Source organism: Ranitomeya variabilis, chromosome 3, assembly GCF_051348905.1.
Source record: "Ranitomeya variabilis isolate aRanVar5 chromosome 3, aRanVar5.hap1, whole genome shotgun sequence".
NCBI lineage: Eukaryota > Metazoa > Chordata > Amphibia > Anura > Dendrobatidae > Ranitomeya > Ranitomeya variabilis.
Window position 1 is genome coordinate 228968783 of NC_135234.1, and position 144179 is coordinate 229112961.

Sequence of the window (144179 nt, forward strand, 5' to 3'; positions counted from 1 at the left end):
TACTGCACCTGATACCCCAATACTGAGCCGCTGCTGCCGTATGTGTCCCTATTACTCCACCTGATACCCCAATACTGAGCGGCTGCTGCCATATGTGTCCCTATTACTGCACCTGATACCCCAATACTGAGCAGCTGCTGCCGTATGTGTCCTTATTACTGCACTTGATACCCCAATACTGAGCCGCTGCTGCCGTATGTGTCCCTATTACTGCACCTGATACCCCAATACTGAGCCGCTGCTGCCGTATGTGTCCCTATTACTCCACCTGATACCCCAATACTGAGCGGCTGCTGCCATATGTGTCCCTATTACTGCACCTGATACCCCAATACTGAGCGGCTGCTGCCGTATGTGTCCCTATTACTGCACCTGATACCCCAATACTGAGCAGCTGCTGCCATGTGTCCTTATTACTGCACTTGATACCCCAATACTGAGCCGCTGCTGCCGTATGTGTCCCTATTACTGCACCTGATACCCCAATACTGAGCCGCTACCGTATGTGTCCCTGTTACTGCACCTGCTGTGTGATTCTTTGTGCCCTCTAAATTCTAAAGCACCCCTCTATAATATAGTAATGCCGGGTGCAAGTGCCATAGAAAACAGTGCCCACATTTTGCCCCCTAGAAAGTAATGTCCTCTGTGTGCCCCTTTGATAGTCACAGTAACCTGAGTTCCCCTATAACAATAAGTGCCCACTTCACATTGGATGATGTCCTGAGTCTCCCCCCTGTACAGCTCCTCTATTCACAGTATGATGCTCTCTTATACACAGTATAATGCCCCCTCACTGTATAGTACCACCCACACAGTATACTGACCCCATAGTAGCCCCTAAACTGTTTGATGGCTCCAGCACTGTATGATGGCCCCTTCACTGTAATCCCCACACTGTACGATGGCCCACTAGATGGCCTCCATATAGTATAATGCACCAGATGGTCCTCAATATAGTATAAAGCACTCCCCATAGGCAGACTCTATAGCACAAGACAGCACCTCATAGGCTGACTTTGTAGTATAAGACAGCACCCCCATAGGCAGACCCTGTAGTATAAGACAGTACCCCCATAGGCAGACCCTGTAGTATAAGGCAGCCCCCATAAAAAAAAATAAATACTCACCTCTCTTCCTCCTTGTTCCAGTGGTGCTCCAAGCTCCCACTCATCTCCTGACAGCGGGCGCCGAGTGGTGACGTCACCGCGCTCACTGTCAGTTCCCTTATCAATGCGGTCAGCTGTATCGGCTAAATGCCGATACAGCTGACCTTGCGATAACGGGCGGGTGGCCCACTGCTGGCATCGGGCCCCTCGCCTGGTCAGGGGCCCCATAGCGGCCGGGCGGCAGAGCAGGGAGATGGATTCTCCCTGCCCTTTAACAGAATGTAACTGTATCGGCATGCTGCGTGCGCTGATACAGTTACAGTAGCATGGCACCAGGTGGGCCCCCTCTGAGCTCCTTGCCTCTGCCCCCCCCTGGTAACTACACTAATGACCCTGCTGTAAGTAAAATGGAAAAGTACATATATACAGGTGCTTCTCACAAAATTATAGTATCAAAAAGATAATTTATTTCAGTTCTTCAATACAAAAAGTGAAACTCATATATTATATAGAATCATTACAGAGTGATCTATTTCAAGTGTTTATTTCTGTTAATGTTGATGATTATGGCTTACAGCCAATGAAAACCCCAAAGTCATTATCTCAGTAAATTAGAATACTTTAGAACACCAGCTTGAAAAATGATTTTAAAATCTGAAATGTTGGCCTACTGAAATGTATGTTCAGCAAATGCATTCAATACTTTTCCATCAATTACTGCATCAATGTGGTGTGGCATGATGGCGATCAGCCTGTGGCACTTCTGAGGTGTTATTGAAGCCCAGGACGCTTTGATAGCAGCTTTCAGCTCGTCTGCATTGTTGGGTCTGCAATCTCTCATCTTCCTATTGACGTTACCCCATAGATTCTTTATGGGGTTAAGGTCAGTCGAGTTTGCTGGCCAATCAAGCACAGTGATACTGTTGTTTTTAAACCAGGTATTGGTACTTTTGGCAGTGTGGACAGGTGCCAAGTCCTGCTGGAGAATTACATTTCCATTTCCAAAATGCTTGTCGGCAGAGGGAAGCATAAAGTGCTTGGACCACTGAGCAACAGTCCAGTTCTTTTTATCCTTGGCCAGGGTAAGACACTTCTGGCTTTGTCTATTGGTCATGAGTGGCTTGACACAAGGAATGCGACACTTGTAGGCCATGTCTTGTATAGGTCTGTGTGTGGTGGCTCTTGAAGCAATAACTCCAGCAGCAGTCCACTCCTTGTGAATCTCCCCAAATTTTTGAATGGCCTTTTCTTAACAATCCTTTCAAGGCTGTGGTTATCCCAGTTGCTTGTGCACCTTTTTCTACCACACTTTTTCCTTCCACTCAACGTTCCATTAATACGCTTGGATACAGCACTCTGTGAACAGCCAGCTTTAGCAATGACCTTTTGTGGCTTACCCTCCTTATGGAGCGTGTCAATGACTGCCTTCTGGACATCTGTCAAGTCAGCAGTCTTCCCCACACTTTATGTGTGCACATTGCGGCTAGCCAATCAGGGCGCAGGAAACACCTACAATGTCCTGACACAATGGCTTTTGTCATTGGCTGCTGAAATCACATGTCCCTCTCCATATAAACAGTGGACATCTTGTTTCAGCACCATTTTGACACTGTAACAGCACAGAGCGGCTGCTCCTGACACTTTCACTGTTAAGGTACCTTCACATTAAGCGACGCTGCAGCGATATCGACAACGATGCCGATCGCTGCAGCGTCGCTGTGTGGTCGCTGGAGAGCTGTCACACAGACAGCTCTCCAGCGACCAACGATGCCGAAGTCCCCTGGTAACCAGGGTAAACATCGGGTTACTAAGCGCAGGGCCGCGCTTAGTAACCCGATGTTTACCCTGGTTACCAGTGTAAATGTAAAAAACAAACAAACAGTACATACTTACATTCCGGTGTCCGTAACGTCCCCCGGCGTCTGCTTCCTGCACTGACTGTGAGTGTACGTCACCGCTGTGCTCTGCTTTTACTTTACGGCCGGCACTCACAGTCAGTGCGGGAAGCGGACGGCGGGGGACGTGTGACAGACACTGGAATGTGAGTATGTAATGTTTGGTTTTTTTTACCGTTACGCTGGTAACCAGGGTAAACATCGGGTTACTAAGCGCGGCCCTGCGCTTAGTAACCCGATGTTTACCCTGGTTACCAGTGAAGACATCGCTGGATCGGTGTCACACACACCGATCCAGCGATGTCTACGGGAGATCCAGCGACGAAATAAAGTTCTGGCCTTTCTGCTCCGACCAACGATGGCACAGCAGGATCCTGATCGCTGCTGCCTGTCAAACACAACGATATCGCTAGCCAGGACGCTGCAACGTCACGGATCGCTAGCGATATTGTTTAGTGTGAAGGTACCTTTAGCAGCAAGATTTTAGCTAGTTAGCTAGGCGGTTATATATCGGTCAGATAGTGTAGCTAGCTAGTGTCCAGTGTGGCTATTAAATTTACTTTCCAGCATTTTTTTTGCCATTACTGAGGTCCACAGACAAAGCCAGCAGGGCACATGTCCTACAAGTGTGTTGTGTACTGCTTCTATTGTGCTCCATGCACGAGCATAGTATTCTAAACAATATTTTTTCACTAAATAAATGTGAAACAGCCTGCTGTATCCCACCTTGTCAATTAGTGCTGTGGAGATATGAAACTGTCTGCAGACTTAAGGCACATTAAAAAAATATATATAATTTTTTAGTTACAAAAAGTTAGACAGTGCGCCATATCACACTTTGTTGCATTGAAATTAAGCTGTAGAGGCCTGATCCAGAGGCCACAAAAAATTCTTCTGTTCCTAATATAATACAGTAGGGGACCTGACTTTAAAATATTTTGTAGCATCTAGTGTGTTATAGAGGCCTGATCCAGAGGCCACCAAAAATTCTTCTTTTCCTAGTGTCATACAGTAGGGGACCTAACTTTAACCCCTTAACCCCCAAGGGTGGTTTACACGTTAATGACCGGGCCAATTTTTACAATTCTGACCACTGTCCCTTTATGAGGTTATAACTCTGGAACGCTTCAACGGATCCTGATGATTCCGACATTGTTTTCTCATGACATATTGTACTTCATGATAGTGGTAAAATTTCTTTGATATTAGTTGCATTTATTTGTGAAAAAAACGTAAATTTGACGAAAAATTGGAAAAATTTGCAATTTTCCAACTTTGAATTTTTATGCCCTTAAATAACAGAGATATGTCACACAAAATACTTAATAAGTAACATTTCCCACATGTCTACTGTCAGCACACTTTTGGAACCCCAATTTTTTTTTGTTAGGGAGTTATAAGGGTTAAAAGTTGACCAGCAATTTCTCATTTTTACAACACTATTTGTATTTAGGGACTACATCACATTTGAAGTCACTTTGAGGGGTCTATATGATAGAAAATACCCAAGTGTGACACCATTCTAAAAACTGAACATCTCAAGGTTCTCAAAACCACATTCAAGAAGTTTATTAACCCTTCAGGTGCTTCACAGAAATTTTTGGAATGTTTAAAAAAAAATGAACACAACTTTTTTTCACAAAAAATTTACTTCAGCTCCAATTTGTTTTATTTTACCAAGGGTAACAGAAGAAATTGGACCCCAAAAGTTGTTGTCCTGAGTACGCTGATACCCCATATGTGGGGGTAAACCACTGTTTGGGCGCATGGCAGAGCTCGGAAGGGAAGGAGTGCCGTTTGACTTTTCAATGCAAAATTGACTGGAATTGAGATGGGACGCCAGGTTGCGTTTTTAGAGCCCCTGATGTGCCTAAGCATTGAAACCCCCCACAAATTATGCCATTTTGGAAAGTAGACCCCCTAAGGAACTTATATAGATGTGTGGTGAGCACTTTGACCCACCAAGTGCTTCACGGAAGTTTATAATGTAGAGCGTAAAAATAAAAAATCATATTTTTTCACAAAAAAGATCTTTTCGCCCCCAACTTTTTATTTTCCCAAGGGTAACAGAAGAAATTGGACCCCAAACGTTGTTGTCCAATTTGTCCTGAGTATGCTGATACCCCATATGTTGGAGTAAACCCCTATTTGGGCGCACGGGAGAGCTCGGAAGGGAAGGAGCACTGTTTTACTTTTTCAATGCAGAATTGGCTGGAATTGAGATCGGACGCCATGTCGTGTTTGGAGAGCCCCTGATGTGCCTAAACAGTGGAAACCCCTGAATTCTAACTGAAACCCTAACCCAAACACACCCCTAACCCTAATCCCAACCCTAACCATAACTCTAACCACACCTCTAACCCGAACATGCCCCTAGCCCTAATCCCAACCACACCCCTAACCCCAACACACCCCTAACCCCAACACACCCCTAACCCTAATCCCAACCCTAGCCACACCCCTAACTCCAACCAGGGCCGGACTGGGACTAAAATTCAGCCCTGGCATTTGAAGTCACACAGGCCCACTTGTCACATGGTGACTGTATAATATCTTTGTACACTTGTAGGCTACAAGAAGTGAGGGGAGTGTAACACGACTATATAACATATAATTACAGCTGTATCCAGCATTACAGCTCAGCCCCCATAGAATGTAATACAGCACAGCCCCCATAGAATGTAATACAGCCAGCCCCCATAGACTATAATACAGCACAGCCCCATAAAATGTAATGCTGCACAGCCCCCATAGAATGTAATGCAGCACAGCCCCCATAGAATGTAATGCAGCACAGCCCCCATAGAATGTAATACAGCCAGCCCCCATAGAATGTAATACAGCCAGCCCCCATAGAATGTAATGCAGCACAGCCCCCATAGAATGTAATGCAGCACAGCCCCCATAGAATGTAATGCAGCCAGCCCCCATAGAATGTAATACAGCACAGCCCCCATAGACTATAATACAGCACAGCCCCATAGAATGTAATGCAGCACAGCCCCCATAGAATGTAATGCAGCACAGCCCCATAGAATGTAATGCAGCACAGGCCCATAGAATGGAATGCAGCACAGCCCCATAGAATATAATGCAGCACAGCCCCATAGAATATAATGCAGCACAGGCCCATAGAATATAATGCAGCACAGGCCCATAGAATGGAATGCAGCACAGCCCCATAGAATATAATGCAGCACAGCCCCATAGAATATAATGCAGCACAGGCCCATAGAATATAATGCAGCACAGGCCCATAGAATATAATGCAGCACAGGCCCATAGAATGGAATGCAGCACAGCCCCATAGAATATAATGCAGCAGAGGCCCATAGAATATAATGCAGCAGAGGCCCATAGAATGGAATGCAGCCAGCCCCATAGAATATAATGCAGCAGAGGCCCATAGAATGGAATGCAGCACAGGCCCATAGAATATAATGCAGCAGAGGCCCATAGAATGGAATGCAGCACAGGCCCATAGAATATAATGCAGCAGAGGCCCATAGAATGGAATGCAGCACAGGCCCATAGAATATAATGCAGCAGAGGCCCATAGAATGGAATGCAGCCAGCCCCATAGAATATAATGCAGCAGAGGCCCATAGAATGGAATGCAGCACAGGCCCATAGAATATAATGCAGCAGAGGCCCATAGAATGGAATGCAGCACAAGCCCATAGAATATAATGCAGCAGAGGCCTGTTATGACCCCAATGGCGAGGGTCTCAGAGGAACGTGGAAGTCTGCAGAATACAAAAATCCAGCTCATAGGGCAGTGGTAACTGGGTTGACCATATATCTACTCCTAACGCCAACACTAGAAGTAGCCGGGGATCATTCCTACGTTGATTCTAGATGACACGCGCCAGCCGGAGAATCTAGCTACCCCTAGTAGAGGAAAACAAAGACCTTTCTTGCCTCCAGAGAAGGGAACCCCAAAGCTGGATAGAAGCCCCCCACAAATAATGACGGTGAGGTAAGAGGAAATGACAAACACAGAAATGAACCAGGTTTAGCACAGAGAGGCCCGCTTACTGATAGCAGAATAAAGAAAGGTAACTTATATGGTCAACAAAAACCCTATCAAAATCCACACTGGAAATTCAAGAACCCCCGAACCGTCTAACGGTCCGGGGGGAGAACACCAGCCCCCCTAGAGCTTCCAGCAAAGGTCAGGATATAGATTAGGAACAAGCTGGACAAAAATACAAAACCAAAACAAATAGCAAAAAGCAAAAGGCAGACTTAGCTGATATAACTGGAACCAGGATCAGTAGACAAGAGCACAGCAGACTAGCTCTGATAACTACGTTGCCAGGCATTGAACTGAAGGTCCAGGGAGCTTATATAGCAACACCCCTAACTAACGACCCAGGTGCGGATAAAAGGAATGACAGAAAAACCAGAGTCAAAAAACTAGTAACCACTAGAGGGAGCAAAAAGCAAATTCACAACAAGGCCCATAGAATGGAATGCAGCACAGGCCCATAGAATATAATGCAGCAGAGGCCCATAGAATGGAATGCAGCACAGGCCCATAGAATATAATGCAGCAGAGGCCCATAGAATGGAATGCAGCCAGCCCCATAGAATATAATGCAGCAGAGGCCCATAGAATGGAATGCAGCACAGGCCCATAGAATGGAATGCAGCACAGGCCCATAGAATATAATGCAGCAGAGGCCCATAGAATGGAATGCAGCACAGGCCCATAGAATATAATGCAGCAGAGGCCCATAGAATGGAATGCAGCACAGGCCCATAGAATATTATGCAGCAGAGGCCCATAGAATGGAATGCAGCCAGCCCCATAGAATATAATGCAGCAGAGGCCCATAGAATGGAATGCAGCACAGGCCCATAGAATGGAATGCAGCACAGGCCCATAGAATATAATGCAGCAGAGGCCCATAGAATGGAATGCAGCACAGGCCCATAGAATATAATGCAGCGGAGGCCCATAGAATGCAGCACAGGCCCATAGAATATAATGCAGCAGAGGCCCATATAATGGAATGCAGCACAAGCCCATAGAATATAATGCAGCAGAGGCCCATAGAATGGAATGCAGCACAGGCCCATAGAATATAATGCAGCAGAGGCCCATAGAATGGAATGCAGCACAGGCCCATAGAATATAATGCAGCAGAGGCCCATAGAATGGAATGCAGCCAGCCCCATCTATATATATAATTGTCTAAGGGTTTTTCCGTCTGTCTGTCTGTCTTTCTGTCTGTCTGTCTGTCTGTCTGTCTGTCCTGGAAATCCCGCTTCTCTGATTGGTCGAGGCCGCCGGGCCTCGACCAATCAGAGACGGGCACAGCATGGCGACGATGATGTCATAATGGAAATCAGCGACGGGCACAGTATCGACGTAGATGTCATAATGGTTGCCATGGCGACGATGATGTCCTAAAGGTTGCCTCGACCAATCAGCGATGGGCACAGTCTGCCGCGAATTCTGGAATCATCATTGTCCATATACTACGGGGACATGCATATTCTAGAATACCCGATGCGTTAGAATCGGGCCACAGTCTAGTAGAATATAATGCAGCAGAGGCCCATAGAATGGAATGCAGCACAGGCCCATAGAATATAATGCAGCAGAGGCCCATAGAATGGAATGCAGCACAGGCCCATAGAATATAATGCAGCAGAGGCCCATAGAATGGAATGCAGCACAGGCCCATAGAATATAATGCAGCAGAGGCCCATAGAATGGAATGCAGCCAGCCCCATAGAATATAATGCAGCAGAGGCCCATAGAATGGAATGCAGCACAGGCCCATAGAATATAATGCAGCAGAGGCCCATAGAATGGAATGCAGCACAGGCCCATAGAATATAATGCAGCAGAGGCCCATAGAATGGAATGCAGCACAGGCCCATAGAATATAATTCAGCAGAGGCCCATAGAATGGAATGCAGCACACCCCCCCCAATAGCTCCACAATCCAGTCATCACTCATTGATAAAGAAAAAAAAAAAAAAACTCTATTCACCTTTCCACCTGCCCCGCGCTGCTCTGGCTCTGGTCTCAGCAGTCGCAGTCTGCCCGCCCGGTCACACAGCAGGTGCGCGATGATATGACGTCATCGCGCACCCGCAGTGTCAGCGGCAGGCAGAGCGGGGAATGATGGGAGAGGAAGCGTCAGCAGACGCTCTCTCCTCCATCATTGCATTCAACTGTATAGTTGAATGCGGGGCCGGGAGTGCGCCGACAGCGGGGAGAGTGTGCCGACAGCGGCACACTCGAGCGGCCCACTACTGCCACCGGCCCTTCTGGCATTTGCCAGAACTGCCCGATGGCCAGTCCGGCCCTGACTCCAACACACCCCTAACCCTAATCCCAACCATAACCCTAACCACACCTCTAACCCTAATCCCAACCCCAATTCCAACCGTAAATGTAATCCAAACCCTAACTTTAGCCCCAACCCTAACCCTAACTTTAGCCCCAACCCTAACCCTAACTTTAGCCCAACCCTAACCCTAACTTTAGCCCCTACCCTAACCCTAACTTTAGCCCTAACCCTAACTTTAGCCCATCCCTAAATTTAGCCCCAACCCTAACCCTAACTTTAGCCCAGACCCTAACCCTAACGTTAGCCCCAACCCTAACCCTAACTGTAGCCCCAACCCTAACTGTAGCCCCAACCCTAACTATAGCCCCAACCCTATCTGTAGCCCTAACCCTAACTTAAATAAAATACATGTTTTTACATTTTATTATTTTTCCCTAACTAAGGGGGTGATGAAGCGGATTTTTATGATTGGCAGCCGTCACACACTAAAAGAAGTTTTTTATTGCAAAAAATAGTTTTTGCGTCTCCACATTTTGAAAGCTGTAATTTTTTCATATTTTGGTCCACAGAGTCATGTGAGGTCTTGTTTTTTGTGGGACGAGTTGACGTTTTTATTGGTACCATTTTTGGGCACGTGACATTTTTTGATTGCTTTTTATTCTGATTTTTGTGAGGCAGAATGACCAAAAACCAGCTACATGAATTTCTTTGGGGGGGGGGGGCGTTTATACCGTTTCATGTTTGGTAAAAATTGATAAAGCAGTTTATTCTTTGGGTCAGTACGATTACAGCGATACCTCATTTATATAATTTTTTTATGTTTTGGCGCTTTTATATGATAAATACTATTTTATATAAAAAATAATTATTTTTGCATCGCTTTATTCTGAGGACTATAACTTTTTACTTTTTCGCTGATGATGCTGTATGGTGGCTTGTTTTTTGCGGGACAAGATGACATTTTTAGCTGTACCATGATTATTTATATCCGTCTTTGTGATCGCGTGTTATTCCACTTTTTGTTCGGCGGTATGATAATAAAGTGGTTTTTTTACCTGGTTTTTTTTTTACGGTGTTCACTGAAGGGGTTAACTAGTGGGACAGTTTTATAGGTCAGGTCGTTACGAACGCGGCGATACTAAATATGTGTATTTTTATTGTTTTGTTTTGTATTTTTTATTTAGATAAAGAAATGTATTTAGTGGAAAAAAAATTTTTTTTTCTTTATTTAGGAATTTATTTTTTTTTACACATGTAAATATTTTTATTTTTACTTTTTTACATTGCCCCAGGGGGGGGACATCATACTATAGTGTCAGATTGCTGATCTGACACTTTGCAAAGCAGTGTGTCAGATCAGCAATCTGACAGGCACTGCAGGGAGGCTTCCCGGCGCCTGCTCTGAGCAGGCGCTTGAAAGCCACCTCCCTGCAGGACTCGGAAGGCCCCCCGCAGCCATTTTGGATCCGGGGCCTGCAGGGAGGAGGAGGTAGGAGACCCTTGGAGCAACGCGATCACATCGCGTTGCTCTGAGGGTCTCAGGGAAGCACGCAGGGAGCCCCTTCCCTGTACGATGCTTCCCTATGCCGCCGGAACGCTGCAATCATGTTTGATCTGATTTCAGTGTTCCGGGGGTTAATGTGCCAGGAGCGGTCCGTGACTGTGACATAGTGCCGGATGTCAGCTGCGATAGTCCCTCCCTCCGCGAGCGCAGCTGATCGCGCTGGACGTACTATCACATCACTGGGAATTAAGTCCCAGGTCACCTCGACGGGATAGTACGTCCAATGGGATTAAGGGGTTAATATAGTTTGTAGCATCTATTGTGTTATGGAGGCCTGTTCCAGATGCCACAAAAATTATTCTGTTCCTAGTGTCAGAGAGTAGAGGACCTGATATTAAAATAGTATGTAGTATCTAGTGTGTTATAGAGGCCTAATCCCGAGGCCGCAAAAGAATCTTCTGTTCCTAGTGTCATACAGTATAGGACCTCTGATTCTTAGGCTACTTTCACACTAGCGTCGGGCTCGGTCCGTCGCAGTGCGTCGGGCCGAGGTCACCGACGCTAGCGTTGTCTCCGCCGCACAACGGGGGCAGCGGATGCATTTTTCCAGCGCATGCGCGGTCGGAAAAAGCGGACCGTCGTGAGCAAAAAACGTTACATGTAACGTTTTTTGCTCCCGACGGTCCGCCACAACACGGCGCAACCGTCGCACGACGGTTGCGACGTGTGTCAATGCGTCGCAAATGCGTCGCTAATGTTAGTCAATGCAGAAAAAACGCATCCTGCAAGCACTTTTGCAGGATGCGTTTTTTCGGCAAAACGACGCATTGCGACGTATTGCAGTTAACGCTAGTGTGAAAGTAGCCTTAGAGAGTTGGCACACTTGGCTTTCTATTGTGTTGTATTTGCTTTATTTGTTTATAGATTATAGATAACATATTTACTTATTATTTGCATCTTATGGAGAAACAGCCTGGAGTCACAGGGCACAAGGGATTTTTGATGCCGGTGGCAACAGTGTCACTGAACCTACTACACTTTGTCCTAGACAAAAATTACTTAGTATTTGACTGCACCTTCTTTAGACAGGTTACTGTGACTGCTATGGTTGCCCGTTGCGCACCCTCCTATGCGAACATCTTCTTGGGGTGGTGGGAAGAAACAACGGTTTACAAAAATGAGAAATTTGCTATCCATGTTTGCACATGGTTATGTTTTATTGACTCCATCATTTTGTTTTGGGCAGGCACTATGGAGGAGTGTGATGAGTTCATTACAGAGCTTAATCACAACAATTTTAACATCAAATTGACCTCCACTATGTCCTCTACATCGGATGACTTCTTGGATCTAAAACTAACATTGGATGGTTCGTATGTATCAACATCTCTATATTGAAAACCGACAGCCACTAACAATTTGTTACACTTTTCCAGTTTCCATCCTAACCACCTCAAATGCGGTATTCCCACAGGTCAATTTTTACGTGTACAAAGAAATTGTAGCAATACATTGGAATTCAAAATCCAGACCAAGGACCTCACTGAACGTTTCAAAAATCGTGGATATCCCAAAAATATCATCCCATGAGTATTCAACAGAGCACAACAGAGTGTTTGCTCTGATCCTCTACAAAGACGCGTATGTCAGTCTACTAGACCTTCAAGAATTGTTACCACCTTAACAATCAAAGCATACGTAAAATCCTTGACAAAAATTGGGGAATCCTCCTGGGGAACCCAGGCTTATCCCCCATATTTCAGCTAGACGTGCCAGGAACCTTAAGGACACCTTATGCCACAGTCATTACATCCGCCCATCTACTCACCTGAACAGAGATTCCAGAATCTATGACACTTACCCCTGTGGGGGTTGTAATATCTGTCAATATATTGTGGCACAGGACGGTTTTTCCATTTCTGTCTCCCCATTCCATATTAGGCCCAAGAAGTCTTATTTTAACTGCAGGTCTCATAACTTGGTTTACATTCTCACTTGAAGCTGCCCAAAGATATATGTGGGTCAGACTACGCAAGAACTCTAATATATCCACAGCCAAGACTGACAAAGAGAAGAATGGGGTCTAAGGGGTAACGTTTCTCCTTATGGAGAGTGACATACCAGCTGGCTTGTCAAGGTAAGGAGGCTTATTCGCCGTGCAATGCTCCTCTGGGAATTTAAATATGCAAATTGCCTCTGCTGAAAAAAAGAGGACTTAACTCTATAGCGCCACCTATTGGAAGTAGCGATCCTACAAGTCACAATCAACCCTTTAACGAGTCGTGCAATATGACTTAGGATAAAAGCCAAATCAGTATCTCAATTCGCAGACACGGTGCTTCGGGCTGTTGGCCCTCGTCAGTGCGAAGCATGAGTACTGATTTGGCTAGGTGAGAGGCTCTGGACTGGGGTCTAGGTGGCGCTATAGAGTTAAGTCCTCTTTTTTTCAGCAGAGGCAATTTGCATAAAGAGAAGAATAAATCTTTGAGCTCTGTAGCTGCATATTTCCTTGATTTTCATAAGAGCCGGCCATCAGCTTTAAAGGTAATGGGGCTGGAAGAGGTCTGTACGAACATCAGAGGTGGGGATATTACTAATAAACTGCTTAGATGTGAGTCCAAATGGATCCACAACCTAAGCATCTAGCATCACATGGACAGACTAAGGAACTCTTATTTACTGGATTCTACAAAAGGGTTTAAATTAAGAAGAGTATGCGTAACTTGTCAACCCGTTTATTCCTCGCTTATGCAGCTTGCCTTGTTTGCTTGTCTTTTGTACAGATCCTCCATGCAGAGCCCTAGAATCTGATGATATACAACATTAAGGATTGGATTCCATATACAGCAAGGAACTCAGTAGTGGAATGTGGGAATGCAACACTGTTGGAGAATTCTGGACTATCTGAGGGTTTCTGTGCCTTATACCATGAATGATGGGTATCAGGAGGCGGTGATGGACCCACCAGGGAAGTGGATTCTAATTGACAATTTTTTTTTTATTATGAAACATCATTTGAGAATCTCTGGTCTGTGCGGCCAGCTATGGACTTTGCCCGTTGGGGAAATTCGTCTTTGCCGTTGACTAAGTATATTAGATCGTGACCTATTTTACAGGGAGTTATTTTCGGAACCAAGTGTATACATCTGGTTTCCGCCACGTTACCATCAGCTCTTTGTAACTACACTATTGGTTAATAAAAGTCTTTTATATGGGTTGATTTAATTCAGCCTCTCTAATCTGTAATTCTGGACTATCTGAGGGCTTTAGCGCCATACACAATGTAGGATGGGCACCAGGAGTTGGTGATGTTTTATTGACATGAAATTTGATGGAGAATCTTTGGATTGTGTGGTTAATTAAGGACTTCGCTTTCGTGGTTAAGTAAGTGATTAGATTATGACCTATCCTTTATGGGGGTCTTATTAGTATTAAGCGTACACATCTAGTTTTAGCCATGTCGTCATTAGTCCTGTGTAAGTACACTACATATGGGTTAATAAAAATTACCTTGTATGGGGTGATTCAATTCAGCCACGCTGTCTTATAATTCTCGTCTATCATGTAGACCTTTTTGTTGGTATGTCTCTAATAGTGTTGAGCGATACCGTCCGATACTTGAAAGTATCGGTATCGGAAAGTATCGGCCGATACCGGCAAAGTATCGGATCCAATCCGATACCGATACCAATACAAGTCAATGGGACTCAAGTATCGGACGGTATCCCTGATGGTTCCCAGGGTCTGAAGGAGAGGAAACTCTCCTTCAGGCCCTGGGAACCATATTAATGTGTAAAATAAAGAATTAAAATAAAAAATATTGCTATACTCACCTCACCGAGGGAACCGGCAGCGTTGTTTGCTTAAAATGCGCGCTTTTCCTTCCTTCCGTGACGTCACGGCTTCTGATTGGTCGCTTGCCGCCCATGTGGCCGCGACGCGACCAATCACAGCAAGCCGTGACGTAATTTTCAGGTCCTTCTAGGCATTCAGTATTTTAAAATTACGTTCCGGCTTTGTGATTGGTCGCGTCGCGGTCACATGGGCGACGCGACCAATCACAAGCCGTGACGTCACGGGAGGCAGGAGACGCGCGCATTTTAAAATGCGCGCGTGTCCAGCCTCCCGTGACGTCACGGCTTGTGATTGGTCGCGTCGCCCATGTGGCCGCGACGCAACCAATCACAGCAAGCCGTGACGTAATTTCAGGTCCTTCAGGATTTTAAAATTACGTTCTGGCTTGTGATTGGTCGCGTCGCGGTCACATGGGCGACGCGACCAATCACAAGCCGTGACGTCACAGGAGGCTGGACACACGCGCATTTTAAAATGCGCGCGTCTCCTGCCTCCCGTGACGTCACGGCTTGTGATTGGTCGCGTCGCCCATGTGACCGCGACGCGACCAATCACAAAGCCGGAACGTAATTTTAAAATACTGAATGCCTAGAAGGACCTGAAAATTACGTCACGGCTTGCTGTGATTGGTCGCGTCGCGGCCACATGGGCGGCAAGCGACCAATCAGAAGCCATGACGTCACGGAAGGAAGGAAAAGCGCGCATTTTAAGCAAACAACGCTGCCGGTTCCCTCGGTGAGGTCCAGGCTGCGTCGGAGAGGTGAGTATAGCAATATTTTTTATTTTAATTCTTTCTTTTACACATTAATGTTGTTTCGATACCGATACCCGATACCACAAAAGTATCGGATCTCGGTATCGGAATTCCGATACCCGCAAGTATCGGCCGATACCCGATACTTGCGGTATCGGAATGCTCAACACTAGTCTCTAACCATGTGTACTAAACACTACTCCTTTATTATTCCCACAGATTGTGCATATATTTGCCCCCATGTGGTACAATTGTTAATTGTGTATCTATTTGTTATACCATTCTCTAATGTCATCTCAAGTTACATCCTCATGTGTTAGGTGTTGCTAATTTGTGGCTAGGGTTTTTATAATCGCCCTATGTGTGTGTCTCTCTTCTATGCCCAGGTCTATGTGCCACATGTTTTACCAATATTTTTGCCAATTGTGATCCTCAACCTCTATTTTTTCCATCTATTACACATTATAGACAGCAGATAAGCTGTGTTCTATCTGTATGAGACCATGGTCCGTGTCTTTAACTTCATTCTTGCTTTACATTTTATCCCTTTGAATTCATATTCAATTATATATATGTTAATCAGGCGCTAATATAAGTCTATTGTATTGGGGTCTTTACCTGTCATCAGTCCTGTGAGTGAGACCCTGGACTTCTAATATTATTGGCATGGTCTTTACAGGACCAACATAAGGTATAACCTTTTGTAAATTGCTTGCTTATTGTGAAAATCCAGATAAACACACTGGCTGAGCATCTCCGGTTACCATGACAACTTGTCACTTCCGGAAGAGCACAGCTTTAAACCCTGCCAGCTCTTAGTGAGTCTTTACACTTGATTACAATCAGGGCTTGGGGCTTGATCAGTAGCCTTATTATGGGCTTTCATGTTCTTTATACCTGTTAAGGTTTTTAATGTTTTTATCTTTGGAGTGTACTTATATGTCAATAAAGATTTATTATTTTATTTATGAGTGATCCTTGGTATTAGTATGGTCTCTTTTTCTTCTTAGTGTTTGAGGTTCCTATTGGTCACAGGCTCACAGCATACTACAGGTGAGCCTTGTTTTTGGAGTGGTGCCCTCCATTGCTGCTTAGTGATACAGTAGAGGACCTGACTTTAAAATAGTTTGCAGCATCTATTGTGTTATAGAGGCATGATCCAGAGGCCACAAAAACATCTTCTGTTCCTAATGTCATACAGTAGGGGACATCTGACTTTCAAATTGTTTGTAGCATATCTTCTTTGTCATACAGGCATTATCCACACTCAAACAATTCTTTCTTCTGTGACTTACACGATACAGCACGCCGTATTTCACCTTGGAATTTACTGTTGCTAAAATTCAGCAGTTTGCAGTGGTAGTGCGGAGTTTAAAATCTAATTTTTTGTTGCTAATACTGTGCTCCTACCACACTATCTGAGCAACATGACTTGCAAAAAGCGGGGCCGTGGTGGAAGGGGAATTAGGTTTGGTGTTCAAGGTGTACGTGGGGTAGGTGGTAGTGTTTGTGAAAGCACTAGTGAACCAACAACATCACGTCCTATGCAAAGACAACTGACAACTTCTGTTACTGGACAGGCTACTCCACTACCTTTTTTTGGCAGATACACAGTGGTACTCTTTGTTGACGAGGCCCAGAAAGAGCATAGCATGTGCTCGAGTGGATGGCAAGGACAACTTCAAGTGGCCTCTCCTCTTCCTCCACCTCAACATCACACCCAGTAGAGTCCACAGAGGTGGCACCCAAATTCCCCTTGCTTCTCCCTGCGTCCCAACTCTCCAACCGTACAACTGACTGTACGAAACCACAGATGGGTGAGTCTGAAGAGCTGTTCACACATTGTATGCCGTGGTCACCAGAAGTGTACTCAAAAGCTTCACAGAGTCAAGAGGAGGAAATCTGCACTGATGCCTACTTTTTTTTTAGCTTGGATCCGGGGCAGGACAAAGATGGTTTCGAACAGCATCCTGACCCTCGTCATCAGACGTTAGCCCCTGGGAGGAGATGATCCTGGTGAGACTCAGGTATCTGAGGTTCATGCAAACTGTACTGTGCTGTCAGGGCAGAAAGAGGAGGAGGGTGACTCCAAGGGGGAGGAATGAGATAACACAGAGGATGATGAGGTGTGAGATCCCAGTTGTGAACATAGAGGCACACAGCTGAGTAGGTCATCTGAGGAGGAAGACGAGGAGGTTACATTGCGCAGTACACCGCAGACATGCAGTGATGCAGCCACAACGAGCAATGCATCCTCAGCCACAACTGTGGCTGTGACCAGCAGCATCTGCGGGTCTGCAGCTCGCAGGGGTATCAAGGGTTGCCTAGCCTGGGCTTTTTTTGACACTGCAAAGGATGAGCCATCTCACGTAATCTGCCAACTTTGCAAAAAAAAACGAGTCTGGGTAAAAAGTGCAGTAATTTGATTAGTACATGTATGAACCTTCACATGCGCAATCGACATGCGTTACTGTGGGAATCCCACTGCGCAAAAATGCAGACCAGTGGACCCCAACAACCATCAGCCGCCCCATCAATCGCATTTGCTTCTTCCTCCTCCTGTTACCGTGCCAACTATTGACAAGCAGGTCTTCGACCGCAGAACCTCGGGTTCTTTAGCCACTCCAGTCACGCTGACTGAGAGCTCACAATCAGCTGTAATGGAAGCAGACATGCCTGCTGTTTTTTACTAATCTCAGAGAATGAGCACACCACAACTTTCTCAATCCACTGTAACATCTCCGCCTTCACCTCTCTCATGGTCGAGTAGTATTTTCGGTTCACTGTACTCCGCCCTCTCTCAGCACTGCAGCCAGCCCACAGTTACACAGTTGTGGTCACGTAAAAATTGTTTCCACCTACGCATGACAAAGCTAAAAGGTTGAACTCCACCATCTCCAATCTGTTGGCCACAGAAATGCTGTCTTTCTGCCTGGTAGATACAGATGGTTTCCGAAAGCAGATGGCCATTGCAGCCCCCCAGTACTAATTGCCCAGTCGCCATTACTTTTCTAAGAAAACATCACTTGTTCCTTGACTAAATCTCTGGCTGCCAGGATCCATTTCACTACAGACACTTGGAAGAGTAAGCATGGCCAAGGGTATTACATCTTGCTGACTAGGCACTGGGTGACTCTGGTGATTGTGGGGGCAGGAGCTGCTCCACAAGTCTTGGAATCCCCAAGTCTTGCAGGACAAACCTCTACATTTAACACTTCCTCCACTGCTTCTGCCTCAATCTCTATCTCCTCTTGGGCCTCCACCTGCGCCCTCAACTGAGGAACAAATGGAGGAAGAGGTGATGGGCTAGCAACTGTCAGATGAAGAGGATAATCCTCCCCTCTTTGTTGTTCGTGGTTGGTGGGAGGGGACGGAGGAAACAAACCTCCTTTTTACCCAACCACCAACACAGCATGGACTTTGACCTCATGGTAGAGCCCAACATATGAGTGCCTTCTTGCTGCACTATCTGCAACATGATCCCCGTATAGTTATGATTAGGAATGCTGCTGACTACTGGGTTGCCACTCTGTTAGATCCACATTATAAAACCAAATTTTGCCAGATGCTTTGCGCTCTGGAAAGGGACCTGCGAATGCTGGAGCATCAAAACACGCTTTTACACAACCTTAAGAGAGCTTTTCCCCAAGACAGCTGTGAAGCTCACAGTTCACATAGCAGCTCTAGAATTGCAACCTCTGGCACATGAATTCATCAATGCAAAAACATGAGCAGCAGCATCAGCAGTGGTGTAAGTGGAAGAAGCAATTTCTGAGTTCTTTGACACTTTTTTGGACCAGCTCGTGCACCTGCACAACAGAGTCCAAGTTTTACACGTGGTCAATGAGTGGAGAGGATAGTGCCGGAGTATCTAGAACTGAATATCAATACCATCAGGGAGAGTTTGGCCCTTTCACATTTTGGTCTTCCAAAATAGATGAGTGGCCTGAGTTCGCCTCACATGCCTTGGAGGTTTTATTGTTCCCGGCAGCCAGCTTTCTCTCAGAACATGTCTTCAGCGCTGCTGTTGGTGTCCTGATGGATAAGCACAGCCAGCTGTCCCCTGAAAGTGTAGACCGCCTAACTTTAATCAAGATGAACAAGTCATGGATTTCCAAGGACTTATGAACCCAAATCGCAGACTATACAGACTAGGTGGTATTGCATTTTTTAGTGTGTTGCATTAATGTCACGTAACTGCTCTCTGTGATATCTTTAGTGTCACTTCTGTGCCTACTGTGGCTTCTGCTGCTGCTGCTGATGTTTGCTGCTGATGTTAACACATTTGTGGAAATGTGAACAGTCATGGTTGGTCTACATCTGCTGGATTAGCTGTAGTGGAAGACATGTTGGTCCCAATTATACTATTTCTATTCTCGTAACAGTTATTCCACTTCTGTGGTGTAAGGCCCTCATTTTTTAAAATGTGAACACTCCTGGTTGGGTGTCCATTTGCTGGATTGGGAGTAGAGGAAGACCTGTCTATTATACTATCTATACTGTGGTGAAATTGATGCCACTTTGGTGGTGTCAGCCAATAATTTTTGGAAATGTGAACACTCCTGGTTGGGTGTCCATCTGCTGGATTGGTTGTAGTGGAAGACATGTCAGTCCATATTATACTTTTTCTACTCTCGTGAAATTCATGCCACTTATGTGGTACTAGATGGTGGCCCGATTCTAACGCATCGGGTATTCTAGAATATGTATGTCCACGTAGTATATTTGTCAGTATTCCGGGTTTTCCAAGTTACCTTGTGAATGATTTTGCCCTTTGTTAAGATGGAGTTTGCTGTTTTTTGCCCTACTTCCTGTTCATTTGTTTAAAACCCGGGTCAGGTGTCAGTCTCCTTGCTGGAGTATTCTGCTTCTGTTTCTCCTTCAGCTCAGCTGCTTGTTTGCTGTACTTCTACCAGTGGCTCTGGACATTCTCTGCCTATGTAAGTTACACTCTCAGTCTGTTGGCTTTGGAACTTAGCCCTTGGTTCACTCCTCTGGGTAAGAACTCTGTTTTGGAATTGTGTTTGAACTTTGCTGCTGGACTTAGACTGTGTTTGCCACTTAATCCTTGTTTACTCCCCCCGGTGGGAGCTACTGGAAATTACACCAGTATAATACTTTAATGTGAACTCGTTCTGGACTTACCCGTGTTTATGCCACAACTGAGATAAACTTGAGAACTTGTTCTGGACTTACCCGTGTTTATGCCACAACTGAGATAAACTTGAGAACTTGTTTCTGGACTTACCCGTGTTCATGCTACACCTGGGATTAACCGGAGGACTTGTTTCTGGACTTCCCTGTGTTTACTACATACCCGGATTTGACTCTTTCTGCACCAACTGTGTTTTGGATCTGCATGTCACACGTCACACTCACCTTGCCAAGGACTTTGGCCTAAGAACTCTTCTGTTTAGCTGTATAAGGTTAAGGGACTTGTTGCATTGCGGGTTATCAGTATATTGTTTTTGTGTGTTTTTGCTGTGTTACAAATACACTATTTGCACTAAAGAAACCCGTCTCTGTCTGTTCATTGCCCCACGCTACCAGAATCCTAGAGTTCCTACAATAGTATTACAATATTGCCCAGCCACGTAGTATATTGCCCAGCGACGTAGTATATTGCCCAGCCACGTAGTATATTGCCCAGCGACGTAGTATACAGCACAGAGCCACGTAGTATATTGCCCAGTGACATAGTATACAGCACAGAGCCACGTAGTATATTGCCCAGCCACGTAGTATATTGCCCAGTGACGTAGTATATTGCCCAGTGACGTAGTATACAGCACAGAGCCACGTATATTGCCCAGTGACGTAGTATACAGCACAGAGCAACATAGTATATTGCCCAGTGACGTAGTATACAGCACAGAGCCACGTAGTATATTGCCCAGCCATGTAGTAGATTGGACAGTCACGTAGTATATTGCCCAGCTACGTAGTATATTGCCCAGCCACGTATGTCACAGGTTAAAAAAATAAACATATACTCACCTTCCGCAGGCGCGTTGTAGTTCTGTCGCCTATGTGGGGTGCAGGCGGCAGCTTCCGGTCCCAGGGTGTGATGATGTCGCGGTCACGTGACCGTGACGTCATGGCAGGTCCTTTTCGCGCAGGACCTGTGATGACGTCGCGGTCACATGACCGTGTCGCGGTCACATGACCGTGATGTCACGGCAGGTCTTTCTCGCGCAGGACTTGTGATGACGTCGCGGTCACATGACCGTGACGTCATGGCAGGTCCTTCTCCCAGACCATCCTTGCCACCGGAACGTGCCGCTTGCATGGACCGGCCGGAGCATCGCGAGGAGCGGGAAAGGCGGCTGAAGGTGAGTATCTAATGATTTTTTATTTTTTTTATTATTTTTAACATTAGATGTTTTTACTATTGACGCTGCATAGGCTGCGTCAATAGTAAAAACTTGGTCACACAGGGTTAATAGCGGCGGTAACGGAGTGCGTTACCCGTGGCATAACGCGGTCCGTTACAGCCAGCATTAACCCTGTGTGACCGGTGACCGGAGGGAGGTATGCGGGCGCCAGGCACTGAGTGCGGGGAGTAAGGAGCGGCCATTTTCTTCCGGATTGTGCGCGTCGCTGATTGGTGGTGGGCGTTTTGCCAAGACCAATCAGCGACTTGGATTCCATGACAGAGGCCGCGACCAATGAATATCCGTGACAGACAGACAGAAGGACAGACAGACGGAAGTGACCCTTAGACAATTATATAGTAGATAAGGCGCTCATTTGTTTAAATGTGAACACTCTTGGTTGGGTGTCCATCTGTTGGATTGGGCGTAGTGGAAGATCTGTCGGTCCCCATTATACTATTTCTACTGTGGTAAAATTGATGCCTCTTCTGTGGTGTAAGGCCTTCATTTGTTTAAATGTGAACACTCCTGGTTGGGTTTCCATCTGCTGGAATGCATGTAGTGGAAAACCTGTCGGTCCATATTATACTTTTTCTACTCTCGTGAAATTCATGCCACTTATGTGGTACTAGATGGTGGCCCGATTCTAACACATTGGGTATTCTAGAATATGTATGTCCACGTAGTATATTTGTCAGTATTCCGGGTTTTCCAAGTTACCTTGTGAATGATTTTGCCCTTTGTTAAGATGGAGTTTGCTGTTTTTTGCCCTACTTCCTGTTCATTTGTTTAAAACCCGGGTCAGGTGTCAGTCTCCTTGCTGGAGTATTCTGCTTCTGTTTCTCCTTCAGCTCAGCTGCTTGTTTGCTGTACTTCTACCAGTGGCTCTGGACATTCTCTGCCTATGTAAGTTACACTCTCAGTCTGTTGGCTTTGGAACTTAACCCTTGGTTCACTCCTCCGGGTAAGAACTCTGTTTTGGAATTGTGTTTGAACTTTGCTGCTGGACTTAGACTGTGTTTGCCACTTAATCCTTGTTTACTCCCCCCGGTGGGAGCTACTGGAAATTACACCAGTATAATACTTTAATGTGAACTCGTTCTGGACTTACCCGTGTTTATGCCACAACTGAGATAAACTTGAGAACTTGTTCTGGACTTACCCGTGTTTATGCCACAACTGAGATAAACTTGAGAACTTGTTTCTGGACTTACCCGTGTTCATGCTACACCTGGGATTAACCGGAGGACTTGTTTCTGGACTTCCCTGTGTTTACTACATACCCGGATTTGACGCTTTCTGCACCAACTGTGTTTTGGATCTGCATGTCACCCGTCACACTCACCTTGCCAAGGACTTTGGCCTAAGAACTCTTCTGTTTAGCTGTATAAGGTTAAGGGACTTGTTGCATTGCGGGTTATCAGTATATTGTTTTTGTGTGTTTTTGCTGTGTTACAAATACACTATTTGCACTAAAGAAACCCGTCTCTGTCTGTTCATTGCCCCACGCTACCAGAATCCTAGAGTTCCTACAATAGTATTACAGGATACTCCAGCCTAAAATGGATTCTGCTGGGGCAATGACAGAGACACGGGTAGACAAGATGTTTGCTATGATTAACTCCTTGCAGCAGGAGGTGGCTGCTATACAAAATAAGATTAGAGACATGGACTCCCGGGCTAACCACAATGCGCAGGTGTTTGGTCAGGCTCTCCAGGATTTACGTACCCTGGTAGAAGCTCAGGTCACACCATCTGTTCAGCATACACCACCTGTTCAGCATACACCACCCACCAGTATGCCTAAATTGCCTCCTTTCCGGTTTAATGGTGACCAAAGTCAATTCCGCGGGTTTGTTAATCAATGCATATTATTTTTTGATGTACATGCCTCCTACTATTAGTCTGATAGATCTAAGGTACTATGTATTATTATGTTGTTGACATCACGGCACTGGCTTGGGCAAATCCTATGGTAGAAAGTCGCGATGTCCGTCTAAATGATTTGGATGATTTTCTGGCAGCTATGGCGCAAATGTTTGATGATCCCAACCGCCGTGCCTCCGCTGAAAAGTCCTTGCTTTCCTTAAGCAAGAGGAAACGTTCAGTCATAGAGTATATTACTGAATTTAAGAGGTTAGTAGTGGATACCAACTGGGATAAAAATGCTTTATTGCCAATTTTTAGGAAAGGGTTGTCCAGTACAATCAAGGATGAGCTAGCTCGCTCAGAGTCTCCACAGGAGTATGAATTATTTTTACAACACTGTGTGTGTATTGATATCCGCTGTTATGATCTGGTGGTTTAGGAGCAACATGGGACGTGCTCTGGAGGAGGTGGTACCTGTACTGACCGCAGTTCCTGAGCTTAACACAACACTAGAAGCAGCCGTGGGATGTTCCTGTCACTCCCTAGACACCTCGTCACAGCCGGAGGACTAACTACCCCTAAAGATAGAAACAGGAAAGCTATCTTGCCTCAGAGAAAATCCCCAAAGGATAGGCAGCCCCCCACAAATATTGACTGTGAGTGGAGAGGGAAATGACATACGCAGAATGAAACCAGGATGTAGCAAAGGAGGCCAGTCTATAGCTAGATAGATAGAACAGGACAGAATACTGTGCGGTCAGTATTAAAAACTAGAAAAATCCACCACAGAGTTTACAAAAATCTCCACACCTGACTTAAAGGTGTGGAGGGTAAATCTGCTTCCCAGAGCTTCCAGCTTAACTGAATAAATCCATACTGACAAGCTGGACAAGAAAAAACATAGAAAGTGCAGAACGATTAAGTCCACAACAAGTGGACTGCAAAAGAACAAAGCAAGGACTTATCTTTGCTGAACTGGTCAGAATATCAGGGAAATCCAAGCAGAGATGTGAATCCAAGCAGGAACCATTGACAACTGGCACAGGCTGAAGGATAGAACCAGGTTAAATAGCCGAGCCAGAAAGACAATCAGTGGAAGCAGCTGCTGACAGCTAAATCCAAGGAGCAGCCGTACCACTTAAAACCACCGGAGGGAGCCCAAGAGTGGAATTCACAACAGTACCACCCCCCTTGAGCAGGGGACACCGAACCCACACCAGAGCCCCCAGGCCGATCAGGACGAGCCAAGTGAAAAGCACGAACCAAATCGGCAGCATGGACATCGGAGGCAACAACCCAAGAATTATCCTCCTGGCCATAACCCTTCCACTTGACAAGATACTGAAGCCTCCGCCTCGAAAAACGAGAATCCAAAATTTTCTCAACCACATATTCCAACTCCCCCTCAACCAACACCGGGGCAGGAGGATCAACCGAGGGAACAACGGGCACCACATATCTCCGCAACAAAGATCTATGGAAAACATTATGGATGGCAAAAGAGGCTGGAAGGGCCAAACGAAAAGACACCGGATTGATAGTCTCAGAAATCTTATAAGGACCAATAAACCGAGGCTTGAACTTAGGGGAAGAAACCTTCATAGGAACATGACGAGAAGATAACCAGACTAAATCCCCCACCCGAAGCCGGGGACCAACACACCGACGACGGTTAGCAAAACGCTGAGCCTTTTCCTGAGACAACGTCAAATTGTCTACCACATGAGTCCAAATCTGCTGTAACCTGTCCACCACAGAATCCACACCTGGACAATCAGAAGGCTCAACCTGCCCCGAAGAAAAACGAGGATGAAAACCAAAATTACAAAAGAAAGGCGAAACCAAAGTAGCCGAACTAGCCCGATTACTAAGGGCAAACTCGGCCTACGGCAAGAAAGCCACCCAATCATCCTGATCAGCAGACACAAAGCATCTCAAATAGGTTTCCAAGGTCTGATTAGTTCGCTCAGTTTGGCCATTTGTCTGAGGATGAAACGCCGAAGAAAAAGACAAATCAATGCCCATCCTAGCACAAAAGGCCCGCCAAAACCTAGAAACAAACTGTGAACCTCTGTCAGACACAATATTCTCCGGAATGCCATGCAAACGAACCACATGCTGAAAAAACAATGGAACCAAATCAGAGGAGGAAGGCAATTTAGGCAAAGGTACCAAATGGACCATTTTAGAGAACCGGTCACAAACCACCCAGATAACAGACATCTTCTGGGAAACAGGAAGATCCGAAATAAAATCCATGGAAATGTGTGTCCAGGGCCTCTCAGGGACCGGCAAAGGCAAAAGCAACCCACTAGCGCGGGAACAGCAAGGCTTGGCCCGGGCACAAGTCCCACAGGACTGCACAAAAGAACGCACATCCCGCGACAAGGAAGGCCACCAAAAGGACCTAGCAACCAAATCTCTGGTACCAAAAATCCCAGGATGACCAGCCAACACTGAACAATGAACCTCAGAAATTACCTTACTAGTCCATCTATCAGGAACAAACAGCTTCCCCACTGGACAGCGGTCAGGTTTATCAGCCTGAAATTCCTGAAGCACCCGCCGTAAATCAGGGGAGATGGCAGAAAGAATTACCCCGTCTTTAAGAATGCCAACCGGCTCAAGGACTCCAGGAGAATCAGGCAAAAAGCTCCTGGAGAGGGCATCAGCCTTAACATTGTTAGATCCCGGAAGATACGAGACCACAAAATCAAAACGGGAGAAAAAGAGGGACCATCGAGCCTGTCTAGGGTTCAGCCGCTTGGCCGACTCGAGGTAAATCAGATTCTTATGATCGGTCAAGACCACAACGCGGTGCTTGGCTCCCTCAAGCCAATGTCGCCACTCCTCAAATGCCCACTTCATAGCCAACAACTCCCGATTGCCAACGTCATAATTGCGCTCCGCAGGCAAAAACTTTCTGGAAAAAAAAGCACACGGCTTCATCAAAGAACCATCAGAATTCCTCTGAGACAAAACGGCCCCTGCCCCAATCTCAGAAGCGTCAACCTCAACCTGAAAAGGAAGAGAAACATACGGCTGACGCAACACAGGGGCAGAAGTAAATCGGCGTTTAAGCTCCTGAAAGGCCTCAACAGCCGCACAGGACCAATTCGTCACATCAGTGCCTTTCTTCGTCAAATCGGTCAGGGGTTTAACCACACTGGAAAAGTTGGCAATGAAACGGCGATAAAAATTAGCAAAGCCCAAAAATTTCTGAAGGCTCTTCACCGATGTGGGTTGAATCCAGTCATGAATGGATTGGACCTTAACAGGATCCATTTCTATAGACGAGGGAGAAAAAATAAAACCCAAAAAAGAGACCTTCTGAACTCCAAATAGGCACTTAGACCCCTTCACAAATAAAGCATTATCACGAAGGATCTGGAATACCATCCTGACCTGCTTCACATGAGACTCCCAATCATCGGAAAAAATCAAAATATCATCCAAATACACAATCATGAATTTATCAAGATAATTGCGGAAAATATCATGCATGAAGGACTGAAATACAGAAGGAGCATTAGAAAGCCCGAAAGGCATCACAAGGTATTCAAAATGGCCTTCGGGCGTATTAAATGCCGTTTTCCATTCGTCACCCTGTTTAATACGAACAAGATTATATGCCCCTTGAAGGTCAATCTTAGTAAACCAACTAGCCCCCTTAATCCGAGCAAACAAATCAGAAAGCAAAGGTATGGGTATTGGAATTTGACCGTGATCTTATTAAGAAGGCGATAATCAATACAGGGTCTCAAGGAGCCATCCTTCTTGGCAACAAAAAAGAATCCCGCTCCCAATGGTGACGAAGACGGCCGAATATGCCCCTTCTCCAAAGACTCCTTGACATAACTCCGCATGGCGGCATGCTCTGGCACAGACAGATTGAAAAGTTGGCCCTTAGGGAACTTACAGCCAGGAATCAAGTTAATAGCACAATCACAGTCTCTATGTGGAGGAAGGGAACTGGACTTGGGCTCATCAAATACATCCTAGAAATCCGACAAAAACTCAGGGACTTCAGAAGCGGGGGAAGAGGAAATTGACATCAAAGGAACGTCACTATGAACCCCATGACAACCCCAACTAGTCACAGACATAGATTTCCAATCAAGCACCGGATTATGTTCCTGTAACCATGGAAAACCCAGTACAACAACATCATGCAAGTTATGCAACACCAGAAAACGGCAGTCTTCCTGATGTGCTGGAGCCATGCACATGGTCAGCTGAGTCCAATACTGAGGTTTATTCTTGGCCAACGGTGTAGAATCAATGCCCCTCAAAGGAATAGGGCTCTGCAAAGGCTGCAAGGAAAAACCACAGCGCCTGGCGAATTCCAAGTCCATTAAGTTCAGGGCAGCGCCTGAATCCACAAATGCCATGACAGAAAAGGACGATAATGAGCAAATCAGGGTCACAGATAAGAGAAATTTAGGCTGTACAGTACTGATGGTAACAGACCTAGCGACCCTCTTAGTACGCTTAGGGCAATCCGAAATAACATGAGCAGAATCACCACAGTAAAAACACAGCCTATTCTGACGTCTGAATCCCTGCCGCTCTGCTCTAGTCAAAATCCTATCACATTGCATAGGCTCAGGACTCCGCTCAGAGGACACTGCCATATGGTGCACAACTTTGCGCTCGCGCAGGCGCCGATCAATCTGAATGGCTAGAGACTTAGATTCGCTCAAACCAGCAGGCGTGGGGAAGCCCACCATAACATCTTTAAGGGCTTCAGAAAGACCCTTTCTGAAAATTGCTGCCAGAGCATCCTCATTCCATTTAGTGAGCACACACCATTTTCTAAATTTCTGGCAGTATAATTCTGCCGCTTCCTGACCCTGACATAGGGCCAACAAGGTTTTTTCTGCATGATCCACAGAATTAGGTTCGTCATACAATAATCCGAGCGCTTGAAAAAATGCGTCTATATTAAGCAATGCCGGATCCCCTGATACAAGGGAGAATGCCCAGTCCTGAGGGTCACCACGCAGCAGAGAGATGACAATTTTAACCTGCTGAATGGGATCACCAGAGGAACGGGGTTTCAAAGCAAAAAACAATTTGCAGTTATTTTTAAAGTTCAAAAACTTGGATCTGTCCCCAAAAAACAAATCAGGAGTAGGAATTTTAGGCTCTAAAGCCGGAGTCTGGACAACATAATCTTGGATACTCTGTACCCTTGCAGCAAGTTGATCCACACTAGAAAACAAACCCTGAACATCCATGCAAGCGCCAAAATCCTGAACCACCCAGAGATTAAGAGAAAAAAAAGACAAAACAGACTGCGGAAAAAAAATGGCTCAGAACTTTTTTTCCTTCCTTCTTTTGAGATGCATTTAATTCATTTTTGGCCAGTTGTACTGTTATGATCTGGTGGTTTAGAAGCAACATGGGACGTGCTCTGGAGGAGGTGCTACCTGTACTGACCGCAGTTCCTGAGCTTAACACAACACTAGAAGTAGCCGTGGGATGTTCCTGTCACTCCCTAGACACCTCGTCACAGCCGGAGGACTCACTACCCCTAAAGATAGAAACAGGAAAGCTATCTTGCCTCAGAGAAAATCCCCAAAGGATAGGCAGCCCCCACAAATATTGACTGTGAGTGGAGAGGGAAATGACATACGCAGAATGAAACCAGGATGTAGCAAAGGAGGCCAGTCTAGCTAGATAGATAGAACAGGACAGAATACTGTGCGGTCAGTATTAAAAACTAGAAAAATCCACCACAGAGTTTACAAAAATCTCCACACCCGACTAAAGGTGTGGAGGGTAAATCTGCTTCCCAGAGCTTCCAGCTTAACTGAATAAATCCATACTGACAAGCTGGACAAGAAAAAACATAGAAAGTGCAGAACGATTAAGTCCACAACAAGTGGACTGCAAAAGAACAAAGCAAGGACTTATCTTTGCTGAACTGGTCAGAATATCAGGGAAATCCAAGCAGAGATGTGAATCCAAGCAGGAACCATTGACAACTGGCACAGGCTGAAGGATAGAACCAGGTTAAATAGCCAAGCCAGAAAGACAATCAGTGGAAGCAGCTGCTGACAGCTAAATCCAAGGAGCAGCCGTACCACTTAAAACCACCGGAGGGAGCCCAAGAGCAGAATTCACAAAAGTGCCACTTACAACCTCCGGAGGGAGCCCAAGAGCGGAATTCACAACAATCCGCCTAACTGAACGCAGACAAGAGAAATGGGCGGCTTCAAATCGCATCACTAATTTTACTCTTCCGTCTAGGGAAACTACCAACAAGAACCCGCGGGAAGCTGAGGAGGTGCCTATGCAAGTGGACTCACTACAAAAACGTGAGAGTAACGAACGCCGTGAATATCGGTTTCGTGAGCACTTATGTTTTTACTGTGGTCAATCGGATCATTTCCTCATTAATTGTCCTAAATGTCCCAGGCGACCTAACAAAGTGTTGGCGGCAGTAGGGGATTATGACAATACGGACACTGAGTCAGAAGTTTCAGAGACCAGTTTACATCTAGATGCTGTGGTTCCCCTAACAGTGATGTCGACTTCCCCTAAAGAGGAGAAATACTCACATTGTTCTCTTCCTATTCAAATTCTGTGGAGGGACAGTGGATACCAAGTTCTGCAATGATAGACTCTGGAGCAGGTGGAAATTTCATGGATTCCTCTTTTGCCAGGGAACATGGTATTAAGACACAGCTAAGAGCCTCACCAGTCACCATGGAGACGGTGGATGGTTCTCCATTAGTTTCCGGGCCAGTAGACCGGGAGACGGTGCTCCTAAAGTGTAAGATTGAACCAGACCATCTGGAAACCCTTTCATTTATGTTAATATCTTCTCCTCATTTTCCTGTAATTTTAGGAATTCCCTGGTTGCGGTCACAGAATCCAAACATCAATTGGGAAACCAAGGAGATATCCTTCCTTCCGAAGTGCAGCCCTACCATCAGTCCACCGGTAATGGCTCCAGTTACCCAGAACTTGGAGGAAACGAAACAGGTATCTACTCTCCCTCTGGTTTACCAGGAATTCTCGGACATTTGTGACAAGAGGAAGGCAGACCAACTCCCTCCACATCGACCTTATGACTGCCCCATAGAGCTGCTTCCTGGGGCAGCGATTCCTTTCGGCCATGTTTACCCGTTGTCAGCTCCAGAATTAAAGACACTACGTGAATACATAGATGAGAATTTAGCCAAGGGGTTTATCCGACCATCCTCTTCACCAGCGGGAGCCCCCATATTCTTTGTAAAGAAAAAAGATGGCACTCTAAGACCTTGTATTGACTACCGGGAGCTAAACAAGGTAACCATTCGTAACAGGTACCCGTTGCCTTTAATTCCGGAATTGTTGGAGAGAGTTTGCCAAGCTAAGATATTTACCAAATTAGATCTTCGCGGGGCATATGATTTACTCCGTATACGTCCTGGAGACGAATGGAAGACAGCTTTCAGATGTCGGTATGGACATTTTGAACATTTAGTGATGCCATTCGGACTCGGTAACGCTCCTGCTGCTTTCCAACACTTAGCCAATGATATCTTCAGGGATTTACTGGATCATTATGTAGTAATTTACCTGGATGACATCTTGATTTTCTCTGATTCACTACAGGAACATCAGGAACATGTCAAGACCGTGCTCAGACGTTTGAGAGATAATCATCTGTACATCAAACTCAAAAAGTGTGAATTTCATTGCTCCAAGATTCAATTTTTAGGCTATGTTATTTCTCCCCAGGGATTGAATATGGAGTCCAGCAAGATCCAGGCGATCATAGATTGGCCGGTACCAGGAAACATCAAAGAGGTACAACGATTCATTGGTTTTGCCAACTTTTATAGACGTTTTATCCGGAATTTTTCAGAAATTGTCCGTCCCATCACTCTCCTCACTAAGAAGGGGAAGAAGTTTGTATGGTCTTCGCAAGCCCAGGAGGCCTTTGATCGCCTAAAGGTTTGTTTTACCACGTCTCCGATATTGACGCACCCGGATCCTGCACTACCTTTTGTCGTGGAGGTGGATGCTTCTGACTGTGCACTGGGAGCAATCCTCTCACAACGAACCGGAGATAAAGGTTTGCTGCACCCGGGTGCCTTCTTTTCTCGCAGGTTATCATCTGCTGAACTGAACTATGATATTGCAGATAAGGAACTTTAGGCAATCATTTCCGCCTTTAAAGAATGGAGACACCATTTGCAGGGAGCAACTCAACAGGTAGTAGTGCTCACAGATCACCGTAATTTGGAATTCCTCAGGTCCACCAGATGCCTCTCTCCTCGACAAGCTAGGTGGAGTTTGTTCCTAAACCAGTTTGATTTTGTCATCTCGTACCGCCCAGGTTCACGTAATGGGAAAGCCGATGCACTATCCCGAATCCACACGATGGACTCCGTGCCTGGGACCCCGTCTAAGACCATCTTGTCGGATGCCAATTTCATAGGAGTGCTCCAGGACCGGGACCTGTGGGAGGAGATCAAGCTGGCCTATGATGGTGACGTATTTCTTGCTGCCCCACCTGACAATGTGAATCTTATCTTTCAGAATGGTGTATGGCTTAGAGCTCGCTGTATTTATGTCCCTGAGGCTGTGAGACTTCGAATTCTCAAATTGGTCCATGACTCCGTATTGGCTGGTCATCGGGGGGTACAGAAGATGCAGGAATTGATAAGTCGTTTTTTCTGGTGGCCTACCTGTTTGAAGGATGTGAATGACTATGTCCGCTCTTGTGAGGTTTGTGCCCGGTACAAAGTTCCTCGTGTTTCACCTACTGGCCTTCTTAAGCCACTACCCGTACCATCTCGTCCTTGGGGGTCTATTTCGATGGACTTTATCGTGGAGTTACCCATCTCTGGCGGTAAAAATACTATTCTGGTGGTAGTGAACCGTTTAACGAAGGCTGCTCATTTTATTCCTTGCACTGGTCTTCCCTCAGCTACAGAGACTGTGGATCTGGTTATCCAGAATGTTTTCCGGCTGCATGGGGTACCAGATGAGATCATCTCTGACCGGGGAATACAATTTACCTCTAGGTTTTGGAAAGGATTTTGTTCTGCACTCCACATTAATGTTTGCTTGTCTTCTGCATACCATCCTCAGACCAATGGGCAAACCGAACGAACCAATCAGACCTTGGAGCAATATCTATGCTGTTACGTCAGTCATTTGCAGGATGATTGGCTGAAGCTACTTCCGTTAGCGGAATTCTCGTATAACAACTCACAGAGCAGTTCCACGAAGGTAACACCTTTTTTCGCCAATCTGGGATATCGTCCAAATATTTTGCCTAGGTCTCCGGTTGCTACTTCGGTACCGGCAGTTCAAGACAGAGTGGCGGTGTTGCAACATAATCTTGAAGTTTTGAAAGACTCCCTGACCGCAGCACAGGAGCGTTACAAGAAGTCGGCCAATAGATTCCGGAAACCGGCACCCATGTATAAGGTAGGAGACTCGGTTTGGTTGTCCACTAAAAATCTAAAATTGGGTGTTCCTTCGCAGAAGCTGGGGCAGAAGTTCATCGGTCCATTCAAGATCACTGGGATTGTGAGCTCTGTTGCTTGTCATCTGAAGCTGCCACGAACTCTAAAGGTACACCCAGTATTTCATGTTTCTTTATTAAAACCAGTCTCTCTCAACACATTTCAGGGACGTATCGTACCTCCTCCTCCACCAGTGTTGGTTGATGGTGAAGAACAATTTGTTGTACAGGACATTATTGATTCAAGACTTCATAGGAACCGACTTCAGTATCTGGTTAGATGGCAGGGTTACTCTCCTGAAAACGATTCTTGGGAACCAGCAAGTAACATCAATGCTCCCCTGAAGGTTGCTCAATTTCATCGTAGATACCCAGACAAGCCTGGTCCAGGATCGTCCTGAGGCCGTTTCTAGGGAAGGGAGTAATGTCAGTATTCCGGGTTTTCCAAGTTACCTTCTGAATGATTTTGCCCTTTGTTAAGATGAAGTTTGCTGTTTTTTGCCCTACTTCCTGTTCATTTGTTTAAAACCCGGGTCAGGTGTCAGTCTCCTTGCTGGAGTATTCTGCTTCTGTTTCTCCTTCAGCTCAGCTGCTTGTTTGCTGTACTTCTACCTGTGGCTCTGGACATTCTCTGCCTATGTAAGTTACACTCTCAGTCTGTTGGCTTTGGAACGTAACCCTTGGTTCACTCCTCCGGGTAAGAACTCTGTTTTGGAATTGTGTTTGAACTTTGCTGCTGGACTTAAGGTACCTTCACACTAAACGACTTTGCAGCGATAACGACAGCGATCCGTGACGTTGCAGCGTCCTGGATAGCGATATCGTTGTGTTTGACACGCAGCAGCGATCTGGATCCTGCTGTAATATCGCTGGTCGTTGCTGAAAGTTCAGAACTTTATTTGGTCGTCAGATCGGCGTGTATTGTCGTGTTTGACAGCAAAAGCAACGATGCCAGCGATGTTTTACAATGGTAACCAGGGTAAATATCGGGTTACTAAGCGCAGGGCCGCGCTTAGTAACCCGATATTTACCCTGGTTACCATTGTAAAAGTAAAAAAATAAACAGTACATACTCACCTTCTGATGTCTGTCACGTCCCCCGGCGTCCACGCTGCTGTTCAGAGCTTCCTGCACTGAATGTGTCAGTGCCGGCCGGAAAGCAAAGCACAGCGGTGATGTCACCGCTGTGCCCTGCTACTGCCGGCGCTTACACAGTGCAGGGAAGCGGATGCCGGGGGACGCGAATGTAAGTATGTAGTGTTTGTTTTTTTACATTTACACTGGTAACCAGGGTAAACATCGGGTTACTAAGCGCGGCCCTGCGCTTAGCAACCCGATGTTTACCCTGGTTACCCGGGGACTTCGGCATCGTTGGTTGCTGGAGAGCTGTCTGTGTGACAGCTCTTCAGCGACCACACAGCGACGCTGCAGCGATCGGCATCGTTGTCGATATCGCTGCAGCGTCGCTTAGTGTGAAGGTTGTTATGATTGAACTGGTGGTTAGGAGCACTAGAAATGACCAGATAAGCAAACTAATAATACAGGACGAGCTCTGGGAAGTGGGAGCTCTGCTGACCGCAACCCCTAATCCTATCACAACTAGAAATAGCCGTGGAGCGTTCCTGACTCTGCCTAGACGCCTCTTCACAGCCTAAGAGCTAACTACCCCTAAAGATAGAAAATACAGCCTACCTTGCCTCAGAGAAATTCCCCAAAGAAATAGGCAGCCCCCCACATATATTGACTGTGAGTTAAGATGGAAGTCACAAACACAGGAATGAAATAGGTTTCAGCAAACGAGGCCAGACTTAACTAAATAGACTGAGGATAGAAAAGGTATCTTTGCGGTCAGCATAAAAAACTAACAAAAAACCACGCAGAGTGTACAAAAGAGAGCACCGCACCAACTCACGGCGCAGTGGTGCCACTCTGCATCCCAGAGCTTCCAGCTAACAAGACAAAATCAAAATAGCAAGCTGGACAAAAACATAATGGTAACAAATAAGCTAGCAGGGACTTAGCTTTTGCTGAAGTAGACAGGTCATCTGAAAGATCCAAGAAAACTGAACCAGTACTAGGACATTGACAGCTAGCATCAGGCAACGATCTTACTGGAGTTAAATAGAGCAGCCAGCCAAGGCCTAAACGAGATCAGCTGGAGAAGGAACCTCAGAACCAGCAGCTCCACTCACAGCCACCAGAGGGAGTCCATGAACAGAACTCGCCGAAGTACCATTCAAAACCACAGGAGGGAGCTCGAGAACAGAATTCACAACAGTACCCCCCCCCTTGAGGAGGGGTCACCGAACCCTCACCAGAGCCTCCAGGCCGATCCGGACGAGCCAAATGAAAGGCACGAACAAGATTGGCAGCATGAACATCAGAGGCAACCACCCAGGAATTATCCTCCTGACCATAACCTTTCCACTTGACCAGGTACTGAAGTTTCCGTCTCGAAACACAAGAATCCAAAATCTTCTCCACCACATACTCCAACTCCCCCTCAACCAACACCGGGGCAGGAGGATCAACGGAGGGAACCATAGGAGCCACATATCTCCGCAACAACGACCTATGGAACACATTATAGATGGCGAAAGAAGCTGGAAGGTCCAAACGAAATGACACAGGATTAAGAATTTCAGAAATCTTATAAGGACCAATGAAACGAGGCTTAAACTTAGGAGACGAAACCTTCATAGGAACATAACGAGACGACAACCAAACCAAATCCCCAACACAAAGTCGGGGACCAACACAGCGACGGCGGTTAGCGAAACGTTGAGCCTTCTCCTGGGACAATGTCAAATTGTCCACTACGTGAGTCCAAATTTGCTGCAACCTGTCCACCACAGAATCCACACCAGGACAGTCCGAAGGCTCAACCTGCCCTGAAGAAAAACGAGGGTGGAAACCAGAATTACAGAAAAAAGGCGAAACCAAAGTGGCCGAGCTGGCCCGATTATTAAGGGCGAACTCAGCCTAAGGCAAGAAGGACACCCAATCATCCTGATCAGCAGAAACAAAGCATCTCAGATATGTTTCCAAAGTCTGATTGGTTCGTTCGGTTTGGCCATTTGTCTGAGGATGGAAAGCTGAAGAAAAAGACAAATCAATGCCCATCTTAGCACAAAAGGACCGCCAAAATCTTGAAACAAACTGGGAACCTCTGTCCGACACGATGTTCTCCGGAATGCCATGTAAACGAACCACATGCTGGAAAAACAATGGAACCAAATCAGAGGAGGAAGGCAATTTAGGCAAAGGTACCAAATGGACCATCTTAGAGAAGCGATCACAAACCACCCAGATAACTGACATCCTCTGAGAGACAGGGAGATCCGAAATAAAATCCATGGAAATATGCATCCAGGGCCTCTTCGGGACCGGCAAGGGCAAAAGCAACCCACTGGCACGAGAACAGCAGGGCTTAGCCCGAGCACAAGTCCCACAGGACTGCACAAAAGAACGCACATCTCGTGACAAGGAAGGCCACCAAAAGGATCTAGCCACCAAATCTCTGGTACCAAAGATTCCAGGATGACCAGCCAACACCGAACAATGAACCTCAGAGATAACTCTACTAGTCCATCTATCAGGGACAAACAGCTTCTCCGCTGGGCAACGGTCAGGTCTATCAGCCTGAAACTCCTGCAGCACCCGCCGCAAATCAGGGGAGATGGCAGACAAAATTACCCCCTCTTTGAGAATACCAGCCAGCTCAGGAACTCCCGGAGAATCAGGCACAAAACTCCTTGAAAGGGCATCAGCCTTCACATTCTTAGAACCCGGAAGGTACGAAGCCACAAAATTGAAGCGGGAGAAAAACAGCGACCATCGAGCCTGTCTAGGATTCAACCGCTTGGCAGACTCGAGATAAGTCAGATTCTTGTGATCCGTCAAGACCACCACGCGATGCTTGGCTCCTTCAAGCCAATGTCGCCACTCCTCAAACGCCCACTTCATAGCCAACAACTCTCGATTGCCCACATCATAATTGCGCTCAGCAGGCGAAAACTTTCTAGAAAAGAAAGCACATGGTTTCATCACAGAGCCATCAGAACCTCTTTGAGACAAAACAGCCCCTGCTTCAATCTCAGAAGCATCCACCTCGACCTGAAACGGGAGCGAAACATCTGGCTGACACAACACAGGGGCAGAAGAAAAACGACGCTTCAGCTCCTGAAAAGCCTCAACGGCCGCAGAGGACCAATTGACCACATCCGCACCTTTCTTGGTTAAATCAGTCAACGGTTTAACAACACTAGAAAAATTAGCGATGAAGCGACGGTAAAAATTAGCAAAGCCCTGGAATTTCTGAAGGCTCTTCACAGAAGTAGGCTGAGTCCAATCATTAATGGCCTGAACTTTAACAGGGTCCATCTCGATAGTAGAAGGGGAAAAAATGAAGCCCAAAAATGAAACCTTCTGAACTCCAAAGAGACATTTAGACCCCTTCACAAACAAGGAATTAGCACGAAGGACCTGGAACACCATTCTGACCTGCTTCACATGAGACTCCCAATCGTCCGAAAAGACCAAAATATCATCCAAATATACAATAATGAATCTATCCAGGTACTTTCAGAAGATGTCATGCATAAAGGACTGAAACACAGATGGAGCATTAGAAAGCCCGAATGGCATCACCAAGTACTCAAAATGGCCCTCGGGCGTATTAAATGCTGTTTTCCATTCGTCGCCCCGTTTAATACGCACAAGATTATACGCCCCTCGAAGATCTATCTTGGTGAACCAGCTAGCCCCCTTAATCCGAGCAAACAAATCAGACAGTAGCGGCAAAGGGTACTGAAATTTGACGGTGATTTTATTGAGAAGGCGGTAATCTATACAAGGTCTCAGAGAACCATCCTTCTTGGCCACAAAAAAGAACCCTGCTCCCAACGGTGACGACGACGGGCGAATATGCCCTTTCTCCAAGGACTCCTTTATATAACTCCGCATTGCAGCGTGTTCTGGCACAGATAAATTGAACAGTCGGCCCTTCGGAAACTTACTACCAGGAATCAAATTAATAGCACAATCGCAATCCCTATGAGGAGGTAGGGCACTGGATTTGGGCTCATCAAATACATCCCTGTAATCTGACAAGAACTCAGGGACTTCAGAAGGATAGGAAGACGAAATAGACAACAATGGGATATCCCCATGTACCACTTGACAACCCCAACTGGATACAGACATTGATTTCCAATCCAATACTGGATTATGGACCTGTAGCCATGGCAAACCCAAAACGACCACATTATGCAGATTATGCAACACCAAAAAGCGAATATCCTCCTGATGAGCAGGAGCCATGCACATGGTCAATTGAGTCCAGTACTGAGGCTTATTCTTGGCCAAAGGTGTAGCATCAATTCCTCTCAATGGAATAGGATACTGTAAGGGCTCCAAGAAAAAACCACAGCGCCTGGCAAACTCCAAGTCCATCAAATTCAGGGCAGCGCCTGAATCCACAAATGCCATAACAGAATAGGACAACAAAGAGCAAATCAGAGTAACGGACAAAAGAAATTTTGGCTGTACCGTACCAATGGTGGCAGACCTGGCGAACCGTTTAGTGCGCTTAGGACAATCAGAGATAGCATGAGTGGAGTCACCACAGTAGAAACACAGCCCATTCTGACATCTGTACTCTTGCCGTTCAGCTCTGGTCAAGGTCCTGTCACATTGCATAGGCTCAGGCCTCTGCTCAGAAAACACAGCCAAATGGTGCACATTTTTGCGCTCACGTAAGCGTCGATCGATCTGAATGGCCAAGGACATAGACTCATTCAGACCAGCAGGCGTGGGGAATCCCACCATAACATCCTTAAGGGCTTCAGAAAGACCCTTTCTGAAAATTGCCGCCAGGGCACATTCATTCCACTGAGTAAGCACAGACCACTTTCTAAACTTCTGACAATATACCTCCGCTTCATCCTGACCCTGACACAAAGCCAGCAAAATTTTCTCTGCCTGATCCACTGAATCTGGTTCATCATAAAGCAATCCAAGCGCCAGAAAAAACGCATCTACATTACGCAATGCAGGATCTCCTGGCGCAAGGGAAAATGCCCAGTCTTGAGGGTCACCACGCAGCAAAGAAATAATGATTTTTACTTGCTGAATGGGGTCACCAGAGGAGCGGGGTTTCAAAGCAAAAAACAGTCTACAATTATTTTTGAAATTCAGGAACTTAGATCTATCCCCAGAAAACAAATCAGGAATTGGAATTCTGGGTTCTAACATCGGGTTCTGAACTACATAATCTTGAATGCCTTGTACCCTTACAGTGAGTTGATCCACACAAGAGGACAGACCTTGAATGTCCATATCTAGACCTGTGTCCTGAACCACCCAGAGATTTAGGGGAAAAGAGAAACAAAACACGCTGCAGAGGAAAAAAAAAATGGTCTCAGAACTTCTCTTATCCCTCTATTGAGATGCATTAACACTTTATTGGCCAGCTGTACTGTTATGATTGAACTGGTGGTTAGGAGCACTAGAAATGACCAGATGAGCAAACTAATAATACAGGACGAGCTCTGGGAAGTGGGAGCTCTGCTGACCGCAACCCCTAATCCTATCACAACAACTAGAAATAGCCGTGGAGCGTTCCTGACTCTGCCTAGACGCCTCTTCACAGCCTAAGAGCTAACTACCCCTAAAGATAGAAAATACAGCCTACCTTGCCTCAGAGAAATTCCCCAAAGAAATAGGCAGCCCCCCACATATATTGACTGTGAGTTAAGATGGAAGTCACAAACACAGGAATGAAATAGGTTTCAGCAAACGAGGCCAGACTTAACTAAATAGACTGAGGATAGAAAAGGTATCTTTGCGGTCAGCATAAAAAACTAACAAAAAACCACGCAGAGTGTGCAAAAGAGAGCACCGCACCGACTCACGGCGCGGTGGTGCCACTCTGCATCCCAGAGCTTCCAGCTAACAAGACAAAATCAAAATAGCAAGCTGGACAAAAACATAATGGTAACAAATAAGCTAGCAGGGACTTAGCTTTTGCTGAAGTAGACAGGTCATCTGAAAGATCCAAGAAAACTGAACCAGTACTAGGACATTGACAGCTGGCATCAGGCAACGATCTGACTGGAGTTAAATAGAGCAGCCAGCCAAGGCCTAAACGAGATCAGCTGGAGAAGGAACCTCAGAACCAGCAGCTCCACTCACAGCCACCAGAGGGAGTCCATGAACAGAACTCGCCGAAGTACCATTCAAAACCACAGGAGGGAGCTCGAGAACAGAATTCACAACAGAAGGTACCTTAAGACTGTGTTTGCCACTTAATCCTTGTTTACTCCCCCCGGTGGGAGCTACTGGAAATTACACCAGTATAATACTTTAATGTGAACTCGTTCTGGACTTACCCGTGTTTATGCCACAACTGAGATAAACTTGAGAACTTGTTTCTGGACTTACCCGTGTTCATGCTACACCTGGGATTAACCGGAGGACTTGTTTCTGGACTTCCCTGTGTTTACTACATACCCGGATTTGACTCTTTCTGCACCAACTGTGTTTTGGATCTGCATGTCACCCGTCACACTCACCTTGCCAAGGACTTTGGCCTAAGAACTCTTCTGTTTAGCTGTATAAGGTTAAGGGACTTGTTGCATTGCGGGTTATCAGTATATTGTTTTTGTGTGTTTTTGCTGTGTTACAAATACACTGTTTGCACTAAAGAAACCCGTCTCTGTCTGTTCATTGCCCCACGCTACCAGAATCCTAGAGTTCCTACAATAGTATTACAATATTGCCCAGCCACGTAGTATATTGCCCAGTGACGTAGTATATTGCCCAGCCACGTAGTATATTGCCCAGCGACGTAGTATATTGCTCAGCGACATAGTATATTGCCCAGTGACGTAGTATACAGCACAGAGCCACGTAGTATATTGCCCAGCCACGTAGTATATTGCCCAGCGACGTAGTATATTGCTCAGCGACATAGTATATTGCCCAGTGACGTAGTATACAGCACAGAGCCACGTAGTATATTGCCCAGTGACGTAGTATATTGCCCAGTGACGTAGTATACAGCACAGAGCCACGTATATTGCCCAGTGACGTAGTATACAGCACAGAGCAACATAGTATATTGCCCAGTGACGTAGTATACAGCACAGAGCCACGTAGTATATTGCCCAGCCATGTAGTAGATTGGACAGTCACGTAGTATATTGCCCAGCTACGTAGTATATTGCCCAGCCACGTATGTCACAGGTTAAAAAAATTAAAAATAAACATATACTCACCTTCCGCAGGCGCGTTGTAGTTCTGCCGCCTGTGTGGGGTGCAGGCGGCAGCTTCCGGTCCCAGGGTGTGATGACGTCGCGGTCACGTGACCATGACGTCATGGCAGGTCCTTTTCGCGCAGGACCTGTGATGACGTCGCGGTCACATGACCGTGCCGCGGTCACATGACCGTGACGTCACGGCAGGTCTTTCTCGCGCAGGACTTGTGATGACATCGCGGTCACATGACCGTGACGTCATGGCAGGTCCTTCTCCCAGACCATCCTTGCCACCGGAACGTGCCGCTTGCATGGACCGGCCGGAGCATCGCGAGGAGCGGGAAAGGCGGCTGAAGGTGAGTGTATCTAATGATTTTTTATTTTTTTTATTATTTTTAACATTAGATGTTTTGACTATTGACGCTGCATAGGCTGCGTCAATAGTAAAAACTTGGTCACACAGGGTTAATAGCGGCGGTAACGGAGTGCGTTACCCGCGGCATAACGCGGTCCGTTACCGCCGGCATTAACCCTGTGTGACCGGTGACCGGAGGGAGGTATGCGGGCGCCAGGCACTGAGTGCGGGGAGTAAGGAGCGGCCATTTTCTTCCGGATTGTGCGCGTCGCTGATTGGTGGTGGGCGTTTTGCCAAGACCAATCAGCGACTTGGATTCCATGACAGAGGCCGCGACCAATGAATATCCGTGACAGACAGACAGAAGGACAGACAGACGGAAGTGACCCTTAGACAATTATATAGTAGATAAGGCGCTCATTTGTTTAAATGTGAACACTCTTGGTTGGGTGTCCATCTGTTGGATTGGGCGTAGTGGAAGATCTGTCGGTCCCCATTATACTATTTCTACTGTGGTAAAATTGATGCCTCTTCTGTGGTGTAAGGCCTTCATTTGTTTAAATGTGAACACTCCTCATTGGGTTTCCATCTGCTGGAATGCATGTAGTGGAAAACCTGTCGGTCCCTATTATACTACAGTATTTCTATTGTGGTGAAATTGATGCCACTTTGGTGGCGTCTGCCAATAATTTTTGGAAATGTGAACACTCTGGGTTGGGTGTTCATCTGCTCGATTGGGTGTAGTGGAAGACCTGTCAGTCCCTATTGGACTATTTCTACTGTGGTGAAATTGATGCCACTTTGGTGGTGTCTGCCAGTAATTTTTGGAAATGTGAACACTCCTAGTTGGGTCTCCTTCATGCGTGTTGCCTGTAGCAGTAGGCCTCCGAGACCGTCAGGTCTCCATCTCCTTGGACTCAACTACCCGTGTTACTATCCTTAAATTTGTCTGACAATGGTAGTCTACAAAATTGATATTTATGTCACCTGAGTGTGGCTCAGCATGAAAGCAGGTTGAGCTGTTGCATGTGGTATCAGGGCTTCCAGCACATTAGGCCTACACTGATCCCTCACCCACCTCGTCTTACTGTGACATTCAATTGAAAGCTGTAAATGCTGTCCCAGACCCCAATACCTCATACCTGGCTGATTGCTGCAGCGCCATGCTACAATTTGTACTGTGGGTGAATTGAGGCCACTTTCCTGGTGTCTGTCCCTCATTTGATGTGTTTTGGCAGCATTTCGGGCTGTTATAAGGTGTTGCGCGTTTGTTTTTGCCTCCCATTGACATGATTGGCGTTTGGTTATGTTCGGTGAATATTAGACAAATTAACTGGCGAATATTGCAAATTCGGCAATCGTAATCCGAACCGAAAATTGAAATATTCACTCCTCTCTAATTGTGACGTGTCCATATTATGAGCAGAACAATAATGTGACTATACGGCTGCCATAGCCCCACAATAAGTATCACACACATGACATCAGACACTTCACAAGATGATCAATGATACAGACCCCAAAGATGGCAGATATAATAGGCTAGATATTTCTAGCAGGATCCAACTCCAACATGGCTCTACTCATACTTGTTTGCAACAAGTTATATAAAATTTTGCCAAGTAAGTATCATTTTTAATCAGTCCTTCAATTAAAGATGGCTTAATCATGATAAAGATATTTTTTTAATTTTCTGTTTTATTACTTTTTTACGGAAGTCCCAAATATAGGTTGGTCATACAGCTCGCTCACAAAGTAAAAACAGAGTTCATGAAGGTGAGCAATATCCATCTCTTTACCTAATACCAATGGTGATGGGTCAGAGATTGATGCGAAGCTCAGGACCAAAAAACTAAAAAATGTAAAAACAAAAAAACACAAACTTTGACTGAATAAATTGTATTTTGTGACAGGAGCCTCTGGAGTGAAGAAAATTACTTTTTTTAGGTAGTATGGCTGGCAGGGGAAGTAATACTTTTATTTAATTTTGTTATGATAAAGAACGAAGCCCCGCCATGTTTAACCCTAGAAAATAATCGAGGCGCTTTTTTGAACATTGGACCTGTCACTGGTTTGTACAATGCATAGTGCCTAAACTATTACATGGCTTTCCTAGACCTAATGAGACTGGTAAACTTTGACAATCTATTTAAGAATATCTTTATAATCCTTTTTGCAAGTTTAATATCAATCCCCGCCCATTAGCCTGATTGATTGATAGCCCCTCAGTAGTAGCCCTCCTACCTGGTGCCGCTGAGATTTAACAATACTTAATCAGGCTGGGTGGGAAGATACTAAAACAGCTGGACACCAGCACTCTCATTCATTAGCTGTACTCATAAAATGCAAATTTTGATAGGATTATGCAGCCATTTTTTTTATGTTGATTTTCAATATAAGTTCACCAACTATATTAAGTCTAAGCAATCTATTTAAAATGTAACTGTTGTTTCTGATGAACTTTCCGAAGAACATGTCTGCCGCCAGCTCCTTACCCCACTGTAGAACTCATGTTATGAAAGTGGTAAAGTTAGGTAGCATGAAAATAAGAAAGTTTGTAATCGGCTTGCTTTTTTCGAATTGCTGTCATTCTTTCACTATGAAAGCTTTTATCTAAAGGTACCTTCACACGAAGCGACGCTGCAGTGATAGCGACAACGATGCCGATCGCTGCAGCGTCGCTGTTTGATCGCTGGGGAGCTGTCACACAGACCGCTCTCCAGCGACCAACGATGCCGAGGTCCCCGGGTAACCAGGGTAAACATCGGGTTGCTAAGCGCAGGGCCGCGCTTAGTAACCCGATGTTTACCCTGGTTACCAGCGTAAAAGTAAAAAAAACAAACAGTACATGCTCACCTGCGCGTCCCCCAGCGTCCGCTTCCTGTACTGTGTGAGCTCCGGCCCTAACAGCAGAGCGGTGACGTCACCGCTGTGCTTTCACTTTCACTTTAGGGCCGGCGCTCACTAAGTGTCAGGAAGCAGACGCTGGGGGACGTGCAGGTGAGTATGTACTGTTTGTTTTTTTTACTTTTACGCTGGTAACGAGGGTAAACATCGGGTTACTAAGCGCGGCCCTGCGCTTGGTAACCCGATGTTTACCCTGGTTACCAGTGTAAAACATCGCTGGTATCGTTGCTTTTGCTTTCAAACACAACGATACACGGCGATCGGACGACCAAATAAAGTTCTGGACTTTATTCAGCGACCAGCGACATCACAGCAGGATCCTGATCGCTGCTGCGTGTCAAACTAAACGATATCGCTAGCGAGGACGCTGCAACGTCACGGATCGCTAGCGATATCGTTACAAAGTCGTTTCGTGTGAAGGTACCTTTAGTCGTTACATTCCAGGCTGAGGAGTTAACTCACGAGATCTCATTCACCACTCTCCAGCCCACTGATTTCTATACCGCAGTTAGTTGCTCACATTTATCTCAGTTCCTGACCTATCAGTCCTGCAAAGTCACAATACCCCAGCCTCCACCATCAGCAGTTTCCAGAGCAGTTATCATAATCACTTCTCTCACTTTCCTGAGCCATGTGATTGTTTAAAGGCCAGTTATCTGTATATGGAAAATATAGTAATAAGTTTATCTTTCAGTCAAGCACTGACATGCTACTAATGTGTCCCAGCAACAAAAGCAGAGCCATAAGATGTAGCTCTGAGCAGAACTGTCACTCAAGGAGTGCCCACCCCAGCAAGAAGGAAGTGAAAGGCTATGCAGCAGTGTGGTGCTGAAGACATGAGTTAGAGTAATCCTTTAATGAGCACCAGATGTCACCTCCTATCTCAGTAATGGGAAAGTCTGTATTCAATGAAGATGGATTTTGCCTGTGAAATGAGAATGGATGATCAGCCCAACAGATGTCGCTGTTAAGTGTCAGAGGCAACTAAATGATTAAAATGAAATGCAGGGCTCACTTTTTCTTCTCATTACCATAAATGGTTTAAAAAAGTCTAACAATGGTGAAATGGCTATATGCACTACCATCTACCAAAAATATAAAAGTTAAGCACTAAGGTATATATACCCTAGGAAACAGTGAGTAGCTAAAAGGGCATGTTGGTGGTCCTCTAACACTGTACATCGTTCAGCATAAACGTTCTTTAAAGAGTGGTCAGCAGTGGTATGTGTAGATAAAAGTCCATGCATACCAGTTTGAGATTAGCCCTTCAAATATTTTCTAGGGAAGCTACTAATGCAGACTATGGGCTGAAGTATCCACAGAAACAATGTTTGCTGAGAATTTCTTAATTTATTGGATCTACATCAGATGTCAGGACATAGCTCTGTCTCAGGAGCAGTCAACCAGAGGATTAAGTTGGTGGATTTTAGAGAAGTGATCAAATGTCGAGGCCTCGTGTCTTCTATTTTTAGAGCAAAATAACATAAAAAGGGCTTCAGCATCAAGTCTTCTTTTCTAGAGAAGATTCTTGCATGTTGTTCCAGGGAGACACAAGAATTGGTAATCTCTGCAATAGCTGATACTTGAGGTCCAACAAACACCACTGAACTTTTAGAAGGAGTTTAAGCCTAAGCATTGTCATACTGAAACATTGTATCGAGTTGATAATTGGTCTGTACAGCCCATAAAATTCTCACAATCTTTTGGTATGTAAGGGACCCTGAACAGAACCTTTGTCAAGACACGGTGATAGCTGAAAAACTGTTCTACTTACATTAGTAAGATCTTGTAATTGGAAACACAAATTACAACTTGGCATTTCCTTCCTTCAATGTTTCTTTCTTGTTTTAGAGGAACAATTGAGACTACTCATTAGATTTGTGGAGGTGTTAAAAATGTTGGTAGATCTAAAGGTACCTTCACACTCAGCAACTTTGCAACGAGAACAACAGTGATCCGTGACGTTGCAGCGTCCTGGATAGCGATCTCGTTGTGTTTGACACGCAGCAGCGATCTGGATCCCGCTGTGATATCGCTGGTCGGAGCTAGAAGTCCAGAACTTTATTTCGTCGTCAGGTCGGCGTGTATCGTCATGTTTGACATCAAAAGCAACGATGTCAGCAATGTTTTACATGGAGCTAACGACCTGTGAGAACGATAAGTGAGTCACCGTTACGTCACTGGATCGCTCCTGCATCGTTCTGGAGCTGCTGTGTTTGACGTCTCTACAGCGACCTAAACAGCGACGCTGCAGTGATCGGCTCATTGTCTATATCGCTGCAGCGTCGCTGAATGTGACGGTACCTTAAGAAGTTCCTGAAGACCAATGACCTATTTGTAGAAAGCCAGGCAATAAAAGGCTCCTTGAGGTCTCAAAGACAATAATAGCATGGAAAAATATACTGGGTGAAAGATGCAATTAAAGGGCACATTCCACTCATGACATATTTCGGGCATCTTTCTACTAATACAGTAAAGTCCATATATATTTGTACAGAGACAACATTTTTCTAATTTTGGTTATAGACATTACCACAATGAATTTTAAACAAAACAATTCAGATGCAGCTGAAGTTCAGACTTTCAGCTTTCATTTAAGGGTATCCACATTAAAATTGGATGAAGGGTTTAGGAGTTTCAGCTCCTTAACATGTGCCACCCTGTTTTTAAAGGGGCCAAAAGTAATTGGACGGATTAAATAATTTTCAATAAAATGTGCATTTCTAGTACTTGGTTGAAAACCCTTTGTTGGCAATGACTGCCTGCAGTCTTGAACTCATGGACATCACCAGACGCTGTTTCCTCCTTTTTGATGCTCTGCCAGGCCTTCACTGCGGTGGTTTTCAGTTGCTGTTTGTTTGTGGGCCTTTCTGTCTGAAGTTTAGTCTTTAACAAGTGAAATGCATGCTCACTTGGGTTGAGATCAGGTGACTGACTTGGCCATTAAAGAATATTCCACTTCTTTGCTTTAATAAACTCCTGGGTTGCTTTGGCTTTATGTTTTGGGTCATTGTCCATCTGTAGTATGAAACGATGACCAATCAGTTTTGCTGCATTTGGCTGGATCTGAGCACACGGTATGCTCTCAATACCTCAGAATTCATTCAGCTGCTTCTGTCCTGTGTCATATCATCAATAAACACTAGTGACCCAGTGCCACTGGCAGCCATGCATGCCCAAGTCATCACACAGCCTCCGCCGTGTTTTACAGATGATGTGGTATGCTTTGGATCAAGAGCTGTACGACGCCTTCGCCATACTTTTCTCTTTCCATCATTCTGGTAGAGGTTGATCTTGGTTTCATCTGTCCAAAGAATGTTCTTCCAGAACTGTGCTGGCTTTTTTAGATGTTTTTAGCAAAGTCCAGTCTAGCTTTTTTTTTCTTGATGCTTATGAGTGGCTTGCACCGTGCAGTGAACCCTCTAAATTTACTTTCATGCAGTCTTCTCTTTATGGTAGATTTGGATATTGATACGCCGACCTCCGGGAGAGTGTTGGTCACTTGGTTGGCTGTTGTGAAGGGGTTTCTCTTCACCATGGAGATTATTCTGCGATCATCCACCACTGTTGTCTTCCGTGGGCGCCCAGGTCTTTTTGCGTTGATGAGTTCACCAGTGCTTTCTTTCTTTCTCAGGATGTACCAAACTGTAGATTTTGCCACTCCTAATATTGAAGCAATTTCTCGGATGGGTTTTTTCTGCTTTCGCAGCTTAAGGATGGCTTGTTTCACCTGCATGGAGAAATCCTTTGACCGCATGTTTACTTCACAGCAAAACCTTCCAAATGCAAGCACCACACCTCAAATCAACTCCAGGCCTTTTATCTGCTTAATTGAGAATTACATAACGAAGGGATTGCCCACACCTGTCCAAGAAATAGCCTTGGAGTCAATTGTCCACTTACTTTTGGTCCCTTTAAAAACAGGGTGGCACATGTTAAGGAGCTGAAACTCCTAAACCCTTCATCCAATTTTAATGTGGATACCCTCAAATGAAAGCTGAAAGTCTGAACTTCAACTGCATCTGAATTGTTTTGTTTAAAATTCATTGTGGTAATGTCTATAACCAAAATTAGAAAAATGTTGTCTCTGTCCAAATATATATGGACTTAACTGTATTTTGCAATGTGTAAAGCAAGAAACACTGAATGCGTTTTTCAGTCATTACAACCTAGCAAAACCATTTATCCACCACTTACTTGACGTGTTCTATGTTGTTTATGGATTAAAGGATGAGAGTCCCTTATCCTGGAAAAGGGGGCACACGTGTGAGCTGCTTGAATCTAGAACTCTTTCATTCTCAAGAGGTGCACAATCTCTTCCTTCTAGCAGGGACTTAAAGTGGATTTTCAAAAAATTTTTTTAGCCTTAGATTTATTAAAATAATAAACGGATCCAGTGCAGGCCACTACAGAGGTCTCCACCGGCTGACCACTACAGCAAATGACAAGCTGCAATGGTGCTGAGACTTCCGAACGGGGCAGACACTGCTTTCAGAGTGGCCTGCACTGGATCCACATGGGCACTTAAAAAATGAGTAGTATTAGTGATGAGCGAGCATGCTCAGGTGCTATCAGAGTATGTTGGGTGTGCTCGAATAATATGTTCGAGTCCCCGCACCTGAATGTCTCACGGCTGTTCGACAGCTGCAACATACGTGGATTGCCTAACAAACAGTTGCGAGACATGCAGCCACGGGGTCTCCAACATATTATTCGGGCGCGCTGACGATACTTGGATAGCACCTGAGCATGCTCGGATAACACCTTATCCCAGCACATTCGCTCATCACTAGCGAGTATGATTCTGTATATTATTTTTAATCAGTCCATGGCCACAAATTTTTTTTTTTTTACTGTTGAACAACCCGTTTAAAATAAAGAGCTGTCAGATGAAAATCAATGCATACTTAGAATACACTGTGCTTCCACTATTTTAGTCAGATTTTCTTTTCCTATATACAGAGAATCATCCATCTTGTCCATGGTTTGGGATCGCTCATAAATAAGGGCTGAACTGCAATAACAAACACAGCAAGTAAAAAAATAATTAAAAATAAACCTTTTTCTAGTTTAATACAATCTGCCGACCCATTCTTTTTACTCTGCAAGCAAGCATATGCAGCATTCACTAGTGAAGGCTGCGGCGCATGTAATGAAATATTACGTTCTGATACTAGCCAATGCCAAAGTACTTTGCGGAAATATTTTGCGCATGATGTGCTCTCACTCCGCCTAAAACAGAAACAACAGCCTATACCAGTCTCCTGTGATGTCTATACCACAGCTCCGTCTCCTGTGATGTCTATACCACACCTCCTTCTCCTGTGATGTATACACCGCAGCCCCATCTCCTGTGATGTCTATACTGCACCTCCTTCTCCTGTGATGTATACACCGCAGCCCCGTCTCCTGTGATGCCTAAACTGCACCTCCTTCTCCTGTGATGTATACACCGCAGCCCCGTCTCCTGTGATGTCTATACTGCACCTCCTTCTCCTGTGATGTATACACCGCAGCCCCGTCTCCTGTGATGTCTATACTGCACCTCCTTCTCCTGTGATGTATACACCGCAGCCCCGTCTCCTGTGATGTCTATACTGCACCTCCTTCTCCTGTGATGTATACACCGCAGCCCCGTCTCCTGTGATGTCTATACCAGCTCCCCCATGTTTCCTGTGATGTATATACGGCAGCACCATGTCTCATGTATATACGGCAGCACCATGTTTCCTGTGATGTCAACACTACAGTCCCGTCTCCAGTGATGTCTATACCACAGCCCCGTCTCCTGTGATGTCTATATTGCAGCCACCATGTCTTCTGTGATGTCAACACTGCAGCCCTATGTCTCCTGTGATGTATATACGGCAGCACTATGTCTCCTGTGATGTATATAAAGTAGCCCCATGTCTCCTTTGATCTAAATACTGCAACACCATGTCTCCTCTGATGTCTATACCGATGCCGCATGTCTCCTCTGATGTCCATATCACAGCCATGATATCCTCCTTTGATGTCTATATCACAGTCCCCATGTCTTGTGCAATGTATATACTGCAGCCCTTGTGTCTCCTGTCATGTATATTTTCCAGCCCCGATGTTTCCTATGTGATGTATATAGAACAATCTTCCTGTCTCCTATGTGTTGTATATACAACAGTTTCGATGTCGCCTATGTAAATGTAACTAGAGCAGTCACAGTCTCTCCTATGTTTTGTATATACAGGAGTATCTGTGTCTCCTATGTGATGTATATACACCAATCTTGGTGCCTCCTATGTGATGTATGCAGCAGTTTCCCATATGTGATGTATATTGGAGATCGTCCACTGCTTGAGTTCTATAAATGTTACATAAGCAGTGATGAACTTCCCACTCTGAGGAGACCTGCAGTGTAATATACATCTTTGTTCAGTACGACTTACTACTGCTAGTTCTTTACAAAACTTATCGCCAAAAGTTGCCTGCACCTCTTGGAAAAGCAGTTGCGAGTAGCAACATCATCAATATACCCTAACATCGTCGCACCAAAGAGAAGTAGTCCCAGTCATCACATTAGGGGTAAGTTAAATATTTGACCAAATATAGAGAGATAAGTTTCAAGTTGATAATTCTGGACGGCCCCCAAGTGATGGTATTAAATATCCAAATGGACCTTGGCAGAAAAAAGGTTCCACAACCCTGCCTTAGACAAAGAATTCATCAAAACAAAATATTAAAAATAAGCAATATTTTATTATAATTACCCAAACCCACTGCTTATGTAAGCTTTGGGTGTTCTTTATGCTGAATTAAAGGTGGTGCAAGGTCCTTTTGCCTGTTATAAATATCCTTTACATTTATTTAAGAGGTTTTCTTTTTTCATGGTACATTAGCTCCAAGTCTTGAAGTACTTGAAAACAACAAAAGCATCCCTACTGACCTGCTGCCAACTCTTCGCTGCCACCCAGTCCATCTTTGTTGACAAGGCTGCAAGTACATGACTGCTGCAGCCAATTATTGAGCTCAGAGGTTCTATGACATTGTCACCGGCAGGACCGCCGAGCCCATCGATTTGCGGCAGAAGTCACAAGCTGTCAACATGAAGTCACTGATGCAACCATTTCAACACAGGCAAGTGGGGAGCATCGAATGGAGCTGCAATGGGGTAGGGAAGCTGACATTTTCAAACAGTTCACACTTGCATGAAAACTAGAAAACCACTTTAATATTATAGAGCAAATAAAAGTGCCTTAATGCAGAGAAATGTATTCACATAGGATGGATGTGTGTACTTTATTCATTGTCACAGTTGGATGGTCAATGAACAAAGGCATGCATTCCAGTCTGCTTCCGATACGATTCCATAATTGCACTTTACTGAGCATGATTCTCCACTGCTTGTGCCAAAATTGGGAAAGAGACTCCTCCACTTTTCTTTCTCCAGTGATTTTCAAACAATGGTGATTCCTTATGAACACGGGTACAAAAAAAGCACAAATGGAGTAGGCCACGGCAGAAAGCGGCACTTGTTAGTCCACAATTGTAGTACCTCACAGAAATCACAGTACAAGTCTGAGCCTCTAAGTACATATAAACCATATCCTATTTTTTTTTTTTTTTTTTTAATTCTTATACTTTTCTGCCATCTTGAAGGTTAAGCACCCCGGTCAGTAAAATGCACAGTGATATGTGCTCCAGTGAAGAATACGGGACTGTTCACATTTGCTGTCATTTCCTACTGCTGTCCCTGAGTGATGCTCATACAATTCTTATGCACATTCAAAGGGACTAAAGAAGCTTCATAAAGTAGTTCATGTGTCAGAGAAATGGAGGCATCCCTGTTTTTGTGTTTGGTGAAGTCTGATAGAACATTCAAAGTACCAAAAACGTTTGCTTTGTGTTGGAGTGTCACTATTATTACTTGGTTAATAACCTTAAAATGTTGCACGTTGTACACAGTAGCTACAATCCTCAACAGAGACAAAGCATATAGGCCTCAATGAGATAAAGACAATCACATCTTACAAATAAATTTAAATTATGTACATTTCTATCCATATACATATGAAAGTCTGCTAATATACAAATAATCTGTACAGGGTTGATCACAGGTTCAGTCATTAGTCTTTAAATAACAGACATTGTACGCACTCACACACAAACGCTTAAAAAAGTCCAAATGAGTGAGTGACTAGTAATGCAGAGGCACTGGTGCAAAATGCTCACGCCTCTTCCTGGGAGCAGGATTTCTGGAGTGGGAAGCTGTGGAGCAGAAGAAGTCTTATCGACGATAGTGGTTGGGAGCATCTGCAAACATGTACTTCAGTCTGTAGGCTTCTGCCAAAAGGAGGCCAATTTCTTCGTTGCCCCAATGGATTGTAGGCAAGTTCTGGAGCAACATAAGTAATCCCTAAGAGAAAAGAAAAATTATATTTTTATATATAAAACTTAAATATATATTGTTTTAAGCTGAGTTGACCTGTAAAGGGTTTGACTTAACTTTAAGAGTAACTGGCGCACAAAAAAATTAGTTAAGTACTTTTAAAAATCCCTTCTCTCCCCTGATTCTGCCACTGTTTTCCTTTTTGTGCTGCATCGCTGCAATGCAAAGATATACTTGCTTTTGGAGAGCAGTATGTGAAACTTCGGCTTGCAGCCAACTGGGTGTTTCTGCAGAGTCTTTTGTCGGGCCTACACTTTAAACCTGCCCTCTCAGATGCTGCCAATTAGTAGCTTTCTTTTTTTTTTTTGTTGATGTTTGTCTTGTATGTGTTTTTTTATATAAATCTATCAATTAAAGGTTATATTTTAATATTTTTGTTTAAAGTACTTTTTGCCCATTGGGAATCCTTTCAAACACAGATTGGCAGCATCTGAGTCAGCTAGACTGCCAGATTAGCTGCCAAGCTGTGGTTAGCAGTGTCTGAAAGTGTTGGGTAAAAGCGCACATCCCCCCTGAAAAAATGCCCAGTTCGACGGCAAGCAGAGATTTCACATACTGCACTCCAAATGTAACAAATGTGAATATTACTGCAATGGTTTCACGCAGAGCAGACAAAATAGCACAAGGCTTTTTACTAGGTATTTAACAACATTTTTTGAGCAAGTGACAGGTCTTATTTAACCACTTGCAGAATGTTCACTGTATATGCCACAATTTCGAATAGAGGGAGTTCTCCCTCTGGGAGACCCAAGTGGTGGCCACCATATCCAGCTGAGAATGAAGAGTAGTGATCTTGCACATGCATTACTGTCAATCTACACAACTCAATAAAAAGTTACAGAAATAAAAACATCTTCAGGACTTTTCATTCAGTTGCAATGGAGCATCTGGATGCTGGCACCAAATTTATCAGGTGGATTGGGAGTCTGTTCTCCAGAGGAGTGGAATTCCCACCTATCAGATGCAGATGTCTTATCTTAAAAGTATTGCCATACATTTTCAGAGTGGGTAAACCCTGTAAGCTGGTCATGCATGTAAAGATTGTCATCTGATCCACAAACATTTCATCAAAGGTAAGATCTGTCAACAAAAATAAAGACACTACAGTAAGGGTACCGTCACACAGTGAAATTTTCATCGCTACGACGGCACGATTCGTGACGTTCTAGCGATATCGTTACGATATCGCTGTGTCTGACACGCTACTGCGATCAGACATCACGCTGAGAATCATACGTCGTAGCAGATCGTTTGGAACTTTCTTTCGTCGCTTGATCACCCGCTGACATCGCTGGATCGTTGTGTGTGACACCGATCCAGCGATGTGTTCGCTTGTAACCAGGGTAAACATCGGGTAACTAAGCGCAGGGCCGCGCTTAGTAACCCGATGTTTACCCTGGTTACCAGCGTAAATGTAAAAAAAACAAACAGTACATACTCACATTCCGGTGTCTGTCCTCCGGCGTCTCAGCTTCTCTGCACTGTGAGCGCCTGCCGGCCGGAAAGCGGGCACAGCGGTGACGTCACCGCTCTGCTTTCCGGCTATGGTGCTTACACAGTGCAGAGAAGCAGAACGCCGGGGGACAGACACCGGAATGTGAGTATGTACTGTTTGTTTTTTTTACGTTTACGCTGGTAACCAGGGTAAACATCGGGTTACTAAGCGCGGCCCTGCGCTTAGTAACCCGATGTTTACCCTGGTTACCCGGGGACTTCGGCATCGCTCCAGCGCCGTGATTGCAAAGTGTGACCGCAGTCTACGACGCTGGAGCGATAATCATACGACGCTGCGACGTCACGGATCGTGCCGTCGTAGCGATGAAAATGGCACTGTGTGACGGTACCCTAATAGGGAAGATCTTTGGAGAAAAGTTGGAATGAAAGCTACAATTTGCATTAACGGTTTTGGAGAGTAATCCCTTTCCCGATGCTTTCACCAGCCATGTAGAAATTCTTATTTACGACCAAAATCTTACATGCTGATAGAAAGTTTTCCCTACTGTAGTAGGTGTATGGCCAGCTTTAGAGTACAAGTAAAAGAAATGTATCATCAGAAAATGAAGCACTATGTGAATAAGATCCCTACTACAAAAGGTTTTTAGTGTTGTTTTGTACGTCACTACTCTGAAATATTCCGGCTTTCAAATTGGACAAAAGAGCAGAAAATTGTTCATGGCAGCTCATTTGTCATCTTGGCTATAGGTTTTTAGAGAAGAAGTCTCTTATTACAGCAGAGAAATGTATGCCAGCTCTATTCTACTCCTAGGGGCCTAGATAAGGCAGGACAGCCAACACTATAGAGCTAGGTCCCGTAGGCATTCTCCTTACACTTTGGTCTATGGAGGAAGGGCATCAATTCCTGGAGACTGAACAGTCACCGGTACAATAAACTCCTCAGTCGAGCTGCTAGAAAGCACAAATCATGTCATACCCTCTATCCCAACAATAAAAGAATGCCCAAGGAAGATTAAAAAACTACAATATTTTAAACAATAAACACATTAATTCTCGTCTATGAACTTATATCTTATTAACAAAACTCTAAATTAAATGAGAAAATTCCTCTAATATTTCTAGACCCACAGAGAATGTATCGCCTGATTTTATAATACACTGCACACATAATTAAATGATTATTACACAAATCTTTAGTTTCAAATCCATATCAGGATGGCTGAATATTCCTTCTTGAAAAATATTTGGACTGATAAGATAATGAGCACTTTAGTCCAGCTTAAGACTGTGTATTTATGAGATAAACCCAAGGTCTGCCCACTACTGTACAACACTTCAAAATCGGCCCCAGAGTGTTGTAGCCAGTCAGCGGTGCCGTCAGAGCCACAAGAAACAATGTGTACTGCGTACCTCCTCCACTGCTGAGCTCTCACGCTACACTGGACAAGCTACACTAAAAGGAGCTTGTCAATTAGTCAAGATGCAAACGAGATTGAGATTAGCTCACGAATTTACTGAACTCAACACTTAATATCAAGCATGGAATACTTTCAAAAAGGATATGTACATTGTGACTTGGATTTTCAAAAGAAGTACATCAGCCTCAACTAGCCTATGAGAGCTATTTAAAGGGTACCTATGAGTTCACAAGATAATGATGATAGTGTAGAATTCTGCACTATAATAATTTTTATAAATCACTCTTTTAGCAGTTTGTGCTGATAAATCAGAGTACAGTACTGCCCAAAATCCTGCTTGTCACTTATTTACCTCTTTCAGTGCAGGTGTGAGCACTTTGAAATCCTATGACACTGGCTCCCACTGTCACAACTCTGTTGTCAGGTATCCTGGGACCAGGGGCTCCTTGCCTGTCCCTAACAAAAGGGGCACCCTAACTCGCCCTGTTCTCTGGATTACTTCTGATGGTGAAGATGCTGGGGCCACATACCTTGCCTTAGCTCCTGAATCTGCCCTCAGTCTGTACCCTTCCCCCACCCAGGGAAGAGGGGAGTATTAGTGCACTGTAATACACCAACCAGACTAACAAGCTAATATGAATAGGGGTAACAAAAAATACCAGACAAATATACACACATAAACAACAGAAGGGATGCACAGGGGAGTGGAGGCTGGGGTTAAACTAAAGTAGAAGAAAGGGAATTATCACACACTCAAAACCTAGCAACAGTCACAGATAAACCCACCAAACACCTTCTCCAATAATAACCACCAACAACCTCCAGCCATGCAGCATAAGCTACTCTGACAATGAGTGCTAGCCAGGGCCCAGCTTATATGGGAGATTGGAGGGGCTAACAGTGCACAGCTGAAGGCCTGAATGCTCCAGGAGCTCTCAACACAACAGATTAACTCCTGCACTGCTAAAAGAAATGTACACCGTTTAATAAGAAGGTCAAGTGCTTCTAATCAGTGCAAGAGTAGGAGAAATCAGACGCTGTAGTCTTCTGGTTCCACACTGAATATGGTAGCCTACCATCAGGAGAAGAATACTGCTTAGTTTAGTGTACTACGGGCAATTCTGGCTGTATGTGATCAACAAAAATCGCTAATAAAGTGATTTACAAAAATTATGATATTGCAGAGTTCTACATTTTTCAGGTGAAACCCTATGTAAGCTTTAATAATGTACGCAACTTGCATTGTGAAATCTGGTGACAGATTCTCTTAAAGGTTTAGATAAAGAAGGCATGTATCTATATGTACTGTAGCTTCCTCTAAGCGTTACTAACAATTCCTACAAGCATAAGATGGAAGAGTTCCCATACCTTGCCATAACTGAAGATAGTGAAATATATTATGCGCTTTTATGATTTCAGACTGCATTGTCCTTCAATGTGAATACAAACAAGAAATCAGAGGAGTCATGTTGCATTTGAGGTTCAAAGGGGAATCTAGAACTATACTTAATAAACAAATATTTGTATATTTTTGGAGTTTTTAAAGGAATATCTATTATTATGTTACGATGATTTTACGTAACAAATGTGTAAAGGGTTATTTTTTTTATAAGTAATTTTCTGTTTATTTTTGCATATATTATTAGGAATTTATCAGGCATGCAATTTTATACTCTAGACTTTAACAAAAGACAACTGCAATAAAATGCACCAAATGTATTAAGTGGTGCACTGCTGCACTGGAAAGGTGATCTCCGTCTTATAAGACCAAGCAACTTTGGAGTAAGTGGCAATGCAACTTCCTGCTCTGCTTACACAGCACTCAATAAATGCTCTTTATACAGCATCAGTAGGGATGGTAAATAAACTGTTTCTACCTTCTTCATAGGGAGTCAAGATTGTCTTACAGCTCTCTCTGCTCTCCTGCACTTTGAGAGGTTCAGCAGACCAAAAAATAGTTCAAAGTGCACATATGACCCACCATAATCCAGCAATCCATCGGCTGCATGTGGTGTGGGATCAGCTTCTGAGCCCACTCCATACATCGGACCCTATCTAAGATGTACTATTATGGGTTACGTCGGGAAGGGGTTAACCAAATAAATACATGTTATGTATGTATATTATTGAACCATGTATTCAGTACTTACCTGAAAATCTTCTTCATCTAGAATTTCTTTACGCCATTTAATTAGAAATGCAGCACAAACATAAAGGTGGAAATGGGAAAATCCTTCTGGTTCTGCCTGTGAATGTGGTTAAATTAACATCCATTACTTACATGGAAACTTCCATTTTTCTTATTTATGGCACTTTTTGGAAGCATTAGAAATCATTAATGTAGTTTAACAATAAAGTAGTTAAATGCAGAACACAGTTAGAATGGGTCCGGACTGCTGGTCGCCGCACTTATCACTATGGCTGTAGAGAACTTGTGAGAATAAGGCTGGTTTCACACTTGCGTTTTGATCTGCCGCATTTTAAAAAAAAAACGCATGTGGTGAAAAAACGCATGTAAATGCGTGCAAACGCTGCGTTTTTTAGACGCATGCGTTTTTGCTCCCAAAAAAAAAACGCGGGAAAACGCGGCGTTTTCCCGCGTTTACATGCGTTTTTTCCCGCGTTTGCGCTTTTGAAACGCATGCTGAGAAGTGTGTGACAGCTGCCAATCATCAAAATCAACTAGAAAACACACTATTAATAGAATTAGCTAGGGTTAGGGTTAGGATCCCTAGGGTTAGGGGTAGCTTTTTATTAGAAGAATGTCCTGGTCACCAGGTCACTGATAAGCCACCCCCCACCATCAAGGTGATAAAGGGATCCAAACCCTAACCCTACCCCTACCCCTAAGGATCCAAACCCTAACCCTACCTCTACCCCTAACCCTAGGGATCCAAACCCTAACCCTACCCCTAACCCTAGGGATCCAAACCCTAACCCTAACCCTACCCCTAGCCATAACCCTTGGGATCCTAACCCTAACCCTAGGGATCCTATCCCTAACCCTAAGGGTTAGGATCCTAACCCTATCCCTAAGGGTTAGGATCCCTAGGGTTACTAGGGATCCTAACCTTAGGGTTAGGGTTAGGTTTAGGATCCCTAGTAACCCTAGGGTTAGGGTTTTCTTGTTTTTTCTTGTGGTTAGGGTTAGGGTTTTCTTGTTTTTTCTTGTGTTTAGGGTTAGGGTTTTCTTGATTTTTCTTGTGTTTTTCGGTAAAAACGCATGCGTTTACATAGACAGCAATGCATTTTTTTGCCGCGAATAAACACATGCGTTTTTTTGCGGCAAAAAACGCCGCTAGAAATTACTACATGTTGCATTTCTGCAAATGAACGCACGCGTCAAAAAACGCATGCGTTGCCGAAAACGCGTCAAAACGCACGCTAAAAAACGCATGCGTTTTTTAATGTTAAGTATGGGTCATTCCACATCAAGTGGACCAGTTTTAAAAATCGTCCCCACTCGACCTTCTCCGATTTTGCTGAAATTTTACAAGGATGTACATGTATGTTTGAAAAGAGGTTCTGTAAATTTTTAGGGCCAGATCTCAAATACATTGGGCACTGTTGACCTTTCACTGGAGGTTCCACCAAACCTGCGGCTTCAGCTAAGAGGATTTTGCAAACTTTGGCACATAGCCATTAGAGTTCTATACTGGCTATGAGGCTGAAATTTGGCATACTAGCTCAACTTTTGCTGCTAAACACGATAAAATTATTACCGGCTATGACAAAACAATATTTCGGCCGCAATTTTGTGTCAAAGTAGCTTGAAAAACGCGTCGCATAAAATTTATGCCAAACTTTGCCCATATATAACTCAAGACCAAAAACCAATAGTAACTGGTGCTTTGCCCTGTACACCAAACATCTACATGACTTTGCATTGCTGCAATATCACGGTCAAAGCATATGTATTTGTGGAAATATTCACACCCACATATGATGAAAAACTTAAAAAAAACGAATTTTGCCTATTTTTAGGTCACATTTCTCAAAAAGGGTACCCCTAAAATATATCATTAGAAAGAGCACATTATTCTCTACAAGGATCATTGGTTTTTTTTTTGGAGTCTCTCCGTTTAAGAAATGAAAAATGCCACTGAACATGGTGTTATTTATTAATACGCAATGAATGGTAACTGCACTATTCAAACCCTTGCGTTGGTCCATGGTGGTTATACCGCAACCAATTCCCTAAGAATTGGTATTATAATCCTATTAAGAATTGTAATAATGCTGTCTTTCGAGAATTGGCAGCCCCATCGCCTAGGAGCCATGGCCGATAGCCGTGCAAGGCGAGCCTCGGGCGGTCTCTTTATCGCAGGTTCCGAAGCCTGAGGGTGGGTGTCTTTGCCTAGGATCCCAAGCCTAATATTGGGTATCTTTTGTTGGTTCCCAAGCCATAATGTTCAGTCTAAGTGGTCTGGAATTGTTGCTGAATTTGCAACATAATCGGTTCAGAGAAGGTGTATTGTCGGCCCATTGCTGTTGCAGCTGGTGCTGGAATTATTGCAATGATTGACTGCTCGGGAATCCAGCATGTATCATTTCTCACAGGCCAGTGAAAGAAGCTAGCTGGTCCATGAGGATGCATAAAATTTATTAATGCATCATGCTTGTCGACTGAAATTTCAGAAATATTTCCAATCCACCAGTTCCTATCGTAAATGCAGGCAATGTATTGCCCTGGCTGGAGGTTTGCAATTGGCACAAAAGGCATTTCTGATCTGACAGATCTATCTACATGGGCAATGAAAGATGATGGGTCATTTGACACCCTTGAAATGCAAATCTTTTGGTCATCAATTGGCACAAACTGGTGATTTTCTCTTGTTCCAGCAATTGTATGTCCATCTTTGAACCTTTCCTCTTGAACTACCCGTATTTCGTCAATTTTTTCTTTTGGAACAAAAAAAAACATGATTCCATGCAGTTGCTCGTTGCAAAAGTTGAATAAATCCACCGGGGTCAGTATTTGGTTTTTAGTTGGGCGCTGAAGACTGGCACGAGCTGCCAACCTCTTTGCTGTCCCTCCAATCCCATCACAGGGTGACTTTCCATGACTGGTACCAAAAAAAATTCCATTCAGCGCTGATATTGAAATCAGCATTGTGGTGGCACAAGTCGAGAAAAATTTTGAAATTTTTGTACTGGGCTGCAGATCCATCGCTGAGGTAGTGGATATGATGAATCCCATAGATGAGAGTCTTGAGATACTCCACAATTACTGTTAAGGAAGTGTGGACTGCAACCGTGTCATGTTGTGAGCAATCACTGATTATGCACAAGCTGATGTTCTGCGCAGCTTCACCATTTAACTCCTTGAAGTAAATTACAAATGGGTGTACTGTAGCTTGACTATTTTCCCAGTGGAAACCTTGAATGGCATCTTGAACAATAAATGAGTAATTTTCAGCAAAGTCCATAAGGATCACAAGATCTCCAGGTCTTAGATTTTCCTTCAACGATTTCAGATAGCAACTTTGATGCTTGGCGAAGTAGTAGTGATGGCTACAAAGTTTAGAAATTTTCAAAACCAATTCTTCAATGAAATCTTCTATAGTCAGTTGTTTGGTATCAAGAGTGTCTCGATCAGTGTGAATCCACTGTTTGAACTCAATAATATCTTCAGGGTCACTGTTGACAAACACATTGACTAGAAATTCTTTTAAAACTTCAGGACCCGGGCATTTATCACAACGGCCAAGCATACAGTCCTTGGATTCAATTCCACAGACCATTTTGCATATGAGCTCTTTGTAGTCATCATTGATTGGGCATGCTGCAAGCATTAGTTTGACATTTTGGTGAATGGTACACACACAAACGGAATGTGTTCCAGCAGATCCAACGGTTACGCACCACTTTGGCCGAAGCTCACAAAACTTGGAAAATCCAATTTCAGGGCCATTCCGATTCCGATAGGCAACAAACATTTCCCTCATATTGCTCAGTAATAGTCGCTTTTGCATCTGCTTTTTTTTCCCCTGCTATTCGCACTGATACATAGTCTTTTTTACCAGGGCACATTCGACTGAATTCATCATCCTCAAAAAATGCCTGCACCTTTTTCTTCACTTCCTCAGAAAGTTTCTTGCCACACTTGATTCTAGGTAAGGCTAAGATCCCATGTTCACATTTAAGCTTTCGAGCTTGTTTGACCATTCGTTCAGAGACACCGAAATTCGTCTGATATAGCCTTAGCGACTATTAGTCGCTACTATTAAAAGCGACTATTACTGAGCAATATGAGGGAAATGTTTGTTGCCTATCGGGATCGGAATGGCCCTGAAATTGGATTTTCCAAGTTTTGTGAGCTTCGGCCAAAGTAACCGTGCGTAACCGTTGGATCTGCTGGAAAACATTCCGTTTGTGTGTGTACCATTCACCAAAATGTCAAACTAATGCTTGCAGCATGCCCAATCAATGATGACTACAAAGAGCTCATATGCAAAATGGTCTGTGGAATTGAATCCAAGGACTGTATGCTTGGCCGTTGTGATAAATGCCTGGGTCCTGAAGTTTTAAAAGAATTTCTACTCAATGTGTTTGTCAACAGTGACCCTGAAGATATTATTGAGTTCAAAGAATGGATTCACACTGATCGAGACACGCTTGATACCAAACAACTGACTATAGAAGATTTCATTGAAGAATTGGTTTTGAAAATTTCTAAACTTTGTAGCCATCACTACTACTTCGCCAAGCATCAAAGTTGCTATCTGAAATCGTTGAAGGAAAATCTGAGACCTGGAGAGCTTGTGATCCTTATGGACTTTGCTGAAAATTACTCATTTATTGTTCAAGATGTCATTCAAGGTTTCCACTGGGAAAATAGTCAAGCTACAGTACACCCATTTGTAATTTACTTCAAGGAGTTAAATGGTGAAGCTGCGCAGAACATCCGCTTGTGCATAATCAGTGATTGCTCACAACATGACAGTTGCAGTCCAAACTTTCTTAACAGTAATTGTGGAGTATCTCAAGACTCTCATCTATGGGATTCATCATATCCACTACCTCAGCGATGGATCTGCAGCCCAGTACAAAAATTTCAAAATTTTTCTCGACTTGTGCCACCACAATGCTGATTTCAATATCAGCGCTGAATGGAATTTTTTTTGGTACCAGTCATGGAAAGTCACCCTGTGATGGGATTGGAGGGACAGCAAAGAGGTTGGCAGCTCGTGCCAGTCTTCAGCGCCCAACTAAAAACCAAATACTGACCCCGGTGGATTTATTCAACTTTTGCAACGAGCAACTGCATGGAATCAAGTTTTTTTTTTGTTCCAAAAGAAAAAATTGACGAAATACGGGTAGTTCAAGAGGAAAGGTTCAAAGATGGACATACAATTGCTGGAACAAGAGAAAATCACCAGTTTGTGCCAATTGATGACCAAAAGATTTGCATTTCAAGGGTGTCAAATGACCCATCATCTTTCATTGCCCATGTAGATAGATCTGTCAGATCAGAAATGCCTTTTGTGCCAATTGCAAACCTCCAGCCAGGGCAATACATTGCCTGCATTTACGATAGGAACTGGTGGATTGGAAATATTTCTGAAATTTCAGTCGACGAGCATGATGCATTAATAAATTTTATGCATCCTCATGGACCAGCTAGCTTCTTTCACTGGCCTGTGAGAAATGATACATGCTGGATTCCCGAGCAGTCAATCATTGCAATAATTCCAGCACCAGCTGCAACAGCAATGGGCCGACAATACACCTTCTCTGAACCGATTATGTTGCAAATTCAGCAACAATTCCAGACCACTTAGACTGAACATTATGGCTTGGGAACCAACAAAAGATACCCAATATTAGGCTTGGGATCCTAGGCAAAGACACCCACCCTCAGGCTTCGGAACCTGCGATAAAGAGACCGCCCGAGGCTCGCCTTGCACGGCTATCGGCCATGGCTCCTAGGCGATGGGGCTGCCAATTCTCGAAAGACAGCATTATTACAATTCTTAATAGGATTATAATACCAATTCTTAGGGAATTGGTTGTGGTATAACCACCATGGACCAACGCAAGGGTTTGAATAGTGCAGTTACCATTCATTGCGTATTAATAAATAACACCATGTTCAGTGGCATTTTTCATTTCTTAAACGGAGAGACCAAAAAAAACCCCAATGATCCTTGTAGAGAATAATGTGCTCTTTCTAATGATATCAGAATTAATATATTTTAGGGGTACCCTTTTTGAGAAATTTGACCTAAAAATAGGCAAAATTCGTTTTTTTTAAGTTTTTCATCATATGTGGGTGTGAATATTTCCACAGATACATATGCTTTGACCGTGATACTGCAGCAATGGAAAGTCATGTAGATGTTTGGTGTACAGGGCAAAGCACCAGTTACTATTGGTTTTTGGTCTTGAGTTATATATGGGCAAAGTTTGGCATAAATTTTATGCGACGCGTTTTTCAAGCTACTTTGACACAAAATTGCGGCCGAAATATTGTTTTGTCATAGCCGGTAATAATTTTATCGTGTTTAGCAGCAAAAGTTGAGCTAGTATGCCAAATTTCAGCCTCATAGCCAGTATAGAACTCTAATGGCTATGTGCCAAAGTTTGCAAAATCCTCTTAGCTGAAGCCACAGGCTTGGTGGAACCTCCAGTGAAAGGTCAACAGTGCCCAATGTATTTGAGATCTGGCCCTAAAAATTTACAGAACCTCTTTTCAAACATACATGTACATCCTTATAAATTTTCAGCAAAATCGGAGACGGTCGAGTGGGGACCACTGGTCCACTTGACATGGAATGACCCGTATAGGAAAAAAAACGCATGCGTTTTTTAGCGCTAAAACGCTGCAGATCAAAACGCAAGTGTGAAACCAGCCTAAAAGGCATTAGTGATTAGTGTAAGGGCCTCCACACACATTAGACTTACATCAGCTGAACCTGCTGATAGCGACAGGTTCTGCAGATGGTCCAATGTGCACGGGGGCAGCAGCCGTCAAATGGTTGGGAGAGATGAAGATAGTGCCCGACTTCGGACTGCCGATAGCAGTGTTCTCCCTGAGATAAGCCGCCAGCTGATTTATCAGTGGGCAGCTTTCCCGTACAGAACACAGGAGTACTCGGCCAAATGAGCGTTCGTATATGTGAGTGTCAGCGGAGATGGCTGTCGGCCGAATGATTGACCGAAGTATTGTTCGACTGACAGCCATCTAGTGTGTAAGGCTGGCCTAAGAGGAGTAAAAAAAAATAAGCAAACCTACTCTTAGAAAGTAATTCAAGCTTACCAGATGCTGCTGGCCTGCTAGAATTTTGATGACCAAAAACAAGCAATTAGAAGTCAGAATGCCGTCAGTAAGCATTAGGCACACACCAGCGTTGACCTACCTGGTAAGTATCCCACAATCGTATCGTACATCTTAAAGGAAGTTCTCGCATTAGCAGATTGTTCATCCATCGAAAGGCAAATTGGAGGTATTCCACTTCATATTTTTGTAGATGGCTGTGTACCTGGCCTATTGTAACAGTAAGAAATTGCAACATGAGAGGGAGATGGTAAAGCTGCCTATATAATAGGTCTGCCAACAATATTATGCCAATCAAAGTCGCTTCCCCCCCAGTAGGGTGCCAGGTAAAAGTGCCAACCATAACAGTGTCGGCCAATAATGACTCTTATAATAGAGCCAGACAAAGATACTCCTCAAGATTGTGAGAAAAGCAGCTGATTTCACTTTTCATATGATATCCTCCTCTCATATCCAATAACTCCAATCGGAAGGTGCTGCATCACATGAAGTAACGTTCCCTGGTCATATAGGCCAAGTAAACCGCCAACAGAATTGACAGTTCAAAGTGCCTTGGTGGTAATGATACATGCTTGGGGATGGCAGTCATGATAGTCACTGGAGACTGGTGGCCAACCATTAGATCATAATGGAGAATCTAAGAACTGATCAGGGCCATCAGACCTTCCCTGAGGATTATCCTGGGGGAAACTGCAGACAGATCGGAGTCCTGCACTGTCAACTACTAAAAATACAATTGACACGTACAATATCTTAAAGATATATTACCTCAATGGCTATTAGCTGTGCTATTTAGAGTATTATCCAGTGAAAGGGCTTTTGACCTTCCGATTGCTGAGATCCAGTCCAGTTTAAAAAAATAAAGGCAAGTGTTATTATCACAAGTGACCCAGCAATAATATCAACGCACCATCAATTCGGCTCACAAGTTCTTCAAGGGCCTTCACATTCTTCTGAATTCCAGGCTGTGCAAATGTGTAGTTATCCTTAAGGGAAAAAAAACAATCTAGTTCATGTCGACACAGTTAAAGAGAACCCGTCATCAGAAATAAACAATATCAATAGACTGTTCTTTATTAATTTTTATGTTACAGTGAGCTCAATGTGGTGTAAAAATAAGAAACAGATACTTACTTATAAGATCCCAAGATCCCCTATCAAATCAGACGCGGTAGATTGGCGTGAAAAACTTCATAGGCCAGCAGACAGATTGTTTCAAACTGGTAGATGGCCTGAAAGTCTGTCATGATAGCATGCCATGTAGCATACTTTTTCGCCCATGTTCAAGTGTCTGACTTTACATACAGTGCTCAGCAAAATAAGTACACCCCAAAAGATTTAGCAGAAAATCTTTAGCTTCCTTTCAGAATCAACAATTTCTATGAGATACCATACTACAAAAATAGTCCCACAAATTTGGGACAATGTAATAAAAGTTATATTATTTACTTTAGTTTCATGTTATGGGTTAACAAAATGTTCAATTAAACTCAGTCTTGTCAAATTTTTGGAAATTGTTCTTGTGTTCCGTGAGATATTGTTTAAAAGCTTACTTTGCAAAGGCGGTGTACTAATTTATGCTGAGCACTATAAGTCAGACATATTCATAGCATTCTAGGTGTCTGCCAAATTAGGGTGAATTTGGCATATGACGGTAGTATTGGTAGGCGTAGCTTTTTATGATTTTGTAAGGAGCAGAATCCAGTAGTTCATCCCATTATGTTTTCATCCACACTTATTCTATTGTTTCAGTGATAGTGGTAACAAATGTAAGGAGTATATTTCTCTACATCTCAGGAGATCAGCAATTTTGCCTCCTCCTGCTCACAAGTCTCTTACTGTAAGGGTTTATGAATAGTTGTAGGTTTGTCACGATTTTGCCACGCAGTATTGTAAAATAAAAAAATTAGGATTCCTAGTTACCATTAAAATGAATAAGACACTTGAAATCTCGTGCACCCGTTTCTTATTGTTTCCTTGCAGTTTTTCACCAGATTCACCGGTGTCAATTTTAATGTCAACTTTTGCAGCAGATTTCACCCGTACAAATGACAGGGGAAAAATCAGCATCAAACACACATGTAAAAAAAAACACAAAAAAACATGTAAATAAAATGCAAAAAATATTTTTCCCTGCCAACAAATCAGGATTTGCAGCAGAATTTTCTGCTACAAGTCCTGAGCGTGTGCACATAACCTAAGCTTCTGGTATCTGGCTACAGCAGGCGCATCAGTAAACCAGGAATACTGAGCCACGTCCCCGGCCTCCCTGCTCTATTACTATTATATAACCTAGAACATAATGGATTATTATTGGACAATTTTATTAGGGGCTCGTGGTCAGCATTTTTGTTAAAATTAATATTTATTTTCAAATAAAAACTTGACCCCTTCCCCATTTACTTAAAGGGGTTGTTCACTACTTACAGAAAAATCTTAAGACTCACCTACTGGCCCAAAAACCAGAATATAAATAAGGACAGCGCCTCGCAAGTTGGTGAATTTGCATCACATTTATTCTGCCTCCAGTTGCGACATTTCGATCAAAAGAGATCGACCAGACGCTTCTCAGTACTGCTGCTGGCGTCCCATGGTGGTCTCCTGGCTTCTTCTTCCAGAGCTCATCAGGTGACTACTGCAGCCAAGGGGCCACTGTAGTGAAGTTGCTTGGCACAATCCAAAAAGAAGAGCTAAAAGACTGTCTTACATCTCGGACAAAAAGTGACTGCTGCAGGCAATCACTGGCTGCTGACAGACTTCAGCTCTCATTTGATGCCCCAAATCCAGGAGAGGAAGCCAAAAGACTAGCGCGGACACCATCAACAGTAGAGAGGACCTTTGGAGGTCCTCTAGGTTAGTGTGTTTTTTTTTTAGCACTGCAATTGATCATTTTTAAAAAAAATTTTGTTAGTAGTGGAAAACCCCTTTAACACCTTCCTGACATGTGAGCTAATAGTATGTCACAGATTGGTTCGCCATCAATGGAGGGGGCTGGAGAGCTGAGCTCACTTCATACCAGTGAGACGTTGGCTGCTTTACACAGGCGACACCTTCCTATAACAGCAGCGACTGGTGCGAGCGGTCACTGCTCAATTATTGAAACTCGCTGTATATCTTTGACAGGGGCATCCTACTGACCCCCCACAACGAGATCATGGGGAAATGATAGTTTGTCATGGCAACCCGGGGCTGCTGAAGGCTTCCAAATTTGTCCTCTTATGAATCCCATCCTGTGGAGAATGTCATTATAACTACGTACTGCAATACAGTTGGAAAAATAAAGATAAACAAAAAAGTAACAAAAAAAAAATACAAAATTAAAAACAAAATCAATCCACTCTCACCTTTAATAATAATAACAAATATGCACATGTGGTATCGCTGTACAATTCTTACAATAATGCATGGTGAATTAATATTACGACAAGAAAAGTGAACTTTGAACATTTAATAAGTAGAAAAGGAATCTTTATCAAAACAGCAGGCAGGAAATGATAAACGTTGAGAATGCAGCTCTGTTCAGCAGATCATTAAGGAAACCTTTGCTGTCGCTGCTGTTTGGACGGTGCAGGGATAGAGAAGACCTCAATCCATCGTCCCTTTAGCAGGGAGGAGGAGAGGAACCGTCCGCCTCCTTGTACCATCCGCTCTTAATAGTGGTGGTGCAGTGGGGGCCGCTCGGACGCCACGTTGTAAAGTGCCTCTGAACAGCCGAGGGTAAAACCTGGTGGTCAGGGCTGAATGTCCGGCAATAGGCCTGGCTGCAGAAGAGGATACTGAAGGTGAAACTCCAGTGCTCGTCTGATAAGGGAGGGGGAGATCGGTGCCCTTGAAGGGGCCCGTCGCCCCTAAAAATCAGCTCAGGCAGTGGCTTCCCACGTCGCAGGAGAGGATACGGAGAGGTGAAACTCCCGTGCTCGCCTGTTGTTGGTTCGGGGGAGATCGGAACATGAAAGAATCCGTCGCCCCCTTCGTCCCTTGTAAAAGGTAAAAGTAAGAAGAGTTCTTTGGGTCTGAATAGCAGACCAGTCCGTGTGCCTCCTACGGTCACTAAGCAAGAACTGGTTAGCTGGGAGCCAGCAGGAGGGTGTATACTGCAGGGGAGGAGCTAACTTTCTTTGTTTTCACTTAGTGTCAGCCTCCTAGTGGCAGCAGCAGCATACACCACGGTCTGTGTCCCCCAATGAGGCAAAGGAGAAAATAACAAATATGCACATGTGGTATCGCTGTACAATTCTTACAATAATGCATGGTGAATTAATATTACGACAAGAAAAGTGAACTTTGAACATTTAATAAGTAGAAAAGGAATCTTTATCAAAACAGCAGGCAGGAAATGATAAACGTTGAGAATGCTTAAACTAGAGGGAATCCGTCAGCAGGTTTTGCTATTTAATCTCAAAGCAACGTAATAGTAGAAGCAGAGAGCCTGATTTCAGGGATATGTCACTTGCTCAGCAGCTTGTTGTAGTTTCAATACAATCAGTGTTTTATCAGCATGAGATGATCACTGCCTGACTAGGTCCCATGTGGATACCAGTCAGACTAATCTGGGTAACCCCGACCCCTTCACTGATTTTGTACTGTCAGCAACCTGAAGAAGATGCTAGTCAGGAGTGTTGGTGAGGTTATAAGAGCCCAGCATTCATAAGCCATGTTCACACTTTGCGGGTTTTTGCCGTGGATCCGCAGCGTCTCTGCAGCCGCAGGTCCGCAGCAGTTTCCATTGCGTTTACATTTACATGTAAACCCTATGGAAACCGCAATCCGCTGTGCACATGCTACGGGAAAAACCGCGCAGAAACGCAGCGGTTTACATTCCGCAGCATGTCACTTTGTGCAGAATTGCTGCGATTCTGCACACATAGGAATGCATTGTTCCGCTTACTTCCCGCATGGGGCTGTGCCCACGATGCGGGAAGTAAGCGGATCATGTGCAGATGGTACCCAGGGTGGAGGAGAGGAGACTCTCCTCCAGGCCCTGGGAACCATATTTGTGTAAAAAAAAAAGAAATAAAATAAAAAAAGAATGATATACTCACCTCTCAGCACTGCACGCGGCCGTCCGGTATCAGGGTTGCTGTGCGGGCAGGACCTGCGGTGACGTCGCGGTCACATGACCGTGACGTCGCGGTCACATGACCGTGACGTCACGAAGGTCCTTCTCGCACAGCATCTTTGGAACCGGACCGCCGCGTGCAGCGCCGAGGAGATCGGGACGTCAGAGGGTGAGTATAAGCCATTTTTTTAATTATTTTTAACATTACTATTAATGCTGCATATTGCTGCATATGCAGCATCAATAGTATAGGAGTAAACCCGCAGCAGAAACCGCAAAACAAACTGCGATAAATCTGCAGGGATAACCGCAGCGGTTTTGCCCTGCAGATTTATCAAATCCGCTGCGGGAGAACCCGCAGAGGACCCGACCTACGTGTGCACATGGCCTTACCACTCTTACATCTACAAAAGAGAAAAAAGGGATATTCTCAAAATTGCATGAAGCAGCCCAGTGATATCACTGGAATCTGCCTCTCTGCCGCTACTTCATACAGGTCTCAGATTACATAGAAAAAAAACCTGCTGACAGATTACCATTAAAGGTGTATTAAGCATTAACAAAGAAAAACATTGCATTAATGGTTATGGACAAGAGATACACCCATCATACCTGAATGCCATCTAGTAGTTTACTCATTGACCAGAAACTATCTGCTTCAATGTTCTTCAGCGTTTCTGGCGACAGTGTACCTACATCAAAGTTTTCAACATCGTCTTCTATAACCATGAAAAAGAAAAAATATTTAGCTCATTGCGTTTCTAAAAAAAATTGCAGCAAGGGGCTAAAGAGGAGGCAGCCAAACAGGGCCGGCGGCAGCACCCGGCCTACCAGGGCAAGTGCCGGGGCCCTGACGAGACAGGGGGGCCCACTCACACAGTCATAGAGCCATCTGGCTGCTTTAACCCTTTCTACCCTTTCAATTTGCGCTGGCACAAGCATCTTCTCACTGTCAGTGCAGGGCCAGGCACACATAGGGGTTAACTGGACACAGCCAGCGTGACATTGTGGGCGGAGAGTTCTCCTGCTCTGAATCTCCTGGCTGTGTGCACTGCTGAACTTATCGGAGGAGACGGAGCTCCTACCAGCACCTGAGTGAGTGCAATGCTATATTGCTGTATGTTCTGACAGTCTGGGACTGGGTGACCTGGGGCGGCCATGGGCTGGGCGGCTGCAGCTGATATATATATATATATATATATATATATATATATATATATATATATATATATATATATATATATATATATACTACAGCAGCCGCCCAGCACAGCCTGTATAGATACAGTGTATATAATATATATACAGGACAGGTGCTGGGGGCCTGGGCTGGGCGGCTGTTGAAGTATATACACTGCACAGTACCACTCCTCCTGTATATATACACTGCACAGTACCACTCCTCCTGTATATATACACTGCACAGTACCACTCCTCCTGTATATATACACTGCACAGTACCACTCCTCCTGTATATATACACTGCACAGTACCACTCCTCCTGTATATATGCGCTGCACAGTACCACTCCTCCTGTATATATACACTGCACAGTACCACTCCTCCTGTCCTGTATATACACTGTACAGTACCGCTCCTCCTGTCCTGTATATACCGTATACACTGCACAGTACCACTCCTCCTGTATATATACACTGTACAGTACCGCTCCTCCTGTCCTGTATATACCGTATACACTGCACAGTACCACTCCTCCTGTATATATACACTGCACAGTACCACTCCTCCTGTCCTGTATATATACACTGCACAGTACCACTTCTCCTGTCCTGTATATATACACTGCACAGTACCACTCCTCCTGTATATTTACACTGCACAGTACCACTCCTCCTGTATATATACACTGCACAGTACCACTCCTCCTGTATATATACACTGCACAGTACCACTCCTCCTGTCCTGTATATATACACTGCACAGTACCACTCCTCCTGTATATATACACTGCACAGTACCACTCCACCTGTCCTGTATATATACACTGCACAGTACCACTCCTCCTGTCCTGTATATATACACTGCACAGTACCACTCCTCCTGTCCTGTATATATACACTGCACAGTACCACTCCTCCTGTATATACACTGCACAGTACCACTCCTCCTGTCCTGTATATATACACTGCACAGTACCACTCCTCCTGTCCTGTATATATACACTGCACAGTACCACTCCTCCTGCCCTGTATATATACACTGCACAGTACCACTCCTCCTGTATATTTACACTGCACAGTACCGCTCCTCCTGTATATATACACTGCACAGTACCATCACTCCTCCTGTATATATACACCGCACAGTACCACTCCTCCTGTATATATACACCGCACAGTACCACTCCTCCTGTATATATACACTGCACAGTACCACTCCTCCTGTATATATACACCGCACAGTACCACTCCTCCTGTATATATACACCGTACAGTACCACTCCTCCTGTATATATACACTGCACAGTACCACTCCTCCTGTATATTTACACTGCACAGTACCACTCCTCCTGTATATATACACTGCACAGTACCACTCCTCCTGTATATTTACACTGCACAGTACCGCTCCTCCTGTATATATACACTGCACAGTACCACTCCTCCTGTATATATACACTGCACAGTACCACTCCTCCTGTATATTTACACTGCACAGTACCGCTCCTCCTGTATATATACACTGCACAGTACCACTCCTCCTGTATATATACACCGCACAGTACCACTCCTCCTGTATATATACACTGTACAGTACCACTCCTCCTGTATATATACACTGCACAGTACCACTCCTCCTGTATATATGCGCTGCACAGTACCACTCCTCCTGTATATATACACTGCACAGTACCACTCCTCCTGTATATATACACTGCACAGTACCACTCCCATACCTCCCAACCGTCCCGATTTCAGCGGGACAGTCCCGCTTTGGCACCGGGGTCCCGCTGTCCCGCTTCGGGCATTTAAAATCCCGAATTTGCGGCCGCCGGTGAAGCCCCGCCCACTTCCGGGACGTAGAGACGATTAGGACTAGTCCCGCACTCCGGGCGGGGTCAGTGACGTAAGCGGCCGGCATGATCACACTCTGCAGCCTTTGTTTAGTAAATCTGGGCCAGGAGATCGGGGAAGGAGGGACCAGCTGCGTGCGCGGCGCCGACTCCAGCCTGGTGTCTCCCCCACCACGCACCGCAACGCGCATGCGCGGGAATCTGTGGTACCCGATGCTGAGGCGCAGAGTCTGGTCCTTGTGTCACTCGGAGGCGGCAGCGGCGTGTGAGGGGGAGGGAGGCGGTCATCATTACCGGCACACACCGGCATGCATTGTGTATGGCGGATAAGGGGCGGCAGGGAGAAGCCTGCAAACCAGATAGTGCAGTGTGTCCATGCACCTCTCCATCCACAGGTAGCACTGTAACACCTCTAACAGTGCCAGCCAGCACCCTCCTAGTGCCAACCTGGCTGTGGGTGTGTGTGTGTGTGATGGCTGGGTGTGTGTGTGATGGCTGGGTGTGTGTGTGTGTGATGGCTGGGTGTGTGTGTGTGATGGCTGGGTGTGTGTGTGTGATGGCTGCGTGTGTGTGATGGCTGGGGTGTGTGTGTGTGATGGCTGCGTGTGTGTGTGATGGCTGCGTGTGTGTGTGTGTGTGATGGCTGCGTGTGTGTGTGTGATGACTGCGTGTGTGTGTGTGATGACTGCGTGTGTGTGTGATGGCTGTGTGTGTGTGTGTGTGTGAAGGCTGCGTATGTGATGCATTTGTGTCAAAGCTGCATGTGTTTGTGAGCTGCGTTTGTGATGCTGCGTGTGTATGTGTGATACTGTGTGTGTGATGCTGCATGTGTGTGAGCTGCGTGCGTGTGTGAGCTGTGTGTGTGCTGCGTGTGTGTGGGCCGTGTGTGTGAGCTGTGTGCGTGTGCATGTGTGTGAGCGTGTGTGTGTGAGCTGCGTGCCTGTATGTCATTATACAGTATGGAGAACTGTGGCCATTATACAGTATGGAGCATCATGTGCGGTCATTATACAGTATGCAGCATCATGTGCGGTCATTATACAGTATGAAGCATCATGTGCACCCAGCATACAGTATGGAGCATCATGTGTGGTCATCATACAGTATGGAGCATCATGTGCGGTCATTATACAGTATGGAGCGTCATGTGCGGCCATTATACGGTATGGAGCATCATGTGGGGCCATTATACGGTATGCATGCCGTCATTATACAGTATGGAGCGTCATGTGTGTTCATTATACAGTATGGAGCGTCATGTGTGGCAATTATACAGTATGGGGCATCATGTGCGGTCATTATACAGTATGGAGCGTCATGTGTGGCAATTATACAGTATGGGGCATCATGTGCGGTCATTATACAGTATGGAGCATCATGTGCGGTCATTATACAGTATGGAGCATCATGTGCAGTCATTATACAATATGGAGCATCATGTGCAGCCAGTATACAGTATGCAGCATCATGTGCGGTCAATATACAATACGGAGCATCATGTGCGGTCATTATACAGTATGGAGCATCATGTGCGGCCATTATACAGTATGGAGCATCATGTGCGGTCATTATACAGTATGGAGCATCATGTGCGGCCATTATACAGTATGGAGCATCATGTGCGGTCATTATACAGTATGGAGCGTTATGTGTGGCCATTATACAGTATGGGGCATCATGTGCAGTCATTATACAATATGGAGCATCATGTGCAGCCAGTATACAGTATGCAGCATCATGTGCGGTCAATATACAATACGGAGCATCATGTGCGGTCATTATACAGTATGGAGCATCATGTGTGGCCATTATACAGTATGGAGCGTCATGTGTGGCCATTATACAGTATGGGGCATCATGTGTGGTCATTATACGGTCTGGAGCATCATGTGCAGTCATTATACAGTATGGGGCATCATGTGCGGTCATTATACAGTATGGAGCATCATGTGCGGTCATTATACAGTATGGAGCATCATGTGCGGTCATACAGTATGGAGCATCATGTGCGGTCATTATACAGTATGGAGCATCATGTGTGGCCATTATACAGTATGGAGCGTCATGTGTGGCCATTATACAGTATGGAGCATCATGTGTGGCCATTATACAGTATGGAGCGTCATGTGCGGTCATTATACAGTATGGAGCACTGTGTGGCCATATTTTTTTGTTTATAACTATTGTATATGAAACAGTGTGATCAGCAGTGCTAAATGGGTGTAGTTGGGACGTGGATATGGGTGTGACTAATTATGAATGGGTGTGGTCAGAGGCGTGGCCTAAAATTTGCCGCGGCGCGCTTCGCGCGCCGCTAACTTTGTCCCTCTTTCCCATCTTCAAAAGTTGGGAGGTATGCCACTCCTCCTGTATATTTACACTGCACAGTACCACTCCTCCTGTATATTTACACTGCACAGTACCACTCCTCCTGTATATATACACTGTACAGTACCACTCCTCCTGTATATATACACTGCACAGTACCACTCCTCCTGTATATTTACACTGCACAGTACCACTCCTCCTGTATATTTACACTGCACAGTACCACTCCTCCTGTATATATACACTGCACAGTACCACTCCTCCTGTATATATACACTGCACAGTACCACTCCTCCTGTATATTTACACTGCACAGTACCACTCCTCCTGTTCTGTATATATACACTGCAGAATTTACAATAGCTTTCACTCATGTAAGAAGTGAAATCTGGCATTGTACTATACCTATATTTCTCTGCTGTATCTGGGCATCATGAATCGTGGTATGTGTTAAAGGGGGGGGGGGGGGGCCCACTGAGACTCTTTCGCCCGGGGCCCTCAAAAACCTGGAGCCGGCCCTGCAGCCAAATATTACTTTAAAGTATATTGACATATTCTGGGCCACTTTTTTTTTTAATTTACTTCAATTCATGCATTTTTAGCTAAAAATCATTTTTGAAAAAGGATTTTATTAAAAATGTTGCTCTAGTTAGTATATGCAGTCTCTATGTATGACTGTACACAGCAGGCTGTAGAATGAGTAAGTCTGTAGCTGAGCATATGAGCAGGGTGTGTAAGCCCTTATGTTTGTCCTTTTCATCTTTCTTCTGAGCAGATTTATGACCACATTTAATCAGCTGATAAGAAAACAAGTTAACCCCTTCCCGACCCATGACGCCTATGTGGCGTCATGGAATGATCGCATCCCTGCAGATCGGGTGAAAGGGTTAACTCCTATTTTACCCGATCTGCAGGGAGAGGGGGGAGTTGTATTTCAGCCTAGGGGGGGTGGCTTTGCCCCCACGTGGCTACGATCGCTCTGATTGGCTGTTGAAAGTGCAACAGCCAATCAGAGCAATTTGCAATATTTCACCTATGAAAAAGGTGAAATATTGCAATCCAGCCATGGCCGATGCTGCAATAGCATCTGCCATGGCTGGAAATCATGTTCTGGCCCCCCCCCCACCGCCCCCGATCTCCTCCCCAGTCCTCCGTTCTGTCCGGTACCCCCCTCCGTTCCCCTGTTCGCTCCCCCGTGCTTCTGTCCGCTCCCCCGTGCTCCTGTCCGCTCCCCCGTGCTCCTGTCCGCTCCCCCCGTCCTCCGCTCCCCCCCCCCTGTGCTCCGATCCACCCCCCCACCACCCCCTCATACTTACCGAGCCTCCCGAAGTCGGTCCGTCTTCTCCCTGGGCGCCGCCATCTTCCAAGATGGCGGGCGCATGCTCAGTGCGCCCGCCGAATCTGCCGGCTGGCAGATTCGTTACAAGTACATTTTGATCGCTGTGGTAGGTTCTATCACAGCGATCAAAATAAAAAAAATAATAAATAACCCCCCCCCCTTTATCACCCCCATAGGTAGGGACAATAATAAAATAAAGAAAATATTTTTTTTTCTTTTTCCACTAGGGTTAGGGTTAGAACTAGGGTTAGAACTAGGGGTAGGGTTAGGGTTAGGGGTAGGGTTAGGGTTAGGGTTATGGCATGTGCACACAGTGGGGATTTGGCTGCGGATCCGCAGCGGATTGGCCGCGGATCCGCAGCGGATTGGCCGCGGATCCGCAGCGGATTGGCCGCGGATCTGCAGCGGATTGGCCGCTGCGAATTCGTAGCAGTTTTACATCAGGTTTACAGTACCATGTACACCTATGGAAAACCAAATCCGCTGTGCCCATGGTGCGGAAAATTCCGTGCAGAAACGCTGCGTTGTATTTTCCGCAGCATGTCAATTCTTTGTGCAGATTCCGCAGCGTTTTAAACCTGTTCCTCAATAGGAATCCGCAGGTGAAATCCGCACAAAAAAAACACTGGAAATCTGCTGTAAATCCGCAGGTAAAACGCAGTGCCTTTTACCTGCAGATTTTTCAAAAATCGTGCGGAAAAATCTCACACGAATCCGCAACGTGGGCACATAGCCTTAGGGTTAGGGTTGGAATTAAGAGTTAGGGTTGGAATTAGGGCTAGGGTTAGAAATAGGGTTAAGATTAGGCTTGTGGTTAGGGTTACGGATAGGGTTAGGGGTGTGTTGGGGTTACAGTTGTGGTTAGGGTTGGGATTAGGGTTAGGATTAGGATTGGAATTAGGGTTACGGGTGTGTTGGGGTTAGGGTTGTGGTTAGGGGTGTGTTGGGGTTAGGGTTGTGATTAGGGTTATGGCTACAGTTGCGATTAGGATTAGGGGTGTGTTGGGGTTAGTGTTGAAGTTAGAATTGAGGGGTTTCCACTGTTTAGGCACATCAGGGGTCTCCAAACGCAACATGGCACCACCATTGATTCCAGCCAATCTTGCGTTCAAAAAGTCAAATGGTGCTCCCTCCCTTCCAAGCCCCGACGTGCGCCCAAACAGTGGTTCACCCCCACATTTGGGGTACCAGCGTACTCAGGACAAACTGGGCAACAACTGTTGGGGTCCAATTTCTCCTGATACCCTTGCAAAAATAAAAAATTACTTGCTAAAACATAATTTTTGAGGAAAGAACAATTATTTTTTATTTTCACGGCTCTGCGTTATAAACTTCTGTGAAGCACTTGGGGGTTGAACGTGCTCACCACACATCTAGATAAGTTCCTTGGGAGGTCTAGTTTCCAAAATGGGGTCATTTGTGGGGTGTTTCTACTGTTTAGGCACATCAGGGGCTCTGCAAATGCAATGTGACGCCCGCAGACAATTCCATCAAAGTCTGCATTTCAAATGTCACTACTTCCCTTCCGAGCCCTGTCGTGTGCCCAAACAGTGGTTTACCCCCACATATGGGGTATCAGTGTACTCACAACAAACTGGGCAACAAATATTGGGGTCCAATTTCTCCTGTTACCCTTGTGAAAATAAAAAATTGCTTGCTAAAACATCTTTTCTGAGGAAAGAAAAATGATTTTTTTATTTTCACGGCTCTGCATTGTAAACGTCTGTGAAGCACTTGGGGGTTGAACGTGCTCACCACACATCTAGATAAGTTCCTTGGGGGGTCTAGTTTCCAAAATGGGGTCACTTGTGGGGGGTTTCTACTGTTTAGGCATATCAGGGGCTCTGCAAACGTAACATGATGCCCGCAGACCATTCCATCAAAGTCTGCATTTCAAAACGTCACTACTTCCCTTCCGAGCCCCGGCATGTGCCCAAACAGTGGTTTACCCCCACATATGGGGTATCAGCGTACTCAGGAGAAACTGGAAAACAACTTTTGGGGTCAAATTTCTCCTGTTACCCTTGCAAAAATAAAAAATTCTGGGCTAAAAAAATATTTTTGAGGAAAGGAAACACATTTATTAATTTCACGGCTCTGCGTTATAAACTTCTGTGAAGCACTTGGGGGTTCAAAGTGCTCACCACACATCTAGATAAGTTCCCTTGGGGGTCTAGTTTCCAAAATGGAGTCACTTGTGGGGAGTTCCTACTGTTTAAGCACATCAGGGGCTCTGCAAACGCAACCTGACGCCCGCAGAGCATTCCATCAAAGTCTGCATTTTAAAACGTCACTACTTCCCTTCCAAACCCCGACGTGTGCCAAAACAGTGGTTTACCCCCACATATGGGGTATCAGCGTACTCAGGAGAAACTGGACAACAACTTTTGGGGTCCAATTTCTCCTGTTACCAATGGGAAAATAAAAAAATGTGGGCTAAAAAAATCATTTTTGAGAAAAGAAAAATTATTTTTTATTTTCATGGCTCTGCGTTATAAACTTCTGTGAAGCACTTGGGGGTTCAAAGTGCTCACCACACATCTAGATTAGTTCCTTGGGAGGTCTAGTTTCCAAAATGGGGTCACTTGTGCGGGAGCTCCAATGTTTAGGCACACAGGGGCTCTCCAAACGCGACATGGTGTCCGCTAATGATTGGAGCTAATTTTCCATTCAAAAAGCCAAATGGCGTGCCTTCCCTTCCGAGCCCTGCGGTGCGCCCAAACAGTGGTTTACCCCCACATATGGGGTATCATCGTACTCAGGACAAACTGGACAACAACATTTGGGGTCCAATTTCTCCTATTACCCTTGGGAAAATAAAAAATTCTGGGCTAAAAATCATTTTTGAGGAAAGAAAAATTATTTCTTATTTTCACGGCTCTGCGTTATAAACTTCTGTAAAGCACCTTGGGGTTATAAGTGCTCACTATGCATCTAGATAAATTCCTTGGGGGGTCTAGTTTCCAAAATGGGGTCACTTGTAGGGGAGCTCCAATGTTTAGGCACACAGGGGCTCTCCAAACGCGACATGGTGTCCGCTAATGATTGGAGCTAATTTTCCATTCAAAAAGTCAAATGGCACGCCTCCCCTTTCGAGCCTTGCCGTGCACCCAAACAGTGGTTTACCCCCACATATGAGGTATCGGCGTACTCAGGAGAAATTGCCCAACAAATTTTAGGATCCATTTTATCCTGTTGCCCATGTGAAAATGAAAAAATTGAGGCTAAAAGAAATTTTGTGTGAAAAAAAGGTACTTTTTCATTTTTACGGATCAATTTGTGAAGCACCTGAGAGTTTAAAGTGCTCACTATGCTTCTAGATAAGTTCCTTGGGGGGTCTAGTTTCCAAAATGGGGTCACTTGTGGGGGAGCCCCAATGTTTAGGCACACAGGGGCTCTCCAAACGTGACATGGTGTCTGCTAGCGATGGAGATAATTTTTCATTGAAAAAGTCAAATGGCGCTCCTTCCCTTCCGAGCCCTGCCGTGCGCCCAAACAGTGGTTTACCCCCACATATGAGGTATCAGCGTACTCAGAACAAATTGGACAACAACGTTCGTGGTCCAGTTTCTCCTTTTACCCTTGGGAAAATAAAAAAAATTTCGCTAAAAGATCATTTTTGTGACTAAAAAGTTAAATGTTCATTTTTTACTTCCATGTTGCTTCTGCTGCTGTGAAACACCTGAAGGGTTAATAAACTTCTTGAATGTGGTTTTGAGCACCTTGAGGGGTGCAGTTTTTAGAATGGTGTCACTTTGGGGTATTTTCAGCCATATAGAACCCTCAAACTGACTTCAAATGTGAGGTGGTCCCTAAAAAAAATGGTTTTGTAAATTTTGTTGTAAAAATGAGAAATCACTGGTCAAATTTTAACCCTTATAACTTCCTAGCAAAAAAAAAATTTGTTTCCAAAATTGTGCTGATGTAAAGTAGACATGTGGGAAATGTTATTTATTAACTATTTTGTGTCACATAACTCTCTAGTTTAACAGAATAAAAATTCAAAATGTGAAAATTGCGAAATTTTCAAAATTTTTGCCAAATTTCCATTTTTTTCACAAATAAACTCAGAAATTATCGACCTAAATTTACCACTAACATGAAGCCCAATATGTCACGAAAAAACAATCTCAGAATCGCTAGGATCCGTTGAAGCGTTCCTGAGTTATTACCTCATAAAGGGACACTGGTCAGAATTGCAAAAAACGGCAAGGTCATGAAGGGGTTAATCAGAAAAGCTCACTGCTATCTCATTCTGGAGTCTGCAATAAACTGTGATACATAGAGGCTGTGGAAGCTAACTGGTTTAACATTTTTAATAAAATTGCAAAGCAAAAACGATTTTTAGCAAAAAATGCATGCAATTCAGCAAGAAAAATAAGCTTGCTAAGATGTCCATATTCTTTAACCCCTTCATGACCCAGCCTATTTTGGCCTTAATGACCTTGCCGTTTTTTGCAATTCTGACCAGTGTCCCTTTATGAGGTAATAACTCAGGAACGCTTCAACGGATCCTAGCGATTCTGAGATTGTTTTTTCGTGACATATTGGGCTTCATGATAGTGGTAAATTTAGGTCGATAATTTCTGAGTTTATTTGTGAAAAAAACGGAAATTTGGCGAAAATTTTGAAAATTTCGCAATTTTCACATTTTTAATTTTTATTCTGTTAAACCAGAGAGGTATGTGACACAAAACAGTTAATAAATAACATTTCTCACATGTCTACTTTACATCAGCACAATTTTGGAAACAAATTTTTTTTTTGCTAGGAAGTTATAAGGGTTAAAATTTGACCAGTGATTTCTCATTTTTACAACAAAATTTACAAAACCATTTTTTTTAGGGACCACCTCACATTTGAAGTCAGTTTGAGGGTTCTATATGGCTGAAAATACCCCAAAGTGACACCATTCTAAAAACTGCACCCCTCAAGGTGCTCAAAACCACATTCAAGAAGTTTATTAACCCTTCAGGTGTTTCACAGCAGCAGAAGCAACATGGAAGGAAAAAATGAACATTTAACTTTTTAGTCACAAAAATGATATTTTAGCAACAATTTTTTTATTTTCCCAAGGGTAAAAGGAAAAACTGGACCACGAACGATGTTGTCCAATTTGTCCTGAGTACGCTGATACCTCATATGTGGGGGTAAACCACTGTTTGGGCATACGGCAGGGCTTGGAAGGAAAGGAGCGCCATTTGACTTTTTGAATGAAAAATTGGCTCCAATCTTTAGCGGACACCATGTCGCGTTTGGAGAGCCCCCGTGTGCCTAAACATTGGAGCTCCCCCACAAGTGACCCCATTTTGGAAACTAGACCCCTCAAGGAACTTATCTAGAAGCATAGTGAGCACTTTAAACCCCTAGGTGCTTCACAAATTGATCCGTAAAAATGAAACAGTACTTTTTTTTCACAAAAAAATTATTTTAGCCTCAATTTTTTCATTTTCACATGGGCAACAGGATAAAATGGATCCTAAAATTTGTTGGACAATTTCTCCTGAGTACACTGATACCTCACATGTGGGGGTAAACCACTGTTTGGGCACATGGTAAGGCTCGGAAGGGAAGGAGCGCCATTTGACTTTTTGAATGAAAAATGATCTCCATCGCTAGCAGAGACCATGTCACGTTTGGAGAGCCCCCGTGTGCTTAAACATTGGAGCGCTCCCACAAGTGACCCCATTTTGGAAAGTAGACCCCCCAAGGAACTTATCTAGAAGCATAGTGAGCACTTTAAACTCTCAGGTGCTTCACAAATTGATCCGTAAAAATGAAAAAGTACTTTTTTTTCACACAAAATTTCTTTTAGCCTCAATTTTTTCATTTTCACATGGGCAACAGGATAAAATGGATCCTAAAATTTGTTGGACAATTTCTCCTGAGTACACTGATACCTCACATGTGGGGGTAAACCACTGTTTGGGCACATGGTAAGGCTCGGAAGGGAAGGAGCGCCATTTGACTTTTTGAATGAAAAATGATCTCCATCGCTAGCAGAGACCATGTCACGTTTGGAGAGCCCCCGTGTGCTTAAACATTGGAGCGCTCCCACAAGTGACCCCATTTTGGAAAGTAGACCCCCCAAGGAACTTATCTAGAAGCATAGTGAGCACTTTAAACTCTCAGGTGCTTCACAAATTGATCCGTAAAAATGAAAAAGTACTTTTTTTTCACACAAAATTTCTTTTAGCCTCAATTTTTTCATTTTCACATGGGCAACAGGATAAAATGGATCCTAAAATTTGTTGGGCAATTTCTGCTGAGTATGTTGATACCTCATATGTGGGGGTAAACCACTGTTTGGGTGCACGGCAAGGCTCGGAAGGGGAGGCGTGCCATTTGACTTTTTGAATGGAAAATTAGCTCCAATCGTTAGCGAACACCATGTCGCGTTAGGAGAGCCCCTGTGTGCCTAAACATTGGAGCTCCCCTACACGTGACCCCATTTTGGAAACTAGACCCCCCAAGGAACTTATCTAGATGCATAGTGAGCACTTATAACCCCCAGATGCTTCACAGAAGTTTATAACGCAGAGCCGTGAAAATAAAAAATAATTTTTCTTTCCTCAAAAATGATTTTTAGCCCAGGATTTTTTAATTTTCCAAGGGTAATAGGAGAAATTGGACCCCAAATGTTGTTGTCCAGTTTGTCCTGAGTACGATGATACCCCATATGTGGGGGTAAACCACTGTTTGGGCACACGGCAGGGCTCGGAAGGGAAGGCACGCCATTTGGCTTTTTGAATGGAAAATTAGCTCCAATCATTAGCGGACACCATGTCACGTTTGGAGAGCCCCTGTGTGCCTAAACATTGGAGCTCCCTAACAAGTGACCCCATTTTGGAAACTAGACCTCCCAAGGAACTAATCTAGATGTGTGGTGAGCACTTTGAACCCCCAAGTGCTTCGCAGAAGTTTATAACGCAGAGCCGTGAAAATAATAAATGTGTTTCCTTTCCTCAAAAATATTTTTTTAGCCCAGAATTTTTTATTTTTGCAAGGGTAACAGGAGAAATTGGACCCCAAAAGTTGTTGTCCAGTTTCTCCTGAGTACGCTGATACCCCATATGTGGGGGTAAACCACTGTTTGGGCACATGCCGGGGCTCGGAAGGGAAGTAGTGACGTTTTGGAATGCAGACTTTGATGGAATGCTCTGCGGGCGTCACGTTGCATTTGCAGAGCCCCTGATGTGCCTAAACAGTAGGAACTCCCCACAAGTGACTCCATTTTGGAAACTAGACCCCCCAAGGAACTAATCTAGATGTGTGGTGAGCACTTTGAACCCCCAAGTGCTTCGCAGAAGTTTATAACGCAGAGCCGTGAAAATAATAAATGTGTTTCCTTTCCTCAAAAATATTTTGTTAGCCCAGAATTTTTTATTTTTGCAAGGGTAACAGGAGAAATTGGACCCCAAAAGTTGTTGTCCAGTTTCTCCTGAGTACGCTGATACCCCATATGTGGGGGTAAACCACTGTTTGGGCACATGCCGGGGCTCGGAAGGGAAGTAGTGACGTTTTGGAATGCAGACTTTGATGGAATGCTCTGCGGGCGTCACGTTGCATTTGCAGAGCCCCTGATGTGCCTAAACAGTAGGAACTCCCCACAAGTGACTCCATTTTGGAAACTAGACCCCCCAAGGAACTAATCTAGATGTGTGGTGAGCACTTTGAACCCCCAAGTGCTTCGCAGAAGTTTATAACGCAGAGCCGTGAAAATAATAAATGTGTTTCCTTTCCTCAAAAATATTTTTTTAGCCCAGAATTTTTTATTTTTGCAAGGGTAACAGGAGAAATTGGACCCCAAAAGTTGTTGTCCAGTTTCTCCTGAGTACGCTGATACCCCATATGTGGGGGTAAACCACTGTTTTGGCACACGTCGGGGTTCGGAAGGGAAGTAGTGACGTTTTGGAATGCAGACTTTGATGGAATGGTCTGCTGGCGTCACGTTGCATTTGCAGAGCCCCTGATGTGCCTAAACAGTAGAAACACCCCACAAGTGACCCCATTTTGGAAACTAGACCCCCCAAGGAACTTATCTAGATGTGTGATGAGCACGTTCAACCGCCAAGTGCTTCACAGAAGTTTACAACGCAGAGCCGTGAAAATAAAAAATCATTCTTCTTTCCTCAAAAATTATGTCTTAGCAAGTAATTTTTTATTTTTGCAAGGGTAACAGGAGAAATTGGACCCCAACAGTTGTTGCCCAGTTTGTCCTGAGTACGCTGGTACCCCAAATGTGGGGGTAAACCACTGTTTGGGCACACGTCGGGGCTTGGAAGGGAGGGAGCACCATTTGACTTTTTGAATGCAAGATTGGCTGGAATCAATGGTGGCGCCATGTTGCGTTTGGAGACCCCTGATGTGCCTAAACAGTGGAAACCCCTCATTTCTAACTTCAACACTAACCCCAACACACCCCTAACCCTAATCCCAACTGTAGCCATAACCCTAATCCCAACCCTAACCCCAACACACCCCTAACCACAACCCTAACCCCAACACACCCGTAACCCTAATTCCAACCCTAGCCCTAATTCCAACCCTAACCCTGTTGTGAAATTGGATTCTGGGCTCCCCCGGTGGCCACTTGTGGAATTGAACTTGTGTGCATCATCCCCTCTGTTCACCTGCTCCTATCAGGATGTGGGAGTCGCTATATAACCTTGCTCCTCTGTCAGTTTCTTGCCGGTCATCAATGTAATCAGAAGCCTTCTGTGCTTGTTCCTGCTACTAGACAACTCCCAGCTAAGTTGGACTTTTGTCCTTTTGTGTTTTTGCATTTTGTTCCTGTTCACAGCTGCTGTTTCGTTACTGTGTCTGGAAAGCTCTTGTGATCGGAAATTGCCACTCTGGTGTTATGAGTTAATGCTAGAGTCTTAAAGGAATTTCTGGATGGTGTTTTGATAGGGTTTTCTGCTGACCATGAAAGTGTCCTTTCTGTCTTCCTGCTATCTAGAAAGCGGACCTCGATTTTGCTAAACCTATTTTCATACTACGTTTGTCATTTCATCTAAAATCACCGCCAATATATGTGGGGGCCTCTGTCTGCCTTTTGGGAAAATTTCTCTAGAGGTGAGCCAGGACTGTCTTTTCCTCTGCTAGGATTAGGTAGTTCTCCGGCTGGCGCTGGGCATCTAGGGTTAAAAAACGTAGGCATGCTACCCGGCCACTTCTAGTTGTGCGGCAGGTTTAGTTCATGGTCAGTATAGTTTCCATCTTCCAAGAGCTAGTTCTCATATATGCTGGGCTATGTTCTCTCGCCATTGAGAATCATGACAGTTCCTATGTCTGAGCCTAGAATTCCTACTGTCATGATTCTCAATGGCGAGAGAACATAGCCCAGCATATATGAGAACTAGCTCTTGGAAGATGGAAACTATACTGACCATGAACTAAACCTGCCGCACAACTAGAAGTGGCCGGGTAGCATGCCTACGTTTTTTAACCCTAGATGCCCAGCGCCAGCCGGAGAACTACCTAATCCTAGCAGAGGAAAAGACAGTCCTGGCTCACCTCTAGAGAAATTTTCCCAAAAGGCAGACAGAGGCCCCCACATATATTGGCGGTGATTTTAGATGAAATGACAAACGTAGTATGAAAATAGGTTTAGCAAAATCGAGGTCCGCTTTCTAGATAGCAGGAAGACAGAAAGGACACTTTCATGGTCAGCAGAAAACCCTATCAAAACACCATCCAGAAATTCCTTTAAGACTCTAGCATTAACTCATAACACCAGAGTGGCAATTTCCGATCACAAGAGCTTTCCAGACACAGTAACGAAACAGCAGCTGTGAACAGGAACAAAATGCAAAAACACAAAAGGACAAAAGTCCAACTTAGCTGGGAGTTGTCTAGTAGCAGGAACAAGCACAGAAGGCTTCTGATTACATTGATGACCGGCAAGAAACTGACAGAGGAGCAAGGTTATATAGCGACTCCCACATCCTGATAGGAGCAGGTGAACAGAGGGGATGTTGCACACAAGTTCAATTCCACAAGTGGCCACCGGGGGAGCCCAGAATCCAATTTCACAACATAACCCTAAGGGTATGTGCCCACGTAGCGGATTCGTGTGAGATTTTTCCGCACGACTTTTGAAAAATCTGCAAGTAAAAGGCACTGCGTTTTACCTGCGGATTTACAGCAGATTTCCAGTGTTTTTTTGTGCGGATTTCACCTGCGGATTCCTATTGAGGAACAGGTGTAAAACGCTGCGGAATCCGCACAAAGAATTGACATGCTGTGGAAAATACAACGCAGCGTTTCTGCATGGAATTTTCCGCATTATGGGCACAGCGGATTTGGTTTTCCATAGGTGTACACGGTACTGTAAACCTGATGGAAAACTGCTACGAATTCGCAGCGGCCAATCCGCTGCGGAGCAGCGGCCAATCCGCTGCGGGTCCGCGGCGGATCCGCTGCGGATCCGCGGCCGATCCGCTGCAGATCCGCGGCCGATCCGCTGCGGATCCGCGGCCGATCCGCTGCGGATCCGCGGCCGATCTGCTGCGGATCCGCGGCCGATCCGCTGCGGATCCGCGGCCGATCCGCTGCGGATCCGCGGCCGATCCGCTGCGGATCCGCGGCCGATCCGCTGCGGATCCGCGGCCGATGCGCTGCGGATCCGCTGCGGATCCGCGGCCGATCCGCTGCGGATCCGCGGCCGATCCGCTGCCAAATCCGCACATGCCATAATCCTAACCCTACCCGTAACCCTAACCCTAGTTCTAACCCTAACCCTAGTTCTAACCCTAACCCTAGTGGAAAAAAAAAATATATATATTTTCTTTATTTTATTATTGTCCCTATCTATGGGGGTGATAAAGGGGGGGGGTTTATTTATTATTTTTTTTATTTTGATCGCTGTGGTAGAACCTACCACAGCGATCAAAATGTACCTGTAAGGAATCTGCCGGCCGGCGGGCGTACTGAGCATGCGCCCGCCATTTTGGAAGATGGCGGCGCCCAGCGAGGAGACGGCCGGACACCGGGAGGATCGGTAAGTATGAAGGGGTGGTGGGGGGGTGGATATGAGCACAGGGGGGGTGATCGGAGGACGGGGGGAGCGGACAGCAGGACGGGGGAGCGGGCAGGAGCACGGGGCAGCGGAGCACAGGACGGAGGGGACCGGACCACGCACCGGAGCACTGGGGGGGCGATCGGTGGGGTGGGGGGTGGTCACTTCAGGTTTTCCAGCCATGGCCGATGATATTGCAGCATCGGCCATGGCTGGATTGTAATATTTCACCTGTTTTTTAGGTGAAATATTACAAATCGCTCTGATTGGCAGTTTCACTTTCAACAGCCAATCAGAGCGATCGTAGCCACGGGGGGGTGAAGCCACCCCCCCTGGGCTGAAGCACCACTCCCCCTGTCTCTGCAGATCGGGTAAAATGGGAGTTAACCCCTTCACCCGATCTGCAGGGACGCGATCCCTCCATGACGCATACGCTGCGTCATAGGTCGGGAAGGCACAGACTTTCATGACGCAGCGTATGCGTCAAAGGTCGGGAAGGGGTTAAAGTATATATCAACACATAAATGACACATAAATATAATGCATTTTGTAGCATTTTTAAAGGGGTTAGCAGTTATTTTTTGGTAAAAGTTTTTCTACAGGACTTATAGCACCAACCCAGCGATTGAAATTATTGCAGCGCTGGAGTAGCTACTAATCTGAGTTCCCTGCCCCTAGACTTATATTTACCAGCCGCGGTCTTCAACTATTATTGGCGCCGATCATGTCGCTCTCAGCAGGTGGTGACCGGCAGGATTGCTCCAGTGTTTTCTAGGTGAACCAGAAGTCACTGCTCAATATAAGTCTATGGGAGCCAGAAGACATCCAGAACGTGGGTTCCGTAGACTTACACAGAGAGCTTGTGACCGTTACCTGTGACTTCCGGTCAGTCAGAAGCTGTGGTCACAAGATGGTGGTGCGGGACAGAAGTAGCACCAGAAAAAGCTGAAGACGGCGGCTGGTAATTATAATAATAGGGTCAGGGAACTTACATTGGTAGCACCACTCCAGTGCTGGAGTAAAAAAAAAAAAAAAAAAAGCTGGAGTGGTGCTCTAAAACAAGAATGTTTTACTAACGCTTTATACAAACATATATAAAAAAGTATACATAAAAGCAGCTTTACAGGTTAGTAATTGAGCATTACACATTTTACCAAACAAATAAAAATCCTTATAAAGTAGTGATCGTCTAAGCACAGATTTCAGACTCGTACAATAGATTCCCATAAGTTCATTTGAAAGCATAAGCGGAAAGCAGTATCAAGTTTAAAAATGAGCCCCTACCCGAGGGATAGGGAATACCCTCATCTTCGCTGGGGCTCCCACCGATCATGAGAATCGGGGCTTAGAAGAATCCAGAAGAATGGAGCAGAGGCCGCTGACGAGCACTGCCATGGAGATTCACTCTGATGGTAGTGCCGAAGACCAACCAAGAGTAGCGCTCGCTATCTCTGGCGATCCCATTAAGTGTGCATCTAATAGCAGTGTGCATGATCGACCTCCGCTTCATGTAGCCGAAAGTATTCAAAGCTCTGGTTCTGAATATCAGTGGGGGCCTCAGCCGTTGCGGTCTCCCCCAACGATCGGGAAGATGTTGTCTTTCCAAAAAATAGGACATACGTTGCAAACTTGGGAATATCCCTTTAAGACAAAACATACATTGGAACACAGCGTGAAGGATAATCAGTGCACCCTCACCAACATGTTCAGTCAAAAACACCACGAAGAACGGAGTGACCAGATCATTGATACCCTGGACATATCCACTTGCAGGGTGCCGGATGGCCCAGATAAACAAGATTCTCTCAAAAATCTGTTATGAGCAGAAGACATAAAAATGCAAAGGTTACTTTGGGAGCACAAACATACACCAATGAGCACAAATACAGTGCGTGATAGACAATTTCCTGCTAATTGCACTTATGTAGGGCCCCACAGCTCCTCCTAAAGGTAGTCATTGTTCCAATAATATCTAATAGCTATAGGTTTTTGTCATTATTTTTGGCAGAAAATCTTCTTGACGTGCATAGATGTAGACGTTTACATCATCAATAGCAGTGTGCAAGATTGCAGGAGTAGGGGGAGATGGCTGTTGGCCAAAAAAAATTGCTAACAGGTCTCTTATGTGTCCAGCCTTAGGGTGTGTTAGCATAAACTGACAGGCGGCACTAAACGATCGCCGATTGGTTGTTTAAGAGCCTTTTTACACAAAAACACCACGCTCAATGATGTGCACGGAGTCATCTGTAATAGATTGCTCAGTGCGCAAAGACTGCCATAGTTCTTGCAGGGGGGTCCTGTATACACTGAACGAGCTGCCAAGGACAAAGATGGTGAAGAAATGCTCTTTCACTATAATCTTTCCATAAAAATGGATCTGAACTTTAAAGCACCACTCTAGTGTTTCTATTTCACCCTCAGTGGTACCAATAGTGTATTTTCCCTGCCGGTAGTAAAATACTTCTCAGTCACTGTCTTCTTCTGTATTGGCGCCATGCTAATGTTTGCTGGGCAACCCCGAAGTTACAACTCAGTGTAAGTCTATGAGAGCCAGAACGAGCCCCCCCATAGAGTTACACTGAGAGCTTTTGACTGTGACCTCTGACTTCCGGTCAGTCACAAGGTGGTAGATCCAGACCGAAGTGGCGCCGGAAAAGCCAAAGACTGGGACTGGTAAGAATATAACTAGGGGCAGGGAAAATGCATTCGTGATAATACTCCAATGGTGGGTAAAAAAAAAAAACAGTGTGGTGCTTTAAGTGACTTGTCACAGAAAACGTGTGCCTTTAGTTTGTGAAAGCCAAAACCAGTGTGTGAAATATATAAATATAATAACAGTAGCTAACACTCACTTCTTGTACTAACGCTTGCTGAAACAATGGTATTAGAGGATTAGTCCGCGGTATGTCAATATGGATCTACAAGACAAAAGGAAGAGCAAACTAATATAAAACATAGAAAATAAACTGTAAAAGGTAGTCATATATATGTAAAAGGGGTAACAGACATGACCCTGTGTAGTAGACACACTTTACAATGGACCCCAGTAACAGGGCATGCCGCTATTAGGCACAATCTGCTTACATGTAATCTTACATAAAAAAATTAATGGGGTTTTCATACAACTTCGTCTCATCTCGGTAAGTGACGGAGGCTGATGTTGCCTCTGCAGGGGGTCAGCCAGACGTCATCAGCGCATTTAGAAAAAGAAAGACTCAAGACAACCTTACAGCCTATTGCGCAGACACACTTCTGCACTGTCTGTACGCAGCATGTATAAGAAATGTGGGGGCAGAGATGGCAAGAAGACTGGGATACTATGAAAGGACGTAAGAGAGTTGAATTAACAATTCGTACCTGTCGATAAGTGTCTTGATGATGCTCTTCATTCCGGGAATCATAATACTGTTCAATAAAACCAAAATATTCTGCACGCTTTCTTTCAAGTGTCATTTGGCGTCTGTCTTTATTGGCAGGAAGATAACCCTAGGGAGGAAAAAAACATCATAACTCCAGCCGCTACTTATACAAAAAGACAAACATGACAAGTGCTGTGTGCTAAATCAGTTGTTCGCTTTACCTGAAAGAAAACGCTAGTGTTCTATTAAAGGGATATGCTCATGTTATTACATTGTGGTCATGGCTGGGCCGAGCAGACTGTTAGGATTTGTGGATCCACTATGCCACAGGGACGGTCCTACCCAGGAAGGGGCATAACTAAGTGGCTACGTTGGTGTTCACTGGAGCCTCCAGTGGGGAGGCCAGGCTTGTGAGGCAGGTAGCCGCCAGGTACCACTCCTGGACAGAGTCCGGTACTGCAGCTGCTGATCCCAGGGGTCAGGCACGCTGACACTGATTTAGGGCTAGTTCAGACTCGCCGGTGTAGGATTCAGAGTCAGGGTTAGGCCACTCATGGACTGGGGAATAGTACTCATGCACTGGCCTAACAGGGACCAGTGGACTTTGGGAACAGGACTGGCCACTCCAGGACCAGCTGACAATGTTTAAGCTCTGGCAGCTCTGGGAAAGGGCTCAGGCTCTGGCAGGGCCGGACTGGCCATCTGGCAAATGCCAGAAGGGCCTGTCTGGTCATGGGCTGCCTTGACTGCTACGCTGTTAACAGAATCGGTGTTCTCAAGACACCCATACTGGTAAGAGTTGTGATGGAGCACAAAGTTGCTGACTCCATCACTTACCCCACCAGGCCACGGGTACCATTAGAAATATTGGTCTTGTAGAAAATCTTCCTTTCCGCCATCCAGGGTAATATTAGTAATATATCCCATCTGGTACATGGGGACGAGGACAACATGGGCCTGTGTGATTTCAAATGCCAGGGCTGAATTTCAGCCCCAGTCCGTACCTGGGCACTGGCCACTCTGGGACCAGGAGACAGGGTTCAGGAACTGTCCACTCCCGAAGCAGGGGACGAGGTTCAGGCACTAGCCACTCCCGGAGAGGAAAGAGGTACATTCCACAAAACAAGGGGAAAATGTGGGGATGGTTAGGACAAAAGGGATCAAGGAGGGAGATATTATGGTCGGGACTTCAACAGGCTACTGGCAAGTCGGTTGTGGAGTGATAAACATTCATGGGGTCCCAGACCTGCAGAAATTTGTCCAGGGTGTTGCTGAGTGAAGCCGATAGGCGCTTCAGTTAGAGGACTTCCTTTAGTAACCCATATATATCTAGATGAGATGGGGGAGCTGTTTGTTTCCAGGCTCTTGCTATCAGAGGCTGTACAAATGTAAAAAAACAGCCTGGCTGACAGCTTTCCCAGCTACCTGGGGGGAAGCTTTAGAATAGTAATTTAGGGAGTCCAGAGAAAGGTAAACAGAGCAGAGGCCCCCCACCAACTACCCCACAATACTCCAATTGGGTAATAAGGCTACATTCACAGAAGCTATGAATGAGGGAGCCAGTGTGCGCTAAGAGCCTCCAGCAGGTGGGTGGCACAGGTTTAGGAAGTGAAGAGGAGAGCCGTGGTATAGTGCCCATGCATGAGTGGCTTGAACTGAATTTCTTTGTAGGTGGTACATACAGAGGATTTATCTGCTCTGTCCCATATATTGCTGGGGAGAGGCCCTGCTGGAGAAGTCTCTCAAAGGGAGTTGGGGTGTTAAGACTTTCTGGCAGCCCAGGGTATGAATAGTGAATAGTGGTAGACTTGTTGGGAATGGAAATATTACCCAAGGTGTAATTTTCTTAACTGACCAATCCCCATAGGAGTTTAGTTCAAGGGCGAGGGTATTAACCATGTACACTATTCTGAAAATTCCTATGGAGGACCAGGGCCTGACCATTCTGGGATCACTTGGTAGTAAAGGATCGGTTAGAGGCTAATGGGAAGCATGTTTGAGAAGCACTCCACAAGTTTCTCATAAAGTACATTGGACAAGGGCAAAATGGGTCTTAAGGGGAGGGAGATGCCATAACAGAGCAATAGTTTATACTAGAGCCAGTTACAATTTCTTAAATTTCAACCCATCTAGAGAAAACAAACTAGGTCGTCCAAGAGGGAATTCATCTAAGGTGGATGACTCAGTAGTATTTTTCCAAATCTGTGACAGCAAGGCCTTCCTGTGACTATCCCGACAGCATCACTCACTTTGGTATTCTGTGATGCCTAGTGTTCCATATGAAGTCGAGGATGCTAGTTTGCAGAGATTTCAGTTCCCGAAGTGGGATTTTTACATGAATGGTCTTGAAGTAATATAACAGCTAAGGTAGCAGGGACATATGCTATGAGCGCAATTATTTTACATACTGTAAAGCTTGTTGGCAATGAGATCTGCCACCAAAGCATGGCCAACTATAACAGTAGATTCATTTCAGGCTGAGGACTTAACTCCTGAGATCCAAGCCACTTCTCTCCAGTCCACTGATTTCTATACAGGAGTAAGGCTACGTTCACATTTGCGTTGTTGTGTGTTGCGTCGGCGACGCATCGGCGACGCAACGCACAACGCATGCAAAACGCATTGTTTTGTGAGGCATGCGTCCTTTTTTTGCATGATTTTGGACGCAAAAAAAATGCAACTTGCTGCGTCCTCTGCGCCCTGACGCGTGCGCCCAAAAAGACGCATGCATCACAAAACGCAACACAACGCATGTCCATGCACCCCCATGTTAAATATAGGGGCGCATGACGCATGCGGCGACGCTGCAGCACACAACGCAAATGTGAACGTAGCCTTAAGGTACCGTCACACTAAGCAACGTCGCCAGCGATCTGTGACGTTGCAGCGTCCTAGGGAGCGATATCGCTGTATTTGACACGCAGCAGCGATCAGAATCCCGCTGTGAAATTGCTGGTCGCTGCTAGAAGGTCTGCACATTATTTGGTCGCTAGGTCGCCGTGTATCGCCGTGTTTGACAGCAAAAGCAACCATACCAGCGATATTTTACACTGGTAACCAGGGTAAACATCGGGTTACTAAGCGCAGGGCCGCGCTTAGTAACCCGATGTTTACCCTGGTTACCAGCGTAAAATGTAAAAAAACAAACAGTACATGCTCACCTGCGCGTCCCCCAGCCTCTGCTTCCTGACACTGACTGAGCGCCGGCCCTAAACTGAAAGTGAAAGCACAGCGGTGACGTCACCGCTGTGCTGTTAGGGCCGGAGCTCAGTCAGCGTCAGGAAGCAGAGGCTGGGGGACGCGCTGGTGAGTATGTACTGTTTGTTTTTTTAACTTTTACGCTGGTAACCAGGGTAAACATCGGGTTACTAAGCGCGGCCCTGCGCTTAGCAACCCGATGTTTACCCTGGTTACCCGGGGGCCTCGGCATCGTTGGTCGCTGGAGAGCGGTCTGTGTGACAGCTCTCCAGCGACCAAACAGCGACGCTGCAGCGATCGGCATCGCTGTCGCTATCGCTGCAGCGTCGCTTAGTGTGACGGTACCTTTAGCTGTTCACATCCCTCACTCTCAGCTGCTTTTATCAGTTCTGAAAAATCACTAGCCTCAAGCATTGGCATTTTCCAGAGCAGTTCTTCCTAATAACTGCCTAGCTTGTTCAAAGGCCCTATTATCTCTATATGCAAATATAGTGATAGCAGTGTAGACTTCCTCCAGCAGCAAGGAAGGAGACTGGAGAGACACATATTGAGACTAAGGGTACCGTCACACAGTGCCATTTTCATCGCTACGACGGCACGGTTCGTGACGTTGCAGCGTCGTATGATTATCGCTCCAGCGTCGTATACTGCGGTCACACGGTGCAATACACGGCGCTGGAGCGATAATTTCATGACGTATTTGCGATGTAGAAGCCGTTGGTTACTGTGCGCACATCGTATACAACCTGTGTCACACGATGCAATCATGCCGCCACAGCGGGACACTAGACGACGAAAGAAAGTTTCAAACGATCTGCTACGACGTACGATTCTCAGCGGGGATCCGGATCGCAGTAGCGTGTCAGACACAACGATATCGTAACGATATCGCTAGAACGTCACGAATCGTGCCGTCGTAGCGATGAAAATGGCACTGTGTGACGGTACCCTAACCCTTTAAGCCACAGCAAACAATAGACAGGGTTAAAAAAAAGGTCTATACTGTATAGGTACCTTCACACTAAACGACTTTGCAACGAGAACGACAACGATCCGTGACGTTGCAGCGTCCTGGATAGCGATCTCGTTGTGTTTGACACGCAGCAGCGATCTGGATCCCGCTGTGATATCGCTGGTCGGAGCTAGAAGTCCAGAACTTTATTTCGTCGCTTGATCACCCGCTGTCATCGCTGTATCGGCGTGTGTGACGCCGATACAGCGATGTGTTCACTTGTAACCAGGGTAAACATCGGGTTACTAAGTGCAGGGCCGCGCTTAGTAAAGGTACCGTCACACTCAGCGACGCTGCAGCGATATAGACAACGAGCCGATCACTGCAGCGTCGCTGTTTAGGTCGCTGGGGAGCTGTCACACAGACCGCTCTCTCCAGCGACCAACGATCAGGGGAACGACTTCGGCATCGTTGAAACTGTCTTCAACGATGCCGAAGTCCCCCTGCAGCACCCGGGTAACCAGGGTAAATATCGGGTTACTAAGCGCAGGGCCGCGCTTAGTAACCCGATATTTACCCTGGTAACCATTGTAAAAGTAAAAAAAAAAAAACAGTATTGGCTGCAGCTGGCACATGACACAATCTGCTTGCTGATAAACGCAGGTGCTTGGCTATATAAACACAGCCGGGCCCAGCTCCATAGCTAGCGATGCTCCTAAACCCTCATTGCACCCATGATGTACATTTACATTATATAGTTGCGAAAGGCATAAAGAATCCTCCAGGCACTACAGGGAACATTGCACAAATAACAGGTCAGTGTAAATCATAATGAGGTATGTCATATGCAAATTGCCTCTTCTGAGAAAAAGAGGACTTAACTCTATAGCGCCACCTGTTGTAATGAGGCATGTCAAAATTCATAGCTTCCCTGAAGACATCAGGCCCTTTAATTACTATATGAGCAGTTTCTTTGGAAATATTCCATATACTCAGCATTTATGCGAGGGAAATGCAGATATCTGACTGAGGAGAAATAGAATTACCGATAGCAGTCTCCATGTGATCGGCCGCACGTCTCGAGGAATCCCAGGCCAACTACACGTTCTCAGCTCATCTGGAAGAAACATGTGGTCAGTAATGGCAGCACAAACACCCTGTACATTTCTTATAAGCTGGGGAATAAGAGAAAGCAGGTAGTGATGCACGTATTTGTACTAAAGATCTAACATGGAGAAGACTAAAGAAAAATCAGAAATGAGGGCCAGTGCTAGTGTATGCAAAATATAATCATGGTCCAATTATCAATGGAAATACAGACGGATTATTACCTAATGTACCAGTAATGAGAAATCTCTAATCACAGGACCATGTGCAGATGTGAGAACATGAAATCTCAAAATATCTGGGGACATGAGAAATGTCAATGTTGTAGGTTGACACACTGACAATTTGGCTCTTAAAGGGGTTGTCCACCTTTGAGGATTTTTTCAATTTAATACATGTATTTTGAGTTTAAAAAAATGCAAATGGCAAATGCGTTTTTGTGTTGCACTGTTTATTGCTGGCTACGGAATGAGTTAACCGAGATTGCGTCAGTGAGCTCATTTTGACTGAAGGGTTTGTAACTCTCATCTGCCCTGATGTAACGGATTTATGACCACCGACTACATTATAATTCAACGGCCTGTCAAAGCCAAATGGTGCAAATTTTTTAATGAAACACAAGTGCAAAAATGATTTTTGAGCCAAATATACTAATTTAAGTACAAATAAAAATTTCCTCAAAGTGCCAATTCCTTTAAACACATCATGTTTCTTCTGTCATTATCTGTGCACTATTTTGCCAATCCCTGCTCAGTTCATACCGAATAATATATGGTTACGCCAAAATGGCCACAGCCAGACTTCATTATCCCTGTAACTCAATTGTCTACAAGGTAAATGGAGCGTATAATAGAATTTCATAATGCTGGCATTGATACCAATTGATGTGCAGACACATGTAGAATGGCGATGTCTCACCAAGGTCTGTGCTTGAGCAGGAAAGCAGCTGTCGGAATTTTTCAAGGCGCGTTTTTTCACGGAGTGTCATAGAAGGGGCTCCAGAAGCATTCTGATCAGATATTCGGGCAACGAGTGGAATAATAGGGCGGAAGGCATGGGATTGCAGTTTTTGGAGTGGCTTTCGCACCACAGGGGCTTCTGGAAGCAAAGGCAGAACATGAACAAAATGAGCACATTTTCCAATCACAATATAGGGATTTTTGTGTACTCACCGTAAAATCCTTTTCTCCGAGCCATTCAGTGGGGGACACAGACCGAGGGTGTATGCTGCTGCCACTAGGAGGCTGACACTAAGTGATACAAAGAAAGTAAGCTCCTCCGCCGCAGTATACACCCTCCTGCTGGCTCTCAGCTAACCAGTTTGGTGCAAAAGCAGTAGGAGATCAATAGCAACATATGAGAGTATAGCATGTCAGATTATAAAACAAGGATAAGCTAATAACAGGGTGGAAGCTGTGTCTCCCAATGAATGGCTCGGAGAAAAGGATTTTACGGTGAGTGCACAAAAATCCCTATTTCTCCTTCGCCTCATTGGGGGACACAAACCGTGTGACGTCCCCACCCAGGGACTTCTTTGGGACAACATCAGATCAGGCCCTGTGTAACCGCTACTTACAAGTGCGCCACCACGACCTGCAGAGTCCGCCTGCCCAGACTAACATCTGTAGAAGTGTGGGAATTATAGTGCTTCAAGAATGCATGCGGACTGGACGAACCCGCAAGATTGCAGGCGTGCTTTGCCGACGCCTGGTGCCTAGAACCCTCGATAAACAGGGAGATAGGCTGACATCTAATACGGAAGGACTCCTGGATGGTGAAACGAATCCACCAGGCTAACATGGCCGATGAGACGGCTAAACTCTTCCTGTAAACGTCAGGAAGCCTTCCTCTTACCATCAGGAAGCCCAAATAAAGCGTCCAACCTTCGGAAGGATGCCGTCCTCGAGACTAACCTACTCAGAGCACTCACTTCTCCAGAACATGAGGAACTCATTCCATTTTGTGGACTGGTGCCGAAAGAGATGAGGGAAGAATGATGTCGTCATAACAGTGGTAATACAATACCACCTCGGTTACAAGGGATGGGGATGGCCTGAGGACAACCTTGCTTTGAAGGTAATAAGGGAAAAAAGTCTGAAAGAACAGAGCAGCAAGCTCCGAAGACTCGTCAGGATGAGGATATCGCAGCGAAAAAAGGGCGACCTTCCCTGATAGCAAAGTCTGTCCGGATCAAAAGGAGTCTACTGTAAGACTCCCAGGACCATTAAGGTCTCAATGATCTAATGGTATGCGACAGGGAAGAACTACGTGTGAAAACTCCCTGCGAGAAAGTCCCTACTTGCAGTTTTGGTGCAATAAGGCGGAAAGATACTAACTCCGCAAACAAAAGACTGACGTGGTCAGTGAGGATCTCCGAGGATCACTGGGGCCCTTTCTGCTATCGAAAGGCTTTCGGAAGTAGTGGAAGTGGAGTTATGGAAATTGGTAACAAGAACAGAGCATGCAGTGCGATGGCTCTTGGATCTCGAGGCCGAACCATGAACTTGAGTACATTGGTGTTCAGTCTGGACGCCATCCGATCTACAACTGGAGAGCTCCAGTGAAGGCAGATCTGATGGAAGACTTCCGGGTGAAGTTCCCACTCACTTGAGGCGGAACCCTGACGGCTGAATATGTTTGCCACCCAGAGTTCTACTCCTGGGATATGTACTGCCAAGATCACCAAATGATAGATCTCGGCCCATCAGAGAATGTAAGGTACCGCGGCCCATGGCGCCTGTAAGGTACCGCGGCCATGATTGACGTATGGCACAGCCATGGCATTATCCAATGGAATTCGGATGGGGTGACCCGCCAGAAGGCAGTGGACCTGCTGTTGGACTAGCCGTACCGCTCGGGTCTCCAGAGCAATGATCGGGAGAAGACTGGCATTGGTAGTTACTAATAACCACAAAACCGGGAGAAAGGCCCTGGATGAAGAAGGAGCTCAGAGACTACCGTCTGAAAGTCTGTTTGACTTGCTGAAAACGAGCGGAGCGAAGGGAACTGCTTCCATTGTCTTCACCATTTTTCCTCAGAACCCTCCTAGCAAATCGAATGAAATGAGGGGATGAGTGATCAAGAGCGCGAGCTCCCTGTGGAAGGGCCATGACCTTGTATCGAGAGAGAATTACCATCCTTCTGGAAGTGTGCAGGATCATCCTCAAAAAGGATATCTGCTGGGCTGGAAATGAGGAGAACTTGTCTAAGTTTAGCTGCCAGCCCAGGTGAGAGGGTATCGCAAGTGATATAGACGACTCAGCGTAGTGCTGGAAGAGCGGCTAGACAGTCAACCAAACATGGCAGGACGACCACACCTCTTGGGTGCAAGAGGAACATGACAGCCGCCATGACCCTTGCGAACACTCTGTGTGCGGTAGCAAGGCCGAAGGAGAAGGTCGTGACTTGAAAATGCTGTTCGCGAATGGAAAAGCTAAGGAATTTTTGAAGAGGGGAAAAATAGGAATATGAGGGTAAGCATCCCGAATGTCGATGGATGACAGAAACTCCACCTTTTTCTGTTGAAGTAATGGCTGAGCGGAGGAACTCCATCCGAAGAAGGAGGACCTTGTCAAAGGATATTAGAGGTTTGAGGTCCAGGATCGGTCTTACTTTTCGTTCCCCTTTTTGGAACCAAGATCCCTTAGATCTAGACTGTCCTGGACAACTCTTCCACTGCTCGTTGGGTCTGTAGGAAAAATACGATCCTTTACTAGTCTCCCGCTCAAAAGATTTGATTGGCCAGTGGTACTTTCTTCGGGAAAAGGTTACTGGTGTGAATCAAAGTAGTTAAGGTCTCTGACCAGGAGACCATTGCTCTAGCAATCCATGCGGCAGCTAGGGAGGGTAGAGCACTGAACCCAAAGCCGCAAGACGGAACAAACCAGATTTGCTATCGGACAGTCCGTGGTATTTTTAACTGATGATACATCGGGCAGGGATACTGGTAGGTATACCACAGGAGATTCTACCCGGTTAATCTGCCAAGTGGCAGAATGCGCGGCTGCATCCAGCAGGTCATCATCTCTTACCATCGGGGCTCTCTTTTGACGGTGCAGAGTTAAAAATTAGGAACCCTCGATCCACCATCCTCTTAACAGGGAAGTGGAGAGGGATCGTCCACCTTCTTGCATCATCTGCTAAATAGTGGTGATGCAGAGGGGGGTGCTCGGACGCCAAAAAGGGTGCCTCTGTACGTCCACAGAGTTCAGGTCCCTGGGTGTACAGGACAGGTTGTCTGGCGTTAGGCCTGGATACAGAAGAGGATACATGGAGGCGACACTCCCGTGTGCTCGTCTGTTGATGGTGTGGGGAGATCGGTGCCCTTTAAAAGGACCCGTCGCCCTTAAAAATCAGACCAGGCATGGCATCCCACGTAGAGGCTTCTGTCCAGTGAGTCGCTTATCCGGACTGAATGGCAAATGCTCTACGAGGGAGTTAAAGTCTCCTTATGAGGGACACTGCATAGTCTAGAGCAGAACCGGAGTCCTCGTCAATGTACAGAGATGATATAAATAGGAGAGTTCATCCTTTTCTGAAGCTCTGGCAAGTCCAGATCCAAGGCAATATCTGAACCATATTCAGAGTCTTGTTCTCAGCAAATCATTGGGGAAGAGAGATCAGGAAATGAAAACTTCCATTTTCTAGATGCCTGTACGTTTCTAGATGCCTGTACGTTTCTAGAATACTTGCAGCCCCTGCTAGTCGACGGCTCCCACTTAGGAGAGGGACCATCTATATCGGTCCTGCGAGCACTCCGAGCCACAGAGGGATCACGGAGGGATTCAATCTCTTGGTCAGAGAAACCATGGATTGCGGTCAGTGACGAATTCCACTGAGGGAACTAGGTACTCTGGGATAAACTGGGATCAGCGGCGGAGGGCTCCTGAGCTCATTTAGAGTGACCGGCTTCGGATTGGTCATGTGCCTTTAAGACCAGGGAATACTGGTCATGTGCCTTTAAGACCAGAGAATACTGGTCATGTGCCTTTAAGACCAGAGAATACTGGTCATGTGCCTTTAAGACCAGGGAATACTGGTTATCGTTGCGGAGTCGTTGTGCCCCTTTAATGCAAAGTCATTACCCGTGTGAGCCGGCCAGGTGGACCAAGATGGCCACAGGGAGTTGCAGAGGTGATAAAACCTCGCAGAGAGCAAGAAGCGCCAATTCGGGGGCGGAGCCACAGGCATAATGTGGGCGGAGCCTCGAGACTTCCATGAATAGGCCCAAGCCGGGGCCTAAATTTCTGCAGCTGACGGGAGTGATACCAGCGGTAGAAGTGAGGGGCGTTGTAGTGGCCGGGGAAACTGAGCGCTCCCGTGCCAGGCGAGAAGCGCCAGAAAAGCGGGCGGAGCCGCCTTAGGGCGCCATAGTGCCGGCGCGGCTTCCGGGATGCGGCCTACACATCGGCCGAAGCCGGGGGCTAAATTTTTGCAGCCGGCCGGAGCGTTACCTCAGGGAGGTGGGCCACAGGAAAGCTGAGACTGCCTGTCAGCATGTGAACATCCCACTGCAGAGGCCCACCGCCGACTGGATCCACTCACCATCGGTGTGCGTCCCGGCATGGAGCCGCCGCGGATGACTGGGTTTCAGCACCGAGGAAAGCGCCCGCACTCTACTGTTCTGCTGCAGGTCAGGTATTGCAGCCTGGACGGTGCAGGGATAGAGTGATAAACCTCAATCCACCATCCCTTTGTTAGGAAGGTGGAGAGGGACTGTCCGCCTCCTTGTGCCATCCGCTTTAACAGTGGTGGGACAGTGGGGGCTGCTCGGACACCGAAGAGAGGGGCCTCTGTACATCTACGAAGTTCAGCCCCCGGGTGGACAGGGCCAGTTGTCTGGCAGTAGGCCTGGCTGGGGAAGAGGGTACGTGGAGGCGACACTCCATGTGCTCGTCCGTTGAAGGTGTGGGGAGATCGGTGCCCTTGAAGGGGCCCGTCGCCCCTAAGATACAGCCCAGGCTTGGCATCCCACGTCGCAGGAGAGGGTACGGAGAGGCGACACTCTCCGTGCTCGTCTGTTGATGGTTTGGGGAGATCGGAACTTCGAAAGGATCCGTCGCCCCATTCGTCCGTGGAAAGAATAAAATAAAAAATGTAAAAGCTAAAAATAAAATAATAAAGAGTTTTGGGTCTGAATAGCAGACCCATCCGTGTGCCTCCTACGGACACTATGCAAGAACTGGTTAGGCTTCTTTCACACTTTCGTTCGCGGTACGTCCTATTGCAGTGAAGTGACGTATCGACGGATGTTGTGAAAATAGTGAGAGAGAGAGACGGATCCAGTGCATGACGGACGAAACGTGTGGTCATCCATCCCAATCCATCGCTAATACAAGTCTATTGGAAAAAACAGGATCCTGCAGAAACATTTGCAGGATCCTGTTTTTTCAAAACTCTACGGATTTCGACAGGAGGAAAAAGACGGAAGTGTGAAAGAGGCCTAAGACCTCTTTCACACTTCCGTCTTTGTAGTCCCGTCGAGATACGTCGTTTTTTGAGAAAACAGGATCCTGCAAAAAAATTCTCCTCTCATAGACTTATATTAGCGACATATCGCGACGGATGGCCACACATTTTGTCCGTCGTGCACTGGATCCTGCGGAATTTGACGGCCCGTCTTTTCCAAAAAATGTTCTGCAGCGCCCCAGAGTCCTAGTCGTTGCAGTATTGTCGCTCTTCCACAAGGGGGGAGTGATGGTACGTCTGATGGCACTAAAGGAGTTCACCTGACCAGGTATCACAGTCACACACTGCACTTCACACTCCGGCCACCAGGGGGAGCAAAAGGTTCTATGTATTAGGCCACTCCTCAAACTCTGGTAAAACTGGGAGTCGGATAGGAAGTTAGGGAGAAGCTGACTGGGTTTTGCCCAGGTAACATCTAGTGAGAGAGAGCGTTGCTTAGGAAGATTCAGGGAGGTCCCTGTCAGGGGTGGGATCCAGAGAGTGGCCTAGCACGAGACAGATCGTTACGGAGCCGTGCCTGCACCTCATTGCGGCGGCATCCTAAGAAAGGACACGAAGCGAAGTATATTGTGGAGAAGTGAGAAACGAGATCACAGCACAAAGGAGATAGAACCAGGAGTCGTGCCCCAAGATCGGCAACATCCTTCTGAGGCGCGTAGCCGGCGGCCGGAACGCCGAGGGAGTAATAGGCTCTAGGCATTACTCTGAACTACAGCAGGGCAGTTAACTCTAGGTTGGCTGTCTCACCTTTACACCTAATGAAGACAACGGAGGCAATTGTGGGAGAGGGACGTCTCTAGGGTCCCTATAAAATAACTCCAGGCCTACCCTGTCATATGGGTGCGTCCTATCCATATCATCTGGGGGACGGAGAGAGAGAACGGAAACATACACGACAGTTGTGAGGACTATCCCGTGGTGCTCAGCAGGGAAGTACTACAACACACAGGCGCTAGTAGGAAGGCTACTGATTTCCACCTGCAAAGGGAACTCTGGATGTGCCTTCGGACCGGCCGGTCTCAGCCAGCCCTGTTAGCAGTGCTCTGGATTGTGGATGCCGAAGCCTTCAGTAAAAAGGTAAAGAGACTGCAACCCTGTGTCTTCGTCATTTACTGCGACCTACACCATCACCATCTACTCATCAAGGGAAGCCCTGGGGACATACTTCACCTGTGGGAAGTTACACCATCTAGCTGCCATTCCATCACCCCAGCGGAGCCCTAGCAGCGTCGGTCACCCTGACCGAACACCACAGGTGGCGTCACAAACACTTGACAAACTCTCACCTACACCTTTAATTGGGCGCCCCTTAGCAGGGCCACGGACCGGGTCGGGCCACCGTGACACCCCCAGAACCGAGACCGAGGACCCGGTACCGAGTACCCCGCTGCCCTGCGTTTGGGGGCCGCTCCAAACTCATGAAATGTTTTTTCTCTGCAGTGGAAAAACGTTCCCCGACGCCTCCTGCGGCACACGTCGTTCCACAGAATGGGAGCCTATGGACACTGGATCCTGCGCAAACCGTGAAACGCAGGAATCCAGTGACGGGTGCAGTTTTTATATCTGAGCATGCGTGGAAGCATATTCCAACCCGGGGAAAAGTCAGTCTCTCTCTCTCGATCGACGCCTCCATCGAAATACTGGAAACGTTGCATACGCTTTACCAATATTTTCTAACATCCGTAGGCACGTCTCGCCGACGCATTAGGACGTGACACTCCCAACGGAAGTGTGAAAAAGGCCTTAGCTGAGAGCCAGCAGGAGGGTGTATACTGCAGAGGAGGAGCTAACTTCCTTTGTATCACTTAGTGTCAGCCTCCTAGTGGCAGCAGCATTCACCCATGGTCTGTTTCCCCCAATGAGGTGAAGGAGAAATTTCATTTTTACCTTATGTAACTAGCCATAACTAGAGAGCAAAACAACCAGATGGCCCATTAATACACATAAGAAAAATCACAAAATGACAGCATTATTATTTACTACACCGATATTCTGTTCAGCCAGATCTCACCAATGCAGATAGAGTTGACAGCGTTTATAGGGCACAAGGAGCTCCCCTTAGTCACATACAGCGGTTTACTGAACAGGTATATTATGCACAGTGATCAGCATCTTTCACCGATCAAGTGGATCACTAATAATTTGGTGATCCGGATTCATTTATAAGGATGCCACGTGCAACAAACTGGGCCGCTTACTGGGAATTAACTCTTTGGGAAATACCAGTCTGACACTAGCCGTAATAACGTGTAAGGCTACGTCCCCACGGTTAGTAATCGGCAGCGGTTTGGACACAACAGATGTCCGCTCCTTCCAAAGCGCTGCCGGCTTTTGAACGCAGGTGATTCTGCATGTGTTCATTGAACTGTGCGGAATCACCGTGCCCAATACATTGGACTGGTGATAATTATCGTGCGGAGACTGAGCGTCTCCGATAAATAAACATGCTATGGTCTGGAAAGATGCGCCGCATGTCCGTCTCCACAGGGAAGCAGCGGGCACCGATGCACGCAGAGTGGAGATGGGATTTCTTGAAATCCCATCCACTATGCTGTAACATCTGACCACTGCGAGTTGGACACTGCAGATGTATGCAGCATCCAACCCGCATCGTTTACTGACCGTGGGAACATACCCTTACTGTGACAATGCGGAAACCCTCAGGTGTGTAGAGACCCTCTGGCCATTCCCACCTGCAGTGACCCTGTGCAGCTGGTCCTCACTGATGGACGTCACTATCGTCTGGCTGGAATTATCTTCAGGCCTTTTGAAGTTCGATGTGAGTTCTACCTCGGTATCGGTGATTTTAGAACCAAGGGTCTGATACGACACAGAATGTAAAATCTCTTCGCTCTCATCATCATCGATATCCCAGGCATCACTTGTACTTCTTGCAAACTCATGGAAGCTGGAGGCTTTTCTACTTTTCGGATGATTTAGATGTATTCGCTGGTGATTGGATTGGAAACTGTGGAAGAAAAAATAAAATGAGTTTATTAATGAACATGCCATCATTACACCATGCAGGAATAGTTCTTAGGACAATGTGTGATGATGACACTCAGGTTAGGCTGAATTCATAAAACCCTTTCCGTTAAAAAAAAAAAAAAAAAAACACATTTACAGAAAACAGCAGAGACAATAACATTTTACTGATTTTCTACCTTAAAAGCCATTTATTTAAAATTTCTCAAATGCATGTATTTTTGGCTAAAAATATTTTTGCAATTGGGCTTCATTAAAAATGTTGCACCGTCTGCCTTCTATAGCCTCTGTGCTGCACCTATCGCTACTGCAGAATGGGTTAAATGAGGATCCGCCAGTAAGCCTGTTCTGCCCCCTTCGCGCTGTTTCTTCTTAAATCCGGCGCCTGCGCTGTGCGTGCCTGCCTGGGACAGGCGCAGTCTTCATTGTCCGTCATAGGTCAGATGCAGGGTGCCTGACTGCGCCTGTGCGGGCAGTGCGGCCACCCTGTTGCTGAATTCCCGCCCCGCACTGTGTTATTCATTATGCACAGTGCGGGGCTGGGGTTCCTGGGCATGCGCACTGCGCTGTTCAGACGCTCCCCCAGCTCCCCCGCCTTCCAGCGTTGTTATTTGCGGCTGCTTCATTCCAAACGCTGGCAAGGAAACCTGTATATTCCGGCAACGCTGGAAGGCGGGGGACCGGGGGAGCGTCTGAACAGCGCAGTGCGCATGCCCAGGAACCCCAGCCCCGCACTGTGCATAATGAATAACACAGTGCGGGGCGGGGATTCAGCAACAGGGTGGCCGCACTGCCCGCACAGGCGCAGTCAGGCACCCTGCATCTGACCTATGACGGACAATGAAGACTGCGCCTGCCCCAGGCAGGCACGCACAGCGCAGGCGCCGGATTTAAGAAGAAACAGCGCGAAGGGGGCGGCGACCATAGCCCCAGAAGAGATGAGTGACGGCAGTTGGGAGATTCACAGAGGAGGCTTCGGACCGCCTCTAGGTCTGCAGACAGGTAGTTAGGGCAAATTTTAAAACGCTTTATTGAGGGAATAACGGAATCAAAAACTAAAAGAGCCACCTTATTAGACTGCAGCATTACTGCTGCACAAGGTGACTCTTTTAGTTTATAACGGCTGGAGGGGGTGACAGTGGCCCTTTAATAATATGGTGGATTACATGGCAGCAGGTTTACTAGTCTACTAGTGGTAACCTTCTGCTGATACAATAGTAATTTTATCAATAATACATTAAGTAGCCCAGTAAGTAACACATCACTAGGATCAGGGTCTCTATCCATACATTATGTGCACATTCTCTTATTTTTTTTTATCCTATATTATTAAAGGCTAAGTTTTCACTACTTTTCTTTGGCGCTGGAAAACATCTCCCTTTTGGACCACTGAAATACTGGAGTGTTTTATCAAGAAACAAACCTGGATACAATCCTACACTCAGACACTGCGATATCGTAACGATATCGCTAGAACGTCACGAATCGTGCCGTCGTAGCGATCAAAATTGCACTGTGTGACAGTACCCTCAGGCTCTAATACAGGCTGCATGTGGTTTGGGCAGCATGACGTGCCTGACAGGTTCCCAAACTGGGCAGTTGAAACACATTTTGTCAAAGGCTGACCAAGCCAATTATAAAGAAAATCCCTGGTGCCCGGCACTTCTGCACTGGAAGGTAAGAGATGCTGGAATGCCCTGCTTAAATAGTATATCCAGAACATCGAGCGCTTATCATTACTTGTGCAGGGATAAATGTCACAATGGTGGGATAATGGACATTACGGTGTCACATTGTAGGGCTAGTGCTCAGAGAAGTGTCACACAGATGGGTAATGCACACATTGATGTCACGTTTTAGAAATAAGACGAAAAGTAATGTCAACATAGTGGGGTAATGCACACAGCTATGTCACATTTTAGGGATAACATACAAAGTAATACCACAGTGATAAGATAATGCACACAGTGATGCTACATCTTAGGCTTCTTTCACACTTCAGTTTTTTGGCGTCAGTCACTTCCGACATAATGACGGATCGACGGATCCGTTACAATAGATGTAACGGATGCGTTTTTTTGACGGATCCGTTACTCGGGGGTTGTATATACTTTTTGGAGCACGCGCAATTGAAAAAAATTGAAAAAACGGATTGGGGCGACGGATCCGCCGAAATGACGGTCGCGACGGATCAGTCGTCCATAGGTGGCCATTCTATGAAATGACGGACGCGACGGATCCGTCGCGATCCGCCATTTCAACGCAGACAAAAAACGTTGCAATGACCGTCAATGTCTAGATGACGTCCGCCAAATTTTGACTGATCCGTCGCATGGCGGATGGAACGGACGACCATCCGTCACAATCCGTCGCTAATGCAAGTCTATGGGGGAAAAAACGGATCCGTCGAAAAAAAAACGGATCCGTTTTTTGAGGAAAATGGCGGATTTAGACTGACGCCAAACAACTGAAGTGTGAAAGAGGCCTTAGGGATAACTCACGGTAAAGTCACAAAACTGGGATATTGCACACAGATGTCACAATACTGAAATAAGATTGATTGTCCTCAGTTATAGAAACAAAATACTCATCTTATAGTTATGATAACTTTTAATGGCTAACAGTAGCAGGATACCGCACACACAGATGTCACAAAGTAATGCCACCCGAGTAGGACAACACACAGAGTGATGGCACAGTAGTGGGATATTGCACACAGAGGAGTCATATTTTAGAGATAATACACATAATTTCACAATTGTGTGATAACGCTCACAGTGATGTCACATTTGGGCATTATTACGGCCGGTCATATACATGTTCTGCCAGAGCAGCCGACTATACACACAATTGTACGATGCCCTACAGGGCTCTTCATTGGGTTTCAGTACAAGACCTTGAATGTGAAAGTTCTCACCTCCTTTCAAGCGGTGGTTGCTGGGCTCCATATACCGGCTGGATACTGCGGAAACACAATCAGAATGTACAGGTGTGAGCACTACAATAGCACAGGAAGGCCGAACACCTCTACTACAGGGCTGGTCCCTCCATCTTACTGACAGGAGGAGTCACTGACAGGGCTGGTCCCTCCATCTTACTGACAGGGCTGGTCCCTCCATCTTACTGACAGGAGGAGTCACTGACAGGGCTGGTCCCTCCATCTTACTGACAGGAGGAGTTACTGACAGGGCTGGTCCCTCCATCTTACTGACAGGGCTGGTCCCTCCATCATACTGACAGGAGGAGATACTGACAGGGCTGGTCCCTCCATCTTACCGACAGGAGGAGTCACTAAGAGGGCTGGTCCCTCCATCTTACTGACAGGAGGAGTTACTGACAGGGCTGGTCCCTCCATCATACTGACAGGAGGAGTTACTGACAGGGCTGATTCATCCATTTTACTGACAGGAGGAGTTACTAACAGGGCTGATTCATCCATTTTACTGACAGGAGGCGTTACTGACAGGGCTGATTCATCCATTTTACTGACAGGAGGAGTTACTGACAGGACTGGTCCCTCCATCTTACAGACAGGAGGAGTTACTGACAGGGCTGATTCATCCATTTTACTGACAGGAGGAGTTACTGACAGGGCTGATTCATCCATTTTACTGACAGGAGGAGTTACTGACAGGGCTGATTCATCCATTTTACTGACAGGAGGAGTTACTGACAGGGCTGATTCATCCATTTTACTGACAGGAGGCGTTACTGACAGGGCTGATTCATCCATTTTACTGACAGGAGGAGTTACTGACAGGACTGGTCCCTCCATCTTACAGACAGGAGGAGTTACTGACAGGGCTGATTCATCCATTTTACTGACAGGAGGAGTTACTGACAGGGCTGATTCATCCATTTTACTGACAGGAGGCGTTACTGACAGGGCTGATTCATCCATTTTACTGACAGGAGGAGTTACTGACAGGACTGGTCCCTCCATCTTACAGACAGGAGGAGTTACTGACAGGGCTGATTCATCCATTTTACTGACAGGAGGAGTTACTGACAGGGCTGATTCATCCATTTTACTGACAGGAGGAGTTACTGACAGGGCTGATTCATCCATTTTACTGACAGGAGGAGTTACTGACAGGGCTGATTCATCCATTTTACTGACAGGAGGAGTTACTGACAGGGCTGATTCATCCATTTTACTGACAGGAGGCGTTACTGACAGGGCTGATTCATCCATTTTACTGACAGGAGGAGTTACTGACAGGACTGGTCCCTCCATCTTACAGACAGGAGGAGTTACTGACAGGGCTGATTCATCCATTTTACTGACAGGAGGAGTTACTGACAGGGCTGATTCATCCATTTTACTGACAGGAGGAGTTACTGACAGGGCTGATTCATCCATTTTACTGACAGGAGGAGTTACTGACAGGGCTGATTCATCCATTTTACTGACAGGAGGCGTTACTGACAGGGCTGATTCATCCATTTTACTGACAGGAGGAGTTACTGACAGGACTGGTCCCTCCATCTTACAGACAGGAGGAGTTACTGACAGGGCTGATTCATCCATTTTACTGACAGGAGGAGTTACTGACAGGGCTGATTCATCCATTTTACTGACAGGAGGCGTTACTGACAGGGCTGATTCATCCATTTTACTGACAGGAGGAGTTACTGACAGGACTGGTCCCTCCATCTTACAGACAGGAGGAGTTACTGACAGGGCTGATTCATCCATTTTACTGACAGGAGGAGTTACTGACAGGGCTGATTCATCCATTTTACTGACAGGAGGAGTTACTGACAGGGCTGATTCATCCATTTTACTGACAGGAGGAGTTACTGACAGGGCTGATTCATCCATTTTACTGACAGGAGGAGTTACTGACAGGACTGGTCCCTCCATCTTACAGACAGGAGGAGTCACTGACAGGGCTGGTCCCTCCATCTTACTGACAGGAGGAGTTACTGACAGGGCTGGTCCCTCCATCTTACCGACAGGAGGAGTTACTGACAGGGCTGGTCCCTCCATCTTACTGACAGGAGGAGTTACTGACAGGGCTGGTCCCTCCATCTTACTGACAGGAGTTACTGACAGGGCTGGTCCCTCCATCTTACCGACAGGAGGAGTTACTGACAGGGCTGGTCCCTCCATCTTACTGAGAGGAGGAGTCACTGACAGGGCTGATCCATCCATCCTACTGACAGGAGGAGTTACTGACAGGGCTGGTCCCTCCATCTTACTGACAGGAGGAGTTACTGACAGGGCTGATCCATTCATCCTACTGACAGGAGGAGTTACTGACAGGGCTGGTCCCTCCATCTTACTGACAGGAGGAGTTACTGACAGGGCTGATCCATCCATCCTACTGACAGGAGGAGTTACTGACAGGGCTGGTCCCTCCATCTTACTGACAGGAGGAGTTACTGACAGGACTGGTCCCTCCATCTTACTGATAGGAGGAGTTACTGACAGGGCTGGTCCCTCCATCTTACTGACAGGAGGAGTTACAGACAGGACTGGTCCATCCATCCTACAGACAGGAGGAGTTACTGACAGGGCTGATTCATCCATTTTACTGACAGGAGGAGTCACTGAGAGGGCTGATCCCTCCATCTTACTGACAGGAGGAGTTACTGACAGGACTGGTCCCTCCATCTTACCTACAGGAGGAGTCACTAAGAGGGATGGTCCCTCCATCTTACTGACAGGAGGAGTTACTGACAGGGCTTGTCCCTCCATCTTACTGACAGGAGGAGTTACTGACAGGGCTAATCCATCCATCCTACTGACAGGAGGAGTTACTGACAGGGCTGGTCCCTCCATCTTACTGACAGGAGGAGTCACTGACAGGGCTGGTCCCTCCATCTTACCGACAGAAGGAGTTACTGACAGGGCTGATCCATCCATCTGACTGAAAGGAGGAGTTACTGACAGGGCTGGTCCCTCCATCTGACTGAAAGGAGGAGTTACTGACAGGGCTGGTCCCTCCATCTTACCTACAGGAGGAGTTACTGAGAGGGCTGGTCCCTCCATCTTACTGACAGGAGGAGTCACTGACAGGGCTGGTCCATCCATCTTACAGACAGGAGGAGTTACTGACAGGACTGGTCCATCCATCTTACAGACAGGAGGAGTTACTGACAGGGCTGATTCATCCATTTTACTGACAGGAGGAGTCACTGACAGGGCTGGTCCCTCCATCTTATTGACAGGAGGAGTTACTGACAGGGCTGGTCCCTCCATCTTACCGACTGGAGGAGTTACTGACAGGGCTGGTCCCTCCATCTTACTGACAGGAGGAGTTACTGACAGGGCTGGTCCCTCCATCTTACTGACAGGAGGAGTCACTGATAGGGCTGGTCCCTCCATCTTACTGACAGAAGTCACTGACAGGGCTGGTCCCTCCATCTTACTGACAGGAGGAGTTACTGACAGGGCTGATGCCTCCATCTTATTGACAGGAGGAGTTACTGACAGGGCTGGTCCCTCCATCTTACTGACAGAAGTCACTGACAGGGCTGGTCCCTCCATCTTACTGACAGGAGAAGTCACTGACAGGGCTGGTCCCTCCATCTGACTGACAGGAGGAGTTACTGACAGGGCTGATGTCTCCATCTTACTGACAGAAGTCACTGACAGGGCTGGTCCCTCCATCTTACTGACAGGAGGAGTTACTGACAGGGCTGATGCCTCCATCTTATTGACAGGAGGAGTTACTGACAGGGCTGGTCCCTCCATCTTACTGACAGGAGAAGTCACTGACAGGGCTGGTCCCTCCATCTGACTGACAGGAGGAGTTACTGACAGGGCTGATGTCTCCATCTTACTGACAGAAGTCACTGACAGGGCTGGTCCCTCCATCTTACTGACAGGAGGAGTTACTGACAGGGCTGATGCCTCCATCTTATTGACAGGAGGAGTTACTGACAGGGCTGGTCCCTCCATCTTACTGACAGGAGGAGTTACTGACAGGGCTGGTCCCTCCATCTTACTGACAGGAGAAGTCACTGACAGGGCTGGTCCCTCCATCTTACTGACAGGAGGAGTTACTGACAGGGCTGGTCCCTCCATCTGACTGACAGGAGGAGTTACTGACAGGGCTGATGTCTCCATCTTACTGACAGAAGTCACTGACAGGGCTGGTCCCTCCATCTTACTGACAGGAGGAGTTACTGACAGGGCTGATGCCTCCATCTTATTGACAGGAGGAGTTACTGACAGGGCTGGTCCCTCCATCTTACTGACAGGAGGAGTTACTGACAGGGCTGGTCCCTCCATCTTACTGACAGGAGAAGTCACTGACAGGGCTGGTCCCTCCATCTTACTGACAGGAGAAGTCACTGACAGGGCTGGTCCCTCCATCTGACTGACAGGAGAAGTCACTGACAGGGCTGGTCCCTCCATCTGACTGACAGGAGGAGTTACTGACAGGGCTGATGTCGCCATCTTACTGACAGAAGTCACTGACAGGGCTGGTCCCTCCATCTGACTGACAGGAGGAGTTACTGACAGGGCTGATGTCGCCATCTTACTGACAGAAGTCACTGACAGGGCTGGTCCCTCCATCTTACTGATAGGAGTCACTGACTGACGGGCTGTCCTCAGGTAGTTCCTCCTGTCAGTCCACCACTCATCATAGGCACAGTGACAGCCCCCAACTCCCACCAGGAGAGGGGCTATAGATGTAGTAGTGCCCAGCAGGCAGACATGCTCCTGGACCTGTCAGCCCTTCTAGTCATACAGCAGGTGGGCAGCTTCTCCTCAGCCGGCTGATACCAGAGAGTAATAGAACCCAATGGTGATGACAGCTGACCAGTGCCCCTCTACAGCCTGCAGCTGGCATCGTGCACCATGCACTATTCATTGTGCCCCCTCACGTCTACCAACCTGCCTGGTAGTTTTGCACTTCTCTTCCAGAACTGCCGCCTGTTCTCTGACATCCCGGCGGCCTTGTCAGATTCCCCCTGTTAGAAACTCTCATCCACTTCCACCACAGCAGCCTGGTTAATTCAGCAGCGCCTTCCAGACGCAGCCAATCAGCAGTGGCGATGCTGCGAGGTCACTTCCAACATAGGGCAGCGGCTAGTCCCTATCCTCTACTAGGACCTTGATGACGTCCGGGTCACATGACCGTGATGCCAGCACACCACGTGACCGCGCAGAAAGTACTGACTGCGGGTGTAATAAGCGGGAACTATGGAGACGGAGGAGGCAGTGCGCGGGGCATGTGGAGACCCCCAGACTGTGGGGCCCTATCAGTGTGTGCAGGGTGGTGCCTGCAATGGAGGGGCTCCAGCTTTCTAATTGGAATGATTTCTGGGTTATTGCTCAAGTTTTCCACATCACAGAGTGCACGAGGGTATTTTTACATATATTTTTGTACAGCCCCCAAGATTTAGCAAAATTATTATTTTTTCTTTATAACTTGAATTTTTATTATCGCTTTTCATACCATGAGAACATGACACCTGCTGCCGATCGTGCAGTTCTGATAGAATGACTTTGTCCGCCGTGCTCGGCCCGCGCCTCCGCTGTAAAGAGTGCGGGGCGGCGGAGAGCTGCTGACAGAATCATCGGAAGTTACAGCAAAAACACAAATGAGGCCAAATGTCGGGTCCTCCGCAGACTTCTGTGAAAACTGAACAATCGGCGCTATGTGTGAATTTATGAATTATGAAACGTGATATATAAAACTGTGAATGTTATTAATGGCAAAAAAATAAATGCACAAAGTGGCAAGGCTTCCTCCAGCTAAGCCACCATTAAATGTGAAATGCCAGACTCCACGTATCGGGACCGAAGTCTTGAGGAAGGCTATGTGCCCACGTTGCGGATTTCTGTGCGGATTTTTCCACTCAGTTTTTGAAAAATCTGCAGTTAGAACGCTACAGGGATGAGTAGATCAGAGTTGCTGCACTGAGGCCCATGATTTCTCTGCACACAGCACTGTCTATAAGGACGTCCTCTATACAGCAACGCCATTCTAGCTGCAGAAACAACAATGAGGGCACCACGGTCAGTGGGACTCAACCCAGGCCTAAAGAACACCAGAGAAAAGAAAAGAAAAAAGTAGGCCTTACAAAGCGGGAGTCACCACCATGTAAATACAAAATCACAGCTTTATTTAACAGATATATAAGCAAAAAGGCAAAACACTTATAAAAACATTTAAAACAAGGAGATATAACAAACTCCCATAATACCAAGAGCCCTGAATGAGGCAAAAAACCCGCACAGACCCAAACAGGGTGAAATACACATGCCCATAAATACAAATGACTTAGACCGCAGTGTAATGGCTACTAATGACCAGCCCTGATGGTCCCATGAACTGGCTTACATGCACAGGCATGCTATATGCCCAAAAGAATCCTGACTCTAATGATGTAGTATTGCACCATAGTTGGTACCTGTAAATACAAGAAATGAGCCACAGAGGCATGCACATAAGACCAATCATACAAATACTACAAGACAGGACTATAATGAATAGTGCTGTACCCACCAAATGATATATCTGTAGCCAAAGAAATAAACAGCAAACCTCAGAGGTCTGAGTGGCCCATTTGCCCCGTTAATAGGCAGGCCCAGATAGGCATGTATACCCTGTGGGAAAAAGTGCGGGCGGCAGACACCCAACGCGTGTCGCCACACTAAGGTGGCTTCGTCAGGGGTAGTGCCTGTGAATCCTGCCTCCAGCTTATATACGAAATGAGCGATAACCTACCATGAACAGCTGTGGAGGCGGCAGGAGGCGCCGCATGGAGTGAGTGCAATGGCGATTGCACATGCCGGGCCCGGCGTGTGTCCAATGCGCATGCGCCGGCGTCCCAGAGCGGAAGTGTAAGCTCCGCTCATAGTGGTCCTGGCAACATGTGTATTAGGTGTAGTGCGCTTGCGCACAGGAAGAAAAATTGTAATAGAAAGGTGACAGTTCCAGAATGAAGTAGTATGAATGGAAGAGATAAAAATATAGAGCCTAACAAATACGGACACCAGGGAACTAAATCAATAAGAGAGCATATTAACAGCCCAGCTACAGGAGCTAGTTGTGGTATACCCTAGATGAACCTAAAAACGCACCCATAAAGGAATAGCATGATGTATACAGGTACCTAAAAACCATAAGGAGAAAGGCAAAACACTAATACATTCACCATTTTATACATACAGATATGAGACTGTTAGTTATGATAAACATGAGAAAATATAAGAAAACCAACAAAACACACATAAAGCAATATGACAAAGTATAAATAGCGCACATATTATGCAAAAATCCCAATCAGTGCTTGAGTACAGAACATTACACAAACTGTACAAAATGCGAGAAATGCACACAAACTCGTGTTCAAGCACCCAGACAGGCCTGCAGGGAAAAAGGGGCAATAAACACCAATAGAAGTTCACTGGTAAGAATGTCCAAATGTCCCAATTGTGCAGTTCATTGTTTATAAAAGCCCGTGAACAGCAAGTCTTCGTTGATGCCAATTGGGATTACACAATTTAGATCAAAAATCCACTTGGATTCCCGCTTTAGGAGCTCAAGGGTGACATTACCACCCCTCATGTTCATCTGTACTGCTTCAAGTCCCAAAATCTTCGTGCCAGCCCATTGTGAATTATGTTCAACCATATAGTGCGCAGCCACTGAAGTAAGGGTTTTCCCTTGTCCTTTTTTGCCGTGGTAATATTGGAGAAATGTTGCTGTATACGTCTCCTGAGCTCCTGTGTGGTTTGACCCACATACACTTTGGGGCATGGGCATACCAACGCATAGACCAGGTTCCGGGACCTACAATTGAAGTAAGTCCTTGTGGGCGTCTGTGAAAACAAAGAAGGCACCATAATTTTTGTATCACCACTAGTAAAAGGGCAAATACTACAATTTCCACAAGGGAAAGTGCCCATCAATCTAACCCCTCTATGAAGTCATTCTAGCTGCCTCACTACAGAGATGACTTCTCTGCACACAGCACTGTCTATAAGGACGTCCTCTATACACCAACACCATTCTAGCTGCCTCACTACAGAGATGACTAGATCAGAGTTGATACATGGAGGTCCATGATTTCTCTGCACACAGTACTGTCTATAAGGGCATCCTCTATACAGCAACGCCATTCTAGCTGCCTCACTACAGAGATGAGTAGATAGAGTTGCTGCACTGAGGTCCATGATGTCTGTGCACACAGCACTGTCTATAAGGACGTCCTCTATACAGCAACGCCATTCTAGCTGCCTCACTACAGAGATGAGTAGATCAGAGTTGCTGCACTGAGGTCCATGATTTCTCTGCACACACCACTGTCTATAAGGACATCCTCTATACAGCAACGCCATTCTAGCTGTCTCACTACAGAGATGAGTAGATCAGAGTTGATACATGGAGGTACATGATTTCTGTGCATTCAGTACTATTAAGGCTCATTCAGACGTCCGTGTACATCAGTCCGATTTCAGACCCCAGTGCTAAAGTTTGGCTGCTGGTCTCTCAAGCTGAACATGATGACTTCATATACTTCTATGAGGCTGTCACATTTGGGTCCAGAGAGCCTCGGCCAATGCATGCATTGTGGTCAAAGATCAGACCGATGTACATGGACGTCTGAATGAGCCCTTACACAGATTACACTAAAGCTCCCATAAATATAAGACTGAAGTCGGCAGGGTCAGCCAGCAATCTGATTTCTATGGGAACGTCCCGATTCTCAATAATTGATGTCACGGGAGGGAAGGATCCGGCGTGTTGGAATTCAAATGATAGGTCTGACCACTGCTCTACTCATTCTCAATGTGGCTGCTGGGAAAACCAAAGCACATCGCTTTTCAGCCCCATAGGCAAGAATGGAGCTCAGACTGAGCTTGTGCATTGCTGCGCATTTCTACAAAAGGTAAAATAGCTTGGCTAAAAATACTCCTAAAATTTGCAATAGGGGTTTTCATCCCACGTCCAGGAGCAGGTTGGTTCATCCATCATAATGGTCTTTTTCCTCCTCTTTATATTGGGACTTTTTCCCTTTTCCTATGGCTGCTGCTTTTCCTCCTACTATGGTATTTAATTCCCACTTGCTGTGACCACATGTCATAATTATATTTTTGGCACATTTTGGCCTTTGGATATTTGTCAGCCCATATATGTACTTTTAAGAGGATAAATATAGTGACTAATACTTATTACTCAATCACGAGTGTATGGAAACAGCGTTTTATATTGTGTGCCCCCAGTGAGGTTTTTGATATAGTGTAGTCGCCATTGTAGAGCTTATTTGGACCACATATATTGCACTATTGTCACTTTACATACGTCTCCATGTTGTTATATATGGATCTGTTATGATAGTTTGAACCATTAGTCCACATATAGTATTCTGTTATCTATCTTCATAATTTCTTAGAGGTATAATTTTAAGACGATCTATTTATGTATATGAGTAGTTTTTATGAAATACGTAGTGGCTTATATATTAAAACTGCATTGCTCTCTCCCTGCACGTGGTACTAGGTTGTTGTCTATCTCTTCTAACTTGCTTCCTAAATTGATTATAACATTTGTAATGGTTGTTTGAATATAACTTTTAGAATATTTTCAATAAACTTTCTAATATTTTATTAGCTCTAGTGTCCATTTTCTTTTGGGTTCTTGTAATTACCGCATGGCGGAGCTCATATAATATTTGCCCCGTTTTTGGTCTATTAAAATTTGCAAGAGGAGTAGTGTGACATCTGCCCAAGCACGTCCTGTGGAACAGTAAGGCGCACCAGCAGTCTTACCCTCAGCGAAAAGCAACCTATGGCTCTGTAACCAAAAAAATCTGTAAAACAATGTGTGAAGAAACCAGATTGTATCTTAATTTCCCAGACAACCATATTTTTGCAAAACCAAAAGAACTGGCTTTTTATATGTATATTGGCTTGTGAATTTAAGTATTTATGTCTGGTGGGTCAAGAAGACAGACTTGCCAACTGATATACTATCTAACATACTGTGTAAAGGTACCGTCACACTAAACGATATCGCTATCGATCCGTGACGTTGCAGCGTCCTGGATAGCGATATCGTTGAGTTTGACACGCAGCAGTGATCAGGATCCTGCTGTGATATCGCTGGTCGTTGATTAAAGTTCAGAACTTTATTTGGTCGTCAGATCGCCGTGTATCGTTGGGTTTGACAGCAAAAGCAACGATACCAGCGATGTTTTACAATGGTAACCAGGGTAAATATCGGGTTACTAAGCGCAGGGCCGCGCTTAGTAACCCGATGTTTACCCTGGTTACCAGTGTTAAATGTAAAAAAACAAACAGTACATACTCACCTTCTGATGTCTGTCACACGTCCCTCGCCGTCTGCTTCCTGCACTGACTGAGGGCCGGCCGTAAAGTGAAAGTACAGCACAGCGGTGACATCACCGCTCTGCTGTTAGGGCCGGCGCTCAGTCAGTGCAGGAAGCGGACGCCGGGGGACGCGAAGGTGAGTATGTAGTGTTTGTTTTTTTACATTTTACGCTGGTAACCAGGGTAAACATCGGGTTACTAAGCGCGGCCCTGCGCTTAGCAACCCAATGTTTACCCTGGTTACCCAGGGACCTCGGCATCGTTGGTCGCTGGAGAGCGGTCTGTGTGACAGCTCTCTAGCGACCAAACAGCGATGCTGCAGCGATCGGCATCGTTGTCTGTATCGCTGCAGCGTCGCTTAGTGTGACGGTACCTTAAGTCTGTAATAGTGACTGTACATCGAGTGTGTTAAGCTTTGTTTATTGATGTGTGCTGATATGCTAATAGTAGTCTACTTGATCCCATCACCATTGTTTACCTTATCTTGATGTTGGACTGAAGGACCCTGGTTAATTCTAAAAATAGCTTACATGTCTTGGGTATAAAAAGACTCAGAGATCACATCATTGGAGTCTGAAGTAACACAGAGCTACCAGCCGGACATTCTGCAAACCACCCAACAGACAAGAGAAAGGACTGCAGCCAATTCATCATGGCACCATCACGAGGGACACTGATCTATGATTCTATAGGAAACAACCTAGGGGTTTTCGGCTCCGGTTGAAAGGACACAGATCTGATCCAGTGACCATCTCTGAACCATGGATATGTTTGGAGAAAGCCAGGTTTGGGACCCGCTGGTCGCCTGGTTCCATGGAGATGGTCAGATAAGCCAGGTGGTGACTCTCGTGTCAACTGGCTTTGGACCTTGCATGGACTCTATGGACAGTTCTTGATCATCTCCCTATGCTTGTCGTTACCTCTTCTCTGTGTCTGTATCACAGGTGGAATAGCGACCCTGGGAGCTCTGACATCATATCAACTGGCTTTTGACCTTGTACGGACTCTATGGACTGTTCTCTGTCATCTTCCTACGCTTGTCGATATCTCTTCTCTGTGTGTATATCACAGGTGGAATAGCGACCCTGGGAGCTCTGATATAACATCTACCATTGTCCCGGCGAGACATTGGAACAGTGAGACCCTGTAATGTGCATTATATAGGGGTAATTGTTGAGATTGTTCTGTTTGCTATTGTGTGCTGTGGTTCAATAAAGTATTGCCACACTGTTTTACCTTAACACTGTGTTGTCTGTGTAGCGTATTGCCCACCGGGAGATAGAGCGGGCGTTCAATGGCATGAGCCCTGGTCCATGCAGTCTTGCTAAGGACAGCCGGGCCAACAGACGAGAGCACCCACTGACCCCGTTTCTCCACACAATGTTTTGTCCCCTATGATTTGTACAACTAATCAGGCTGTATGGGCCAGATGGAAAGCTAGGTAGCCACAGAAAGCTGGGATACACCAAGAAACATTACTGGGACATAATACATTGGCTGTATAAGCAAGCTGAAGACAGAAAATAAAATGTCAGTGAGATCTGAATGATTTAGTGTGGGTCATCATCTGAGGACTTTGCTGAAAGTTTTCCCAAACATCGCAATGTGTGAACATACCCTGATATAGATCCAACTTGCGGTTACTTTTCACTAATGTCACACCAAGCTTTACAATTCTAGAAATGGAAATTCAACCGATTGTTCTCAAACAGTTTTTTTTAAAACAAATATCTAAATATTTCTACTAAAAGAGAAAGCTATATGTATACAGACAAAATGTATAAAAATGAACTTTACAAATCAGTATGTAGGATTATTCCTTGTTGGAGGTTAGTGACAATGCAAGCAAAAACCTTTTGTATCAGAGTCCCCTGCGCTTCAGTTGTCGAAATTTGCTGAAAAATTGGATTTATTTTACATAAAATTCTTTTCTCGTTGAATACATTGTAGGACAAGAGCGGGGGTATATGCCCTGCAACTACAAGGTATGCGATCTTAGTTAGTTCCGAGATATACCAGAGTGAGGGAGGTGGTGGCCACGTGAGGCATCCAGATCTCCATGAAGGAGTGCCAGAGGTGCAGGAGGCTGCCTGTGGGGCTCCCAGTGAAAATAGGCCCAGAAGCAGGGCTGGTGTCAGCGCCAGGCACACCCGGGCATGTACCGGGGCCCTGAGAAGGCAGGGGCCCACTCGCTGTCGGGGACACCAGCAAGCTATGGGGGCCCAGTGCTGACACCCGACACCCCCCGCTTGCTCAGGGCTCCGGTACTTGCGATACTTACCTCTCCCCCATTACTTCGCTGCGGCATCATTTGGTTTTGACGTTTCAGGTCAGAGGACGATGATGTAACTAGTGTACGTACTCTGCCTGAACAGTCACAGTGCAGAGAGCCGGAAGAAGCCAACGAGGAGTTCGGAGCAGAGCAGCGGCCAGCAAGGAGAGGTGAGTATTTCATTTTTTTTTTATGTTTGGAGCAATATATGGGGCCCTTTCTGTATGGAGCATTATATGGGACCCATCATATACTGTATGGTTCAATATTGGGGCTCATTATACTGTATTGAGCAATATACGGGGCTCATTATTAAGGAGCAATATATAGGGTCCATTATTCTGTATGGAACAACAAAAATATGGGGTCCATTATTCTGTATGGAGCATTATATGGAGCTCATTATTCTGTATGGAGCACTATGTCGTGCCCATAATACTGTATAGAGCAATATACTAGGCTCATTACTCTGTATGGAGCACTATGTGGTGCCCATTATACTGTATGGAGGATTGTACTGTCCGGTTTCTGACCTATTGTACAATGTACTATAGATATCACTCATGTAATGTAAGAAGTGAAATCTTTGGCATTGCACTATACCTATATTTCTCTGCTGTATCATGTGCATCGTGAATCGTGGTATGTGTTAAAGGGGCCCATTGAGACTCTTTTGCCCAGGGCCCACGAAAACCTGGAGCCGGCCCTGCCCAGAAGGGCACCTATTGCTAACCAGTAGGTACAAGAGCTGTGAAACCATGCTACTGTGTACCCAAATGGCAAAGATTACAGAAAGCCCCTAGATCTTCTGTCTGGATGCTTGGTGAGGAAAGGAAGAGTTCCAGGACGGGAGAAAAGAGGCAGCAACAGTGTTTGCAGCAACGTAAACACAGCTTGGGAAAGAAAACACAGGAAAATAAAACTCTCCTCAAGTAAAAACTCAAAACTGCTTGTTGAGAAAAAGCCCTCTCTGACACCCGTCATCCACCTCCACCACTGGCCCCAAGCTGGGTAGGGGAGGTCGGAGTGGTATCATGCTACCTTGTAAGAAGAAAAAAAAATGTGCAACCTAGTTGCGAGAAAAGCCTCAATTAGTGAGACTACCTGGCACCCTTAGAGCAAGAGCCAGTGGAGGTTGACCAGAGGCTGGAAAAAGAGGCCACCGTTAAGAGGGAAGGGGATCTGGGTGCGCACCGTACCACAGATCACACCTCCTAGAATGGCACAAAAAATACCAGACCCCCAGAAAAAGCCATAGTGAAGCGTCAAGAAAGAACAGACAGGAGCTGAAAAGGGGCGAAAAGAATGCCCAAAAGAAAAGGTGGGACACCCTCAGAGGACCGAACCTAGCAAGCGAATAGAAATGGAGATGGGTAGGGGGATTTTGGAGGGACTATACTCATCTATCTGCCATCATCGGACACCCACAATGTCTTCCCTTTGGTGACCTCACATGGATTGTGGTAACACTAGCAATCCACTAGGTGAAGAGAAGGCCAGTGGCATCTGCAGGGAGGTACACTACTATGGAGTGCAAGGGTTGGTGCAAAAAGATGGGGGAATTCTGCAATACCTATAATAAAAACAAAAAAAATTATACAGAAGTCTTAAATACTAGTGCATGACTCCTATGGACACTAGGCTAAAATTAAGCTTCATAGTGTCTAAGCAAAGAATATAGCCTGTCTTAGAGAAAAATTGTAAAAATCCATAAACACATCTCTGGATAGGGTACTTATCAGTCATTGAACATATGGGATTAATTATAACTGGGGAAGTAAGAAAGAGCTGACACTTCAACCTCCATTGAAGCAGGACCCCTGCTGTGAACAGGTAATTACCACAGGGACATTTGATGAGAACCAGCCAACAAGCCAAGGAATCGTTGTACTCCGAGGCAGAGAAATACAGGGGCTTCCTCTGTTCAGAGTAGTTATCTCAGACGCTCTGGAGCCAGTAGTCAGTGATTAATATTGGGGCTTACATCGATCTGATATTTATGGGAGATATGTTCTCCCCTTTGCTACAACGCCTAAAATATAATGCATTTACTCACATAACCGTAAGGCCGGCCGAATACCTCCAACTTAATATCATCAGATGGATGATGCTATCCAGGCCATGTTTCATCTCTATATAAAGGTAAAATTGTGATAGGAAACTGTTGTGAACTCTGTTCTCGAGCTCCCTCCTGTGGTCAGGAATGGTATTTCTGTGAGTTCTGTCCGTGGGTTCCCTCTGGTGGCTGAAAGTGGAGCTGCTGGTCTGGAGGTGGCTTCCTCAGCTGCATCGTTTAAGACTGGGCTGGTTCCTCTATTTAACTCTGCTCAGATCATTACCTGATGCCAGTTGTCAATGTATCTGTACTGGTTCAGATCTCACTTGGATCTCCTGATGACCTGTCTACTTCAGCAGAAGCTAAGTCCCTGTTAAGCTCATTTGTTGTTCATTTGTGTGCTGAACATATTTCTGAGTACCTGCTAAGTTTTGTCCAGCTGGCTATGATGATATTGTCTCGCTAGCTGGAAGCTCTGGGTTGCAGAGTGGCACCTACCGCGCCGTGAGTCGGCGCGGGGGGTTTCTTGCTCACTCTGCGTGGCTTTTTGTAGTTTTTTGTGCTGACCGCAAAGATCCCTTTATCTATCTTCTGTCTATTTAGTAAGTCGGGCCTCCTTTGCTGAAACCTGTCTCATTCCTGTGTTTGTGCCTTCCTCTTAACTCACAGTCAATATATGTGGGGGGCTGCTCTTTTCCTTTGGGGAATTTCTCTGAGGCAAGGTGAGGCTATATTTCTCTTTAGGAGTAGTTACCTCTCAGGCTGTGAAGAGTCGTCTAGGCAGAGTCAGGTACGATCCACGGCTAATTCTAGTGTGTGTGATAATAGATTAGGGCTGCGGTCAGCAGAGCTCCCACTTCCCAGAGCTCGCTCTATTTTGCAGTTTTGACTATCAGGTCATTCCCGGTGCTCCTAACCACCAGGTCTAGGTCATAACAGGAAACATGACTATGATATCTCCTGCCTGGGAGCTCCATGGGCAAAGATGTCCTGAAAGTTGGGGATTTTAGACTTCTAAAAGACCTAGCACATCCCATGACCATCCCCCATATGAGCTCATTAAGGGGAGGTATGTGGGCGTAATCTTCAGCTAATATAAATCAGAGACTTGGTTTAGGTCATTTATCAGTCCTGGAAGATAAAGCAAGCTGTAGTTCTGTTCATTTTCCTAAGGAGTACCTCCATCTGCTAAGCTCTGAGCCATTTCTGTGGCGCAGGTTTAGTATTTTTTCTTTTGTTATCCCTTTTATGATATGTGATTGGATATATGTATATACCGTATTGTTTTGCTCCCATTCTTTACATTTGTATATTTTTTAAAAACTCTGCTCCATTTCCAGATTAAATATATAAAATGTAACAGCTTATGTTCCTCTTACTCCGCAAATCGTATATCTATATATATAATTGTCTAAGGGGTACTTCCGTCTTTCTGTCTGCAACTTCCGTCACGGAAATCCTGCGTCGCTGATTGGTCTCGCCAGCTACCTGTCATGGCTGCCGCGACCAATCAGCGATGGGCACAGTCCGATTAGTCCCTCCCTACTCCCCTGCAGTCAGTGCCCGGCGCCTGCATGCTCTCCTCCAGTCACCGCAGTCAGAGCCCTCCGCCCGCATGCTCCCCTCCAGTCACCGCAGTCAGTGCCCGCCGCCCGCATGCTCCCCTCCAGTCACCGCAGTCAGAACCCGCATGCTCCCCTTCAGTCACCGCAGTCAGTGCTCAGCGCCCGCATGCTCCCCTCCAGTCACCGCAGTCAGAGCCCGCCACCCGCATGCTCCCCTCCAGTCACCGCAGTCAGTGCCCGGCGCCCGCATGCTCCCCTCGAGTCACCGTAGTCAGAGCCCGCCGCCCGCATGCTCCCCTCCAGTCACCGCAGTCAGTGCCCGGCACCCGCATGCTCCCCTCCAGTCACCGCTTAAAAATAATAATAATAATAAAAAAAACCTGCTATACTCACCCTCCGTAGTCCGCCGAGCTGCGGGCGGCCTCCGCCATCTTCCGTTCCCAGAGATGCATTGCGAAATTACCCAGAAGACAGCGGTCTCGCGAGACCGCTAAGTCATCTGGGTAATTTCGCAATGCATCCTGGGAACGGAAGATGGCGGCAGCCGCGCGCTCATCGCCTGCGCCACAGCTTCGCTGGATTGGATCCCGGCAGGTGAGTATATAACTATTTTTATTTTAATTATTTTTTTTTAACCGGGATATGGTGCCCACATTGCTATATACTACGTGGGCTGTGTAATATACCATGTGGCTGCTATATACTACCTGGCCAGTGTTAGATGCTATGTGGGCTGTGTTATGTACTGCGTGGGCTGTGCTATATATTACGTGGCCAGTGTTATATACTGCGTGGGCTGTGTAATATACCGCGTGGCTGCTATATACTACCTGGCCAGTGTTATATACTGCGTGTGCAGTGCTATATATTACGTAGCCAGTGTTATATACTGCGTGGGCTGTGTTATATATTACGTGGCCAGTGTTATATACTGCATGGCCTGTGTAATATACCGCGTGGCTGCTATATACTACCTGGCCAGTGTTATATACTGGGTGTGCTGTGCTATATATTACGTGGCCAGTGTTATATACTGCGTGGGCTGTGTTATATATTACGTGGCCAGTGTTATATACTGCGTGACCTGTGTAATATACCGCGTGGCTGCTATATACTACATGGCCAGTGTTATATACTGCGTGGCCCGTGTTATATATTATGTGGCCAGTGTTATATACTGCGTGGCCTGTATTATATATTGCGTGGCCAGTGTTATATATTGCGTGGCCTGTGTTATATACTACGTCACCTGTGTTATATACTGCGTGACTGCTATATACTACGTGGGCTGTGTTACATATTGTATGTGGGCTGTGTTATACACTGTTTGGGCTGTGTTATATACTGCGTGGCCACTGTTATATATTGCGTGGCCTGTATTATCTGGTATTCTACAATATGTATGTATGTTTGTATATAGCAGCCACATAGTATATAGCACAGGCCACATCGTATTTGTTCTGTCTCCGCCATCTAAATTGTTACCTCCATTATCTGTTTGTATAATTTGCAGTTTCTCAGCCAGTATACAGGACTTGATATTTCATACCTTTATCTGTAGTGCTTTGGCTCCCTCTAGCGGTCAGAGATATGTTGACTGTTCTATTTTTCTGCTATGTATTTTTTATGTCTGATCCTCCTTTGCAATGCATTATGGTAGCTCAGCCCACATTTCCCTCCAGTTTTCATTCACTTCCTCTAGTTTGCCTTCCAGGGAAGACGCTTACACTTCATTCCCCTTGCGATTGCATTGCCGGTATGTCTTTATGTTTTTTCTCTAGATATTTCTGCTCTATATTAGCCTAGCTTAACCAGTTGCACTCCTAGTTCAGTTACTAGCCTTCTAAATGTAATGCATAATGTTTATCATGTGTAGTATGTATCGTTCTATACCATGTACTGATTCCATGTATATCATTGTTCACAGTTTCACCGCATCAATATACCAATACGTTTAATAAAGCACAGACTCAACCACAGTCTCCTTATTGGACCCGGTATAGCGGTTTAGCTGACTGGATAGCTACATGAGCCTGCCTCATTTAGTGAGGACAGAACAGTGAAACGGCAGCCATCCAACTAGTGGGATTCAAGTCACCGGCTACTCAGAGACTAAATACAGCTACAGCAATCTCTGCACAGCCAAGCACTTTCCCAAGACACCATGTCTCACAAATTGCATAGAACAAGATCTGTTACTTCCGTTTCCTCAAAGACAACATCCATCACCAGCGCGGTTGCCATTGCCCGCGCAAATGCTGAAGCCGCCAAAATACGAGCGAGCTTTGCTGACCAAGAGATGCAACTTAAATTAGAAAAAGCACGCCTAGATGATGAAGAGAGAAGGTCACGCTTAGAGAGAGCACGCATAGATCATGAGAGAGCCAATCAAGAGAGAAGGATGCAGTTAGAAAAGGCACGTGTGGATGCCGCCTTAGAAAGCCTAGCAGCAAAAAGGGAAGCTGCCGCAGCCCTCGCTGAAGCGGAATCGCTAGAAGCCGCGCAAAGCCCCAAGCTGCGTAGCCAAAGCAGTACGTCAAGTCTGGAGTTTCCACTACAAGACACACCACAACGCACATCTCAGTATGTTAATGAACTTCCTGATCCAAACTATAACCCTGAACCAGCACCAGAACGAGAATACGACGTCTCCAGCGAAGTGAGCGAGAGTCACCACGAGGCTCAGCTCCAGGACAGAAACAAACTCGAAAACGTGAGACAAAACGACTCTGCTAATGACTACCTTGCCCCTCACCAGGTAACCAACGTGGATCACCCTGCTGACACACCGTACGTCAGACCGAAGCAATACGACACCGGCTGGCGCCACCCTGAGGACACTAACAGGTATGAACGCACCTCACATCACTATCAGGGCGATCCATCACCAGTGTACTCCACCGACAACCGGTTCACAACAGAATTTGCCAAGTTCTTCACACGACGTGAACTGGTTGCCAAGGGACTCATGAAATTCACTGACCAAGCTGAAGGTTACAGAGCTTGGAAAGCTTCCTTCCAAAATGTCATTAGAGACTTGGGGCTACAACACAGGGAAGAGATAGACCTGTTAGTCAAATACCTGGGAGGAGAGTCAGTCAAACACGCAGTAAGGATCAGAGACATTAATATAAACCGCCCTGAGACCGGCCTCAAAGAGATCTGGAAGAGGCTGGATGAGTGTTACGGCTCAGCAGAAGTAATAGAAAGAGCCTTGTTCAAAAGAATCGATGACTTTCCTAAAATTTCTAACAAAGGTCTCCAGAAACTTAGAGAGCTAAGCGACCTACTAAAGGAAGTCCAAGTTGCCAAATACGAGGACGACCTACAGGGACTTGCATTTCTCGACACAGCCAGAGGTGTTAACCCTATAGTCCAGAAGTTGCCCTACAATCTACAGGAGAGGTGGCTCACACATGGTTCCACGTACAAATACAAACACAGTGTTCCATTTCCCCCCTTCTCCGTTTTTGTAGACTTTATACACCAACAAGCGAGAATTAGAAACGATCCCAGCTTTGACTTTGCAATGCCATATGCCACACCGTCACCACCTGCAAATCCACGCAGAACATCTGTGGCAGTACACAAGACTTATGTTTCTTCTCCAGGTTCTAATTACAGGTCTGCTGGCTGCTCCCAATCAGAGACAAAGGTGCAGGACCCTGACAAGCAGTGCCCACTTCATCAGAAGCCTCATCCTCTCCTGAAATGCAGAGCCTTCAGAGGAAAATCTATGCCAGACCGCAGAAGCTTCCTGAAAGAGAACGGTATCTGCTACAAGTGCTGCTCGTCCACAACTCATCTCGCCAAGGACTGCAAGGTCAGTGTAAAATGCACAGAATGTGGCACCACAGACCATAACACTGCTCTACACCCAGGCCCAGCTCCATGGAGTGCACAAAACACGCCAGCTGACAGTGAGCATGGCGGGGAGGAAAGGAACACTGATACAGCTACGCCAGAGATCACTTCACAATGTACCGAGGTCTGCAAAGGGACAATAGACAGTAGGTCCTGTTCAATAATATGCCTTGTCAGAGTATACCCAAAAGGCCATAGAGACCAGGCTGTAAGACTGTATGCTATCTTGGATGATCAAAGTAATCGATCCTTGGCTAGATCAACTTTCTTTGACCTATTCAACATCAAAGGGCCAAGCACTCCCTACTCATTAAAGACATGTGCAGGTACTGTGACAACAGCAGGCAGGAAAGCTACAGACTACCAAATCGAGTCATTAGACGGACAATTCTGCCTACCACTACCTACGATCATCGAATGTAACCAGATCCCAGACAACAGATCTGAAATCCCTACGCCAGATGTAGCAATCCATCACGCTCACTTAAAGCAAATAGCACACCTTATACCAGAACTCGACCATCAGGCCCAGATAATTCTGCTGTTGGGGAGAGATATCCTGCAGGTTCATAAAGTGAGACGTCATATCAATGGACTCCACAATGCTCCCTATGCCCAAAAGCTAGACCTAGGATGGGTCATAATTGGCAACGTATGCTTGGGACACATGCACACCCCATCTTCTGTGACAAGCATGCTGACAAATACATTGGAGAAAGGACGACCATCTCTGTTTCAACCTTGTAACAATGAGTTCCATGTCAGGGAACTGCCACACAGCATCCAACTGCCCAATCATTTAATAGACTTTACTCACGACAGCAGTATAGTGTCGGGAAGCTATGAGGATCAGTTAGGGTGCACAGTCTTCCAGAGAACTAAACAGGACAACCAAGTGGCAATGTCGGTAGAGGACAAGTTGTTCTTAGAGGTAATGGACAAGGGACTCGTTAAAGATGAGACCAACAGCTGGGTCGCACCTCTTCCCTTCAAAACCCACAGACCACGTCTACCGAACAACAAAAATCAGGCATTACAACGTTTCTCCTCTCTCAAACGTAATCTGCAAAAGAAACCAGAGATGAAAGATCACTTTTTCTCCTTCATGTCAAAGATTTTTGAAAACTGTCACGCAGAACTAGCTCCCACTCTCAAAGACTCTGAAGAATGCTGGTTCCTACCCATGTTCGGAGTATACCACCCTAAGAAACCAGGCCAGATTAGAGTCGTGTTCGATTCCAGTGCCAAATTTAACCCCTTCCCGACATGTGACGGTATAGTACGTCACATGTCGGGACCCCCGCTTTGATGTGCGCTCCGGCGGTGAGCGCACATCAAAGCCGGGACATGTCAGCTGTTTTGAACAGCTGACATGTGCCTGCAATAGGCGCGAGCAGAATCGCGATCTGCGCGCGCCTATTAACTAGTTAAATGCCGCTGTCAAACGCAGACAGCGGCATTTAACTACCGCATCCGGCCGTGCGGCCGGATATGAGCGCATCGCCGACCCCCGTCACATGATCGGGGGTCGGCAATGCTCCTCCATTGTAACCATAGAGGTCCTTGAGACCTCTATGGTTACTGATTGCCGGTGGCTGTGAGCGCCCCCCTGTGGTCAGCGCTCACAGCACACCTGCAAATCTGCTGTGTAGCAGCGATCTTATGATCACTGCTGCATAGCAGAGCCGATCGGGCTGTGCCTGCTTCTAGCCTCCCATGGAGGCTATAGAAGCATGGCAAAAGTAAAAAAAAAAAGTTTTTAAAAATGTGAAAAAAATAAAAAAAATATAAAAGTTTAAATCACCCCCCTTTCGCCCCAATCAAAATAAATCAATAAAAAAAACCCCCAACCTACACATATTTGGTATCGCCGCGTTCAGAATCGCCCGATCTATCAATAAAAAAAAAGCATTAACCTGATCGCTAAATGGCGTAATGAGAAAAAAATTCGAAACGCCAGATTTACGTTTTTTTGGTCGCCACGACATTGCATTAAAATGCAATAACGGGCGATCAAAAGAACGTATCTACACCAAAATGCTATCATTAAAAACGCCAGCTCGGCACGCAAAAAATAAGCCCTCACCTGACCCCAGATCACGAAAAATGGAGACGCTACGAGTATCGGAAAATGGCGCAATTTTGTTTTGTTTTGTTTTTTGCAAAGTTTGGAATTTTTTTTCACCACTTAGGTGAAAAATAACCTAGTCATGTTAGGTGTCTATGAACTCGTAGTGACCTGGAGAATCATAATGGCAGGTCAGTTTTAGCATTCAGTGAACCTAGCAAAATAGGCAAGCAAAAAACAAGTGTGGGATTGCACTTTTTTTGCAATTTCACTGCACTTGGAATTTTTTTCCCGTTTTCTAGTACACGACATGCTAAAACCAATGATGTCGTTCAAAAGTACAACTCGTCCCGCAAAAAATAAGCCCTCACATGGCCAAATTGACGGAAAAATAAAAAAGTTATGGCTCTGGGAAGGAGGGGAGCGAAAAACGAAAACGGAAAAACAGAAAAAGCTCCGGGGGTGAAGGGGTTAATGATGTCTCCCTAAATGACGTTCTACTAACAGGACCAGACCTCAATAACAAACTGCTGGGAGTACTTATGCGCTTCCGTAAGGATTCCATTGCCTTCATCGCTGACATCCAGCAAATGTTCCATTGTTTCCTTGTGAGAGAGAGAGACAGGAACTTCCTAAGATTCTTCTGGTACAGAGACAATGATCCTACTAAAGAAGTCACAGAGTACCGCATGAGAGTGCACATCTTCGGCAACAGTCCTTCCCCTGCCGTCGCCATTTACGGACTCAAAAGGTCAGCTCAGGAAGGAGAAGCAGAATACGGAGAAGATGTCAGAAGATTCATAGAAAAGGACTTTTATGTCGACGACTGTCTCAAAGCAATGCCTTCAATTGAGACTGCCATCAGTCTTCTCAGGAGAGCCCAGGACATGCTTGCCTGCTCGAACCTTAGGCTTCATAAAATAGCCTCAAACAGCCAAGAACTCATGGAAGCGTTCCCTTCTCAGGACCTATGTAATGGTCTCAGAGACCTGGACCTGGGGTCAGACCCCGCACCAATGCAACGCAGCCTTGGGCTTCTCTGGAATCTACAGTCAGACACTTTCACCTTTCAGGTCGACCAGGAAGAAAGGCCTTTCACACGTAGAGGCGTCCTGTCTACCATCAACAGTCTGTACGATCCCTTGGGTTTCGCAGCTCCTGTTACTATACAAGGCAAGGCCCTACTAAGAGACTTAACTAGGGAAACATCTGACTGGGATGCACCTCTGCCATCTGATAAGAGGATCCAGTGGGAAGAGTGGAAGAACTCGTTAGCGGCACTCTCCAACCTGAATGTGCCAAGACCATACGCCCCTGTGCCATCTACTGAAATACAAAGCCAAAGACTGTACGTATTTGCAGATGCTTCTGTCAAAGCAATTGCCGCTGTTGCCTACCTGAGAACTGTAGATTCCAAAGGTCAGTGCCACATTGGTTTCATTATGGGAAAGGCCAAACTCGCACCACAACCAGAGCACACTATACCCAGGTTAGAGCTTTGTGCCGCAGTCCTAGCCATTGAGTTAGCAGAGTTCATCACATCCGAAATGGATATCGACCTGACACAGGCCAAGTTCTACTCAGACAGCAAAGTAGTCCTGGGATATATCCACAACGAAACCAGGCGATTCTACGTTTATGTCAATAACAGAGTGCTACGAATCAGAAGATCAGTTCATCCAAAGCAGTGGCATTACATACCCACAGACCAGAATCCTGCAGATCATGCAACTAGAGCAGTTGACGCAAGTCGACTAGGAAGCACAACGTGGCTGTCAGGACCAAAACTATTGTACATTGAATGTTTTCCAGACACCTTTGAACTAGTAGGAGAGGACTCAGATGCTGAAATCCGCCCTCAGGTGTCTACACTTCATACAATGACCTCTGTTATCCAGCTTGGATCTTGCAGGTTCGACAGATTCTCAAGTTGGAAGTCACTTACTCGAGCTATTACCTGCCTGACTCATATAGCTCGCTCATTCAAGACCACCAGAACTTGTGGCACAGAAAAATGTAAAGGTTGGCATCTTTGTAAAAATACCTATGTTACCTCCGACTTAGAGTTCTCTAGAAATCACATCATCCTCACTGTTCAAAGAGAAACCTACTTTGCAGAAATCCAATGTCTTATCAACAAAGCTCCAATACCAGTGAGCAGCGTATTGAGAAAACTCGACCCATTCATCGACAACAGTGGCCTACTGAGAGTAGGAGGCCGACTCAAAGAAGCTGAGATGGGGTTTGTGGAGAAATTCCCTCTTATACTTCCCGGAAAATGTCATGTTGCCTACCTAATCGTACAACATTACCACAATCTGGTCAAGCACCAAGGAAGACTATTTACTGAAGGAGCCATCAGGTCTGCCGGTGTGTGGATCGTTGGTGCAAAGAGACTCATCAGTAGTGTCATCTACAAATGTATTACCTGCCGTAAGCTTCGTGGTTCGACTCAAACTCAAAAGATGGCTGACCTACCAGCAGATAGACTCAGCCCAGACCCTCCCTTTACCAGCGTTGGTCTCGATGTGTTCGGGCCTTGGTCAGTTGTTACACGTCGTACTAGAGGCGGCCAAGCCAATAGTAAACGTTGGGCAGTCATGTTCACTTGCATGTCAATCAGAGCCGTCCACATAGAGGTCATTGAGTCCCTCGACACGTCAAGCTTCATCAATGCCTTAAGACGCTTTATTGCCATCCGTGGTCCTATCAAGCACATACGCTCAGACAGAGGTACCAACTTCGTCGGTGCAGCAAAGGAATTGGGAATACCTTCAAATCTAGACTATAAGACTCTTGAGAGGTTCCTCAGTGACCAAAGTTGCACATGGTCATTCAACCCACCTCATTCTTCACATATGGGAGGATCTTGGGAGCGAATGATTGGTCTAGTACGGAGAATTCTTGACTCCACTCTTCTTCAAGAAGGGGCAGCGAGGCTCACCCATGAAAGCCTCATCACCTTCATGGCAGAAGCTGCAGCTATAATTAACGCAAGACCCCTGGTTCCAGTTCCTAACGACCCTGAGGAGCCCTTGTTATTGACTCCAGCTACTCTACTTACCCAGAAAACGGGACTGTCCAGTGCCCCTCCAGGAGGATTCGACGCTAAGGACCTCTACAAGCGCCAATGGAGACAGGTACAAAGTCTTGCAAATACTTTCTGGGACAGGTGGCGCAAACAATATTTGTCTACTCTGCAGCCACGTACGAAGTGGCAATCTACTAAACCTAATCTGAACGTAGGTGACCTTGTTCTTGTGAAGGACTGTCAAATTCACCGGAACCAGTGGCCACTTGGTCTAGTTACCGCAACGTTCCCGAGCAAGGATGGCAATGTCCGCAAAGTTGAACTAAGGATGACCAAAGGGAATGAACCTAAGACATTTTCCAGACCGGTATCTGAACTGGTCCTATTGTTGCCTTCGGAAGAAAGGAGTAGTGACATCCGTTGATGTCAGACGGGGAGTGTTCTGTCTCCGCCATCTAAATTGTTACCTCCATTATCTGTTTGTATAATTTGCAGTTTCTCAGCCAGTATACAGGACTTGATATTTCATACCTTTATCTGTAGTGCTTTGGCTCCCTCTAGCGGTCAGAGATATGTTGACTGTTCTATTTTTCTGCTATGTATTTTTTATGTCTGATCCTCCTTTGCAATGCATTATGGTAGCTCAGCCCACATTTCCCTCCAGTTTTCATTCACTTCCTCTAGTTTGCCTTCCAGGGAAGACGCTTACACTTCATTCCCCTTGCGATTGCATTGCCGGTATGTCTTTATGTTTTTTCTCTAGATATTTCTGCTCTATATTAGCCTAGCTTAACCAGTTGCACTCCTAGTTCAGTTACTAGCCTTCTAAATGTAATGCATAATGTTTATCATGTGTAGTATGTATCGTTCTATACCATGTACTGATTCCATGTATATCATTGTTCACAGTTTCACCGCATCAATATACCAATACGTTTAATAAAGCACAGACTCAACCACAGTCTCCTTATTGGACCCGGTATAGCGGTTTAGCTGACTGGATAGCTACATGAGCCTGCCTCATTTAGTGAGGACAGAACAGTATTTGTCTGCTATATACTACATGGCTCCTATATACTACGAGGCCTGTGCTATATATAATGTGGCTGCTATATACATAAATACATACATATTCTAGAATACCCGATGCGTTAGAATCGGGCCACCATCTAGTATATATATATATATATATACAGTGGGGCAAAAAAGTATTTAGTCAGTCAGCAATAGTGCAAGTTCCACCACTTAAAAAGATGAGAGGCGTCTGTAATTTACATCATAGGTAGACCTCAACTATGGGAGACAAACTGAGAAAAAAAAATCCAGAAAATCACATTGTCTGTTTTTTTTATCATTTTATTTGCATATTATGGTGGAAAATAAGTATTTGGTCAGAAACAAAATTTCAAGATTTCTGGCTCTCACAGACCTGTAACTTCTTCTTTAAGAGTCTCCTCTTTCCTCTACTCATTACCTGTAGTAATGGCACCTGTTTAAACTTGTTATCAGTATAAAAAGACACCTGTGCACACCCTCAAACAGTCTGACTCCAAACTCCACTATGGTGAAGACCAAAGAGCTGTCAAAGGACACCAGAAACAAAATTGTAGCCCTGCACCAGGCTGGGAAGACTGAATCTGCAATAGCCAACCAGCTTGGAGTGAAGAAATCAACAGTGGGAGCAATAATTAGAAAATGGAAGACATACAAGACCACTGATAATCTCCCTCGATCTGGGGCTCCACGCAAAATCCCACCCCGTGGGGTCAGAATGATCACAAGAACGGTGAGCAAAAATCCCAGAACCACGCTGGGGGACCTAGTGAATGAACTGCAGAGAGCTGGGACCAATGTAACAAGGCCTACCATAAGTAACACACTACGCCACCATGGACTCAGATCCTGCAGTGCCAGATGTGTCCCACTGCTTAAGCCAGTACATGTCCGGGCCCGTCTGAAGTTTGCTAGAGAGCATTTGGATGCTCCAGAGGAGTTTTGGGAGAATGTCCTATGGTCTGATGAAACCAAACTGGAACTGTTTGGTAGAAACACAACTTGTCGTGTTTGGAGGAAAAAGAATACTGAGTTGCATCCATCAAACACCATACCTACTGTAAAGCATGGTGGTGGAAACATCATGCTTTGGGGCTGTTTCTCTGCAAAGGGGCCAGGACGTCTTATCCGGGTACATGAACGAATGAATGGGGCCATGTATCGTGAGATTTTGAGTGCAAACCTCCTTCCATCAGCAAGGGCATTGAAGATGAAACGTGGCTGGGTCTTTCAACATGGCAATGATCCAAAGCACACCGCCAAGGCAACGAAGGAGTGGCTTCGTAAGAAGCATTTCAAGGTCCTGGAGTGGCCTAGCCAGTCTCCAGATCTCAACCCTATAGAAAACCTTTGGAGGGAGTTGAAAGTCCGTGTTGCCAAGCGAAAAGCCAAAAACATCACTGCTCTAGAGGAGATCTGCATGGAGGAATGGGCCAACATACCAACATCAGTGTGTGGCAACCTTGTGAAGACTTACAGAGAACGTTTGACCTCTGTCATTGCCAACAAAGGATATATTACAAAGTATTGAGATGAAATTTTGTTTCTGACGAAATACTTATTTTCCACCATAATATGCAAATAAAATGATAAAAAAACAGACAATGTGATTTTCTGGATTTTTTTTTCTCAGTTTGTCTCCCATAGTTGAGGTCTACCTATGATGTAAATTACAGACGCCTCTCATCTTTTTAAGTGGTGGAACTTGCACTATTGCTGACTGACTAAATACTTTTTTGCCCCACTGTATATATATATATACACACAGTACATCCTGTTCTTTATATCGTGTTTACCAGATCGATCAATTTTGCATTTTCATAGCTTGAACTTATAGGCCTTGTTTGCAAGTTCTGTAATTGAGAAGTTATTCCCTATTGTAGTGCATCGGTAGCACATGACCCAGCAAAGTTCCAAAACGAAAGTCTCTTTAACGACCAGGGGTATTTTTGGTTTTGCATTTTCATTTTTTGCTCCCTTTCTTCCCAGAGCCATAACTTTTTTATTTTTTGGTCAAAATGGCCATGTGAGGGCTTGCGGGACGAGTTGTACTTTTCAACGACACCATTGGTTTTACCATGTCTTGAAATATTTTCATATAGTACCCTGAGGATAGGGAGTATAAAAGGGACAGCACCGTGCAGGATCTAATCGCAATATTAAAAATATCACAAATAAAAGTGCAAAGTTGATGCACTTACCAAACTGAGGTTGAAGGAACAGCGTATTGGTCCTGGGGGAGTGTCCCAAACCAAAGTCCTATGGTTATTGTTCCAGTATGGATGTATATTTTACCTAATGAAGGCCTTTTTTAAGCCGAAGCGCGTTGTTTTTACTTGGTACATTTCAGAATAAATTTTTTTTTAAAGAAACAGATCTATCACATGTTATAATTTTCGGGAGCGCCGGCACCAGACTGGATTTCTGTTTCTTTTTACATGTCTTGTAATTGAAAGCGGGAAAAAAATTCCAAGTGTGTTGAATTTGCAAAAAAAAGTGCAATCCTACACATGTTTTTTGTTTGGCTTTTTACGTGGCTCACTAAATGCTAAAACTGACCTGCCATTATGATTCTCCAGGTTATTATGAGTTCATAGACATCAAACATGTCTAGGTTCTTTTTTATCTAAGTGGTGAAAAAAAAATTAAAACTTAGTAAAAAAAAAAAAGAGTTGCCATTTTCCGAGACCCGTAGCGTCTCTATTTTTCGGGATCTGGGGCTGGGTGAGGGCTTATTTTTTGCGTGCCAATCTGACATGTTTTTATTGAGACCATTTTGGTGCAGATACGATCTTTTGATCACCCGTTACTGAATTTTATTGCAATGTTGCAGCAACCAAAAAAATGTAATTCTGGTGTTTCGATTTTTTCTCTCGCTACGCTGTTTACAGATTAGATTAATTATTTTTATAAATTGATAGATCGGGTGATTCTGAAAGCTGCGATACCAAATGTATATGTTTGATTTTTTTGATTGTTTTAGTTTAAATGGGGCGAAAGGGGGGTGATTTGAACTTTCATATTTTTATTTTTTTTAAAAACATTTTTTTTCTTCTTTTTACTTGCTTCAATAGTCTCCATGGGAGATGAGAAGCTGCGATCATCCGATCCCTTGTGCTACATAGACCAGGGCTGGAGCCCTGCTCTATGTAGCAGATATGCTCACTTGCTGTGAGCGCCGACCACCAGGCGGCGCTCATAGCGATCCAGCAATGACAACCACAGGGGTCTCCTGCTGACCCCAGGTCGTCATGCCAACCCATCGGCGACCCACGGTCTTGTGACACGGGCGCTGATGGGAGGAGGTAAATACACGCTTCCTGCGCGTGCATGTTAAATGCCGCTGTCAGCATTTGACATCGGCATTTAGCATGTTAACAGTCGCGGTGAATTGCGATTCCACCCGTTGATCAGATCAGCTGTCAGAAAAGGTGCAGGCTCATCGCTGGAGCCCGCACCAAACAGAGGAGGCATCCAATGACAAACTATGTCCACCACTGGACATTAAGGGGATAATGTTCAAATCAAAGCAATACACAGGACACACAATGTTAGGTATCGAGTTCCCGCCGCTGCACAGGGGGAATCTCGAACCATGTCTGCTGCAGTCTCCCATTTTCCTCCAGCCACAGTGGAACCTGCTCAGCGGAGATGTCAGTCCCAGCGTCTGACTCAGCCTGATACTGTGCGAATGGTTTCTGCTGCTTTTCCAGGCTCTGCCTTTGTAGCCAGCACTGGTCAGCGGCGAGCAGACTTTTCTGGGACTAAGTCCTGCTTTTTACGCACTGAGCATGCCCACGGGAGGACCTCTCATTGGAAGTCAGGGGTCACACGCTCAGGCCCTGTAGCAGCTCCCATTGGTCCACCAGGAAGGTCCTGAAAGAGCTGCAACTATAAAAGGTTCGCATGGCAGCACGGCCATGCGCTAGTATCCAATGTGTTTGGCTTATGCCAGTGGATACAATACCACTCTATACATATGTGGTGTGTGGCTGTAGCTTTGGGACTGTACACTCAGGCAGGCAGCTAGCGTCAGTGGGGGCAATTAGCCTTGGCTTAGCATCTGGTTCCTTCATGTGTGCGGTTAGCACAGAAGAGATCCAGAGCAAGCACAACCCTTAGGGTAATAGTTTGTGTACAGCGCGACTCTGTGAGTCAACAGAGATCGCTTCCAGTTCACACGGGGTGAAGCTTAACCCACGTGTGAGCTCAGTGGTTATCCGCCGTTACTTTGCAGCAGATATCTCTGCACGGTGGACCCCGGGCTGCGAACGCCCCTTGTAGCTATCTATCTATACTCGGTGCGTTCCGCTAGCTTTAACACACGATATCCTCCGGATCACAGCCAGGAACCATATCCTCCAGATTGCAGCCCATCAACACACCAGTCCACCTCCAAGACTAGTTGCCGTGGGCGACTGCACCGCAGTGTATGCTGTGGATGCCAGGCCTCTCAGCTCCGCTTGCCTGGGTTGCCTCACACAGGTGGAGCTCTGCAGAGCTGTGTGCTCTGCACAATTACCAAACCAAAACTGACACACCCAATCCTCTGTTTCAGGGGCTTTTACAAGCAACTTGTGGCATTAGGCCACATGGAAAACCCGGCCCAGGGAGGGAACGGACCAACCCCACTACCATCCTGTAGTCCGTTTAAAAAAAAAAAAGTCCAGAGCAGATTTTCTTAAATCTGCCCTGGACACATAACATGTACAAGACCAATACTCACTTTTATTCTGCATTGCAATCACAGCTATGCCTGTGACTGCAATACACTCCCATGGCCTCAATACACCTTCGTGCGCATCCTGGGGGGGACACACAGTGACCCTCACATGTGACACCGGTCACTGCCTCACACTATCCTATGGATAGATTTCTGAGATCTGCTCCTTATTTTTTCCATGTAGCTTTGACCTTCAAAGCATTTTTTACAAATCTGCAGCATGTTAATTCAGAATTTTTGCAGCAATTTGTCACCAATTCAGATGGGGCAAAAACGCTCATATTTTATGCAGCAATTTTTTCTGCCCAAACTCCGTTTAGGTAGTTTAGTGAAAAAAGGATGAGGAAAAAAAACAGATGAAAAATAGTCCATTTAACAAGAATGTGTGAACATAGCCCTATTGTATGGATTCTTATGATTTTCCTTGGATGTAAAGCACATCCATTTTTCACTGATGAAACCAAGACAAGATTTTCATTGTCCAAATATAGCCTCTTCCATACGAGCGCATTTGTCATCTGTTTTATGTGAACCGAAATATGATACAAATATAAGTCAATAGGATTAGTCACATGGATGGGTTTCCAAAATATTGTATCTGCTATGTTATGGAAACTTCACACTAGACCTCAACCAGCTTGGATTATCTCTCCACTCTTCCATCAGACTCAGGTACCTTGATTTCCAAGGTCTAGTGTGAAATAGCCACAATCAATGATGGTTTCGGGAGCCATATCATCTGCTGGTGTAGGCCCACTGTGTTTTATCAAGACCACAGTCAGCACAGCCGTCTACCAGGAAATTTTAGAGCAATTCATGCTTCCCTCAGCCAACAAGCTTTTTGGAGATGGAAAGTTCATTCTCCAGCATTACTTGGCACCTGTTGACACTGCCAAAAGTACCAATACCTGGTTTAAAATCAACAGTATCACTGTGCTTGATTGGCCAGCAAACTCGACTGACCTTAACCCCATAGAGAATCTATGGGGTATTGTAAAGAGGAAGAAAAGAGACACCAGACCCAACAATGCAGATGAGCTGAAGGCTGCTATCAAAGCAACCTGGGCTTCCATAACATCTCAGCAGTGCCACTGGCTGATTGCCTCCACTCCACACTGCATTGATGCACTAATTGATGCAAGAGGAGCCCGACCAAGTATTGAGTCTATATAATATATTCGTTTCACTTTTTGTATTGAAGAGCTGAAACAAAAGAACTTTTTATGATATTCTAATTTAGTGAGAAACACCTGTAGGTGTTGGCACACATAGCGGGATATAGGGACATGGTGACATCCCAGTGTTTTGCATAAATATTGCCTGGGTACGTCCTGTCCGTGTGCTGCGACTCCTGTGCACACTTCTGCTTACTGCAGTGTTTGCTGCTAGCAGAAAGTCATATCATCCACAATCAGCAGGAATCTGTCACAGAACAAGCTGGACAACATTTCTTCAGCTGTGTGTGACCAAGCTGAACGTACACAGCTCTTCTAACAACAAAGCCTGGAGAATAAACTGCCCAAGAGACAATCCACCACTTATTCGCCTGTTGATTTCCCTACAACTTTCTGTTTTCATCCCCGAGCCAGTTTTCACTTTCCTGACAAAGCCAAATTTTCCAATTTTGCCCAGTGTCACTTATGTGTTAATAGCTCTGGAACGCTTCAACGGATCCCACTGATTCTGTGACTGTTTTTTTTGTGACATATTGTACATCATAATAGTGGTAAAGTGTATGCGATATGACTTGCGTTTATTTGTTAAAAAAAAACAAAAACGGAAATTTTGGGAAAATTTACAATTTTCAAACTTTTAAATTTCATGCCCTTAAATCAGAGATATGTCACGCAAAATAGTTCATACATAATTGTAAAAAGAGAATTAGGCACCAGCTGCTGAAAATAAGCAATGTTCACTGGTTCACACCTCAATTTGCCTCCTTAGGATCTCTGTAGGGTGGTGCATTCACATGGATAACATCAAGGTAAATCATAAGAAATTGAAAGAATTGGACCACAATAAATAAATTAATTGAAACACAATAAATGTTATTAATAAATAACATTTCCCACATGTATACAGAATAATTTTTTGAAACATTTTTTTGTTAGGAAGTTAGAAAATTTAAAAATTGACCAGCGATTTCTCATTTTTCCAGCAAAATTTACAAACCCATTTTTTTAGGGACCACATTACATTTGAAGTGACTTTAAGGGTCTTACATGACAGAAAATACCCAGAAGTTACACCATTCTAAAAACTGCGCCCCTCAAGGTACTCAAAACCACATTCAAGAAGTTTATTAATCCTTCAGGTGCTTCACGGGAATTAATAGAAACTAGACCCTCAAGGAACTTAACTAGATATGTATTGAACACCTTAAACCGCCAGGTGCTTCACAGAAATTTATTACGTTGAGCTCAATAGTGAAGAGGAGAAAACAGACCCCAAAAATTGTTGTGCAATTTCTCCTAAGTATGCCAATACCTGATATGTGGAGGAAAACTACTGTTTGGGCGCACAGCAGGGCTTGGAAGAGAAGGAGCGCCTTTTGACCTTTTTGAATGCAAAACTTGCTGGAATCATTAGTGGACTTAATGTCCCATTTGTAGAGGCCCTAATGTGACTAAACAGTGGAAACCTCCCATAAGTTACCCCATTTTGGAAACTAAACCCCTCAATGAATGTACATATGTGGTGAGCCCCTTAAACCCACAGATGCTTCACAGAAGTTTATAAAATTAAGCTGTAAAAATAAAAAAAATCTAATTTTCCCCACAAAGTTATTTTATCCCAAATTTTTTTATTTTCACAAGGGTAACAGGAAAAACAACTGTTTGGGCACACGAGAAGGGATCAGAAATAAAGGAGTGATGTTTTAGAACACAGACTTTGATGGAATTGTGTGCAAGTGACATGTTGTGTTTGGACAGCCCCTAATGTGCCTAAACAGTGGAATACAAGTGACCTCATTTTTGGAAATTAGACCCCTCCAGGAATTTATCTAGACATGTGGTGAGCAACTTGAACTGAAGAGAAGATCCAGCTCAGAAAATATTTAAAGATAAAACATTCTTTATTCCAAAAATTATTAAAAATGAAAACACTGCATGTCAAAATCAAATACTTTCTGAGCTGGATCTTCTCTTCAATTACATTACTTCAGGAGTGCTGGGGCAGCAGCTCTTTCCGTGCTCGGATCTTGCAAGGACTATGAGGAAATGTTTCCTGAAGGGTGAGCTGAAATATTTTTCTGTTGTTTTTTCTTATGAGCAACTTGAACTCCCAGGTGCTTCACAGAATTTTACAAAGTTGATCTGTGAAAATGAAGAAAACATTTTTTCCCTACAAAACTGTTGTTTTTGCCCCAATTTATTTTCATTTTCACAACACTACCAAGAGAAAATTGACCCTAAAATTTGTTTTACAGTTTCTCCTAGGTACGCCAATACCCTATATGTGGTTGAAAACTACTTTTAAGGCACAGTGCAAAGCTCAGAAGAGAAGAAGGCTTGAGGATGCCATGTCACATTGGCAGAGCCCCTGAGGTGCCGGGACAACAGAACCCCCTATATGTGAACTCATTTTACAAACTACACTCCTCCATTAATTCATCTAGGGGTGCAGTGATCATATTGACACATGTGCCTCCCAGAATTATATACCAATGAGTGGTGAAGAAAGTGTAATTACATTTTTACCACTAAAATGTTTTAGCCCCAAGTTTTTAATTTTTCTAATAGGAAAAAATGGACCTCACTTTGTTTTAAAAACATCTCCTGAGTGTGCCAATGCCCTACATGTATTCAGGGAATACTTCTCATGCACAGTTCAAAGCCGAGAAGGGAAGAAGTGCCATATTATAGTGCAGATTTTACTGTACTATTATGGTTTGTGGGTGCCACAACCCACTGGGAGAGCCCAGAACAGCAGACCTACACATAAGTGACCCTATTGTACAAACTACACCTCTTGCTGAAGTAATCTATGGTTGCAGGGGTTATATTGATAGCACAGGTGTGTGTCAGAATTTTATACCATTGGGAAGTAAAGCAAAAAAATACCGTATATACTCGTGTATAAGCCGAATTTTTCAGGACTTTTTTGTATGCTGAAAACGCCCCCTGTTATGATCCGGTGACCTTGGAGCCGCATGA

At 45.5% G+C, this 144179-nt stretch overlaps 1 protein-coding gene across 1 annotated transcript; it reads right to left on the reverse strand.

The window, feature by feature from the left end:
* Positions 1-51375: 51375 nt before the first annotated feature.
* TBC1D22B (TBC1 domain family member 22B) lies at positions 51376-114179 on the reverse strand. Its single transcript, XM_077295212.1, has 13 exons — positions 113943-114179; positions 109008-109052; positions 105799-106073; positions 97556-97735; positions 96577-96647; positions 91379-91507; positions 90874-90939; positions 89720-89834; positions 70910-71016; positions 66149-66224; positions 65321-65448; positions 58109-58204; positions 51376-53052 (listed from the first exon to the last, which is right to left on the reverse strand). The coding sequence occupies exons 1-13, from the start codon at positions 113993-113995 to the stop codon at positions 52924-52926; spliced, it is 1470 nt and encodes a 489-aa protein (XP_077151327.1). The 5' UTR covers positions 113996-114179; the 3' UTR covers positions 51376-52923.
* Between the last annotated feature and the right edge of the window lie 30000 nt (positions 114180-144179).

Excerpts from the sequence above, each read along its gene's own strand:
- TBC1D22B (XM_077295212.1), bottom strand. The coding sequence starts at position 113,995 with ATGTCAGAGAACAGGCGGCAGTTCTGGAAGAGAAGTGCAAAACTACCA. Across the intron at positions 109,053-113,942 it reads AGTGCAAAACTACCAGGCAG|TATCCAGCCGGTATATGGAG; the intron begins GTTGGTAGACGT and ends GTGTTTCCGCAG. Across the intron at positions 66,225-70,909 it reads AACTACTAGATGGCATTCAG|GATAACTACACATTTGCACA; the intron begins GTATGATGGGTG and ends TTTTCCCTTAAG.